The sequence below is a fragment of the Zonotrichia leucophrys genome, chromosome 2 (assembly GCF_028769735.1).
Source record: "Zonotrichia leucophrys gambelii isolate GWCS_2022_RI chromosome 2, RI_Zleu_2.0, whole genome shotgun sequence".
NCBI classification, from domain to species: Eukaryota; Metazoa; Chordata; class Aves; order Passeriformes; family Passerellidae; genus Zonotrichia; species Zonotrichia leucophrys.
The window spans coordinates 94,100,748-94,244,926 of NC_088171.1; the positions used below are offsets into that span (position 1 = coordinate 94,100,748).

Sequence of the window (144,179 nt, forward strand, 5' to 3'; positions counted from 1 at the left end):
TTACAAGGCAGGAGGAGAGCACTCCCGCCCTCTCTCACAGCCCATTGACCCCTTCTTCCCACTTATGCCTCATGGTGTCTCTCCTGTGGACTATACATGTAGATATTTGTGTTGTGTCAGTTCTACCTGGAGGAGCCTTCAGGGAGTTAAGCACCAAATGGTGAACCCAACTCTCTTAAATTCTGTAACGCAAGTAAACAAACAAACCAAAACACACTTTAGCCTTAGTAACACCAAATGGAGTTGACAGCACACACTCACATGGATCCTTCTTCTCTGGAGAAAACATTGGCTTGGACAATACTAACAGCATCATTCTGCGAGCATTTTTGGCAGTGTTGTTACTGCAGTTATGTTGCAATCTATTACTTTCATTACCCCAACTTCCATCAAAATAATTAGGGTCCTGGACTTCTTAGATGATAGAGGGATTTGGCATGAAATGTTCTTATATCTTAGGGAAAAATACATGGAGTATTTACAGAGCAACATTCTTCACAGCAGTAAAAGTATGAGTGGTGGTATATCTTGCATTGCAAGAACATTACCATACCAGTGATGTGAAATGCAGATCTATTGCATTTGATTTTATAAAGCCCCTAGGAGCAAACAGGATGTTTGCACCATTGATATTAATGGGACCCTTTGCAATAAAACCAGTTATTGGGAATCTTTTGAACAGCAGAAGGAATCTAAGAGTTGCTGGCGTATGTGATAACTGCTTTATTGAGTGAGTACGTCTCTGCTTTTGTCACAGAAGCAAATGAAAATGTAAATAGAAGGGGAAAAAAAACCAACAGATAAGGTATTGCTCTGCAAGAACATTCAAAACAAAGAAGTATCTTCCAAATAGCCTGTTCCCTTCAGGAAGCTAGATAAGTGTTTCAGAATAAAAGTGCTGCTTATTCCTGAATGAGGCACCCACATAGGGAGCTGCTTTAGTTTGGTTATTCTGCAAACAATCCCGATAGCAAAAGCTCTGCCAGCCGGCTTCCTTGGAGAGGAGGGGGGAGGAGGTCTTCACTACATTAGGAGCCTTTTGTTGGTCTGATATGGCTATATTCCCCATCACACTGGTGTTCAGCAGGGTTTCCAGGATAAAACAGAAATCCAAATAGAAATCCAAATACCCCTCTCTGTCTACTTGAAAGTTTGTTCTGATTTGAACAGAATTTGTGTACTTACCAGACAATTGAATAGTGTAGTTTAACACTCAGCCTTTTCTGTGCCCGTTTTAAAACACAGAGGGGGGAAAGCAAGGGGGATTATACTGTAGGAAGCAGAGAAGCAAAAGTGCACTGCATATGACTAAAATATCTTCAAATCCTTGCTACAGAAGTTTCTCAAAACCTTGCCATCTCTAAGTAAGGTCTTTGTTGACATGAGTGCCTTGCTTGTTACTGAATGCTCTGGGTTTATTAGCTTTGGAGTTTAACGAGGGAAAAAAGGCAAATGCATCACAAAATCTGCAGTGGACCAACTTCCCTAACTCACTTCTGTCTTTCAAACCCTATGGAAGCAACAAATGAGATGCCGCCTGCAACTTGTTGTTATAAATCAGGAAAATTTTATGCTGATAATTTTATGCTAATGATCCTGAGTGTTTGTTTCAGCCTCTTTGTCTCACTAGAACAAATTCTGTTGGTTGATTCGTGGATCCAAATGTGAAAAAAGGAATCATGAATTTTGTGTGATTTATGGGGAAATTAGAAAAGTAGCCAATTTGGCATAAAATTGTGCAGGGAAGAAAAATGGTCTATCAGCAATGAAAGAAAAAGGGGAAAGTTTTTGGAAGAGTTCCTGTTCTCAAAATAATTTTCCCCAAAATTCTGCATACTTATTATGACTTATACTGTTGCAAACTACTGCAGCTTCAGATGTAATCATTGTACTTTTACTAATTTTTAATTTATGCCGATTCAGAAATACAGGCTGACACACACAGTTTCAGGAGTAGCAGACACACAGCAACATCTTAGCTACCCACCCCAATCTAGTATTTCCTGATTTTACTTTAGGATGTGGGCAGTAGTATGCTAAAACTAGGGTAATGACACACATTTCTGATTTGAATGAGATTCAGAAGGTAGGAAAAAGGTTTGGGAGCTTCTGAATGCTGAGTTTTTGTCTGGCTCACTGAAAGGTTAGAAAGCTCTGGCAAACTTTTACTCTAGCCTGTGAATGGATCTGTGTGGATGGACTTTGGTGTAAGTTGCAGCATCTCTGCAGTGAGGCAATAAACTCTGGGATTTAGACTCTAAAGCATCTCTATTTCTCATCTGCAAGTTCCTGTGTGCTTTCAGCCAAGTAAATATGTGATGCTGGTTAACTTTTACTGTTCCTTCTGCTGCTCGTCTTTGCAGATCCACATCCGAGTGCTTATGGCATATTATGTTACAGCCAACCAACTAACTTCCTCTCAAACATGTTACTTCTACTCTGTTGCTTGTGATATTGATGGCTGTTTTGACCTTTGCAGTTCTCTAATTACTGAAGCCTTAAAATAGTACACATCAGGTAAAATATTCTCTTTTTGAAGTTCCTTTTTTCTCGCATGCCTGAGCTGAAAGACCATATAAACTAAGATTATTCAACCACTTTAGACCACTGCACAGAATGTCAAGGGAAATTTTGTTAGCGAGGACAAGTGACTGTTTTGTTCCACTTTTACTTTGGAGGTACTCTTCACAAAGCAGAAGATAGTACAATGATGTATTTGCCACGCTGTTCCATAAATCAATTAAATTCTTCTCCTTGCTAAACTCCAGAAGTGAACATTTGTGAAGCTATTTTTTTTTTCTGTAGTCCTTTATTTAAAATTTGTGGAACACTCCCAGATAAGACATTGTTTAGAGCTGGCAACCAATTTCCCCAGTTTTAGCAGGCGTCGCATTCGCTGCAACATCACAGGTCATTTTTAGCTATTGTACGTCTTTGTCTGGTCCAGTCAGAAAAGCGCACAAGCACTCCAGTACTATCAGTTATGCTTGGAGGAACATAAGAAGGGCGAGGGGGAGGGGAGAGAAAGAGACACAAACTCAGAAATACCCCGTTTTTCTGCTTTGGGAGAGCACAGCCCGTTAACAGCCAGGTCCAGCCTGCCAGAAAATCAGTGTACTGCAGTATCCCTATCGGTAGTCAGAATGGAAAAACCCGAGCCACAGAAATATGCCCTCCCAATGATCTCTGTCTCAAAGCAAAAAATAAAAACCTTAAAAGTTGCATCATTATTGAATTTGTCTTCCTTGAAATTAATTCTACTTTATGGCCTAGTTCTTTTATATTTCTGAACCTATTATGTGCCACATCTGTGGAAGTCTGATCAACTATTCTGAAACCAGCTGCTGCTGAGATTCTTTCAGTTAAGCTGAAATTAAGAACAGGTTTGTGGGCTCCCTACCTGCTGTGAAGCCGTGATGTAGTTTATAAAATTACATATGGGTGAGAAAATCTGACTGCCAGGGCTGGAAAAGTTGGTACATTTAGCATGAACCTAAAATAGCCATGTACACTGAAGCTGTACTTATTTGCAATATTAACTTTTTCTGCTCTCTTCCTCAGTGTCATTGTAAAAGCAATATTGGATAATTTGGTTTTAAAAAAAATGTGGGTTTGAGAGGATCAAAGCACAAAAAAATCAAAATCAGGCTATATCCTAGCAACTGTGTTGGCAGTAGGGGCAAATATGAAAGACATTAGAGTTAAAAATGTTGATTCTTCAAGAAAGGTCTCCAGATTATTTCTGCCATAAGGAAAAGCCCCTTACATGCTGTACACAAGATGATGGAAACAAACACCAGCCATCCTTTATCATTGATGCAATTACATTGATAGCAAGGGGACAACTTGTATGAGTAGAAAGTAAAGAGGTTATGACCACATCCTGACACCTGATACAATTTGTCAATAGATATGACCAAGTTGCTTATTGCTGTTACACATTAATAGACATGTCAGATCATGAAATATGTGCACCTCTCCGAATGGAAAAATATTTTCAAATCCTTTCACTAGATTTATGTCTGACTAAATTAACAGGGTGCAAGAGCTTGACCTCAATCCATGCAAACCCCAGGGTACACTGGTGTGCAGAACTTTGGTGGGTGGGGGTGTGTTTTCATAGTACCAACTCTGGAAGCAGCCTCACACCACACAGCTACTGAGGTATGATTAGAGAGGAAAGAAAGATTGTTGTGGTGCACATCAGAAGTCAATGTATTTAATCCAAATGTATAAGCTTGTTATTAATTGAAACCATTTTGATTCAGAGTGGAATTTGTGCCACCCACAGAAACTCTGGAAGCACACCAGTGTTAGAATGGTCCATTTTCACTGGAACCAGAAATGTGAGATACTTTTTTAAAAGTGGGAATGCTTCTGTGTGGTGATCTGCAGACATAGATGGGTATTAGAGCTGCCTGTGCCTTCCAGTTTGTAACTTCTGCACGTATGTTTTGTATCTCCAGATACACCAAGAAAATTCAGGTTTAGAATGTAAAGATGATTTGTCATCAGTTTGTGTACTAATTTTTTGTGACCAAGCGCAGTTTGAGAGTAAAATCTCTGTCTTACATTTAAACAGAATTTCAGACAGATTTGTAATAACTGAAAATATTAATTGGCACCAAACCTGAGTAAAACTGAGCAAGCACACAGAAAAAGAGACTCACTTCCCTAGATTACATTTCACAGACTGTATTTGTGTATGTGACATGTACACACACACATATGCACACACATATATATGAAATGTAATCCAAACTTGGCTTGTTTGCCTGTCTTGAAGTATTTATCTATGCTTTCAGCCTTGCTTTTACAGAGATGGCCTTTTTCTTCACTACTCCACCACAGTGTTTCTCGGGAACCTTTTCGTATCTAAACTTCCACCAATCACTCCTAAGGCTAAGTTATGCAGACAAGTAATCGCACAGAATTTCATCAAACTGCCATTTTCCCTAACTTGAGAAAGCCTGGTCCCAAACGCTGAACAAATAATTTATTAGACCATAGCAAAAGTAAATAAATGCTTTCCTGCTCCAAATATTTCATTAGCCAGAATTATTATACATGCAAGTCTATAAATAGTAAAACACGTATTGAGCCATTAATATCGCTGACATTCTCATACAAAATACCGTAATTTAAAGAATTTGAAACTGGAGGACATCTCCTGGAAGATTTCTGGCGAAGATAAAATGAGCAAATTGTCTGCAAACAAATTAGTCACCCATGGAAATGGTACACTACTAACGAATTAAACATTAAGAACATCATCTCTACCTGAAATTTCTAATGACATTGATGATATTATGCAAATATATCCTGCATATCTTTTGAGTCTATAAATTCTTACACCGTTTCACTTTTGCTTTTAAAACCCAGAAGTGCTGGGCTCAGCAGAAGAAATGTGAGAAAATCTCCTATTTAAAATTACATGGACAGAGGAACTCTGCTGGTGACTTTCCGTGAAATTAATATACCGCTTGATTGTTTTTAAGGTCTCTGCATCTTCTGAATTTTTAATTGCCTTTCCATTAAAGTGGAATACCCCTCGTGTACTAAGCTTGAGATGGGTTCTCCAGTCCTTTCACTCCTGTAGCCTCCTATTTTCTTACGGGAACAAGGAGTGTAAGACTGGGCCCTATGAAAGCAAAGATGGAAAATATTAAGCATTTTAAGCATTACTCTGTCAAGTAATAGAGCAAGCACTGTGTTCTGTACTCTCATGTTTTACTGTCTAAGGAAAAGAATCTGTACAGACTCCGAGAGAAAAGGAGTAGGTCATAAAAATCACATTTTTAGGTAGAGGAGTTGAGAAGTCTCATGCACCTTTCATTGCTCTGACTTGTCAATTTTCGCCATATGGAAATTGTTAGCTTAATACTGTAGTTCTAAATACTGCCCAGGAATGCTGATTTATAATGGATTTCTTACTCTTTGTGTAAAGAAATGCTAAAGTACTATATAAACTGTGATTAGAGGATCTACACACTTGTGTTATAGGCGTGTGCTTGGGGTGGATTCTTCAGGCTAACAGAAGTGACATCTGCCCTGTTCCACTCACAGGTAAATCTGGCACCAGTGAACTCGGAATTCCCACAAAACGCTGCACTTCTGGAGTAACTGGGAACCCAATTTGGCCAGCAATTGAAAAAGTGTGCAGGAAAGATGCTGATGCATAAGGGACAAAATCCAGACATTCCAGATGCGTTATTTGCTATTGAGGCACTTAAAGACACCCCATTAATGTAATGAAGCTGCTTTTGAAGAAAAGGCAACATGCATTTTTTAAAGTGCGTCCTCTCTATATTTTGACCAGCTGCTATGCACGTCTAGGTTTTTTTTTCCTGTAAATTACAATTAAATTTGATTGTCCCAAATACATCCCACTCAGGCATTCATGCTGAAAGCAGCAACAATTGTCAATGACCTTTAACACGCCTGCTATACAAATTAGTGCAGATCATTAATCACACATAGCTTACATTTTATGATTCGTGTATCCTTCATTACCAACTTTCCTCTCTCGCTCGCTGCCCCCTACCCCCACCGCTTCCGAGGGGTCTTGTAATAAGCACTGGAAAGGGCAGGATTTAAAGCCTCCCCCCGCCCCAATTTTGTTTTCCTCTCGTTGCCGGAGCAGTTCGAGTCCCAAGCGCAAGACGGAGGGAGGGAGGGAGGGCGCGGGGCCGGTGCGCCCAGGAAGGGCCGGGCCGGGGCCGGGGGCGGCTCCGGCGGGGAGCGCAGAGCCGTGGTGCCCGGGGACCACGGGGTTCTCCCGGCCCGGGGCGTCAGGATAACACCGTCCCTCCGTCAGAAGCGCTCCGTGTCAACTGTACGTCATCGCACATTATGAGACAAAGAAAGAAAGAAAAAAAAAAAAAGAAGAAGAAAAAAAAAAGGCTCCATCCTCCACACCCTTGATGTCTAGTACCGAGCGTTAAATTAGGCTTCCCAGCCATAGACTAAACATTCCCCTCGCCTGTGGCACACACAGATTTGGCATGATTAAACAGGGCTTCGCAAACAGGCAGGAAAACAAGAATTGAACTTTTCAGCCATACGAAAGGGGGGGACCAGGGGGGCTTTTTGGTTATTTTTTTTTTTTTTTCTTTCTAAAGCCATATGGCAGATTGATTTGTTCGGAGGGCTTTCAACTTCCCCAGCGTGGCTGTTGAACAGTATTCCTCTTTGATCTTGATTGAGGACTTTAATGTTGTTGTTTCTGCGCATTTCAATAGATCCATAAATATTTTACCAGTGGAATTCGCCCCCAAAAAAAAAAAAGAAGGAATAAAAAAAAATAAAGTTTCTCATAGAAATGCATCTGGGGCAACTCCAGCCCGCACCTTTCGCAGCGGAGGAGGTACGTGGGAACCGGGCCGGCGGTGGGCAGAAGCGCCACTCCGCGCCCGCACAACGCGGCGCCCGCCTTCCTCCTCCCGCTCTCCCGCAGCGCCCGGGGGCGCCGGCACCCGCGCCCCAACTTTGCCCCGCGCAGACAATGGTGCCCGCCGTGTGCGTGCGGGCTCGGCACCGGCCACACCAGCGCGGCCGCCGGGGGACGCGCGGCGGCGGCGGCGGCGGCGGGGCGGGCGGGGCGCGGGCGCGGCGGGGGCGGTGCGCGGGCGCGGGGCGCGGCGGGGGCCGGCGGGGCCGCCCCCGCCCGCACCAGTGGAGCCGCTCGGCGGATCATGTGCAGCGCGGCGCCGCTCGCATGCGGCGCGTGGTTTCACCTTCAGAGCGGCTCGGCGCGCCCTTCCCCGAACGCTGCCGCCGCCGGCCGCGCAGGAGGTGAGGGGCGGCGGGGCGGGGAATGGCCCGGGGGGCGGGGGGTCCTCGGGCTGTGCCCCTGGGGGGAAAAAGCCCTCAACTTCGCGCCTCGTCCCGGGTGCGGGGACTGTCCCCCCGGTCATCGGAGCAGCTCCAAAATGGTAACTTTGCGCTGTTCCGCGAGGAGGTCGGGTTTGCTGCAGTGGTGGTGCCGGGGGGTGGGGGAGCCCTGCGGGCTCCGGCAGCCTTTTGGCTTTGTACGCTCCGTCAGGGGCGGTGAGGGGAGGCGGATTGCGATATTAATCCATTAAGAGACAAAGAACAAATTGCCGCACTTTAAAGTAAAAAGCTTCGGCTGAAGAAGGTGGGTGATGGGTCGTCGAGCCCCGAGTAGCCACTTCAGTTATTAACAGTGGGTTGTTCCCCGCTCTTTCTCCCCCCAGCCTCGCTGATATTGATCCAGCGTGTGCGTGAAATGCCCGATGTGGGGCTGTGCCCGTGTGTGTCCCCCCCTTGTTTGCGAGTCGCTCTCGGTTCCGTGGCGAGTCGGTCGCTGCGTGATCCCCGTTAGAGAAGTACACAGTTTATCAAAGGAAGTTGGGGGTGGGCGGGCGGAGAAAACAATTATTCACATATAGACAGCGAGGAGGACTCGGAGGACAATGTCTCCGTAGCGATTATTTCCAGAAGAGGAAAAATAGCCCGTTTGATGCGGGTGGGGTGGGGGAGGGAGGCAGGGAGTTTAATGTACATGTTAAAAAAAAAAAAGGGGGGGGGGTCAAGAGGAGGGAAGGAAGGGGAGAGAGATAGGGAGGGAGAGAAAAGAAGAATAGAAATAATGCAGTTCCAGACATTTTGTGCTCTAAAAGCTTTCCTCCTCCTCGTCCCTCCCTCCCTCCCCCATTACTATCTTCGGTGATCATTAGCATAGCGCCGAGTCGCGATCCTAATGCGAATTAAGCACTTGGGCAAGTTGAGGAAAGTTTGGATGGGTAAACTTTGCTATGAGGGAAGAAGGTGGGGTGCTAAAACTGGCAGTACGTGTGGGGAGGCGTGTGGAGCATGACAGCCGGCCGTTGTTTTTCCCCTCAAACCAGCTAACCTCTGCAATTAGCTGCTGGAGACAAACCCTGTGTTTTAAGCCGAAAAGTGTCGGTTTGGAGTCAGCACCATTTATTAGGAGCGTTAATAAGCTCCCATCAGCAGACAGGGATCTTCTGGGGAATGCGCATTGTGTGTGCCCACAGCTTATCCATTACCCCTATAGATACGGAGGCGCTCGGGCACTGGACGTGCAAATATCATTTTGCTCGGACTATTTTCGAAACATTAATTCTGTTCTTTATTTAATCCAGATGCAGGGTTCCCCTCCCCCCCCCCCCCCCCCCCCCCCCCCCCCCCGCATTTGCTGCCTTATTGTTGGGTGTACATTTTCTGAAAAGGCGACTGGTGTAACCTGTGGAATTTGAAATGCAAATAAAAGCCTGTGGGAGTTGAGGCAGAACAAATCAGCATTTATAAAGTGAAAAAGATTTAATGTCTTTGAAACCACTGCGAGATTTTTTTTTTAATAAGAACTGAATCGTGACGTCAAGTCGTTTGGGCAAGATTTAAATTTTTTTTTTAATGTCTGAAACGCGGGTATGCGAAGTGCTTACAGGAAAAACAGATTACAAGATTAACATCTGTTAACATGATCGTTTATCTCCAGCCAAAAATAGGTCAGTCCTTTCTTAAGGAAACACGATTGCTGGGCGCATGATTAAATAATGAAATTAGGCTGATGAGTTCATAAATTAGACGCTGTGTCGACGTGCGTTAGGATCCGACCTGTGACAAAAATATGTAATTCGCGGTCCGCCGGAGAGCGGTGCGGGGTCAAAGTCCCTTTTTGGGGAGAGGCGCAACTCTCTCGCCGCCTCCTCCTCTTCCTCCTCCCCTCGCTCCCCATCGCCGGGCGCTCCCCGCTCGCACCCTGCGTCTCCCCGGGCTGAGGAGCCGAACTCTCCCGGCGAGCAGAGAAGTTTCCTCGGCGGGGAGGGACGCGGGGGTGCCGCGGTAAGGGGGGGTTGGGGAACGGGGCCGGACGGACGCCGAGCCGAGCCCCCGCCCGCCGGCGGCCCCGCCTCGCCGGGGCGGCCCTATCGCTCGGGCCCGCCCCCCGCCACCGCCCGGCCCGGCCCGGCCCGGCCCAGCCCCGCTCGGCCCCGGGGTGTCGGGGCGCGGCGAGGTGGGACGGGGAGCCGCCGTGCCGCCGCCTTCCCGCTGCCCTGCCCTGCCCTGCCCTGCCCTCCCCTCCCCTCAGCGCATCCCGGGCCCGGCCTCGTTCCTGCCGTCCCCCCGCCGTTCCCCCCGCAGCGCTGGGATCCGGCTGCTTTTTGGAAGTGGGTGCAAAAGTGCCCTTATGAAAAAAGCTCGTCGGGCCCGGCGGGGCCATCGATATTTGGATTTTTTTTGTGGGGTTCATTTTAATATTTGTATTATTCTGAGGCGGATTCACCGGTTTCTGGAGAGTGTCTCCCCAAAAGTGGTGGCTGGGCGGGCGCCGTGCTCAGGGCCGGCTCCTGGGCGGCCGGGGCGAGGTCCCAGAAGCCCGGCCGGCAAAGGGCCGCTGCGCTTTGGCCCCATGCCACGGACTTTATTTCATGCTTGCTGCACTAAATGAGTTAACAGCCAAAGGGTTTTTCATTAACTCGACTTGGCAACCGTGTATTTCGTCGGCTTCTCCCCCCACCAACATCCCCCCTCCCCCCAAAAAAAAGAAAAGAAAGCGTAATTTTAAGCAAAACCTGTGTGGCATAACATGGGTTGATTTTGATTTGGGAGGGGGAGTCTTTTTCAAAATCTTCTGTCAGTTTTCCCTTGTACCCTCATCCCTGGGCATGGTGTGTTTGTGGGATGATAGCTGAGAGTTTTATTTTGTGAGATGTGCTGTATGTCTTGATTTTTGACCATTTCTTTCCAGTGGTGTTTTAAGGCCCTGTGTGTGCCGGACCAAGCAGGAGGATGCTGACCCTGTGGCAGCTGCCCCCACTGTGAGCCCTGCAAGGAATGTGTGGATGGCGCTGGGGGGAGTGTGTAGGTGTGCATGCTGGGGTGTACAGGTGTGTAGGTGTGCATCCTGGGGTGTACAGGTGTGTAGATGTGCTTGCTGGTGTGTGCATGCTGGGGTATACAGGTGTGTAGTGTGCAGGCTGGGGTGTACAGGTGTGTAGGTGTACATACTGGGTTGTGTAGGTGTACATACTGGGGTGTACAGGTGTGTAGGTGTGCATGCTGGGGTGTACAGGTGTGTAGGTGTGCATCCTGGGGTGTACAGGTGTGCAGGTGTACAGGTGTGCATGCTGGGGTGTGCAGGTGTACAGGTGTGCATGCTGGGGTGTACAGGTATGTAGTGTACATGCTGGGGTGTACAGGTGTGTAGTGTATATGCTGGGGTGTACAGGTGTGCATGCTGGGATGTGCAGGTGTGTAGGTGTGCATGCTGGGTTGTGTAGGCGTGCATGCTGGGGTGTACAGGTGTGTAGTGTACATGCTGGGCTGTACAGGTGTACAGGTGTGTCAGTATGCATGCTGGGGTGTACAGGTGTGTAGTGTACATGCTGGGCTGTACAGGTGTGTCAGTGTGCATGCTGGGCTGTACAGGTGTGTAGTGTATATGCTGGGGTGTACAGGTGTGTCAGTGTGCATGCTGGGTTGTACAGGTGTGTAGTGTACATGCTGGGCTGTACAGGTGTGTCAGTGTGCATGCTGGGGTGTACAGGTGTGTAGTGTATATGCTGGGGTGTACAGGTGTACAGGTATGCATGCTGGGGTGTGCAGGTGTACAGGTGTGCATGCTGGGGTGTACAGGTATGTAGTGTACATGCTGGGGTGTACAGGTGTGTAGTGTATATGCTGGGGTGTACAGGTGTGCATGCTGGGATGTGCAGGTGTGTAGGTGTGCATGCTGGGTTGTGTAGGCGTGCATGCTGGGGTGTACAGGTGTGTAGTGTACATGCTGGGCTGTACAGGTGTACAGGTGTGTCAGTATGCATGCTGGGGTGTACAGGTGTGTAGTGTACATGCTGGGCTGTACAGGTGTGTCAGTGTGCATGCTGGGCTGTACAGGTGTGTCAGTGTGCATGCTGGGGTGTACAGGTGTGTCAGTGTGCATGCTGGGTTGTACAGGTGTGTAGTGTACATGCTGGGCTGTACAGGTGTGTCAGTGTGCATGCTGGGGTGTACAGGTGTGTAGTGTATATGCTGGGGTGTACAGGTGTACAGGTGTGTCAGTGTGCATGCTGGGTTGTACAGGTGTGTAGTGTACATGCTGGGCTGTACCAGGTGTACAGGTGTATAGTGTGCATGCTGGGGAGCTGGGTGCTGCGTGGCAGGCAGGTGCGTGCAGGGCAGGAAGGTGTTGCAGCAGGTGGATAGGAGTGTGTGCACACAGGGGCAGGGCAGGGATGGGGTATGTTGCGTTGCTGCATGGGATCCAGATGTGTGTGCCTGTAGGTGCTGCTGGGGATGTGTGTGCACGGCAGAATGAGGCTGGCGTGGCTGCGGGGTGGGGGAATGCTTCACTGACACAGGTGTGTGTGTGTCCCCGTGTTTGTGGCAGTGTCCTGTGGGCAGGTGTGGGAAGTAGTGCAGGCTGGGCTTCTCCAGTGAGGTCCCCATGTGTTTCCCCCTGGGTGGCTGCTGCCAGTGGGTTGAAAATAACGGCGTTGTGAGAGGTGTTGGCTGTTTCAGGGGGGAGCAGTGCCTGGGAGGGGCGTTGCTAATGAGAGCAAAAGTTTCATCTCGGTGGGGGAGTATGTTGGAAGTTTTGCTCCAGTAGTTTTTCCGTGGCAGCTGGCCGGAGGAGTTGTCTGTCAGTGAATGTTGCTGCTTCTCTGCCAAAGTGTCTTTCACTTCTGTCGCAGCAAATGCACCATCATCAGCTTGGTCATCTGCTACTCTGTGCGCCCCAGCCTTGTCCCACCAGGGTGAGCGCAGTGGTTTTTGGAGCTTTCCTCTGTTGAAACTGGAAGCTGAAGTTGCATAGGAGTACCTGTGGTGTAATTAGCATCGAGGTGCAGATATTCCAGGAGACGTCTTCAGTTTCACAAGAGCAGCTGCCATAGCCATCTTGAGTGAACTCTGTATAATAAAGTCATTTCTGTGGGGCTTTGTGTTACTGGCACAAGCACACCTTTACTAGCTCCTGGTGTAAAGTGGTTTTTAGCTATCTCTAGAAATTCTTGCCTGGGGTTTGTTTTCAAGCCTTTAGTTCCTATGAAGCTGAGTGGTGTTGAAGTGACATCTAGTTAGTGATAAGTACTGTGCAGTCTGTGTGAACAATAGGGCATTATAGACCCTCTAAACTGTTAGATTAATATGCAAAGATAACGCTTACAGAAAAGAGAGAAAAAATAAAGCATCAGTGAAAATAACATTGTCCGAAGGAATGACCTAAAATATGTTTGAAGAGAGGAGTGGTCTTTGTTAGCACAGCACCTGTCTAAGCTTAGCACGACCTTCTAAACTCCTGTACCAGACAAACTATGTATTAGTCCCTCCATGAATGGGAGCTACTATTTCTCTGTGCCTCACAGAAGAGAGTGTACATCACTAGGGTGAAATCTACCTACTGTTACTTGCAAGTGTCCTCAATAACTCTATCTGCCTAGAATGGAGCAACATTTTGTAGATTGAAGTTTTCCTTTGGCAGTGACTAATGTATTTACTTTAAAAAATAGGTTCATTGTATGATTTTATAATTGGTCATAGTATCATGCTGTCACCAAGATTTAATAATAGCAATTATCAGTACAGAAACGTTCATGGAAGGGGTTGGAAATGATTGGGCCATTGTTCTGGATCTCTGCCTGTTGAATTGATCGTCATTTTAGCAAAGGAGGATGTTTATGTCCTAACATCTTACAGATCACCTTCAGAAGCTGGGCTCTTGGCTTCAGTTGACTGAAAAATGCATAACTTTTAAAATGCACCCTGCTGTGGGTGCTTACACCAGAGGGGGCAGCCTGGAAGAGTATCCTCATAGAAATGGTGTACTCACCAACTTTTGAGATCTTTGGGCAGTCTGTTTATTTGGATTATTTTGCTAGGGTCTTTGTGAGCAGGTGACTTCAGCAGTTACCTTTAGTTACCTCTAACTATTGCCTTATATATATATATATATATATATATATAGTTATAATTACCAATAAATATTATCTGTCTATAGTTGTCTATATTTGTAGTTATCTATAGTTACCTATCTGTAGTTCTCTGTGATTGAGATCTGATGAGTTTTGTTCTGAGGTCCCATCTAATGAAAGGTATCTATTATTTAGTAAGATCCAAAACCTGCCAGCTTTGTAAGGTCTAACTTCTGTGAAGACTTCAATTTGTGCCAAAAACTTCCAGGACTTCTTTGGGATTACATGCAGTATGCAGAATGATCCAGTGCAAAAGCTGTATATGTGTGCTTAAACTGGAAATCTGGGTTTGGCTATAAGGTTTCATAAAGTCATCAGAATAGAAAGCTGAAATGCAAAGTGATTGCATTTTGCAGGAAGCAACTTGTCCAAGCTTGCAAATTTCACAAGAAAAGTGCCTGTTAGAGTTTTTGAGACACAAGTATGAATTTGTAGATACATACCTTTTGAGACTGAATGGGCATTGGATTTCTGCACGGAAAGGAGAAATGGACATACTGCTGTTTTTCACAACCATGTGATGTTCTTTAGTTGGATAAGAGCATGTCCAACCATCCTAAAAATTGACTTGTTGCTTGTCAATTCACTGCTGACCCATAATAAGCACCCTTTCCACTCCCATTGACTACTGGGATTTGCATGAGGGTGATTCTGGGTTGAATTACAGTTTCTATATGCATATCTGAAATCCTTAATTATATTGGCAGTTAATCAACTAAAACTTGTTATGGTCATTTTTTTTTTTTTTCCTCTAGCCATAAGCTTAATCCAGATACCTAATCAAAGCTTGGCCAAAAAAAAAAAAAACCAAAAAAACCAAAAAACCCAGGAAAAAAAAAAGTCACATTTATTTGATTAGATATCTGCAATATAAATATTTGAAACTTGGTGCAATGTTGCTTTTTCAAAGCAGACATCTTACGTGCTGCAAATATTTATACACTTCAGTGCTAGGATAAAGCTGTTCTGACTCAGACACTGAAGGCAAAATTCTGTTTTTTGGTTACCCACTGTAACTGCACAGAAACTGTAGAGTACTTGGGAGTTAGAATGACTTAACAGATAGCAATATTTCCTGGTCGTCACTTCTGTCACTAATGTTAAAATTAAGTGGAACTTCCTCGTCTTTTCCAGCAGGAATGATTCTAGTAAATGTTATGTTAGTGAGCCCGCGTTAAAACTTGCGAGTGGATTATGGTCCAGGTAGTTAACGCTGCCACTTAGGCTTTCATTAGGATGATGACTTCATTACAAATGTTTACTTTCATTACCTAACTGTTAGTCAGCAAATGCTTAGTCTCTTGATCTGCTGAACCTGCTTTGCCATTTGAAGCTAACGAGCTCTCTTTTTTTTGGTGTGATGATTACTCAACGCTGGTTGTTCATTTTTTGATGTTGTTTACATCTTGGTTATCTGCAGAGGCCCATCACTGTTGTTGCACACTTGGTGTTAGCAGTTTCTCCTTGCGTTCCTGAAACTGCAGCAGCGCTTGTGCAGAGGAACGTGGGGCATTGAGCGTGTGTTCCGAGATTAAATTCGTGTGCAGATGGACAGAACTTGCATCTCTCAAGTTGCTACCAAATTGTTTATTTGTTCTAGCAGGTCTCATAGCAGTGGCACATACCTGCTCTAAGATAAGTTGTTTATTTACCACCCCCAAGTTGTGAGCTGACCCTGCACATGGGTGTCCATGGCAGGGATGCTGGGATAGGGGCTGCTGAGGACTCGTCTCTAAACTGTTTCAAGTAATGTAAGAACTGAGGCTCTTTTCTGTGGATTCAAGACTGCTTACCTTCTGAGGACTATTTAAAATTCATTTTTGCTAATCTTTCATTTAAGTGATTGCTTGTGGAAAAGAATTAAATTTTTATCAGCAGGATATTGTGTTGCTTAACACTTGTTCAACAAAATCCACATTTCATTATGGGCTGTTGCAGAAGCTGTAGGCCTGGCATTACTGTTGTACTGTTGTGGTAAACCCAAGGTAACTATAGTAGGGTGGCTCTGAATTTAGAGCCCTGGATGTGGGGATGAATTTAGCACACAGCACTTAGCACCTAATTAAAGCTTATAGTATTACATCCATAATCAGGGTACTCTTAGAATCTCTACGAAATTACTTTTTCCTTTGTCTGCTCTTCTCCCTTTTCTTTCTTGCCACCTCACTGTGTGGTGTTGGGAGCTTGCTTCTCCATGTTGGGCTGTCGTATTTATGTCCCAAAGGAAATGCTTTCCAGCAATGTACTTCAAATTGCAAAGTAGAAGAATTTTGTGGCTCCCTAAATCTATAAGGCCGGTTTCTAAAATGATCTAGCTTTTAATCTTCTTTTCAAAGTAAAATAAAAACTACAAAGCTATGTAATTACAATTTGTAGCTATTTTTAGACTCCTGGCATGTTTCATTTATAGTATAATGATAAAAACAAATAGCACAGCGCCTAGACAGACAATTTTCAAACCAACAGTATCCACTTCAGCTACCCTGTGTGTATTTCATACGTGTTTCCTTTGGTTCTTTTTTTTTTTTTTGGTCTTTTTTTTTTTTTTTTGTTCTTTTTTGGTTGGGAGTGTACTGAAACTGTATGTCTCAGTCCATGCTGGGGGGTGCAGGGAAAACGAGAGCTCTGTCGGGCAGGTCGTGTTGTGAGTGCTTGCTGAAAAGCGGATCATGTGTCAGTGAGTTTCAATGTACTGCACACACACACGCACACACAGACACACACGCACGCTTTGCTTTTCCGGCAGGTATAATAAAGGAAGAACGGTGAGTTGCCTCGTCACTATTTTTACACTGCATAGAAATGCTTGTGTTGGCTTATTATGGGGATAAAGCTGACTGAATAGTAATTTTTCCTTGTCTTTTTTAAGAAGATGGTGAGCAGGGAAGTGGTGTTAGTTTTCACTAAAGAAAGAGGGAGAGAAGCTGGTAGAAATTGAGGTGTTCTAGGCACAATTGTAGCCTAATTTTAAAATGGTCACGTTTCCTTATTTAAAAATAGATTTGGGAATGAAATTAGCCATGTTCTTTGTTTTTAAAAGGGTAACGTGTGTGCACTCACCATATGGTAGCATTTAACCCATATTGTATTAGCTGACAACAAGTCACATTTATTCTCTGATTTATTTCAGTGTTTCAGAATGTTCTTTTTCTGAAATCTAGTACAATAAAAGATGCATTTAGGGTTGTGCAATGTAATTGTCTGTAGCTGTTTTGCCTCATTGCTGAAATGATACCAGGTTCATGAGTAAGCAATATTTTCCCCTTCTGAAATAATTTCCTTAAGAAATAGTCATTCTCTGAATGTTGAAATGGTTTGCGGGAAGAGTTTTGAACAATAGCCAGTGACACGGTGTGTTGTAAAGGATTGCGGGGCGAGGTGGTACAGTCTCTGCTGGCTGAAACTAGAGCTCCTCTTTTGATGGTTGGGTATGTGCTTGCAAAGTCTCTCTCTCCCCCCCTTTGTCCACCAGTCTTCACACAGGGGCTGCTTAGTTGTGTGTTTTAATGGATGCATTCTGGCTTCCTTTGTGGCAGACTGTGAGGCACCTGCATTGGTGAGCTGGGAGCAGTATTGGCAACCACAAGTATGATAAAACTATGAATCAGGCAGCTTAAGGACTGACTTAAACTATGCAGTTAGGGAAATAAGATATGTTATTTTCCCTTTGGATTTGGATTTCCCTGGGAGTTGTATTTTTAGGCTTTCTTTCCCCTGTGCCATCCTGTCTGTGCACATCTTGGGAGTTTCAGGAGCTGAGGCTCTCCTGCAAAGTCCTGAAGTGTGCAGTAAATAGGGGTTAGCCCCATACGGTGCGTTGCGTGAGAACTTTCAGAAGTCGGTGGCACTCCTCACTGAGGTACCAGTTGCTCACCATCTGTCTCTTAAAGTAATTTCTTTTAACCTTGGGACTCAAAAATATTTCAACAAGGTTATTCATGTGTTTGTATGAAGAGTCTGTAAGTGTACCGAAAAACTGCTAAGCTTCTACTTTCAGCGTGGTGTTTGAATACTAATGTATACCGATTATGAATGGCTGACACTGTAATTTATAGAAGTTGAAAGGAGCATTAAACACCACCCTTCCAACACTAAATACAGCTTTTCCTCCTGTTTGTAGCTGCTTATGTGAAACCAAGGGTCTGTCTTCCAGATTGTTGTGCTAGCACGTTGTACATCCTCGGATAAAATACCAAGTTTGTGTATTTTCACATCAGTCCCTTTGCAACATCCTGTGTATAACTGTACCTTTAGCTGATTAACACAATGCTTTCTTGGTACTGTTTTTGATGGCTCTGTGAATCCCTATTTTAAGACCTTTTTTAAAGGAGTGTTTTCATCACTAAAGAGAAAAGCTGTATGAAATCTATAAATACTTACTTAATTAGATTTGCTCTGTTTGTCTCTTTTTTTTTTCTTTCCCTCCAGATAAATTTTACCTCAGTAATGAATGCTGTGATCTTCAATGCATAATTTATATTGACATTAATAATGATAGTTGGGGAATATTTTAATGCCAGTTTGAGAAAACATGACAATTTATGTTGGTAACCTTGGTCCCATTAAATAAGAACAGATTTTAGTAGAGAGCTGTGACTATCAGTGGTGTGATGAAATAACCCACTTCTTTTCGTTGTGGCAAGCATATTGGAGAGTTCATCTTATCACGAGCAGTACATACCAGGTGTCAAGTGACATGCCAGACACACAGCTTTGCTTCTGAATGACTCTTTCCAATTAGAAAGTAATGGCTTTAACGGGATCAACCAAGTAATCGGAGTCTGTCAGTTCTCCCGTGCCAGGAGGTGTATATTTGCAAATGTTATTTATTTATTTATCTGCTTTTTAATGAGTTGCAAAATTATTGGTAACCTTGAGTAAATTTGGGGTGTGGTGGAAATACTATGTGGAAATTGTGGGATTAATGGTTTAGCAGTTGGGATTAAAAATAGTCTTAGCAAATTACCCTGTTGATACTGAAGCCAGAATCTGTTAATGGGGTTACAAGCAGATTGGTTTATCGGTCATTTATTTTCTAGGTTGATTAGGGATTATAGGTTGCCATCACAAAAGTAAGCAGTGCAAAAGGCAAGGATTGATAATATTTTGCTTCAAAGTTTCATGCACTTGGAAAGAGGGTGTCTGGAGCTCAAAAGTGGTTTCTAGCTTGTGGGCAGCCTTTCCCCTCAGATTTTTATATCCTGAAGTAGATGTCTAAGGAGCCTGGGTGTTGTATGGTTTTGATTGTTAAAAGTTTGCAAAATGGTACAAAACAGTAATCTGCAGGCCACTAAGAAAATTTTAAATGCCTGCTGCTCAATTGCCTACTGTTGTGTTCCCTGTTTCAGTGCAGAACCCAGGGCTTTTCTTACAACAATGTTTATGATGTGCAGTCTGTGCAATAGACTGATGGCTTTTGTGTGTCCTGTTCTATCTAACCTGCAGACAAACTGTGTGTACCTCTGCATAACAGAAACCTTTAACTGCCACCTGTTTATTGCAGATCACACATACACCTCTCAGCTAGGGATAAAGTTGCAAACCAGGGCATCCCCTCTGAGGGATAAAAAGATGGCACTCATAATGGAACCATTTAGACATTACTCTTATCTTCTTCTGTCTGGTTCAGGAGATGCTGTGACTTCAGTGCTCTTTGCTACCTTGTCCTGATGTACAGCTTGAGATAACATAGTGACATTTATTTGGCTTTTCAATACTTGCTAAGTCAAATGCAATGAAATAGCAGGTAAACATTTCTGCAAATTTTAGCTAGATGTGGAGCACTGCACAAGATTGGTGGAGAGACCCGTAATTGTTTTTGTGTCCTTGGCTCTGACAGAAGATAAGGGAGAGAACAAGAAGTTCAAGAAGAGAAATGCTGACTTGGTTAGAGGAGTGGAAGATACAAGCTTAAAAAGAATCCTCTGGGGACTGGCTGATCTGGCAGGCCGGCAAAAGGGAAGGAAATGGGGACCTTGAGATGTAAGAGATCAAGTAATTCCTTACCCTTCTAAAAACTAGATTTTCTTCTGTCCTTGCATAAGGCTTGTCCAAGCTTCCTGCAGATTTTAAGACTGATATCCAAGGATCAAGACTTGTATCACCAGACTGGAGAGAAAGACAGATAGTTACCTGCTTAACGTGGCTCTCCTGTGACTTTTGTGCTCCTGGAAGATGGCAGAGAGAGCATAATAGACTTGATGAAGGATCAGCAGCCCAGAGCAGTGACAAAGTCAAGAAATTTGTCTGAAGTTTGGCTTAAGAATTTTCTCCTGCAGTTCAGTTTGCACATTGGCGCAGGTTACTCTGGAGTGCGTAGGGAGCCTAAAGCTGTCCTGCTGGCTCAGTGGGATTGGGAATGCTGCCCTCTGAGTTGGTCCTTCCTCTGAACAGGAAAAAACCTCATCACTTGGTACAGTCTGTCATCTGTGATCCCCGTGGAAGAAGAACACTCTCTTAAACTAAACTCTCTTCAACATGTAAGAAAAAGGACAAGATGATGAGAGTTGAGAGTCTGTCAGCTAAGAAGATGCTAGACATGAGACAGATTTTTGTTTTCTTATACACACAGTTTTTCTGCTTTATCCATTGTATTTTACACTTTAAAGAAGACAACAGTCTTTGAAGGGCGAAAGCCTCAGTTTCTCATTCTAATATGCAAAATGAAGTTTTGAATTTGAATCATAATTTAAAAAGAAAATATATATGTAGGTATAGCAGTATGTGAATGTAGGAGAATAATTTTGCAGATGAATAATAAAAATGCTTACCACACAGTCCTCCCTGTTTTCCTCCCATGCTGTTAGGGTCTAATGGATTTTGCATATCATAACTCAGTTCTTGTGGAATCTTACAGCAGCTCTGTGAAGTTTATTGAAGACCAGGTAACCAGAATTACTCCTTGTGTAATTCCACCCACAAGTGAGGTAATTACACCTTGTGTTGGGCATCAGCGGAGCTATGCCAGTGTGAGCTGGTTCACTTGTAAAGATCTCTCAGCCGTTTCACGTCTGGCATCAGTGCCGGTCTCTTTGCACAGAAGTGATGAAGAGCTGGTGCAAGCAGCAGGCACAGCAAAAGCTGGAGGAGAAGAAAATAGGGTGTGTTGAGCTGAACACAGCCTTAAAGGTAAAAAGACTGTAACAAGATCATACAGAAAAAAGGAGGAGGAAATGGGTGTTTGGAGGAGCTGTGGGTGTCCAGGAAGACTGTTGAAGGTGGAGAACTACTTTCCCCTGTACCTAGGAATGCTGAGTTTCTGTAGGTGGGTGCCTGTCTTTCATCAGAAATCACCACGGCAGGAATCTGTAGTTATCTGCATTAAGGTAGTTAAAGAATGATTGCCCTTTGGTGATGCTTTTCTTCATGAGTGCTGAGGTTGCGGTGGTGGCCAGAGCTCCCCTGGTCATCATGTCCCTGTAGAGTGTTGCTGGATGTTGCTGTCTGGGATGTGTTAATGGGGTCTGACTGAGATTTGCTTTATTTCCTGTGGCACTGGTCTGCTGGGTGGTCTCTGCCATCCTGCAGGAGCACCAGAATGAGATGGGGTGTGTGCAGAGCTATGTAGGAGCAGGATATGGGAGATGCCTGGTGTTCTGTCTGGTGCCTGGCTTGTGCAGTCCTGTTTCATCACAAGGAGCCCTGGGAGAAATTAGAGTGGTGATGGTTATAGAGAGATGTTAAACAGAAGAAGAGGAGGTTGGCTGAGCACATGTGTTTGCATGTGTGTGAGGTAACTGAGTTTTTCTTCAGTGTGGTTTCTTGAAGGCACTTAAGGCTTGGTTCCACTGCACAAATCACTGATTATTGTAGGCTCCTTTCCTGTCTCTTGTCCCCCAGGTGTACTTTGCTCTGCAGTCCCTTTTTCCTGGCTGTTGGGCACGTCTGAACTTGAGCTGGTGTCAGCACTCAAAACTTGAAGGTGGCAGAGACTTGGGATGAGTGGGTGGATGTGGCATGCTGAGCATGAGAGTTTTTGGAGGAGGAATATGAAGTGGAGCAGGTTTGTGTTCAGAATGAAAATAGGAGTGATCCAGGTGTTGCAAGGGGCCCGTGAGAAGGATTGAGCTATGCTGAGAAACCAGGCTGTTGGCACAGAAGGGTTGGGAGGGTGTCTGGCACAATGCAAACAGCCACCTAAGACTGATTGATTTTTAGCACTGGTAGCAAACTTCCTGAAAAAAGAAATTGCTATTAATGAATAGAATTTGTTCGGAATAGCTGGGTTTGTAAAAGATGCATGTCAGCAAAAATAGCCATGGAAGAAAAAAGCACTTGGGAAGTCTGTTGTTCATCCTCTGTCTTTTCTGTGAATACTCTCATGAATCTGTCCTGAAAGCACATTTTCTAGACGTGACTTTTACTGCTACAGCCTTAACTCTGATGACTTTTGCAAAGAATGTGCTGGGTATAATGTTTCTACTCTCTTAAAAAGAAGTAGTAGCTTTATGTTTTTAACATTATAAAGGAGATAAAATGAGGACTTGCAGCAGTTCCCTTTTGCTTCTGTAGCTCTGATCAGTTCCTTATGGTAACAATCATCCTCTACATCAAACCACAACATGATGGTCAGGTAAAGGTGCGTGGGAACACAGCAGGCATCTGTTTTTATCTGACACAGAGTCAGCGGTTTAGGCTTACAGAAGATTATGATTTATCAAGAGAGTATAATTATAAGCTGTTGTCATATGGTGGCACCCAGTAGCAATGATGATCTATTGCTGCTGTTCTGGGATGTGTACAAACACACAGTAAGAATAAGTTCCAGAACTTGATTGTATCTCCTCTGTGTACATGTGGTTGTATGGATCCATTAAGGGGTCATTAAAGTTCTCCAAAGCATATCTGCTGTCAAATTAAATGCTAATAAATGTCTGTTAATTATCACAGTCCTCTTCACAATAATAAGTTATTAGAATTGAATTTACTGTGCATTTTACTACAGTGGGGGAAAGCCAACTTTGGTGCTTGATCCTCATCTGGCATTTGAATGTGTATGCATAATGCAAGGCAAAAATTTGGCTACAGTCTTCCTGGTGCTGAAGGCTGCCTGTGTGGTGATGGGTTAGAAATGTCCTCTGCTCTCCTCCAGACTCACCTGGTTTCTGTGCAGAAAAAAAAACTCAGCTGGTTTCCTGTCCCAGGCTTGCAGGAAAGCTGCACCTTGGGGCTGTAGTTCTGTATGACACCATAGGTGCCTAGAAATGTGGTCAATGCCAGGGTCCCTGGGTCATTCCAGAACGTAACCTGTCAGCTACCTGAAAAATATTAAGATGGTTCATTAGCCCTCTCTCTTTGTGTCCATTACAAAAGGACAGTAGGGAAAAGTCACATAAGAGATCAGTGACCAAGGAGGAAAAGGTTTAGCATGCCATATAGCATGGGTATACTCATGTGAGTACAGCTCTCTTCCCTGAGAAAAAGAGTATTGAGTATGGAATTATCTTTCATTGCAAAGATACTTTCCTTTTGCAAGCAGCAACAGCAACTTTCTGGTTTTGGTAATTGAGCCTGTTAGTAAGAGCTGTGTGGCATAGTAAATATCCACAGATAAGAAGCTTACTTTGGTGTATTTCCCGAGCACAGCAACTGGAAGTGAAGTGCTGCCATATCCTCTGCACATGTAAATGGCATTGTAATTTCTTCTAGACAGTGGTCAGAAAATAGTGCATAATCCATCACTTTAGGACATTCCATCAACTTGACCCCAGAGGCTAAACCTTGTTCAGTTACTGTGCATTTTGGTGGTGTTTGTCCAGCTACTTTGGTCACATTAGTTTAAATTTGCATCAGCATATGTTTAGACTAGAGCCTGGTATTAGGTGTGCTGAATATGTGTTGTGGCAAAGAAAGACCAGGATGACAGGGAACTGGGCTGGCAGAAGGAGATGTGCTTATGGCATCTGTTTTGTGCCTTTTGAATGCTTTATTTCAGCCCCGTATTCCCTGAGTCATGTTAATCCTGGTATCGGTAGGTGCTGCCTACGCCCAGTTTATTTCTACCTTGAGGTCATGGCATAGGGTCATTATCTCACTTTCTGACTGTAAGCCATACTGCCTTGTAGGTTGATGATGAATTCATGGCTTTTAGGGAGTCATGTCTGCTCCTGTGCATGTGCACACACACACCCCCCACTGCAAAATAGCAACTTCAAAGCCCTCACTGGGTAATCTTCACTGACATCAGTGAGCACTTCTTACTCATCTGAGGAGCCTCGCTGACTTGAGAGGCGCTTTCTTGTGAGTAGGAGTTTGCCAGTGTTAGCAATGGTGGCCCAGCCTGGCCCTAGAGGGTGATGGTATGATTCAGTTACCCTAAGTTTGGCATTGCCCAAACTAGGCTTGGGCATATACACACACGTGTACAAAGAAAAACACCCAAAAAGGGGAAGTAAAGGGTGTTGGTGTTACCTGGCCAGGATTTGGGAAAAAAAAAGGAGTTGTTGGTTTCATGTGTGCTGTTGATGGTGTTTAAATCAAGCAAACAGAATTACCTGCGGCCCTGTAGGTACGAGTGCCTCCTTGGCTGCACATAGTGATGTGGAACATTTTGTGTCTATGGCAGTGCAACGTGATGTGCTTCTGTCCTCCTGCCTCCGTTGTGACACTGTGGGCTGGATTCTCCTCAAGTCTTTGCCATCTCCACCCACTGATGTGGAGAGTTCAGAGGTGTAGGCCGGGCTGATTTGGTTCTCTGTTTATATAGGACACAGACCTGCATGCTCTGAATGTATTTGTTTAAACAACAGGTCAGCTGTTAACAGAAAATGGTACATGCCTTGCTGGTTAATGGGAAAATAAAGGCAATATTGTCATCATGATGGCTGTAGAAATTGAGATTGTTTCCTGTAGTTTCTCAAGTATGACAGAAGACACCTAGCTAAGTATTGTTAAAAAAGATGCTTGCTCAAATAATAGTAAGTGTATGATGAACTTAATGGCAAAGATAACAGTAGAGTTCAATAGAGTGACTTCAGAATCCTGTTGTCATTCAGTATTTCTGCTTCTTTTGTCTTGGTAAAGAGCAGGTTTTTTTTTTTCCTTCTCCTACTTCCAGTTTTGCAGAAGGAGGTTTATCTCTGGTTTGCTAGTTTGGAGTTTATATATTAGCAAGCATCACGTTATTAACCCTTGCAAGTCAGTGTTGATTGTTTGTAGTATAAGCATAGTATATGCCTGTACATGTGGAAACAAAAGTCAGAGATTTATTTTAAAACTTTATAGGTGGATATGTGGTGTTGGCAAGAAGCAGAGTGTACCCTAAGGCATCCTTACCAGTGCCAGTTGGGATTTAAGCTTTTATACTAGTAAATTTTATTGTCAAGGTTAAAAGCCAAATTCATTCAATTAAATTAATCTCTGGTTCTTTTCCAGTGTGGCAGAGTTTAACCAGGGACGAGTGTAGCTGTTTGGTTAAACATTAAAAGATGCTGATGATTTGATACTTTTTTAAGCTAATATTAGAGTGAGCTCAGAATGAGAAGAGATTTTGAACTTTTTGCATGGGGCTGCTATGCTGCCATTAATAAAATGGATCTTTATTTATTTACTTACTTAATCAACATGCTTGCCATGAGTACAAAGCTTGTAATTTAACACTCCTCCTTGGTCTGGCAAGCTGATCCCTGTAGGCGGAGGCTGGTGGCCACTTGGAAGTCTATTGAACTGACTGCAAAGATTTGATCGTGTGGGTCAGTCTGTACAATGTCGGGTTTAGTTTCAGAGACAATGATTCATTATTGCCTAATTTTGGAGCTCAAATAATTGCTTTGCTATCAGTGCTTCTTTTTGAAGTGTTCCTAATTAGGATGTAAAAGCAGGTAGTTTATGTTAAATGGCAGGAGAAACAGTTTGTCTGCTGCATGAAACCACTCTGTTTATGTATCAGTAATGCCTGTAATCCATCCACAAGTTAATGCATTCAGTGTCCTCCTGGAAGTGTCAGAGATCCACAGTGCCCCTGAGCACTAGATTTAGCATTTGATGCTCAGAGGTAGTTTTTAGATCTATAAAGTGTCTTCATCCTTTACAGCTCCCCACTGGCTGTGTTTTTCAAGGCATTGAAGGAGCTTGGTACTCTTCCCAAGTCAGCTGTGATTTATGCTCAGTCAGAGAGGACTGAGGCAGCCCATTGAAGTTACCCTAAGGGAAGCTGTCATCATCAGGATGATTAAAAAGCCTCGTTGGGCATATGATGCAATATCAGTGTGCAGGATAGCCCTGCTGCAGGTCGAGGGCTCTGGCCCCAGCTGATGCTCCTGCCCAGGTACCTGAAGGATGGCAGAGCCACAGGTGCAAACTCAGAAACAGAAGGAGAAGCCAGGAACGGTTGTTCCTGTGGATTTTTCTCTAAGCAGTGAGAAGAATATGAAAGAAGGTTTAGGAAGGCTAAAATACCAACTTGCATAAATGGAAAACAGCTTAATAAATGCAGTGCTGACATGGCATAGGTGAGATCTTGTTGCCCGGTTGCTCCACATGCCCTGTTGTGACAGCTGGGGCGGTTGAGCAGGGGAGCACGTATCCGCTCCCCTCTGCAAGTTTTCATGTTGCAGCTCCTATATGGATGTCTTCTGGCCAAAAACTTCTCTCAGCCATCACTTTAGGAAGCATGTTTTGACACTGCCTGCTTGCATATGTGCTTAGAGGGAGTCACTGCAGGTGTCAGTGCAAAGACAACTCTCGTGTGTGGTTGAAAGGTTGCAAGGCAAAGAAGTCAGCGAGAATTACTTAATCTTCTTTGAAAAAAACCAAACTCTAACTCTTCCTCATTAAAATTGCATGAATTTAACAAAAATGTATATCAACATTTGATACATTTGGGAGGAGTTCATTAGTTTTGATATGAAACATTGGATTTAGAACAATCCAGATCAAGGACGTGGCATTGCAAATGTAAAAGGTTTTGGGTAAAAACGTTTTTTTGGTTTTTAATGTTTTTAATTTATTTTTAAAATTATTTTAAGCACATCAGTGTATGAACCTGGGGACAGAGATTACCCTTCATTGTTACTGCTTGTGGAGAGGTGGCCTTAATAAGAAATACTGGCCTGAGTGGGTTCCTCAGCCTTACCCTTTCCTTCAGAGGAAAGGTTTGTTATGGAGTGCCTGATTCAATATTGAGAGGTGTGGTTCTTTGGGTTTCTTTTTGGATTTCATCCATGTGCCTTTTTTTTTTTTTGTTTGGATTTTTTTTGGTGGTTTTGACACTGACATAGGTAAAAACCAGGTCTGCTGAGAAACCTAGATTAACACACTAGATGTCCTGTGTAACTTTGCCAGGGTGAGGAGGAAGGGATTTGGTTGGGATGTAGCAATTGGCAAGTGTGCTGAAGTGTGGTAAGACCAAGGGGATGCAGTCACCAGGGTGCAGTCAGATTTGATTGTCCTGTGCTTAGTTACTCTTCCTGTAGTTACTGACAGGTAACATCCTGCAGTGTAGCAGGCATCTGCATGTTTGAGCTAGGTCATACAATACCTGATCTTACAGGTCTAATAATCTGGAGTGGTTGCACAGCATAACAAACAGAGTTTGCATCCTACTTCAGATTAATGAGATCTGTCTCTTAAAGCAGGGGGCTTAAGATGCAATTACTCTGTATTTATACAACAATCACTTGTTGTGGTGTAAGTGAGGTAGCTTATATAAACTTTTCTTTAGCATTGTTTTTGTTACTGTGAATGAAAAGTTGGTTTATTTTTCTTTTAAATAAATTTGAAAGTAAGATCAAGCTATTTTTTCCCCCTGCACATAGGGTGTAACCACTACAGCGGTGCAAATTGCAGTAAAGGTGTTGTTGCTTTATGTAGATTTAACAACGTGGAAGTTCTGCCTTGTGCTGTGTGGGTCTCTTCTTCTTTCAAGGCCAATGCACCGGACTTCTTGAGCAGCTGAATGCTGTAAGAAGGAGCTCCTGTCTCTTGTGTCATGGTGTTTAGTTTTGTGATAGTGGCTGTGCAGTGGAGGGCAGAGCCCTGGTGGAGGGGTAGGGGTGGAAGAGGTGGAGACAGGAGGGCAGGGATATAGCCTGGAGGTGTTGGCTTACCTCCATGGCATCGTTGAGACATTTTGGTTTGAGTAGAGGAGTGCTTTGAAGTCTTCTGGTGGAAAGTCTGCCTCCTCGCCCCTGTCTTCTCTTTCAGGTGGGTAGGTTTTCTATCTACATTTTACCAGAAGTGTAGGTTTAGCTGTCTGTGTTTTACAAGAGCAAAATGTTTCCTGTGGCAAACAGAAATTGCATGCAGAAACCCAGGTTTGATTTCTCAATTCTGAGTCTCTCTGTTCTTACAAGAGAATGGTTTTACTGCATTTTTTTGTTTGACTTGTTAAGTTTTAAAGGAAAATATTCAAATTGTGCTTTTCAAGACGATTTAAAATGTTTAAGTCATTGTCTTGGCTGGCAGAGGAGACCCTGGGGAGCTGGGAGGTAGAAAGGCAGAGAAAATAAAAGTACCTGTTCAATTAGAAGTGCCAGTGCAGATTAAGGAAGGTGTAACATTTTTGTGCCAAAACTCAAACAGCAGTTTCAGTTCACCTGATGACTGACACAGTCATTGCCCCTGTTGCAGCATCCGAGTAACTGTGAGGAAATACCTCAGTATCTCCTGGTTGCTGGGGGTGTCCTGGTGACCTCATGCACTGATGTGTGCTTTCTCCCACTGGTGCCTGAACACGCGTTGCTGCCAAGGCTTTCTGCCATCCACAGTGGACAGAAGCGAGCACTAGGCTTTGTCTCTGTGCCTATTGATTGAAACAGTTGTTGCCTCCTCGTGGTGCATGGAAACACATTCCTGAATGCTGAACACTGGCATCTTGCTCTTCACTTAGGAGTGAAGGCAGCCCTGTTGACCTTGGGCTTGAGAAAGTCCTAGTGGGTTTTATAGGGGTTTCCTTTTTCTGATTCCGTTTGTTTTTCAGTAATTAAAACTTGCCGCTATTTGAATTCTGAGAGTGAAATTCTGATTGCTAAATAAAACTTTAGTTATTTGTATAAATAATGAGGGGCTCAGTTAACAGCTTTGTGTTTCTTACTGTTCTGGTTCTGCCTACTAGGAAACTTTAAGGAAATATATGAAGCTGTCAAGGCTGCAAAAGCAAGAGAGTCTCGTTCTTGAAGAGAAGAGACTTGGATAGCTCATAAAATCGCAGCCTTTGGGTGCTGCGGAGAAGTAAATTGAAGTCATTATGACATTATGGCAGAGAGCGTCTGATCTGCCAAACTGTCAGCGTTTGATGGACGTGGTATCTACTGACACGATGTTGCACGAGTGCCAGCCAGTTTCTCTTTCTGTCAGCGCAGTGTTGATACTGCCAAGTGCCTGTTACTGCCTCGAACTGCTGCACGTGTAGGAAAAGCTGCTGATCAATACTGTAAAGGGGCACTTCATGTTTGGTGATTATCAGATGCCTATTGATCCAGCTTTCGGTTATGGGTGTGTAATGTTAGGAAATCAGTGATTGAGACGGTTGAAGTATTGGTAACAGATAATTTCTCTAAATTACAACATAAACATTTGCAACACCTAATAACTTGCCAGATAAATATGATTTCCTGACAGCTTTCCAGCCTCAGTTTCATTTGGGAGCTGAGTCACTAACACCCTAAAGTTTAGGAGGAGAAAAACCAATGAAAGTATCAGGAAGTGACTTTTTTTTTAGTATGTTTGGTGTGCTTTTGTTTGTTTGTTTGTTTAACATAGCACAAAGTGAGCATCCCAAAGAAATGATCTCACCAACCCTGCTATGACTAAGTGCCTCCGAAATGAGTCTGGAAGCAGGTTCTGAAAGTGGAGATGCAGCAGAAACAAAGGTGAAAGAGCTAATGCTGATGTTATGCAAATAGCAGAAATGATTCAATAATGGTTACAAGCATTCATACAAGGGAAGGAAAACCCACCCAGATTCCCACTTAACAGTATTGATTCCACACTTGAAAAATGAACTGCAGTTTATTGCATTTGAGTTGCAGAGAATGCTCTCTGTGGATCCAGGGAGAGGTACGACAGGAGGGGTTTTTGCTGTGTGCTTAGACAACAAAGTAATACTGGAGGGATTAAAGGACTTCTCAGGTGAAGTCATCCTCTATTTAGTGCTTATGGAGAAAGCACTGGCTTCTTGTAGTCTTGGCTGAATATATTTTGGAGGATTAAGGATATTTCTGCCATTTTATAAGTGACTGTTGAAAATAAGATCAAGGCTCCAGTCTTTTATTAGCATTCTCTCATAGCAAGGGCGTGTGCTTTGTATTTTACTGTGTCACAATTTCTGGGGGTTTGTTTTTGTTTTTTTGGTTTTTCTTTCCTTGTTTTTGTGCGTGTGCTAGTTTGTCATCTCTAGCACAATGTACAAATTAGTTATTCAGGTAAAAACTGTAAAATCTGGATGACCTAATTATAGATTTCCTTAATTTGCACTCCTGTGTCCTGTTATTAAGTATTCCCTAACTCAGAAAAGCTCAGTACTTGGAAATCCCATTGCAGTCAACGGGAAATGCTATAATAAGCACTTTGAAAAGCGAGCTTTCCTTGTTAAGCACTTAAACATGATGGTTTGTAGAGATACCTGGGACTTGAAATTCTTTACCTAAATTAGTAACCTAGTTAGTATCTCCAGAGCCGATGAAGTGTTTGAAAAATGTTTGCACATCATTTGAAAAATTTCAGGTTTAATTTTAAATAATTCTGAATCTTGTAGGTATTTTTGCTTGGAGCAGATGAGTAGAATTAGATTATGTATTTTAAGTACTGTTTTTTTAAAGAAATTTTTAAGTTTCACAGTGAAATCTCTTGATTTTGTTTTTTGTTAAATGTATTGTGTCATGATTCTACTCACATTCAAAAAGTGTGAGGGGTTTTGAAAATTATAGTAGCCTCCCTGCACTTAAGCAGATATGTGTGAAGTTACTCAGTTGTATAAGTGTTTGCAGAACTAGGGGTTCTGTGAAGTTTCAGTTAATGGCTTAAATTTATTTTTCTTCCGTTCTTAATAACTTTATTTTTAAGATGTCTGAAATGCCTGTATTTACAGCACAGCTCACTCTCTGCATTTGGTTTCAGAAAGGAAAATCATTTTAGGTCAGCTTCTGTTCATGTAGAAGGAAAAAAATGGATGTGGAAATAGAACGGATTTTGGCTTTGTGCGTGTTTCATCAGTGATACAATGGATTCATTCATAAACCTTTAGTAAGATGTATTTTGATATTTTTCCTTTCATTGTAAAACACAGGTACAAGTTTTCCTGAAGAATTAACAACACAAAAGCCTTCATTTAGGGTTATAATTACAAAATGATGACTTTACCATTCGGAGCAGTTTAATGGTTTTATGTGGAATGAGAAGACGGATGAGGCTTTCTCAAATGCAGGCCTTTTTAGGACACTGTTAATAATGTGCAACAGATAATTCTGTTCTAGTAATATACAACAAAGCATAGAAATGATAAGAGTACATATTTTAAGAAAGTATTCCTGAATGAGCAGTTCTAAATACATCCTGAAATAGTTCCATACAGTATGGACATGCTGCGAAGCTCAGGACATCCTACATTTCCTCAGACAATATAAAATACTTCTTGTTATTAAATTTTAAGCAGGATTCACTGTGTCCTTTTATGTAGTTGTTCTGGGTGATACCTGGAAGTTTAATGGTTTCAGACATCTCTTAGTTTGCTCTGCAGACAAATTGGGGCATTTTCAAAGTAGCAGTTAAAGCCTGCTCAACTCCCATGCACTAAAGGGTAGACCAAAAAGCACTTCCCTTAAAAACACTATAACCTCCCTCCCTCTGTTTTTCCCCACTTCCTTCTCTATGCTAGAGACTTTTTTTTTCCTTTCTAGCTATGCATTCTTGAGTACTTATCACTAGGTTATCTGATTAACTCTTGCATAAAAAAGCCAGTGAAGAGACTTAAAAAAAGCATAGCTGAAGTTTTCAAAGGAACCCCCATAACACCATTTCTAACTCTTCAGCTACTTTGAAAATTTCAGTTTATGCCTCTTTCATTGTGTGCCTGTATTGTGCATCTGTTAATATGTAAGTGTAGAAAATGTACTCTATGGTAAAACTGGCTGAATATCTGTTTCAAATCATATGTAGTCATTGAGGAGAGATTGCTTTAGGCTCAGGTTATTTCACCAGTATTCTACACTGAACTTCTATTCAAACCCAGTATTGCCTGGTCACAGTCTGTGGAGTTGGAGCGAGGCTTGAGTGGAAAGAAACTTCTCCAAGTGGTTGGGTGCCAAAATGAGCTGACCTCTCAAAGACATCTGACCTGTGGAACTCACTATACCAAGATATTATCAGAGTAAAACATTACAGCTCAGTCTAACTAATGGAGAGGTTATGACATATGACTTTTGCCATAAGAGGGCTACTCAAAGCATGAGGTCAAGAAGACATTTTCAAAGAAGGATGCTCTTGCCTGCTTCTAAATCACTTTGCACCCTCTGAAGCTGGAGTACTGGTCTCATCTCTTACTGCTTTTCTTAAGATGAAGGATGGCACTGGTTTTAGAAAAAATATTTTTTTCATCTGAATCACTGCTATAGTGGCTTAGATTTTAAGGAAATGTCCTCATGATTATGCAGGCTCTGTTATGTTGATACCAAATATGAACAGTGTTTGTCAGAAAGGGGAATCTATTACCATAAAAATGATTAAAAAGCAAACCAACTGACATTGCAGCAGTTAAGCTCAAAGTCAGCCATGGTAAAGCCACAAGAGTGCTTGCAGTGTCTCTGAAATGACACTAAATTGTATGACAAGGAATGGTGACATAGCAGCACTTGCACTTGATCATCCTCAGAAGTTTTGTACAAGAGGTTCCAATTCATGTTAGAAACCAGCACAGTAGTTTTAGGAAAGCTACACACTACTGTGGTCTATAATTTACATATCATGTGCTTCGCTGAAGATCAGTTTTATTAAATCAGCCACTGCTTCCAGATCTGCTTCAGCAAGACCAAATCTGAGGCTTTTAAAGTTTTTTTTTTCATTTTCTCATTGATGAAACAAGCAGAAGCAGACAGGCTTGCTGGATGTTGCTTCTCCATTCATGGAAAAGATGAATTCAGAACTATTAAGCCAGTTTCCTGTTTAAATTGCTGAATTTTTTTGTTGCCCAGAACTGGAATTCAAATGAAGCAAGAACCAGCTATTTCTTTCTGACCTTGACACGTTTCCTTTTCTTGGCAGCTGGAAAAATGTTGGAGCAAACTTCATGGCAAGACATGAAGAGAATAATTAAAACCGTACATGTAGATTTTCAGCTGTTGGTTGTGTTTCTTTAGAGAATTGATTCAAATAATTACAGATAAAAGTAACTGTAACACTAGTAGAAAACCTACCTATGGATGCTGGAATTGAAGGGTGAAAAACTAATTTTTTTCACATTTTATGATTGATTATTGATGATTGTGGCAACTCTGGAAAGGTTTTATTGTGCTGAATGAATGAGACCAATTTTTGACTTCAGCTTTTGTTCTGTAAAGTACTTTAAATGAGGAGTACCTTTGGTGCTCAGCAGCTGCATTTCTTCCTGTAGTGCTTTCATCAGTGCAGAACAAGAACAATAATGTGGAGATAACTTAATTATAAAATGCATAGATGTTGTTTCACTTACTTGCTCAATAGGCCAGAGACTTGGGAATATGAACCAGTGAAGCAATAAGCATTCTTCTAATAAGGATGCATTTACAAATGAAATAGCTTTTAAATTTAATATTTCTATGCTGTGCTAAAGATATGTTGTGTTTTTATGCCTTGGAGTTTAGTATGTTCCTGTCAGGGGGTTATCAGAGTAGTTTAAATATTTTGGGTTGCAGATCCCTTGTAAGGAAATGCAACATGATTCAGGAGGTGTTGGTTCAGTTGCGCTTTTGGTTTATTTGATGTAAATGGAAACATAGTTCTCCTCAGTTTTGTCAAGAAGACCACTCTAATAATATCAGTACAAAATGTGGCTCTTTTCCCCAAGCCCCACGCTGTGCAGTCAAACCTAAGCTGGGCTAGGAATTGCTCTTTTTTGCAGTACGAGCGCGAGCTCCATATTGGCATAGCTCACCCCCGTAATTAGCTGCTGCCGCACAGGCGTGGTGGCCCGGGGTACAGACTCTTGCAAGCACATCTCTGGATCTGCATGTGTTGTTTTCATTTACCATGTTAGTGTAGATGACAAACATTATTAATATAGGGTAATTAAAGAGTGCATCTATAGCTTTTTGACATCTCTGCAGTTTGTTCTATTTCAGGCTGTAGGAAGCATTATGAACTCTGAAAAAGCTGTAAAGGGAGATTAATAGAAGTTACTCAAAAGAATTTGAGATTTAAATGTGAAAGCCTGTAAAATTACTTGTCTTTCTCTTATTTAGATATTAACATATATTTAATGATTCCTGAACTACTTTGATCAAGATTCTAGGTTAGGAAAAATACTTTAAAATAAATGTTGGAATGAAGGTGTTAATAGGTGAGTCCAACTCTTTTAAAGTAGTTACTCAGTTAAGTTAGACCTTGCTGCACTGGTACACATCTGGTCATTACTTTCTTTTGGCTGGATTTCCCTAACAGTTTACCTTTATTAATAGCTACCAACTGACTCTTAGAAAATAATTAAAATTTTATTTGATGGTATTTGTAATATGATGGCGGTATTGTTGCTGGAAAGTGAAATCTAATGCTTGTCAGCTGCAAAATTTCTACAGATGAGCTTTACTGTTTCAAACAGAGAAACTGCTGGTTTTGCAGTGAGAGCTGTGAAGTTTGGTGTGTGTGCAAATACACTGATAATGTCATCTCTTCATAGTAGCATGCCCTTTACTCAAAAAATCTGTGTACTGAAGGCCCTTTAAATCTTACTGACATCTTTTTTATATGTCATTGTTTGAGATTTAAAAAATCCCTGTCATTAGTTACCAAAGTTTATTAACTTGATTTTTGTTCCTTCCCTTTTGCTGCAAGATAATTGCTGTGGGTTGGTCCCTCAAGTTCGTTTGATGGAGGCACAAGGAGGATGTCTCTGAAGCCTCCTGTAGGCAGCCATGGCAGTGTCTGGTTTGCAGTAAGGGAGGTGTCTGTGTTCCTGCTGGCCTGTGCGGATGGAAGTAGTGACACACAAACAGAGCAGGTAGCAGAATGGGAGATGTGTGTGTTTTCAGAGCTTTGTTGGTTTTTTTTTTGTTTTGTTCCAGGGAATCAGCACTATTTGGCTTCCCAGTTTGAAACTTGTGTTGTCAGCTCTTTTGGACACTGTTGACCTAATGCATATGTTCATAAAAAGGCAGGGAAGGGAGTTCTCTTTGCCTTGCCAAGGAGTATTCCTGCTGCTGTGCCTGAGATGGTGGCTGTGCTCGGGGTGGCTGCAGTGCCAGCTGTTTTGCAGCTTGCCATGAAAGATTAGCCTTGCCCTGAAATTGTGTGGCCACATAAAAGTGACTCCCCACCCTTTGACTGGAGGTGGCTGGGCTGTAATATCTCGATGTGGGGAGGCCTTCGCCCTTTTCTCATACAGCAGCAGATGGCTTTGGATTTGTTCCTAGTAGTCATGGGAATATAAGAGGGTCTGAACTGGATTAGGCCGAAGATTCATGTGCTCCTTCCCCTGTCTTTCCTCTGATAGTGCTTGGAGCATCAGAAGCCTCTTGGGTACTCTCTGGGGTACTCTCCCAGTTTGACCAGTTTGCAGTTCAGTGACTAAGCTGAGGTCATATCTGAGTATTTTTGGTTTCTTAGCCTGGATGGGCTTTTCTTTCTGGAGTTTGTCCATTTGCAAATATTAAGCCTTATGTGAATTGATTAGATAGTGGTGAGGTGTGCTAGGCAAACTGGGAACTTAAATTTTGGGTATCTTGGTTTCCACCTGATGTGCACCTTGTAGGCTCAGGCAGGGTTTAAAAAGAATTCCAGTGCAAAAGGAAGTAATTCTAAATGTATAGGGAAGGTAAATGTCAGCCTTGGACTTCAAAACAAAAACTGAAGGGCTGGTGTCTCTCTTCATGGATGGTCTAAGTGTGCAGTGAGTGCTCAAGTCATTGCAGTACATCAGGAGAGATCCTTGTCTGACTCAGGCTAGAATGTGACCCTCAGTTTGCAGTCAAGGCCTTGAGTTGTTGTAAACCTCTTGTATGCTGGCAGTCTTTCTGCAAGCCCCTAGATGAGAGAAACTTCTTGATTAGATGAGCTGTATCCAGCTGCCATAATGGAGTTCCCAAAGAGCAGCTGCCTTGAGCAAGATGTACCATGTTGACCAGACGGGGCCTGTTGATGCCCAAACACCACTTCAGAGGCTGGACCAGCTTCTCTTGATCCAGTCAGCTTGGTAACAGCATGAGACCACCCTTTGCACCTTTGGTTTGTGATCTGAAGCAGATGAAGGAACGTTCTTTTCACAAGTTCCAAGTTGATAATATGCTAGAGAATAAGTGATGAAACAGAAGCTATTCTGGACTTCATTTTCCAGCATTATTGCTGTATCTCAGAGGGTTGGTCTGTTGACTTCTCCTTTATGGGATACCTAACAATTTGGGCTGAAACAGCCTGTTACTGGTTTTGGTGTTAGCAGATGCTGTAACTGCCTTTAGCTGTACCCAAGACAGACAGAGTTTTTCAAATGGCAAGCCCAGTGACACGCAGTGGGGTTTGTCACCTCCTTCAGAGCTCTCTTGTCTTAAAATGGTGTTGTCACCATCTATTCTACTTATATTCAGGGTTATGCTAAAATCATTCTGGCAGAAGATCTTTCATTGCCTAATTTTTTACCTTTAAATCCCATAGAGTAAGTGAAGAGTGTGCATGATCTATGCATTTGACCATCCATCCACTGAATGCGGATGGGATTGTTCTGGCCCCTTGTATTAGATGTTTGGAAGTAAGCTGTTGTAACCTTCTGAGGAGTATTTTATGATTGAAGCAGCAGAGCAAAAGAATACCACATCTGTTTGCTTCAGTTACAGCTTTCCCACTTACAGTCCTGTTAGTGGAGAAGGTAGCCCAAAGCCCCCTTTTCTGCAGTCCAGTGGTTCCAAAAGAGAAGATGTAAGCCTGTGAGAACAGAAATTTCCTTGACTTTGTGGTTATTGGAAGAAGCTTGAGATATTACTGAGTGTACTCTAAAAGCTCAAAAGACAAATAAGAGAATCCACAGCCAAGTTTTGGTCAAAAACCTCTTTTAAGCTGATGGATGTACCTTGGTATTTGAGTGCTTGACCCATGAGGTTTAGCACTCCGAGTTGATGGTACTATAATACCCATTTTTATTGTGCTTTCTCTGCAAGTTTTATCCATATCTGGTTTTGGATATTGTATTTAATTAACTCTTTGATTTTAAATGTTAGTTGAATGAATCATGCTTGAATTAATCAAGTTCAGGAGATACTTGAAAGCCTGTGAAAAAACAAGTGTGACAGAAGGAAGGTCAATACTTTTAATTGTAAACCTGTATTTTTAGAGTTGAGATCTTGAAAGGAGTTGTCCTGTTTGAATACAAACCTGATGCAAGGGTTTAAGGAAAAAGTTTCCTTATTTTTACAAAATAATTGCTTATAGATCAGGTGGTGTACTTTTGACCCCATACACAGCAGTAATAATGCATGTGTTTTTCTTTCAAGATTGTGGTTTTTTACTGTTGGTCAAATTGAGGCTGTTTGTTTCTTCCATATATGGCAAGTTTTTACTTGTGAGAAAATCATCTCTTCAGATTATAAACAGTAGCTTTGGTAAATGTACGCTTTACTAAAGGAAATGAACACAGGTGTGCTTATCTAAAACTGTTAAAAAAATAAAAACCCAAATCCTCCAAAGTATTAGCAAATATTGTAGCTGACTCTTGTAAACCTGCCAAAATTAGATTACACCTGCCTAAAAATGTGCTTTTAGTCAGGCATTTTCTACAACTTATGCTTGCTATTTCTGCTGAAATACAAACCTCCCTGGCATAGATTGCTTCTTTTTATTTGTATGCTCTTTGTTTAGTGCTTTAAGTAGAGGAGCCATGGAGTACTAAAGGTTAAATATAGTTATAAATGGTTTGTTTTGGTAGTAAGATGTGTCAGGTAAGTGTATTGTAGCAGTTATTTATATATAGAGCAAATATAATACTGTGCTGTTACATCATGATTATTTAACACTGCTTATGGTGTAAAAATATATTAAATAGGGAGTAAATGAGTAATAAATGGGGGAGATGCAGAGAAGTGAAAGCTGTGGTAAAGATGGATAACCTAAAATAGGAGAACGGTCTTTATGTATGTGGCCAAGACAAATGGCATTTGTGAGTTAGGAATAGCATCACAAAACATCCCATAATGAACCAGCCACGCTGTAATCCATGCTTATTTGTTGTGTAACAGGTTTAAGGATTTAGCAGTGTGGCTCAAATTCTGCTCTTGGAGTTAAAGAGTCACAGTGATGTTGTGCTTCTCTAGTGGAAAATCTACTTGCTTCAGCATTGCCCTGAGGGATGAAGGAGTATATTTCTATTTGAAGAATGGGAAAATGTGTGATATAAAGCAGCATGCTCATGCTGGAGGAAAGGGAGTTTGAAAAGCTTTAAAATCATCCTTACAGTCCCAGGTGTGGAAAGAGACTAACTCCTGTAAGAAGAATACGTCACTGCAGTGAGCATCACCTCTAAGGATCCTACCCTTTAATTTGATGTTCTGCATAGCCTACTTTTTCTCCAGTTGCTTATGAAGAAATGTAGAGAAGTGCAGCACTTGAATTCTATTTGTCATTATGCTTCTTGTTTGTTACTAAATGTAAATACATAACATTGGCTGGAAGTGTAGGTTTCAAATAGGCAGACAGGCTAGGGGTTAGTGACATGTTATTTATGCCTTCTTAGTTCTTTACTAGCTTACCTTTACCATTTATTTGATCGTCCTTTTGGTTAACTTAAGAGATGAACTCTGGGTGGGCAGAAGGGGTTAGTTTACTTTTGGAGCTCATGGGAAAGAAGCTATTTCTCAACTTCTCTCTGTACCTCTGATGAAAAGAGGGACTTTGACTCTTTGAAAAGGTGAATCTTGACTTTATAATGATAATTTTCTCTTAGAAATTATTTGAAGTTGGAACATTTGGCACTGTTTAAAAGTACATAAAAGAGCATATACAAAAGATCTCAAGTTCCTGCCTTGAGGAATATACATACCAATTAGAACATAGCAATAGGTAGTACACGTATTATGCATTAGGGGAAAAAAATCTATACAAAATGGAGTGATGGATTTAATTTTAGAAAATAATTTTGAGTCATTTGTGGAAAATATTATAGAAGAATGAATGAAAATATAATGAAAACCCAGTTCTAAATGCAGTGTCAGAACACAATAAGTGGGAAACCAATATAAAAGCTGTGTTAGGGAGGGTGAGTCACTGCCCACACAAAAGGGAGTAGGGTGGAACTGTGTAGGTCCTTGAAGAAGAAGAATGGCACTTGAACCTCACATGCAAGGCGTTCGGGTGTTGTCATCCTTTGATTTTTGGGACAGCAGCAGTTACTGAACAGACAGAGGGGGACAAGTTACAGGCTTGGAGGCTGGAGATGGTTCTTTTGTAACTGAGGGTATAAAAGCCTGAAGAGTGGGCATCTTCTGGGCAAGAGGACAGAAGGGGCAAGCAGGAGGCATGTGAGTGTGTGCTGGAATGTCCTGGCAAACAAGAAGCCAGTGAGCAGGGACTGAGGCTGGGCTGATGAGGGAGAGCCCAAATGGAAGAATTAGTCATGAAAGGGCCCAAACAGGTTTGGGAGACACAAGGAAGTGAAAGTGCTTCTGGAAGAAGCAGAAGTGTTGGGGACAACTGAGAAAGGGCTGGAGGGCAGGCAGACAGGGAAGAGTGGGGAGAAGACCTGGCCTTTAAAGTACATCTGTAGGATGGCAGTGGTCAGAAGGGAGTGTGAGCCTGGCAGCTGGCCTCAGGTGGTCCAGGAGGAATCTGACAGGCAGCTGCCTGTGTGGATAGCTGGGGTGGGAGGCATGGTGGTGACAGCGGTGGGGGGGAGCCAGGTCAGAGGGTGGCAGTGCCACAGAAGTGGTGTGGGATAGGCAGGGACGTGGGCTCTGTGGAAGGTGCAGTGACATGTGTGGCAGTAGTGAAGTGTTGAGGTCTCTGTTGTGAAGAGTGGTGAGAGGAGAGGGTGCTGGTCTGTGCATGTGGTACATACACTCATTTTTTGAAAGCAGTGATAAAGTCTAACTAATATTTTATCATGCAAATAGGTTGGTGTTCTTGGTGTATGTAATTCATGTTTTTCTTACCAGTCGAGAGATTTGTCTCGCTAGTTATAGTTGTGTATGGAAAAATAAATAAACCAGCAACAGCCTGTGACATCACACCTTTCTTTCTTCCTTGCAAGCTTGCTTGCTTGCTGTCCTGTGAGTGATAATTTCAGAGGTTTTGGTTTGCTTTGAAGTAGTTGCTCAGCATTTGAATGTTGAGGCTGTTACCAGAGTATCTGAGTAGGGGTGGAGTACTTTTTTTAATGCTCTTAACTCTACCTTCCTGTACTAAAGGCGAGCAGTGAGCTCAGGAATGGTTTTGGAGATGTCCCCCCAGGCCTTCTTTTTCACAGACAATCTAACACAGAATAATTTTCTGCATTTGGGTAAATTTCTGTCTATCTTTGGAGTTCTAGGAAAGTGCCTTGTACGCTGCAGGTGAAGGACTGGCCCAAAGGTTCCAAGCCTTTGATTAAACTGCAAGGAGAGGAGAAGTACATGTATGGAGTAGTTCTGAACAGAGTTATCGGGGTTCATCTTGTGATTTCACAGTGTCCTGACCTGCCAGATTCTGAAGCATGCTTTTCATTGTGCCGTTATGAGATCAAAGTTGACAGAGCTGGTAAAATAAGCTTTGATTGAAATTGTATTTATAAGGAGTGGATGGGATGTTTGTCTCTTTTAGGTGATACACTGCAGCGATGTTCCACAGAGATAGTTCAGTACTTCATACCAAAATAAGCCAGACCAACAGACAGCTGAAAGATTTGATTTCAGGTTTAGTTTCTTTTCTCCTGACTGGAAGGTTTGAAATCCAGAAAAAGTTATCTTGTGCTTTGTATTCATTTGGCATACCAGAACTATTCTTTCCTTCCCTTCATGTTTAAAGAAGTGAGTGAATGAAAAGAGGAGAAAAGTAGTTACTTCACTGTGCAAATCAACTCATGTTTTATGGTTATGCCACTTTTATTGTACTGGCTATGCGTGTTTGCTTTTCTGTGCTGGCAGGGACAGGCTAGTACAAGAGTCAGTGTATTTCAAAGTTGGATTTATCACATATGTAATGGAAGTGGCTTTTAATGATGACAACTGCAGAAAACTCTGAAATGAACTGTTGGAGTAATGAAGCAACAGCTGACATCTCATCTTTAAAACTGCTAGTGAACTTAGGAAATTTTGATCCTTCTTTTAAACTGCTAGCAGTCATTCATCTTACTGCGAAGTGTAAGATAAACTCATCATCCCAAATTACACCTGTGGATGGACTGATCTTCAGGGGCACTGTGTACTTCAGTGTAAAGAATGTGAAATGAAGGCATTTCTAAGGCGCTGGCTAACCACAAACTGTCCTCTGCCAGTTTGGGACTGGTGGTGTCGTGGAGCCAAAGCTGTGTGTGATTTAAGCAGCATGGTAGGTCCTGAGTCTCAGCCGGTGTAGAGCAGCCTTCAGCTTGGGCGGTGAGGGATCTCTGAAGTGTAGTGTCTTCTTCTGCATGCTTGACATTCAGAAGTGCAGAGAATGGAAAAACTGTGATTGAAAGTCTTAATGAATTACCTGCTTAAGTTCTTAAGAAGTTTAAAAAAGCTTCCTAAAATAGAGCTTGTCCATGCTGTTTGTGCTTTACAAGAGCTTACAGTGGAATACTTTATATATACACACACATACACATACATATCTCTACACACAGAGAGAAAAAAAAAAAAAAGTAGCCCAACATCTGCAAATGAGGTTTTGCCAGCTGTATGTTTTGTGAATTTTGTGTTGCTTCTCAGTGCTATCTCAGAAGGTAATGTTTAACAGAATACTTTTATGGTTTATTGCATATGATTATTCCTCTTTGTATTTCAGGGCACAGTTCCTCTCCCTTTCCCCTCCGCCCTTTCTGTCCCACTCCTTCTTCCCTCCCCCCAATTTTTTTTTTTTTTTTTTTTAAATTGCACTCTTTTTTTTTTTGTTTCACTGCCTTATAATTCCTTTATAATTCTGTGGAGGGGGAAGAAATGAGCAAACAAATTGGTGGTGTTACTTCAGACATAATTTTTGTTACAGTAAGGCATTAGTAGTTAATCAGAGCACAGTGCTGCAATTCTCAGTCTGTTAAGAGGTTAACGCTTGGCAACGCTTCTATTTATAAGGTAATGATTTTACTGTTGCAGTTTGAGCAGTAAGATATATTAGGTATAAGTGAAATTAATTTATTGCCTTGAATTTCTTAATTCTTCACACAGCTTATCTTGCAGCAATGGCCCATAGATATAATATTTACCTTCCATTGACCTGGTGAACACATGTCTGTAGCTAGTAAACTTGTTTGGTATTAAACATACAGCTTTTCATGTTTGAGGTCTGCTATGGACAAGTTACAGTGCTGTGTGTGTCTACTAAAGCACTGAAGTTTGGTCCTTACTGGTGCAGCTGTTACTTGTGACAGAGTGGAATTTGGGTGGACATTTAGGGCAAAGTTGCTTCGTGTAACTTTTGCTTGGGTAGGAAATCAACAATTCAAAACGTTTACCTTCAATTATGCTCATGTTTTTCTTGCATTCAGGTCTTGATGTATACAGCGCAAAGACATTCCAGTTTTAGTTAGTGGTGCAGCTTCTGAATTGATACAAATTGATTTCATGGCACTGTGTGCACTTCTGGCAGCTGAGGATGTGGTTTGTGTGTAGCTTGCATTGATGGGGCAAAGGAAAGAGGCAGCAAGAAGTGGTGGGTGGGTATGTGTGTGTGTGTGCCATGTACTGCACTCCTGTGTCTTCTGCCAGCTGATGATCCAGTCCCTCTTCTTCTATGCAGATAATGTAAAAATTGCAAAATACCTAAGTATGTCCTTGTCATGACAGTGCAAATAAAAAAGGGTACTTCTAAATTTTTTTGCTGTTGTAAGATAGAAGCTGAGCTTGGAACAGAGGATATTAACAGGAAATTTACCCCACCCATACAGTTTGAAATCAGCCCCCCCACTAAAAATTAAAATGGCCATGTTACAAGTCTGTGTAAATTGGTCTGCAGTGGAAACCCTAACAAGATCATTAAATATAAAAGCACTATTGGATGCTGGGAAAATACTGAGCTGCCCATATATATATGCATCTCCATAGACATGCATGAATAGACAGCATCAATGCCATCGATTTGAATAAGGAGGTAACACACAGGATTGAGGTGACTTTGCTTGTAACTGACTTACTTTTTTATTTGAAACTATCAGAACTGTAAATGTTTCTTCAACTCTTAAATCTTAGATTTTGGAAATAATAAGCTGCTAAAGTAATTTCCTTGGTGGGTGTGGCCAAATAGGAAAACATTACTGTTGCACTGAAGTAAAATGGAGGGGTTATTTGTTGTTGTCATTGGAATTTTTTAGGGTTTTTTTGTTTTTGTAACCTAAGTTGATGCTTATTTTCAGAATTAATGGTACTGTTACAGCATGTCAAAATAAGAGCTTTTGACTTGCCAATATATATCAGTAATGACCCTAGGAAAAGAAAAATCACATCTGCACTGGTGCAGTTCTTGGCTTTTCTAGGGCTGATCAATAATCACATTGTGCATTCATTCCCGCTAGCCCCCCACCCTGCAGGGTCAACTTTAACTACTAAGTCTTTACATTTCAGAAAAAGGACATAGGCTGCCTTTGCTTTACTAGTATCAGTCTCAGTGTTTCCTTTGGGTCTAATTTACTGTTACCCATCTAAAAAATCAGCAACTTTTTGGTTTTTAAAATCTATTTATCTGTAGTTTTTCAGGAGAGCTTTTCTGCCTTCTGGTGCTGTGCTGAGAGGTCTGGGTAGAAACTGGGCTCGGGATGCTAAGGTTTGCTGTGGTTGTGCTATTTAAATGGATCCTCTCTTGATTGTATTGTAGCATCTGACAATGACAATGGGAGAACAACAGTTTCAGGGCCTCGTGTCTGGATGGTAACGCAGCTGCTGCAATGAAGTCTTGTTATGGTTGACCAGTCACATTTGGACAGTTATTTCTAATTAGAAGTTCTTATTTACGTTGCATTAGAAAATAGTTTGAAGCAAGCTGGTAGATGTTTGGGTGAAGTTAGTTAATTTTCTCCTCTTTGCCTTGAAAGATTAATGTTGCTTTTTGTTTTGTCCTGCAGCCAGAATAAGTAGCCTTGAAAAAAATCTTGCTGTTAAAATAAGCTTTTTTTTTTCTTTTTTTTTTCTTCCTTTTTTTAAAAAATATAATGTAATGGTCTCCAGCAACTGCTGGAAAATAAAGGATTATTGTGGGTAGTTCTGTCAGTGTTAGACATCACCAATAGTTTTAAGTCTTGTGATGGCATTTTGTGATTTCTGCATTGTTGGGGTTTTTTTTCCATGAAAGTACTAGTGTTAGTGGTTCCCTTTTATTCATTTCTTCATATTAGGGGGAAATGTAGTTTGTTCATAATGGATTATTGATTGGTCTGCGAACAGCAGAAGCCCCAAGGCCTTGTCATCAATGGTACTTACTCTCCCAATAGTGAATGCATCGCTTCATGCAGCCATTCGCAACCTCAGTCTGCAGAATATAAGCCCGTAATTGTTACTCTTGTGCAGCACAGTTTTTAGGGAGAGGAACTCTTCATTGTCATTATGGGATTTTCCCCCTCAATTTGTTCAAAGAATGGTCCCTTTGTTTTGGTAGCAAGATAAAGCTTGTCCTGGATGTTAATGATACATTTCAATTCATCGCTTAGAATACTACAGTGTAACTAGGAAAGTACATTTCTTTGTCTCTCAGAAGACAAACACGCACAGTACACTAAAACACAAAGTATGTACTGAGTGGGTGACAGCTCTGTGTTTCTCAACATACCCTGTAGCAGTGTGAAAACAAACTCCCCCCTGCCCCCACCCAGCCTTGCTCCTGAGCTGATTCCTGAGGACCCACATAAAATCTGGGTTACAGAGGTTTTGTTGACTTCATTTTGAGAGCAGTCATCTCGTTGCAAATTCGTACCTCCAGCTTTTTCAGCAGTAGTGTTTCTACCTTTATTTTATGGATCCCTTCCTCTGTGAAGGGTGTGGCACCAGTTGGGAAAGGCCTGACTCTGCTTTCCTGGCTGCTGCTCGGAAGCCTGCTGCAAAATGTCATTAGCTCATGGAGGGAGAAAGACACAAAAACACATGATGTATTTGGAGAAGCTCAAAATAATATCTCAGGCTTCAGACAGCAAACTTTGCAAATGGGAAGAGCTTCACCAGCTGCAGGGGAAGGCTGGTTGAAAATAATTAAACAAAAAACATTTTTCAAAATGCTGTCCAAGGATTTTAAAAGCCTGAGTGGAAATAGATTAATAGAAATTTCTTGTTTGTTTTTCCAGAAGCTTTTTATTTTTCTTTTTTAGTCCTGTGTCAATTTTGGCAGGCTTCAACAGACTTCAGGAGATCTGTTGTCCAGATTGCTACTTCTGATAACTGAATGCATTTGGAAAATTTGCCAGTCTTCTGCAACTGGCTTGGGATTTTTGGATAGGTTTTTACTGGGTTAGTTTGGGTTACTCTCAAAAAATCCATTTAGAACTATGCTGCCTTTACCTTTGTAGGCTGTGCAGTGCCAGAATTTCCTGCAAATTCAGGTATAGGCTTACTGTTTAAAGATAAGCATGTTCTTCTGTGCTCTGATGTAGTCATGGTCCATAGTCTGGTGATATGGTTATAAGAGGCATTTGGGTAGGACTGGTGTGTAGATAAGGATGGCAGGATCGAGCCGTGAGTCAGGGCGATGGACTGATGAGCCCATGGGATGTGGCTGTTCAGAAGAAGCCGTGTCCCCTCACAAAGTGAGGAGGAGGGGCGTGCAGGTAGAGCAAGGCTGGTGTGTGTGGAGGACAGGGTCTGTAGCCCAGGGAGAAGACATGGAGAGGGAAAAGGTCTCTGTGGTTCGGTGAGCTCCAGGGCTGGTGGGGCAGCTGTAGCGTTGTGCCTTTTGTCCCCTCTCTTCCTGCACTTTGCTCTCGTCTGGCGTCTTTGCCCTGAATGGCAGAGCCCGTTTGGCTCTGAGCGACCTGAGCCTTCTCAAATGAGCAGAGAGCCTCTCTCCACTCCAGGTCGCTGTTCTTCAAAAACACAGCTTCCTCAAATTCACTTACATATTCACATGCTGTGTCCTGTCATTTCATCATCTAGAAGGAATTTCAGTAAGATATTTTTCCACATGATCATGCCTCCCATAGGTTTTCCTTTTTTTTTTTGTTTAAAGTCCTTGTTGCTCTTGGCAGAGGAACATGGTGGTGTGATTGCAGTGTATGTTCAAACCTCTTGGAGATTAGAAGAGCGATTATTTCTCTGGTGCATTTATCTCTCAGATGGGACTTGAAATACACCCAGACTGAAAGCAGTTTGTTTTAAAAGATACACTCTGCTATTTCAGTAGGTCTGTGTGGCTTCCCAAATTGTATTTTCTTCTTTAATATTTACTGAAGAGTTTTGCCTTCTTACCACTATATATCATGCAATATGATTTTAAAAATCATATTTAATTGAGGAGAAATTTAAAAGAAATACATACTTTGCTTGTTCTGTGTTGGAACAGGAATAATTTTCTATGTTTTTCTCTGTCTGCACTGCACAGCATATTTGTATGTAAGAAATGAATTTGTAATTACTTTTCTGGTGTAGTATCTTTTGAATTCTTTTTGTTTTAATTTATTCCCCCCCCCCCAGTTTTCCTGTGTTGTTTATTTTCGATTTCTCTTTTTATTAATTGTTTTCCAAGAGGCACAGAAGGTCCTTAGGAGGCTGTGTCTTTCCTTTGAGGACCTGTGGGCTGTCCTCAATACCTGATCCTCTTCCAGAGTATGGAGGTGGGATGAAGAAAAGAGTAATATGTATTTCAGAGTGTTCCTGTGTTGTACAAAGTGCTCTTTACCTGTATTTCTGCTCATTGCTAGGCTGAATGAGGGTCTTGCAGAAGTTGTGAGGGTGATGCAGCCGTGCACCAGGGTGCCTGCTGAGCTGCCAGCAGGGACAGGCTACCACGGCCTCACTGGGAAAGCCATGGATGGTGGTGGAAAAGATGCTGGGGCTCTGTGCTGAGAGCAAGTCACTTTGGTCAAATGTGCTTTCTCTGAGGGGAAACAACTCTGTCCAAGTTAGTTTTAAAAACCAAAGGGGTTTTGATGCCTAAATGTTTGAAATAGAGTAGATTCTGACAAGTACTTGCTTTAAATGTGTGGGAAAGCTTGTTTTCCCTTCGGGGGCACCAGGGGAATATGACAAAGTTTGTTTTTATTTGTTCCCATGTGTGTCAAGGCAAAGAGTCTGGTGAGGCAATGGTGCAAGAAGAAACCTTATAACTAAAATATTTGGCTGTGCAAAGACATTTATTTCTCAGCACACCACCCCTCATAGTTTTCAGTCTTTGTTGATTTTTCTTTTCCATCTTGCTTTATATACCAAACTTGTGTGTAAACAGTGATGATAAGTGTATTTAAAGGGGCTGAAAATGCCTCATGGATACTGGCTAGCTGCTTCTTACATGAACTGAGCTGCTGATTCCTAGTTCAACAAAATAAACTGAATCTAATTCCTCTGTCCCTTAGAGTATCACAGCTCCCCCAAGTAGCTGGATGGCATTTGGTGTAGACTGCAGTGCCACAAAATATTTTTAAAGACTGTGTATTAATTTATGGTTTACATTCACTTGTGTTTCTTATGGCTGCCTCTCTGCTGGTGGGGGTTTCTGTGCTGTGACAGTCTGGGAGGAATCTGCAGGCTGGGTGTGACTGTGCTGTGGATTCTGTGTGATGAGCCAGTGCTGTGGAACTCCAGGGTGAGCTTGGACCAAAGCAGCGGAGGGCTGCTGCTCATTACCTGAAACACTTTCAGTAACCTGAGGGTAGCTGGAGGTGGCTGCATTCCATGTGTGCTGATAGAGAATTATTTCAGAGCGCTTTAAAATTTGGAATTATTTCAAAATACAACCTTTTTTAGCATCACATCAGCTGAAAGAAGCAAAGATAACGATGGCAAAATTTTACTTCTCATGAAAGAGTAACTGGTGGTGTTTGATTTACCAGTTGTCTTCTATCCATTGTGCCATCTTAATTGTTTAAAGTAAAATATTTTACTTTAATCTTTAAAGTAAAAATTATTAAGACAGAATGTTACTTTCTATTGTTGGAATTTTTTACAGATGATCTTTCCCTTATTTTGTATGTTCAGTCGTCTAAATTGAAGCTTTTTTCCAAAGTTGTAGTTCTATTTACCGCTTTCCAATGAACCAGCTTTGCTGTTCTGCAGAGAGACCCCTCTGGAAGAATTACTTCTAAGTAGCCACTCAAATTATATGAAGAGGGAGAAGTGAGTTGTTTATATATTTTACCAAAACCCAAGACTGACCTCCATGTGCTGTGTAAAGCAAGCTCAGATTGGGTGAACACCCTTCATGCCCCTAGAATTTTGTCTGTGGAATATCAGACTTGAAATGTTGTGAGTCTTACATGTGCATGAATTGGAATAATTCAAGTCTAGGGATACTTTATTTCAACTTCGAAGTCACAGATTGCAGTGCATTGGACAAGATTAACTAATAAAGATGAAAAAAATTCTCAGAATATTTTTGTGAAGACAGTAACACTTCCATTAAGTATTTTAGACTAATAAAATTATTCAGTAGTTTTTAAGTCTGACATTTTTCCCCCTCAGGCCTAATTTAATACAGGACTTACGGGGATCTCCTGTGAGTGGCTAATACCCTTCTTCTAAGTAATGCTTTCTTCATAGCCTCATTTTCATAACTAAGTTTCATTAATGAAAATGCTATAAATAATTAAAGTGAAATATGTCAAGACTAAGCCCAGGGAATCTGTGGCCAAGTAAACAAAGGGGCTCTGAAGCTTTGGATCTACATGTGCTTGGACTGCTGTGTACAGCATTCTTGTCTAAGCTTGGCTCTTAAAGCTCTTTTGAACTTTCAGACAGGAAACACTGCAGAAAGTTGAGTTAAAATGGGCCCTACATTTTAAAATAAAAAAAAAAAAAGTTGTTAGTCTAAAAATCAGCCTGCCAATAGAAGCAATGTCCTCACTGGTGTAAGCTGTAGAAAATTAATAATGTAGAAAACAATGTATAAAATACATGGAAAAAATGTGTTCCCAAAGCTTTATTTTTTTTTTCTGAAATGGTGTGGAACATTTCACAAGAAGCTGTTTACTTGCATTTAGCATAGTATACTTAAACCTGGTGTTTCTTTTTATGTTTTAATGACTTTTAGGTTAAATCTTTGGTTATAAGACAGTATAGGTTGTCACTTGGCAGTTTTAGGTTGTGGGTCAGATAAATAAGATGTTACTGGAAGTTGTGTCTTCCACTGATGGGCAATATAAACTTGTATTTTCTGTGTGGTGTGTTTGTTCCTTCTGGTGCAGCCACAATTTCAGTGGCTGACATCCTTTATTCACCCAGGAAGTTTCTTCTGAGGCTGTCTCTGTTTGATTTTAAATGACTACTTTCAAAGATTCGTTTAGATTCTGTAGTTTGTAAGCTTCCTGCTCATATGGACGACTGCTGAATTTGAGATACCTGTTTTTTTTTAATAATAAAAAAATGCTTCATTCAAGAAATGAAATTGCTTTTGTAACTCATCCCTTAAATGTTATTGCCAGCTCTCTGAGGAAAAGGTAGTTGGGGTTTGATGCTGTTTGAGAACTCCCTAACATGTTAAATGGATACTAGATACGCAGAAAATCCAGCCCAGAAATGAGTGTCTTGTAGCAAATAAGAGGGCTAGATCAAATTAAATGTGATAAATTCTTCTGTAGCCTGTAACTGAGATGAGCATTGCGACAGTCTTGCTTTTTGTTTAGCTCCTGCTGGTGGTGTGGTTAGACTGCTTATTTACGTATTGGAGAGACTCAGAGGTGAATGCAGTGAGAAATCTTAAAATTTGCAGCTGTAGATCTGTAGCTCTTTGTTGAGTCATAGATGTCAAGTGATGGATGTGGGAATATATGGTCTCATTAGGGCTCTGCATATTTTTAGCTACATTTTAAGAAGCTGATGTTTTCTTAATGTGGCAATAGATCAGTTCTCTTCATTAGAGAATGCTGTGTTCTTTGATCTTAGTCATGTGGTGTTTGTAGTCCTTAATGAGGGCAGGAGAGGGGGAAGATTTTGTTTTACAGTGTAGTAATTGGAAAAGAAAGAGCCTATGTGGATTTTGATCATTGTTTTTTGCTGTATACAAGATGCTGGTGTGTTTCATCTTGCACTAAGATACTGACCCTTGCATTTATTCATGGAGAGATACAAAAATATTTAAACTTTTATTAATCTGCTCTGTTAATCAGCGTTTTTTTCTTTTATTAATCTGCTCTGTTAATCAGCATTTTTTCTTGTTTTGTTTGTTTGTTTATAGTTAAAATTCTGTTTCATTGAGGTGGGTGGTGGTGTCATTTCCTGTGTGTCATGTTGACATAAATCACTCACATTTGAGGTAATTTGATAGCTACATTATCACTTTGCTTTGTTAGTTTGAGACTGAAATTTATACTTGGAGGGTCTTTTTAGTTCCCTGTCCGGCAGGAAATAACTTTTAGTTTTCATGAGTGCTTTATCAGGCTCTGCTTTCTTGTTTGCTCTGTAATCAAAGTACTGAGCGTCCTCAGCCTTTGCGCCTTTCTGTGCCTGCCACTTCAAGCACAGCCGAGCTGTCTGAGACACAAAGTAATGCAGTTGCCAGCAGGAATATGATACTTACTAAAGTCACTAGGAAAGCCTTTTATCTTTGGCAAGTAAGTATTTTACATGAAATTACACATGATGGTAAAGCCACAGATTTAAAGTGTAATAACCCCCACAAGAAATGTTTTCCTCATTTAAGGTGTATTTTTAGCCACTTCTGCCTGGTTTTAAAACAAAAAATATTTTTAAAGTTTGCACTTCGTTCAAGACACTGATGTCAGCATATGGAAATGAGTATTTGCTCTTTTATGGATTTTACTTATTTAGTAATTTTGCTTGTCATTGAAGTCTAGAGTATCAGCAAAAAGAGAAACTAGTGCCTTTTGGTGCAATAGATTGTCATATGGTGCGCTTCTGAGTGCCGAGTGAGTGGTGGAAGCAGTTGAATTCAAAACATGAACAGGTTTGAATATATTTAAGAATCTGTACATTTGTGTGATTTTGTTCTTGTTTCAGGTGATCTATGCCTTGTGCTTACAAAGCACACAGAAATAAATTGGTGCTGTGGACTCTGTGGAGCGGCTGAAGGAAGCGTTACCCCGAGGATGAAGCAATAGAACCCCTCTCTGCAGAACCGTATGATTGAGAACGCGGTCCAGCCCTGCTCTGCTGCCAGACATGCTTTTGTCCTCCTGCCCCGCTTCCCCCCTGCTGCAGTGATACAGATGGATCGTGGCAGAGAGGCAGAAATGGAGTTACGGAGATCCTCCAGCCCTGGCAAGCTAAGCAAGAATGACGTGGATGCTGACAAGACCATGTGCCACAGCTGCTGCATCTGCGGTAAAAGTTTCCCTTTTCAGAGCTCCCTGTCGCAGCACATGAGGAAGCACACAGGTGAGAAGCCCTACAAATGCCCTTACTGTGATCACAGAGCTTCCCAAAAGGGCAACCTGAAGATTCACATCCGCAGTCACAGGACAGGCACTTTAAGTCAGGGGCACGAGGCAGAGATGGGAGAGGCACAGCTGGGGGAGATGGGTGTTTCTGAGGGCCTTGGCGGGTGCACCAGCCCCACTAAAAGTACATCTGCCTGCAACAAGATCTTGAACGGTACCGCTCAGGTCGATAGCAGCAAGATCTTGTTGAGAAGCAGCAAGAAGGAGGTCACAGAGATGGCACCAGCTGAGGAGGATGACAAGCTGACCTCTTACCAGTGCACCTTCTGCAAAAACAAATTCGAAAGGAAGAAAGACCTGGAGCAGCACCTGCACCAGGTCCATAAACCGTTCAAGTGCAGGTTGTGCAGCTACATGACCCTGAGGGAGGAGACGCTGTTAAACCACATAGAAAAGGACCATATAACAGCTCAGGTCCCCAATGGGGAGACCTACACCGAGAACTGCAAGAGCGAGCTGAATGTGGGCGAGTTCCCGTGCGAAGTCTGTGGTCAGACCTTTAGTCAAACCTGGTTCCTGAAAGCTCACATGAAAAAGCATAGGGGGTCATTTGATCACGGGTGCCATATTTGTGGCAGGAGATTCAAGGAGCCCTGGTTTCTCAAAAACCACATGAAGTCGCATGGTCCCAGGTCTGGGAGCAAAAACAAACCAAAAAATGATTTGGAGCTGATTGCCACTATCAATGATGTGGTACAAGAGGAGACAATTGTGACCGGCTTGTCTCTGTATGAAGTTTGCACCAAGTGTGGAAATCTGTTTACAAATATGGAAAGCCTGAAAGTGCATAATGCTGTTCACTACCGTGTGCAGCCGGGCAGCACCGGGGATAAAGCTGAGGGCTTGACTGATGGGAGCCTGAGCTCCTCAGTAACCAAGCAGTTTTTCTTGCAGTGTCTCAACCTACGGCCATCTGTAGGGCTGGATAGAGTTACGAGAGGACAGCCTGGGAAAAGAGTAGCTGAGCTGGATCCGGTCAGTAGCTACCAAGCTTGGCAGCTGGCCACCAAAGGAAAAGTAGTAGAGCCCTCAGAGTATGTGAAGTATGTGGGATGGGATGAGGCCCTGGCGGATGCAGATGTGACTTATGACAAGGATAAGAGGGAGTATATCCTTGTCAACCAGGAGAAGCGCAAGCGAGACCAGGACTCGCCCAGCAACCCCAAGAAGAAGAGCTGCACCGGTGGGCGCCTGGAGAAAGCCGGCAGTGTCCCAGCAGGAGAAAGCTGCCCGCCTGCCCCCGGGGATCTGGACTATCGCCCTGCCTCGCGGCAGAGCCGCCGGGGCGCCCAGAACAAGTCCACGGAGTGCTTCGAGTGCGGGAAGATCTTCCGCACCTACCACCAAATGGTGCTGCACTCGCGGGTGCACCGCAAGGAGCGCAGGAGCTGCAGCGAGGGCGGGACGGCCGCCCAGCCTGACCGCTATGGCTCCAGCAGCGAGGAAGGGGACTCGGGCTCCGTCAGCGGGCCCAGCACCCCCGGCTCTGCATCCGCCCCGGAGGACTCGGCCACCTCTGGCTTGGGAGAGGAGGGCGCTGAGGAGAGCTCGGAGGAGGGAGCAGCCAATCCCTTGCTAGGTAAGATCGCTCCCAGCTTTGCCCCAGTAATTGTTGCGGGTCCCTGTGTCTCCTGGTCTGGGACACAGCCATGACCGCAGGGAGAAATAGGTGAAAGCACGTGAGAGGTCTTAGAGGCCCTGTGTCCGCTGCATGTCTCAGTGCGGCAGCTCCTTTCTGGTGCAGGTAATAAAAGCGAGATGATGTTTTTGTAATGTGCTGGTGAGCTTGTTTTTTGATGAAAGGCACCTGAGAAGTATTTCAGTTGCCTACAGCAACACTGTAGGATATTCAGGATAGCCCCCTGGATGTCCTGGGGGCTGCTTTTCCACAATTCATGGGTGTCCTGTTCTGCCTGCAGTGTACAGGTGTAGCCTGCGTAGCGTAGCCCCAAAGCACATAAACTTGTTAAAACACCAGCGTGAGAGGAGTCTCTCTCCTCTTCTCCGCTTCACTTCCCAAATTGTGTTTATAACTCCAAAGGCTATAATTAATCTCTCTGGATTAAAGCGGTCCTTTGAGCCCAATGCTACTAAATGGAACAAATTATTCTCCAAATAGCTGCAAAGTAAATATTTAAAAGAACACCATTAAGCACTTTCGTATCTTTTTTTTTTAATCCTTTATTTTTGTTGTTCACCATGCTTTGTTTATAATACCCTTTTAGAAATGTGAGATTAACCATTCTTTCCTTACTAGCCCTTCTGCTGGTTTTTGTTTGTTTTCTGTTTGGTGAACAAAACCAGTTTTCCTCTCATTTTCATTCCTTTTGTTGTGAAGAACATAGTTATCTGTAGAGTTAAACTCATTTTCAAGACCGTCGTGGATGAAGTAATCTGCAGTATTGTGGAAGAAGAGAGTGGGTTTATTCAATTACCTTGCTCTTTCAGGATATTATATAATGTTGCCTTTTCTCCTGGCTTCAGACCCCACAGCAACAAAGAGACATTTACCAGAATTGTGAATTGTTACACGCTTTTCGTAATTTTTTGAAGCAATGGTGAATATATTCAAATTAATCCAAGAACACCAATTTTTGTTTTTGTTTTTTCACCTTTTCATAAAAAAACCTCTCCAGAAAGTCTAGTGACAAGCTAGATTCCTACAGATTCTTAAATATTTGCGGTATGATTACTTGCAAGTTTAAAAGACTCAGAATTTGGCTTTCCTATATGCTGTTGGATTCTTGAACTCTTACATTTCTTTTTGGGTACATGCCTACTTTGTGTGCAAGTCCATCAGCTGCCACCTGAGATACTTTGGTTCAGCTGGCACAAGGTGTGGTGATAAAACTGCAGCTTTGTCTAGAGTTAAATGGGGCTACCATGTTGCACCAGTGAAATGTACAGTGCTGCAATCAGAACTGCTGGGATGGAAAACCATTTCTCTGGACATGGGCTGAAAATACTGCCAACATTTCTTTGTATGATGTTCAAAGAGGAAAACTGTTCTTATATGTTCTCCATATTTTATTTCTAACAAGAGGAGTTTTCTCATATCTTTGCCTGTTTTGCTTCTTGCCTCAGCTCAGGCTTTGAGCCCTTGCTGCTGGACTGAAAGGGGAGAGTTAGTCACACAGCACTTTGCTCTCATAGGAATTAAAGTTACTGGCTTAACTGATGCCAGCAACTGGAAACTCACTTCCTTGGGTATCAAATTGATCCTTGTTTGCTTTAACTGAAAAGAAGCAGCAAACTGATGAGTCTGAATAAAGGCACATTTTGGAAAAGGGATATATTTGCAGTAATGGGCTGGGAGGGTGGCTGCTGCAATTTATATTTGCTAACATCACAGCTGAAGAGCTAATCAAGTATTTAATTGGCTAATGAGAAATGTTTCAGTGCAAGAGAAATGCTGCCTATTACTAGAGGTTGTTTAACTCAAATCACTGTCTTAATGAAGGGAACATTTTTTAACAAATTATAGGTTTTTTTAATTTGAAAGAAAGTTTAAGGTTTTTTTGCTTATTTGTTTTGTTATGTATAAAAGGAGTTTTCATAGGCAAATGTTCAGGACTAAAGTTTCCCAATTTTATCTTTTTGGTATGGTCATTTATTAGCGCTGCCCTGGTATTGTGTTCCAAGGAACTGGAGTCCTTCTGTCCAGCAAGCTGTAAGATTAATTTTATTCTTTTGCAGATTCTGCTGTAACTCAAGATGATTTTTTCTCCCTCCCCTATGAACAATAACTTAAGGTGTATGGAATATAGGCCAGATTCTGCCCTCATGTATATGCCTGCAAAAATGAGGTGTTCTGGTATGGTCTTGAAGCACGTTTTGTCCTAGAATGCTGTAGTTTGCTATCCTTTGCTGCAGCTTTTTTTAGTTACTCTTCCAGGTGAAGATTTTCTATAAAGAATAGAGCTCCAGCCCCATGGACAGGCCTGACAAGCAGGGCTCTCAGTTCCTGCTCCTGAAATGATTTCTACAGCATTATTTTTACTCGGGCTGTAATCAGGAAAATCTTGTGCTACTCAGAAGATTATACAATATCTGTTGTTTTTTTTTTTTTTAACTTTCCTATCTTTACTCTGTTTCCCCCTTTCATGCATTACTATGTTATCCTGTGTCAGAAAAGGGCCTTGGGATTGCCAAGTATAGAATGCTGTGGCCTTGACTCAGCTGAAAGTATTTCTTTGTGCATTTAGTTCTTAATAATCTGAGGAGCGCTGTTGACGCACGGGGCCATGCAGCAGGGAAGCTGGCGGGGCACCTCTGTGGTCACTTAGGGCTGAGGGTGGCAGGAGCAGGGATTACTGACAGGGCTCACTGGGAGAAGAGCAAGAATCGGGCTTGAGAGGCTCCAGGGCGGCGCTCCTTTTAACAGGAATTTGCCCCTATTGCCTTTGTTGAGTAACATCACGATTTCTCAGGCACCGGGGTGTAGAGTTGCAAACCCAGTTTATCAGCTGCTGGGCTGACTACAGAGTGTGCTTCATCTGGTTGGTGGGAGGGTAAAAATGAGTTTTGTAGAGTTACACATAGTGTACTGTGTGATACCTGTCATGCAGAGATCACACGCAGAGCACTTCTGCTTCCTTGAGACTTCGGATATTTTTGAGGTATTCCTGCCCCAGATGATTCTTCATTTTTATTTATCATTCAAGCCACTTCCAAAACTGTACCTGAATGTTCACTGAGTTACGTCCAAAGCTGTGTGAACCATCTGTAGATTGTTGCTCACGTCTTCCCCAAACTGAGATTTTTGTCTGGGTCTTTTTAATGATTTTCATTTTTCCCTGAAAAGAGCCCCAGAGATATGACTTAGAGAGTAGTGAGGGATTATATATGTGTTGTAAAAGTGAAAGGAAAACACTGTTTTTATAATCTTTCATTTTTTCACCTAAAAGGTAGTTTTAGATATATGAAAGAAATTTTGTGGTTAGTATTTTTAAGGCATGAGCCCCTTCATTGCCATGATGGTTTTAGCAGTGAAGGTGCTTGGGTTTGTTACATTAGGCTATATGTCAGTCCTGAAAAGAAGAAGGAAGAATAATTTTTGAGGCTGTGACTGCTGTTGACAGGTGGAAAGATGAGGAAAAGAAGTGAAAAGAATTTAAATACCTCTTGGTTCTTGGCAAGCATGGAGTAAAAGCACAGACCTGAGATAGCCCAGCCCGTGAGCAAGTGCCATACAGGTGGTACTTCTTCTTGCATGTAAGTGTCAGTCTGGGCTGGAAGTAAATGTTAAAATTTATATAGGAGGGGAAAACAAAGAAAATAGAAGAAAAGAGAAGGACTGTTACATAGGAATTAAGGAGAGGAATGATGCTTCTAGCGTGGCCGTGTCAAGGAAGGACATCAGGGAAAGGAGAGGATGTATCACCTTGGAATGCTGCTTCCAGTAAAAACCATCCTGCGTATTCTATTTCCTTTATCTCCTGCCTCTGCTCTCCCTTCTCTTTGTCTTTTTTTCCCTTCTGTTGGACTGCTCCGATTTTTTGAAGTGTTTTAAGGAGAGAGTGATTCACCTGTATTGCGCACATGGCTGCGAGTGAGGGCTGTTGTGCTGGGCCCCGTACCAATACTGCTTTCAGCCTGAGGAGCTCGTGACCTGACTGAGGTGGGCACAGGACTCTGCAGAATGTGAAAAACTCAAAACAGTGAATACAAAACAGCGGTGTGTGGCTGTGCCTGGTTCACATCAGGCATCACTGGTGGCGTGGTGGGACCTGCTTAGAACATGAGCACCGTGGAGGAGTGGGATGAGATGGGAGTAAGGTGCAGGTGGAGAGAAAGGAGAATGGGGGAAGGTGGAGAGAAGCAGGACCTTGGTGAAGGGAGCTGAGCCGGTGATGAGGTTTCAGGAGAACTAAGGGCTCAAGAGAGGTGTGCAGTAGCATTGGAGTTCAGACCCTCCAAGGCAGTGCCAGCATTGATGCTTGCACTGAAGCTCTAAAGGCTCATGATGTGCTGTGCTCAGGTGGGTCACTCCAAGAGGATTTCCATGTGAAAACCAGAATGTCTGGACCTCTTTCTTTGTGTTTGTTACATTTCAAAAACTCGTAGAAGAGCATGGCCAGAGACTGATTTAGTATCTTTTTTTTAGTAAACTGAAGAGACGACTGCTTATGAATTGCTTACAGGTTATACAGTCTTGGGGTTGTAACACATACCATTTATCCCAGTCCTGTTACATGAAAATCCTATATATAAACTGGAATGCTTGAATAGAAACATAACATTAGCAAGTTCTGAGGAAGAAGTATAGGAGAGATTTATGAAGCATAAATTTGGACTTTTCTTTTGCTCATATATGAATTATAACAAGTCCAGGAGCTGAAACTTTATTGAAAAATGTATCTTTTCAGAAATCTTTTGATGTAAAATAATTCAAAAGTAGAAGTTGTTTAGAGTTGCTTTAATATTTTAGTAAAGCGGCAAGGCTGTAATTTTTGGGAGGAAAGCAACAATAAGAATAAAACAGCTAAGCAAATGAAATTGGAAAACTAAAAATGTATAGTAATTTCAGAGAACAGAGCTAGTTCTAGTAAATATTTTCTGTTGCTAGCACGAGTGTATGGAACAGCTGCCAGTATCCAGTACCAGGACTTCATTGTTCTTACATGAAAAAGTGTTACTTTGTGTGCAAGGGGAGGTCTCTCCACTGTGTAAAACTCAAACATTTTTATTACATATCTTGATTAATTGCACTTCAGATGCTTCTCATGCCAGACTCTCAGTGTAAATCCCACAGTATCGTGCTGCTAAGGGCAGTGCTCTTGGGGCTTTTTACACCAAATGAGATCTTGTCCTATATGTACAGTCTTAAATATGTTTAAGTTATTTAACATATTTAGTTTGCTGAAGGAGTATATAACAAACTGGAGAATGTTTCAGTGCTGGACAATTGGTAGCTATTGGTAGCTATTGCCCCAGGCTTCCAAGAAATAAGGCAGTTTCAAGGAGGAACAGTGTCTCAGAACTGTGAAGATAACAGTCTTATGCTGTGATTCACCAGTTAATTTGGGTATTGCTGAGGGGTGCCTGTTGGAATATAAAACCCTTTCAGCTTTGCAACTCAAACTAGTTGTTGGGATTCTTAATTCCAGTGAGATCAATGAAACTCTGGGACTTGGAATTACAAGCAAATTGATGCTTCAGATCATAGAGGAAGTTGGGCAGAAGCAAAAACCTGTGCTAGCAGTAAGAGATCCATTAGATGTTGGTTGGGGCTTAGCAGAGTTCAGCTGTTCCTTAAAGCAAATTTGGACTAGATCAATTACCTAGTTTGTTACCTAGTTTGAACACATCTAATAATGCCATTTAGAAATTTCTCTTTCCTATCTGCCTTGCTGTAATGCAAGTCCAGTGTAATGGACTGTTGTGATAGTCCAGTCATGGTGCTTGTTAGCAAAGTCATGTGCAGTGTGGTACTTTCTCATGATCTGAGGTTTCTCTGCAAAACACTGCAGGTTGAACCATCATTTTTGACCAGTACAGGTCATATCTCTTGTGTATATCTCCATAGCAGCACTTGTTACTTTTTCCTCTCCTTTGGACTCTTGTACTCTCCTCCAGACTGCAGATGGTATCTCCTATGTGAGTATACACATTCCTGTGGTGTTGCCCTCAGCAGTATTTTTTGATTCTATTTGTCTTTAACTGTGGGTTGATCTTAATGGGAATACCTACCAAGGAAAGAGAACAAAATAGAAATTACGCTGATTGTCCCAAGAAAACAGATAGCAAGGAAAATTCTGGCAGCTAGGATCAATGCAGTGTGTACTGAGAGGAGAGGAGAGAAAAGCCATGGGACATCTAGAAAGTGGTTAATACCTCCCTTGCCAGGTGCACCTCACACACATGAAGTTGCTTGCTCATTCTGTATTTTAGGATGCTGGTGGGAGCTATGCTTCAACAAATCCATGCAGGAAGTGTTTGGTTGGAATAGGGCAGCAGTGTTTGGCATAAAGCAGTCTGTACCCTTTAATGCTGTCCATTAACCTGACACCATACTGACTAAGGAGCATGCAAGGATTGCCCTGTAGGAATCTTAGGTAAATTCCACTGTGGTCCTGGTTACCACACTTTGCTCTGCATTACCAAGGCCCCTTTTACCCAATTGAACAGCAATTCAAGTTCCTCTTGAAATGGGGCATGGTGATGAGCAGCAGATAACACAGAGTCAGCTCAAGTCAGAACTAAGGATTGTTGGCTGAGCTTGGGATACTTCAGTAGATTAATGGCTTGTCGTGACAGAGATTGCCTTTATTGCTGCTCAGAGACAATTTCTTATGCAGCGTCTTGAAGTTATTAGACCAGCTGTAGCACTACTTTTATTCCTTGTAAACATTTCTGTGAGGGTGTTAAGTGTTGAAGAACTTCGTGCATGTCAAAGATACTTCTGCTGTATTTAGCTTTAATTGTTAGTGTTCCTTTTTTGCAGGTTACCATATGCAATTACAAGTGACACAGTGAGATAGAAGTATTATTTAGGCAGCTTATTGTAGCTGTGCTTCTGTGATATAAGCAAAAACACAGCTCAGCTTGGAAGAAAAATTGTACAAGTTGCTAAGAGAGAGATAGGTTTACCCAACCTTTATTTTGTCTTTTAGGAAGCAAGGAAATGTGGTTTCTTAAAGGTAAGTCATAGTAGGTTAAGCTTTGCCCTGAAGCTTATAGAAAATGCCCAGGATTATTTCTTCATACTACTACTTCCACAGTTTTTGGAAACATTGTCCCAAGAGCTGCTTCAATGATTGCTTATGTCTTTGTTTATTCCTTCCTGAGCTGTCAGTCACCATTCCACACTTACCATACACTAGCATTTAAAAAAATATTTCCAAGGGTGTGGAAAGGTATTGGCCATCTTGGTTTCAGTCTGTGCATTCAAAAATATCCCTTTATATTTAAGTCAGTTGCACAGGGATTCCAGTGTTGGTATTGGGCTTTTATCTCTTCCTCAGTAAATACGATAAATGTCTGCATATAGGGATGTTCACTTGGAAATCCTGCTGCATAGAACCTCAGTTTTAACAAATCCCTCACTTCTTGACACCTGCTCTGACCTTGCTGCCTTGTAAACGTCAGTTTAGCATCTCTGGTAATTCTTTGTACTGGCTGTTTCTATTACATCAAACCGTAGCGTGTGAAATACTGCTTTGTGGCATTTACAGTCAAAAGATCACATTGTGTTCACATTATATTTTCAAGCAGAGGCAGTTTCTGATCAGTGAGTGAGGACTGCCTCCCCCCAGCTAGTAAAACAAGATTCAGATTATGAAAATTGTGATGGTAGTGTTTTAATCTGATTCCCAAATACTTTGGTAGCTCCGTGACTGTGCTTGGTGGGATTCTGCTGATCTGTAAATGACTGCTAACGAGGGGCTTGTATAAATGTCTTTAATGTTAAATCTTTTTGCAGTTCTTAACATTATGGTTCACAGTCTGCCCTCGATCCAGAGTCAGATTTTCTTTTTTAGTGCATTAAGTTTGGCAGTAAGTACTCTCAGTGGATGGGATGGGCTGAATTCTGCAGGAGCTGAAATGTTGGGGAGTCCCAGGGCTGCACAGGATATAAAAGTAATGTGTGGTTGGGCCTAGCCTTGGTAGATAATTTGTTTTCTGCAGGTGTGTTTTACAAATACAAGTTTTACTAGGTCTCACTTGACTTCACTTTATTACTTTTTAACCCAGTAGTCGCGTTGAGGCACTGGATTACTTTACTGTGAAAAGGCCTGACTGTGGTACCTGTTATAGCAGTAAAAGTCAAGAGCAACTTTGCTGCAGTTAACTTTGTTGCTCCCTTTGTGATGGGAGCACTGATAGCTTTTCTTATTCTCAGTTTTCTTTTCATTGCCTACAAGATTTATCATCAGCAAGCCTGTAGCTTTTAGGGATGTGAAAAGCATATAGTGAATTTTATTGAAACTGTGGAGGAAAACATTGAGTTTAGTGTTATAATTTTCAGTGCCTTCAGCCTTGAAGGAGACTTTTGGATCCTTGTACTTGGTGTGTGATTGCTACCGTCCCATATTTTCTAAGTAACAGGTAGGCATTATTTTCAGTGCCATAAATGGATTTGTAAATGTGTAGGGAACTTAGTTTCATGGTGAATTTGTTTTTCTTGTTTGTAGACAGCATGGGTTTGGACTGGAAAATTGCAGAATACTTTGGCCCTGATACAGCAATAGTTATAACTGCTGGCTTGATTTTAAGCACAGAGCAGTAAGGTTGGAATCATTGTAAACTGCTTTGTTGAACCACTTGGCACCTAATGGCCTGAGATTAGAGAAGAATAGGGAAATCTTTCTTTTCTCTAATCAATGCCAGTGTAAATTGCATATCCTGAAATGTACCGTAGCATGCAAACTTCACAGGGGATAAGTCTAGGGGAGGAGCAAGTCTCAGAATTGTCTTTTGTGGATACTCTGTTGATGGCTTGGTTAGGCTCTAGCAGTGCTGAGGGCAAAAATCCAACCCTTCATCCTTTTAAAGTGCAGAATCTCTATTGAGAAAGTGTCCATGTGAAAGGCAAAAGTACTCGCTCAAGTGATGATTATTGTGACTTTGATAGGGGTGCTTACTTAACATGGAATTAGAGCACTGAGATACTCATCCTTGTACAGGACCCAGGGGGAAAGATTTGCCCTTCTGCTTTCAGAAATTTGTTTTCCAGGTTAGTAATCTCAAACCTCAGTTATTACTTCATTATCTCTGTTACTTCAAATAACTAAAAAGGAAATAGCCATTAAAATTATTGTTTCTGTCATATCACAGGTATACAGCTAAAAAGTTTAGTTTTATTTGGGAACAAGAAGTTAGGATTTACTCCAAGTCAGATCTCTTCTCTTTTTTTTTTTTTTAATACAGGATGCAAAATCACAGATTTTATTTATTTATTTAAAGACTAAATTTAGGGTTAGCTTGCAATGTAAGGCACTCCCAAACCTTGTGTTTCTTTGAGATAACAAATTCATCAGGCAGTTGAAGGCATCAGCTACACCTAACAGCACTTCAGAGGTGTGTGTTATCTTAGGATAGCATATGTCTTGTGATGTCTTACTGCTTAAATAGCATTTGAGGCAAGCTGTTGTCAGCAAAACCTAAATATTTGTGGGGGGGAGAAAAAAGCATAACCACAAAGGAAATATATGGGTTCTTTGGGAAGTGTGAACCTCAGGGCTAAAGGGCTTTTTTTCTTTTTTCTTTTTTTTTTTCTCTTCCCTCTATCCTGTGAAACATTTTCTGGGTGTTTTGACAGTGGAGATCTTTCACCAGTGTCATAATGGTGAAGGACTGAATGCAGTGACTCTGGATGATAATGGGGTATAGAAGACTTCATCTCTTCCTGTGCCTGCTCTACCCCAAGGTAGTGGAGCAGATGCAGTGTTTCCTTGTTGCCTTTTGCATGTTTTGGTAGGTGTGTGGCACTTCTGAACCAAGGGTCTGATCAGTTTTCTCTGATTTAGCCTTTATTCAGTACGTAGTAAACCCTTTTTTTTTTTGCTAGATAATGAAGCAAACAGATCTGTCTCTGATTCCCTTAAAAGAGAATTCAGGAAGTACAGCTTACACTGCACATGGAACATATTAATCCTAAACCCCTTATAATACTTTGCAGAAGTTTCTTGTCCTTGCACATATCTGTATCCACATGCACAGCAATTTCCCATGTCTTCCAATGTCTTAACCTTAAGTACTGTTGAAGCCTGGAGAAGCCTTAAAAAGTACCCAAACACAGAATGACAAGTAAAGTTGTAACAGGAAAAAATTAATCTTTACTTGGATTGTTCTGGGACAACAAAATGGGTGCACATAAGTGACGATCACTTACTTGCTAATGTAATGCTAAATATATTTGACAAGGAAGCCTCAATGCTGTTATTTTTGTGGAAGTAGGGAGTGTTGTACTTTTTTTAGTTTAGTGCACACAGACATGACACATTAGTTACAATTCAAACATAATAATATAATTTTGCAAGTTATTAGGATTTTTTATCTTAGGTGTTATCAATATGCAAATGTCTAATAGTAAGACTTATATTGGAAATGAAATGCTATTAATTCATAATGAAGTTTTTATGTGCCAAGAAGTATTTTCTGCTATACTGACATTTCTTGGTCAATTATATTAGAGCAAGATTGTGTTTAAAATAAAAATGTATCTTAGCATATATTCAGTAAGTTGAAATACTGACTTCACTCAACCAAGGCATCATGGAAAGTTCTCTTCATAAAGTATTTACTCAAATTCCAGTTCTGCAACTTTCTTTGAGGCCTATAAAAGCTAAAAGGAAAGAAACCTGATGCCTAGGGAAGAAAGAAAGGTTGGAAAGGGCCAAAACAATCATGTAATTAAGAAGTCCATCAAGCAGAAAAAGGTTTGAGAAAGACAAAAAATTCTGAAGGTGTATAGGTTTACGTAACAAGTATAGATAAATAGATCTACATGGTAAAGGTATGATGTGTTACTATTAGAGCTGCATCCAGATGATGTAAACAGCTTCTTCTGGAAGCTCACTGATAGTTCCAAGCAGGTCTCTGTTGCTGACAGCTCTCCAGAGATCCCTGTTGTAGTGGGGAGTGAGAGCCGTGCTAGAGCACAAGCCAGAAATGTGGTTTTCTGCAGTAACTGCCCTGTCTGTGAATTTGCTTTCTGACCTGCACATGTTTGATCTGATGCATGATATTCAGGTTATCTCACGTCATATACACTGTAGGATTACCAATCCATATTTCTTCTGTTGAGGGTCCCAGCTGGGAGCCAAAGTGCCATTTTATGATGTGTCCCGGTGTTGCTGTGGGCAAACCAGGCACTCAGGTTGGTGCTGCCAAGAGCTGGGTGATGGATGGGACCTGGTTGGGGATATTTTCCTTTGTATTTTCCTCTGATGTGGTTGTGACCTGAAGGAGGTGATAGAGGAGTTTGTATTGAAGGGTCTGGATTTCAGGCTCTTGTCAGCTGCAAACCATAGGCGGTTCATGTAGGAGTGGGGAGCCTGAGGAGCAGCCATGGAAAAGAACTGAATCAATGGCACAAGGAAGTAAGCTGGAGGTAAAAGCATGCTGTGTTTGCATAATTGGTGTCACAGTGCTGGCTTACTAATGGGAGGAGGTCCATAAGGATAGCCAAGGCCTGGAGCAGCATGTGCCAGGGAGGTTGGCACGCTGTGGGAACTCATCCTGTGTGGGCACAGCTGACATTTGGTAACAGAGTATTGTTTAAAGGAAGGAAATGAGTGACCATGGAGAAAAAGTGGAGCACCAAAGAAGGAGGTGGTGCTGTAACTCAGTGTCATCCTGCTCATGTTAGGAGTGAGTTGGGGAAGGAGGACACACAGTGCTACAACCCCGCAAAATCAGTCCCAGCACCTGAAGGTGTGCACAGCAGCAGAGCAGGTGAAAGAAAAGCAGATAAAAATTTCTTTCAGGTCATGAGAACAGTGGAAATGGAAAAGGGAAGGAGAAGTGATAGGGAAACATACTGATGAGGGATTCAATTTTGATATGCTGCATCTTAGTGTTTCACCTGGCAAATCATAAGGATAATGGTGTTCCCTTGCACTTATTCATCTGAGTGCTTGAGTGGCACGAGATAATTGTTATATTTGGAGAAAAACTTAGAAAGAAAACATTTTTACCTCTATATCTATTTCACTTTCCTGCTGTGTGGGGAAAAGGATTAAAAGTATTTTTATCAAAAATGTTATTGAATGAAAGATTCAAAATGATGAAGTGCTGGACTATGAAAACATGATTACTTAAAACTGGTGTGACCAGACCTCTTAGCTTAAATGTAGCATGTCATTTCAAAGGCACTAAAGCCAGATGGATAACTTGCCCCAGATGTTTAGATTCAGTGGAGCAATCACACGTGGTGTTTTGAACAAAGTTGCCTATATCCTCATAATGGTATTTTGTGAATAATACTGTAATTTCAGACACCTTTCTTTGTCTCTATTCTTTACATTAATAAATTGGCACCCATGGCAAGTGTAGTGTTTGTCAAACGAGCTTCAAAATCTTAATGTGTTGTTTTCTTGTTTCAGTGACTTGAAATACTTGCTTTGTTTCTTTAATGAAATTAACATCTTGTTGAGAGCTAAGGTTGCATGTTGGATTCATAATCAGTTTTGTTTATGCAGAATATTTTATTTTCTGTCTTTCTTTCAATTTGGGGGGCATTTATATATTAACAGAATTTCCATTAACTCCTGCTGTTTATTCTTTACCCTTAAGCTACAGCCCTTTGTTGTAGCATCACAGTGTTGACCCTGGAACCAATTAGTGTGCATAACATTCAGAGGATGATGAGGCTTACTCTGCAGCTATTGTTTTCCAGTCGTCCTGGTGTACCTAAGTCTTGTAGTGCAGTAGGATAACTCTGTTTAAGAACTTTGTTGTACTACCTGGCCAAAACCAATAGTCAGAGCAATAAAAAATAGCCTCCTTTGCCAATCTCTTGTTTTACAGTCCCAAGAGCACAGCTGGGAAAGCTGCAGTGTTCTTCCTGCATTTGGAGAGTGGGGTTGTTCTCCATTAGTTTTGATGTCTGTCGCTTCCCTGGAAGTGAGTGCATGTGTAAATGTGATACAGATGTTGTATGAAAGCTTAATTGTGCCTCTCTTTACTTTAGGCTTTGGCGCTTCTCTGTTTTGACGCCCACCCTCCCACCCCAAAAGGCTTTTCCTGAGAAGAGAAGGGAAACTGTTTTCCCATTCCTCTCTTACTCAAGAGTTAATTATATTCTGCACTGTGACTACACCTCAGCAAAAGCTGAATGGAGAAACAAGACTCCTGACAAAAAGGCGGAAGTTTTTAGGCGAGCTTAGATTTTCCGTTCTTCCTTAGGATTTAGAAGTCCTTACTGATTTCAGCCAAAGGAGGAAATCCCACCCTGAGGTTACGTTTCATCCACGGGCTTTGTTTCTGAGAGAGCTTAAATCTTCACGTTTGGTTTCAGGTTGTTGACAGCCAACTTGGTTAAGTTGTCACAGGTGCAACTGTAAGCAGGCAGCAGGAACTGAAGAAACACGGGTAATCCCGCTTAGGAAATCCCCTAGTAGCTTGGTGCTCCCTTGAAGCAGAACACCAGAAATACAGTTAGTGGCAGTTAGGGAAAAAAAAGGAAGAAAATAAATCCTTGCTCATGAATCAAAATTAAAGCAATGTGCACTTCTCTAATTTCTGGGGTTACCACATTATCACTGCTCTTCTGACAGCATTCTTCTCTCTGGACTCCTGAAAACAAAGAAGAAATTGCTTGATCATTTTCTTTAACTCATACTGTACTCTGGTTCTGGGGTGCCAGATATGCAGTCAGACTGGATGAACCCGTTTAATTTTATTCTGCTGTACTTTTTTGTGCTGTATTTATTTCTGTGAGTGCCTTTTTGCCCGTTGAGTTTTCATGCTTTCACAATCACCCGTGTAATCTCTTCCCTCTTTATTTGCACCCCCCAATACAGCAAAATGAAACAAGCCATTTTTTCAAGATGTCTGAAACCCAACTTCTTTATATTATCAGATAAGTAATAACAATAATAGTCTCATAATTTTGATTAATAACTGTAGCATAGGTTTTTTTATTATTTTTATTATTATTATTTTTAGTTACCTGAATCACGAGCTAATGAGATTGTCAAAATCCGGTTCTAAACTAACATGGCTTGTGACCTATGTTTGTGGAAGAAAATTAATTGAGCAGATCCGAGACAATTTTGGTGTTTGTTGTTTTTAGGGTTTTTTTTCCCAGAAGAGGAGCTTCCTGTCTCTTTCGAGAAAAATGGTCAGCTTTTCTAGGGAGGAAGAAGTATATGAAATGCATTATTTCATATGTAATTTAAACAAAAAAACCACAGCGACCTCATCTTGTTTATCAACTTCTGCTGGTCAAAAATACTTGGTTTTAAATTTTATTTTTTCTTGTATCTTTTTAGGACATGGCTTCCATTTTCACAGAATTATATATATGTGGTTTTTTCTATTAGAAAGAAGCAGAGTCACAATGTTGCAGAATCATTTTCAAGTGGAAAGCTTGGCAAAGTCCCCAAGGGAAAAGTAAAAGAGAACTTTAAACAGGGATCAAAACAGAGAATTAAGGAGTAGATAATGGTATATATGAGAACTGTGAAAGTGTTAATGACCAAAATCTTCCAGAAGGATTTCCCACTGTGTATTAGCATTTTCAAGCATACAGCTGTGTCTAATTACCTAAAACTGATGCTCAGTGCAATTAATGCTGCATCTGAGGAGCCAGGTAACAGGGCAGCCGACCATCTATGGGAACAAATAACCCAGTATCTGTCCAATATGGGCATATAAAAGCACGAGGAGCATATTCAGATGTTCACAGACCTTTGCAGGCCCAGCTCGTGAGCCAGTGCCATTCCCTGCCCTCAGACTGGACAAAGATGCATGGAAGGCAAGTGAAAAAGAGCAGAGAGAAAGCCAGTCAGGAGCATAGTATCTAAAGTTCAGGGAAAACATTTCTAGATTCTGTTTCAAGCCATAAATAAAAATAATCCAGCAAATAGTTACTGCAAAAATAGAAGCAATCTGACTTTTTAAAATTTCTGAACAGCTGATATCATGACCCTGTATTCTTTGTTATTTATGGAAATCTGTTACTTGCCAGACTGTGAAAATGGCTGCCTGCTTGTATATATATTATTTTTAATTGCTTATAAGCCAGCAGCCACATTTTCACTAAAAGCTTAATAAAATATGAAAGATGGTAAAGACAGCATCTCTTTATTAATACCTAGATATGAAACTATTTCAATACTTTAAACATTCAAATAATTTGTGTGAAACAAAAAGGCTGGAAAAGCTTTCCCAAATAAATGACTGTCATCAAAGCTTCTTTCCATATAAGGCTCATATTTCATCTCCAGGCCTAGCTAAAAAGAACAGAAATACATGATCATCATATAATTAATAAATTACTCCCTTCTGATGGTGTAGTAATTTTACTAGGCTTTCTTTAAAGTGCAGTTAGTTATTTTCCTACATTATGAAGTTTGTTTGAGCTTAATATCTTCTAGTTTGCTCAGCTGTTGTAAGGCAAAACTAATCTTAATAACTGATTTGCTGAATGCTGCTGTTTGTATTTGCCTGTCCATGTCAAGTACTGCATGGGCATCTTAACTAGCTGAGAAATTATGGGGAAGCAGCAGAGTTAAGTGAGTGATGAATTACTTGTTTGCTATCAAAGCTGTTTCCCTCTGTCTTGTTTTCACCTCACCCTGCCTCCATACAACCGCTCAACCAATTCAGCTGTAAATTTCTCAGTGGAAACTATGCAGTCTCCTCAAGTGCCCTGTTTCCAAACCAGTGTTTCAAACCAAATTCCAGACTTGCCTGGAAGTCTGTATTCATAAGCCTTGGGAGTGGAATAGCTGAGAGTCTGACCCATCAAAAGCAACCACTGACTGTATATGTGAAAGGTCTCTACAGCCTGACCACTACACACACACACAAGCTGTTGAACAAGAGCTTGGTGTGAGAAAAATATTTTAAAGTGAAGATGGGAGTGGGATTGGGTTTTGCCGTTTACAGGAAGCATGGGAGAGGAGGCTCTCCTGGTGTGTTCAGGCAAGGATGTTAATTAGTTTCTGGTTGAAATATGGCTCCACTGAGTTGGTGGAAAGGATGAGTGGCAGGTTGTAAAAAGTCCAGTACAAAACCAGTATCACTGATCTTTGAGTCCGCAAGTCCGAAGTACGCAGCCTCCAAGAGTCAGTCAAAATAAACAAAATTTATCTCTGGGTAAGAAAAGGTGGAGGTTTGCCTTCTTCAGGCTGGTTTCCTAACAGGCTGAGTTGGGGAGAGGATGGCTTTTGGCAAGGAAAGCTTGAGTTTGTCAAAAATACTGCAGCATCTTTTTGCTTCTGTCAGACAGAAGCCTAAGAACTGTGCTGTCTACAGAATATGTACTACTACTTTGCCAAAGCCCAAACAGGTTTTTTGACAATCCTTATGCTTCCAGTATACCCTGACCTGCCTTATATGCAAAGAGAGTGCCTTAAGGCTGGTGTCTAGACAGAGCCTTGCATTTCAGCAAAGGGAATTAAAAGTAGGCTCTGATATTCGTCCATTTGCAGAGAAAATTGTACTTTGGCTACCTGCCTCTTAATTTATTGGAAAAAATGTTAATTTTTTGTTGATTCCTAGGATGTGCAAAGCTAGGGAAGGCATTTCAGGTGTTACTTGTCAGGATGTAACTATATCATGGCTGTTTCAAATGCCACTGCTGAACTGCTGTTGTAAAGATGAAAAAGTGGGGCTGCTGACAATCCTATTCCATATCTCAGGTGTCATTGTTGTAAAGGATTATTCTGTCCTTACAAACCATGCAAAGGCAGCTCAGTGAGCTTGACCTTAAAGCTAAAATGAAATTATGATCTGTTCTGCACCCTGCAGGATGGACTGGGAGAGTCAGGATGGTGATTCTTCAGTTCAGTCATAGTGAATTGCAAGTAAACAAACAAGGCACTAGTGACTAGGACTCTTTGTAGCTAGTAGATGCTTATTTGGTATATTAACCTTGCTCAAAATTTCCAAGGTGTGCTGCCACTTGCTACCATTGGAATTCATATAGTCATGGTGTAAGTTACTTGGGTAATGTCTGTGTCAGGGTGTAGGTCATGTTGCAACTCTTAGTTCCTCAAACACCCAGTGTATTCAGAAATATAACTATTATTGGTTTATTATTTACTCATTTTAAAAGTAACATCAAAACTTAGTTCTATTAACAAAGGTTTTTTACTCTTTGATTTTAGTTCAGAGTCACTTTGTCAGGATGAGACATAGGGGATGCTCAATGCAAAATATCTAAGGGGGTGTGAGGCAAATGCACTTTTCAGTCTCTCAACTTTTTAAGAGATTTAAGACTGAAACCTCAAGTTCAGATTTGCCTTATGGATTTTATTCTTGGCAGTAAATTTTACAAAATAGGTATATAGGTGTACATATGAAATGCTGTTTTGCTGATTCACAGAGTAGTGTTTTAGGTCTCAGAAAAATTCAGCTTTTGCTTTCAGGTCATTTGCATTCCCTTATAACTGCTTGCATCATTGAAAATAGTTCTCTGTAAGTGCCCCTCTATCCTTCATCTGCAGTGCTCTACTGTTGGTGAACAGCAGGTTTAGAGTTTTGACTAATAGGCTGGGACTCAGATGGATGACCTCTATCAATTATTCATGATAGATCTGAGTAGCCAGTGTATAACACTGACAACATTCATACCTTTCTACTGTAATATGAACTGTAAACGATACAGTGATTGATAGACTACAGATGACCCTTGGTCATTTTTATTAATTCCTGTTGCTCAGTTCTGTAACCTGTTTTTCATTGCTTTAGCTATGGAGCTACTGTGTTTTTAAAAACTCCAGCTGGCCAGAGCTAGGAGAGGCTCTGAATTAACTGGTTTTTATATTTATGTTCTTCGGACTAGTTCTCTTTCTTTTGAGGTTACTAGTTGTAGCATCGAGGATTTCAGTGGGATCACAGCAGGCTTCTTGTACATATTTAGAATAGTATTAGATGAATGAAATAAAAAATGGTTGGGGGGTTTTGTGCTGTGCCTGATGGTGAGTAGAAGTGAGTAGAGTTGTGGGAAGGGGAGTTGTCAGCAAGAGCAGAGAAAGAAGTGTCACTTGCTCTTTGCTCCTGGGCTGCCTCTGTTTGCCTTGTAGGTTAAAGCAAAAAGAAGGTCAAAACAATAGACGGGTTGAGGTGTTTTGCTCCTTAACTGCTGCATAAGGGAGTTCCATTGTATAATCCTACATTACACATACTGTGCTGTGATGAGCCTCGGATGCAAATTTAGCATTGAGAATAAGCTGAAGTTTCAAGAGCATTTAAATCAGTTTACTCAGAGTCTTACTGGAGAAGTGTTTTCTGAACTCCAGAATGAGAAAAAGCTCCTGAATTTGTAATTTCTTTTGCTTATGGAGTACATTGCATATGAGCACAGTAATTTGTGTTTTTGCAGATTTGTTTGAGAAGAGCTGTAGGTAAAGATCTGTAAAAACAGTTCTGCATTTAAATATGCTGCTTACCAGGAGTTCAGAGAAAGGGCCTGATTAGAAGGTAAGAACACAGTTGAGTGAGATTTGGGACAAATCAACACTCTCTCCTGTGCTGGAAAACAGAAGGGGATGGAGAGGACTCCTGGTTTGTGACAGCATCCAGAAGTAACCCAGAACTGGAAGATAATCAAGAAATACCTGTTTCACGGGAGGCTTAGATGCACTCTGCGTTTCAGGTTCTGCCAGCAGAGCTGTCTGTGTTAGATGTGTTAGGCTTAGAGCAGTGTTTCCCCCTGAGCCCAGTGGGTCTGCTGAAAGGGGACCCCAGATGCAGGTGCAGCAATGCCAGCCAAGTGACACACTTCCAGCTGTCTTCTGTGTAGAGAAAGGGCTATAACAACACAAATAGCAGTCTTGCCACAGTGTCTCCATCCATGCTGACAGTCCTGTGGATGTCTGGTTTTGGCTGCTGGCATGGATGTAACCTTGGTACTCTTGGTGTGAGGCTCCATGCATTGACAGCCCCTAAGATCTGTGAGCCAGGGCTGCTTAGTGAGGGATGACAGGAGTGGTGGCGACTTGCTCTGTAGTGGCAGCTACACCACGATTTCCTTGCAGGTGAGGGTGCTCTTGTACTTGGGGTTTGAGCAAGGGGAGGAACAAGAAGTGCTTGGAAACCCTGCCACTTGTGCTCACAAGTTTGCTTCAGTCACAAGCATTAAACCAGAAACTCTCTTCCCTTCAGCTTCATTCCAGGGAAGGAGCTGTGGCAGGCTGTTGCTTTATGCATTGCAGGCACTCAGGAGACTGCACCTGGTGTGTCAGGTTACCAAGCAGACCTGCTGGCACACCTGAATCCTGATCTGTGTGTCTGGCCTCCCCCAGCAGCCCTAGAGTGTCAGGCACCTTCCCCCAGGGAGCACCAATCCCTGTGCTCCTCTCCCTTGTATTTGCTGTGGGTCTTCAGTGTAGCTGAAGGCAGGACTGTTCTCCACTCACCAGTCCACCTTAACAGAGCTTTACTAGCCAACATATTTTGTTGATCAGTGTGATTCCAACTCCGCAGCAATATGTAGACTAACCAGATGGAGGCTTGTACCTCTTGTGATTGTAAAATTAACCAGAATCATTGATAGTTACGAGAGTGATGACGGAGACCCAGGCGCTGTCAGAACAATGTGCTTTGAGGCATGCTTAAATCTGTTAGGACAATATTTCATGTTGCTGCGTGCTCAGCGCACAATTCTACAGCACAGCGAGGCGCGTACGCCTCGCTCAGCTCCGAGGGTGGATAAAGGATGAAAATTATTCACTACTGAATTTGACTCAGCAAAGGAGGTGAAGGTTCCTCTCCATTCAGAGGCATAGCCAAGAAATTTTAGTTAAAGGTCTGTGTGACTGGATTTTTGGGTTTTGTTTATTTTTTAAATAGTCCTAACTAGGATTTTCTGTCTGAATAAAACAGTTTTTTAATTGGAACCTCATGTGAGAACTTCCAGGGGATCAGTGAGAAATTTGTAAGAAACAGCTGGAAATAACAGTGGAGAAGGCAGTGCCATCTCTATTCTCTTCCTGCCACACAGCCACAGGCGTACTGTAGTTCCCTGTTCATTTACATCAGTGACTAAAGGACCTATTTAAATGAATGAAGTTAATGAATTAATAAATGCAGAACGGGGGAGAAACCTGCATTACAAAAGGTACTTTGTTCTTAGATGCTGAGAGTAAGAGTTGGGTTTGATATTTCACAACATAGCTCTAACTGCTGTTTGCTGTATTTCCTAATACACCCCTGGTAACATGAGATTGCACCATAGATTCTCCTATTAAATGGTTATTCAGATGTGTTGTGCTACCAGCAGCTTTTTGCTTGCATATGAATTATGAGGTGTTTGAATTAGCAAAACGTGGATTAGCAGAGTTTTTTGCTTCGCTAGTGGTACTGCAGACACTTTAGCCATTTGGTCGTCAGATACAGTCGTTCTGTGTTTGAGCTTCTCAAAATAATGCCTGCTAGTGCCTCTGTAATTAAACATCTGTCAGGCTTTTAGAAATGCCCTATGGGTTTTCTTTTTTGGGGGGAGGGGGAGACAAACCCCTGCTTTTAGGGGGAAGAATGCTGTGTGAAACAGCAAAATATATTTTGTTTCAGCACAAGGCCAAATTTGGGAGATTAGCAGCTTTCTTCTCCATTTTGGCTGATGTAAATAAGCAGTAAATTTATTGAGACATCCGGCATGAAACTGGTGTGAGAACAGAACTTTGGGCCTCGTGTGGCAGCTTGAGCAGATGGGTGCTTCTTACTATTTCTTAAAAACTGAAATGACAGGGAGATTAGGGTTTAAAAATCACAGCTTCTGTTGCATGCATTAATTAAAGGGTTTTCGTATAATAATTCTATCTTATTGTTCTAGAGCATACGCTCAGCTACTTTCAATTTTTAAAAGTACTCGTCCTTTCTCTGGGAGCCACGGCTGTTTGTTCAGTTAAATTCCTTCTGATTAAAGCTCCCTGAATAGTCATTGCCTTCATATACCAAGACCAGCTCTGTTTTCTCTATGCTACGCTGATAATGGGGTCACTGGGAGATTTCTGAATTGCAAGTTCTAACTGAAGTTTTACAGCGCTTCAGGGATGCTTCACTGCTCAGCACAGTCTGATGAGCCTCAGAGTACCATTGGAGCACTTGGGGCACTGGCTCATACATTTCTATTCCTGACTTGTTTGGCTCACAGGGGAAGCACTGAAGAAATTTTGGTGATTTCCTGTCAGGTCCAAAATATCATCACACTTTTCAATATGGAAAGATGTTTGAACCCAGTGACTGCAATGATCCAACAGTGTTAGCATTTTTTTTTTTTTTTTAGATATGACTGCAGTAGCCTCTCCTTTACTACTTCTTCCGTGCAGAATACAAACCTGCAGATTTTTCAAATCTGAAAATGGGCTGTATGAAGAGTAATGATGTCTCAGCAATGTAGGTGGTTCTCCTCTGGAGTCCCAAACTGATGAGTCGTGACAAGGTTGCTTAAAGAAAAAGGCCCTTAAAGTAACTGCCATGCAAGTTTTATTTTAAAATGTCAGCCCTATGAGTACTGTGGATCTGTTACTGGTTTTGCTTCTTCCAGCAAAGCTTGACATTCCCTGGAAGAGCAGATGTTCGTGGAATGAACTCCTTCTGGGGAATTAACTAATTAAGAAGGTCGAGCTTCTGCGTTCTTCCAAACCATGTATCCCGAGGCTGCAGTGTAGTGTCAGGGCTCTTTCTTGGCAGTGCTTGATGGAACATGTAGGTTGAGAATGGGTGAAGACCTGTAACCGTCTGCCAGGCTGCTAATCTGGTGTTGGAGTTCAGCAAAGGGAAAGGAAAAGAGCTGCCAGTCCAACAGCTTTCCTGTTTTCCCTTTAAACTGATCATCAAATGTGGCGGAGGTGGCATCCATTTCCAGCAGTTTGCTGGAGAGCCTGTCCTGCTACCAGTTCAGTGAGTGAGTAGGCAGACTTGATTTATGCTATCTCTGGCCAGTATCGCTCATAGACACAGGCTTTGCATCTGGGATATGCAGATACTGTCATCAGCTCTGAGATTAACTTAGTGGTGAGTAGTAAAAGGATGATTTTTCTCTTTCTTGCTTTCTGTCTGGGTGTTTTTTTTTTGTTGTTTCTTTTGTTTTGTTTTTGTTTGGTAGTCTTAATTTTTTTTTGGCCAAGTTGGCAAATGGCACTCGCAGCAGTTGTGAGCAGAACCTCGAAGGAGCAGAGTTTGTTGTTCTTTGCCTCATTAAGTGCTGCAGCTGCCTGTAACAAGCTATTAAGCTGTTAGAGCAAGCTGATCTATCTTTAGACTGTACTGACCCATTATCACCCCGAGTCTTCGTGTCTTAGAGGACAGGCCACATCAAGTGAGGGATTTTTTAGATCCTCTTAGATGCAGGAAGGAGCTTGGTTAGAAGAGGTAGGATGGCACCCACCTGCAGCAAGACAGCCATGGTAAAAAAGGGGCTGTTGTTTGTCTCTTTCCTGTTGTGGGGAAATGGAAAACCTCCTCAGAGGGAGTTTCAAACAAAAGGTGAGACTTGTTCAGTGGTGACTCTCCATTTTGAGGCTGCAGCCATCTCTTCAGCAGAGTGTCTGGAACGGAGAAGACTAAATTGGCAAGGATTTGAGTTTAATAAGACTGGCAGAGGGATAGAGAAACCCCTCACTACCCCCTCCTTGTGCCTTTCAACTTGGATTATAGAACCCATCAGCCCAGAATTTGGAGGCAACTTTAACTGAGCTCATTCATTAAATTTCTCATACTTTATTTTAAAGTGAAGGTTAGAAAAAATTTATGAAAGCTACTTAAAATGAGTCTGAAATCTAAATATGCTTATTTTGAAAGTATTGTTTGTAACAGTGTGATACTATAATACTAAAACCACTGCTTTCCACAGAAAATAATTCATTTCTTGAGATTCAGTAATGTTAGACAAAGTATTGCTTTGTTTTTCTGAGGTTTTTTTCAGCCTAGTAACAAGATGACTCAGATAGTAACCTGGATAATTAGGTTACATAGAAACAATCTCTATTAAAAATATAGGTTTATGTTCTTAACATTACAACTTAAATTTACTATCAGTAGCAGTAGACCAATTTTTAACTATAATAGGATATGCATAAAAAATGCAGCTCCATTTTAAAGGCACTTCTCATTATAAATGCAGGAGTATGACACTGCTATAACATTTTTTAGGTAAACCAAATTAAGAGATTTTTAGAAGAGCTGCTGTAGCACTTACGCTTTTGATTTGTTTGAAAATGAGGATTGTACTTTACCACAATATTGAAAGTACTCCACAGTCTTAAAAGTTTTATGTTTTGTCTCTTGAGACGATTTCCAGGGTAAAACTGTACGTCACTTTGAAGTCCAGCTACTAAGCAGCAAGAAAACATTTAGCACAGTGCAAGTGCCAGTAATGCTCAGCTGTATGAAATTCACAGTAGTTTAATTGAAGTCTGAATTTTATGTTTAGGTTAAGGGAGCATGAATTTCTTGGGTAAGAGTTTCTGCCTAAAGGAAGTTTTTCAACTTTGCCTGAGTGCAAACACAGTGCACTGAGAGTATAATGAATACTGAGAAGAACTAAAAAGTGGGGTTCAGAGATGGTGGGACAAGGAAAAAGGCAAGGAGAATGTAAAGGGCTGTTTGTTTATTTTAAATATACTTTTTTTCATAATGACTATGGCTTTTCTTGCCTTCCATAGTTACTCTGAGCTTCACTGCAACTAGTTAACTAGATTCAAAAGAAGAAATGACCAAAAGAAGGAGTAGGAGTTTACAAACTATGATGTAAATGCTCAGTTGTAGTAAATGATGAGGACTAGATGTGGTGGAGTTACGATCAGCAAGGCTGTTTTCAGTGCATTACATCTTCAGAACTGGAAGTGTACCAGTTTATTAAGTTCTCTGTCCTGGCCAGGGCAGGTGATGAAGGAACCACAACTGAAATTAACACAGAGGCTTCTGTGTGCAGAGCTGAGTCAAGTAGAGGACAAATCTCTGTTGGAGCAGAGAGACGCTCTCACTTCTGAGCAGCAGTGCTCCTCCTCCAGAGGATAGAGAGCTGTAATCTCAGAGGGATTGAACAACTTTCTCATGGTTTTTTATGGGACTAAAGTATGTAGTAAACCCAAAAACTGTGGCTTGGAATGTCTTTCGTTGTCTTTAACTACAAAACCATCCACTCTGTAAGTTTTTTTTTGTTGAGAAGCAGAGAATGGAGCAAGACAAAAGGACAGAGAAAGAGTATAAAAGACTAGCAAGAAGGATGTGTTCAGAATATTCTGGAAGGGTGTGGGGAAAAGAGGTCCAGAAGACATCTTTGTGGTTGTGATAAAGGTAAAAGGCATTATGCCTAAGCAATGAGCTTTTCCAGAGGCTAAAAAATACAGAAAGACAGCCATGAAGACTCCGACAGGAAGGGCAAAGGAGAAAAACCCTTGAGGTAAAGTCCTTTAGTGGAGGAGATGGAACAGTTGACTCAGCTTCATAGTTGGCAGAAAGTGCTTGCTGCTGACCTCTGTATGCTGCTGAAAAGGGTGGCTTTCACACCTGTGACCCTAAATACAGACCTGGCTTTTCTGGAAACCATGCCAAGGATTCCCTTCTCATGGGAAGCCTTCTTGCACAGCCCAAAGAAGATGAAAGGAGGTACCTCATAGTGCAAAATTTCTTAATTATAGACAAAAGAAAACTTAAAAGGCTCTTCAAGAAGAAAAAACAAAAGACAAGGGGAAGGAGGAATTGTCAGCAATGAGCTTGGGAAAGCCAGTATTTCATCAACAAATACACAAAATTATGTCAGAACCTTGGAAAGTCCCTGGTAACTCAGTGCTCATTTATGATCTTATATTTTTCAGAGAACTTTCATTCTGAAATAATGAAGGAATTATGTGAATTAACCTTAAATCTTTAAACCAAGTAATTTTTTTGAGAATTGACTTCAGAAGTCAATTGCTTTTTATAAAATTTTGCAAAACATCCTTAAACTGCATGTTCTGACTTGGCTGCTGTTGTTTTCCATTCCCAGATAGTGAAGTAGAAAAGTGAGGCATCAGGTGTGGCATCAGGGAAGAGTCAGTGGTTTGCTCTAATTGTTTCATAAGCTGGAGGTGAAAACAAATGCCAGAGAAGCCAAGTGCACTTGGGTGCCCAGTGGCAGAGAGTGTGCACATTCTGCAGAGCATGGTGAAGTGTGCTTGTCTTCTGGAACCTATGCCTCGCGAATAGGAGCATACAAAGTATGTTTTAAAGTCATAAAATATGAGTACCCAAACTCTTGCATTGCTTCAAAAAACCTAGGCCTTTATTTCAGGACTCCTTCCTCTAAAGAAGTGAATTTTTTTTTCCCCCTGAGAATAGAGTTAGCTCCATTTATCCTTCTCCTGGTCTTTGTCTAAAGTTGAATTCAGAGCACAATATTGTACTTCTTTGTCTTCCATGCTACGTTTGGCAAAATCTGAAGTTTTTGTTCACGTGCACTCTCTGAGCATTTTGAATTTAATAATGTGTTGTTGCAACATCTTCATTTGCCCTCCTGTAACCACAAACCAACAGTCTGGAGTAGTTTAAAACTGACCTGTTTGCAAATGTCATCTGCCATCTCCACAGATACCTGTTTTCTTGTGCAAGTTACTTCTTATTAGTTTACTTCCCTGTTAGCTCTAAGTGGAGCTTCTCCCACTAGCAGAGCACTTTTTTAATTGGCAAGAATGTTCTCTCAATTAGCACTTGGCAGGCAGAGGTTTTTGCATTTGTGAGGTCTTTGTATTCTCTTCACCCAAGTTTCTGTATTTTCCCCAGTGGCTTTGCTAGGAAAGTTCAAGCCATGCTTTCCTGTGGAAAGGAACATGTGGGCTGATCACCATGCATCAAGGAGGACACTCTGGGAAGAAGGATAGAGGTTGGCATTACCTCATCCTGCTGCTGACCACCCAAACTTTGGCCTGTTTTGACAGGGATTTTTTTTTACATAGTAGGGGCAGCGAACAAAAGAGCAGCTCTGCTAGAGGTTTTGTGTCCCTTAAAATGGATGCCTTTCCGCCATCTGCAAACATGGTGCTTCCTTGTAAAGTCATCTATATTAACCTGCTAGGAACTATTTAAATAAAGAGAATTTTGGTTTTTAAAAAAATTATATAATACAGTTCATTATACAGAAAACTTTCTGTAATTACTCCCCAAGTAATTACAGCTATATTTTCTTGATAGTGGCAGACTTTGACTTAGGGTGAGTTGGGTGTCATCATCAGCCACGTCAGCACACCTGGGTCCTGCAGGGAGAGTTTGCCACTCGATGGAGCGTCACTTTGCCCCACATCCCTGGCAGGAGCCCAAAGGACTTGTGTCCCCAATACACGGAGGTGGAATGACATGTATGAATTTGGTTATGGACGGCAGGGAATTTTAGGTGGGGATTTTTTTCATTTTATTTTTTTCCCTGTTCTTGTTTGTTCGCTTTATATTTGTGTGGTGGTTGTTGGGCCGTGGGTGGGGTTTGGAGCGGGACGCTCGGGCCGCATCCGGAGCAGGTCCCGGCTGGAGAGCCCGGAGGCGGCGGCGCTGCTGCCTTTGGGAAGCGGCGCCGGCAGCATCCGCTGGGCGGCGGCGCCACCTGGCGGCCAATGCCGGCACCAGCACCTCCCCTCGCTTCCTCCTCCTCTTCCTCCTCCTCCTCCTTCTCTTGCCCGGCCTGCTCTCCTGCTCAGCACCCCGCAGCTGCCCGGTGCCTGCTTGCTGCCGAACCAGGGACTGACATCGGCGTGCAGGAAAAGTGACCGCGCCGTCAGCGACAGTGAAAATACCAGAGCTTTGCAGGGCGATGTCCTGTACAAATGGATGTCTCTGGGCTCTTTGGGCAGCTGTGGTGGGGGCGTTGGTGGCAGGAGAAGGCAGGACGTGCTGCACATGGCAGTGAGTCCCTGGGTCGGGGTTTCAGCCGAGCACAGTTACCTGTACACAGGTGAAGGTGCCAGTGTGAGCTCCGCAGTGCCCAGAGCGCGTGGCTGAGCTCCAGGGATGGATCCTGTGTCTGCACCCATGTTTGAACATCCCTCACAACGCCCTGAAGTCCCTCCAGAGGCTGTGTTCCTTTGGATTGAGGAACTAAAGCTGAAATTGGCTCGATGCGATCGATGTCTGTACACGAGGACTAGTTATCACCTGGATCTCGTGTGTAGTCAGGTGTGCGGGTGGATTAAATTGCTGATTAAATGCCTCTTAGTGAATAGATTTTAAATTACTCTGACTTTGAGAAGGATTTTCAAAACATTTTTATTTTTGTGACATTGGCTTAATCTGCATCTTTTTCAGGGCAGTTGTGGTACTAAGTATTTCTTTATGTGGTGGTCCTGGGAAGACACACACACACACACACACACACTCAGAGTTAGTAAATATCTAGGCAAAATCTGGTTTTTGGTATGATTTTCTACTACTTAAGAATCTGAATTAACCAGATTAATTTCTTAAACCCGTTCTTCTGTAGACGAGTTTTATATCTGTCTAGAAGCAGTCTTAAGGGGTCAGCTGTGGTTGGGATGGGTGGTGTCCTGCCATTTGTAGCAGAAGGCTGTGGGTAAACGATAAGGAAGTCATATCAGAGATCCGAGGGACTCTTTCTTTATTAGTAACTTCATCTTTGTGGTTTTTTTCTTTGTTTGTTTGTTTTGTTTTTGTTTTGGTTTTTTTCCCCGTGGAGTGTTATGTGCATAAAAACAGTTCCTGCAATTGATACACGTCTGGGGCAGTGGGGTGAGGGTGGTTTGGTTACCTTAGTTCCCCTCATCCCTCCCCAGTGCATTCACTCCCCAGCAGAGTTGTTCTCACCTATTGTGTGCTGCTGGGAAAGCAGATGGCCTTCCTGAGCTTCCAAAAAATCAGGTCCCTGTAACACTGGGGAATAATTAACACTTAAACTCCTCAAGAGGAGAGGTGTCAGTACTGCTTCCTACAAAAATACACCAAGCCACAGCCCTTGCCCAGGAGCTGGTGCAGCTTATTCCTTGTTCCCAGTGAGATGCTCTTCCATCCTGCCAGGTCTGCATGTCTGAGCAGACAAGCTTTGCACTGAAATGTCAGACATCTTTCTGTTCAAGGACACCTCATAAATAACTGATCATCGACATTTTAAAATCTTCCTCAGTTAATTCCATGGCAGGCCCAGGGATCTTTACTGGGGCTTGCTCTCAATATGGAGGTGAGAGATGCCAGCGAGGTTAAGGGAGGCTCTCACCCAGAGTGGTGCTGCAGAATGCTGCAGGTACGTGTTCTTTTTTATCAAAACAAGTTTTTAAGTTGCCCTTAAATGCACTTACCTGCTCACTTGTAAGGAATGCAATAAAATGAGTGCTGGGGGAAGAAAATTAATCTGAAGTACTGTCCTGCCCTTCTGGATGTGTGTATTTGGCTGTTCAGTTTTCTGTTTTTAATCCTTTTGAAAAGGAGAAATTCCAATTTAAGCCAGCCTGTGGCAGTGTTTTTCAGCATTTCTTTTGCTTCTGCTGCTTTTAACGCTTAAGCCTTGGTGCTAATTGGAAAGTGGAGAAGCTTCCTATGTGCTAGATGCAGTAGTTAGTTTCAGATTTAATAATGTTTTAGCATTTTCACACAGCTGTTATTAAAATGAGGCGGTGATATAAATAATCATGGCTCACAGGTGCAGAATTACTGTTTCATTGTCTCTGAAGCTTAAGTGATGTGTTTCTATTGCCACTTTTCAAATGGATTTGCTTTGTCTTCCCCATCACCCTTTAGCATAACAAAGTTTCTATTATTTGAAAGACTGATTAAAACAAGTTTATAGCTGGTTCTTCTTTTTTTCCAGACATCTTTGAGACCCTTATCTACTGACCTTTTTGAGTTAGATGATGCACCCTGGGATGATTCTCATCTGACTTCTTTCCCAAACAGAGGACTTCCTCTGTCTCTTCCACCAGAGTTTAATGCATGTTGGTATTTATTTGGTTTGCCTTTTAAATGACATCCTGAAAGTTAATTTTTTCCCTTTACTCATTTTTTCAGAATAGTAAGACTTTAAAAGGAAGAATGTAAGTGAACCCAGATCTCTGGTGTTCTTGTGAGCTCTCAAATTTACCCCTCAGTATAAAAGGAATGGAGTCAGGAAAAATGCTAAAGCTCCAAATCCCTTGTAGAGCGCATTTTGCCTGCGGACAGCTGCCCTTTCTGCTGCTGTGTGGTGGTGCTGGGTTCCAGCCTGCTTTGTCTGTCAGCCCTTCAAGGGGATTATGGAAGTTGCCATGTCTTCAGTGATCTGCATAAGGCTGTCTGGAGTTGTTTCAGGCCAGGTCTGAAAGACCATTCACTTTTCTGGAAGTGCCTTCCATTGGCCTTGCTACCCCAAGGGAGAGCAGTGGAAGGAAGGGGAAGGGGAAGGTGCTTTTGTAGCAATTAACCAACCTGCAAATACCCCTGTCCTGTGTAGTCAAAAGGGGCAAACACTGCCAATGCCAAGGCAGAGGTGGGTCTGGCACCTCCAGCCTCTTCTCTTGAGGCCTTTGGCTCTGGGCTGCAGCTTGTGTGACATGGACAGTGCCTTTGGTGGACACACATGGACACCATGTGCCTTTGGTGCAATTCTGCTGCAGTGGGCACTGAGTCAGTGCCCTTGGCTGAGAAGCCAAAGGCTGCCCTTGTGCCTACAGTCACATCCTCCTCGGGAACCTTGGTTCACTTTGGTTCATCCAGAGCAGAGCTTTCCAAATCAACTCTTGATATTTCAGTAGCATAGGTCCTTCTTCTACCTTGAGGAAACTCTGCAGGGCTTGGTCCCTCATCTCTCCTGCCATGTGCTTGCAGCACCACATAATGGTGCTAATTACAATCCAGCAATGTCACACCTCACCAAGGGCATCCAGTTTTCATCCATTTTCAGTGGTGGTCAAAGAATCATAGTTCTGTCCAGCCTATGTCTTGGGTTTGATAGTATGTATTTCTTACCCTATTCCAACCCTATTTCATTCCATTCTCTTTTCAAAGTCCTCTTTCCTCTGAAAGCCAGAAAAACAGTAAGCCCAAGAAAGCGTATTTTTTGTCCAAGCACTGTATAACTACCAAATCTTTAAATCTGTGTAATACTTACAGTCTAAGTTCCCCTTTCTGTCATGTGTTCCTGTATTTTTTGTGCACAGTAGAGATTCCTGACTGCCTTAAGTCTGTTAGCAGAGTCACCAGCTATGGTAGCGTGGCCTTCAGCAGGAGAAACAAGGTAAATTAGGTCATGCAGAGCTCCTGATTTCTGTGACTGCTGCCTCTGTTACCACGCTGGGCTTGCCGGCTGTGGCTGAGGCATTTCTGCAGAATGCTGGCTGACAGCACAGCTGTACCCTCTGTTTTTAGATTGAGTAGCTGTAGTAAAGGGCTTTATGATGTATGGCAGTACGCTAGCCTTGCTTAACAAATGATGGGAGAAATGAAATATTGGATGAGGAATGTTAAGCTGTATGGGACGGCTGCCAGTCCACAGTCCTGGCCTGGAAAGCTTTCCTCCTTAATGCACTTGAAGGAAGATGAACAGGTGGTGGTCAAGAAGATGCTGTGGAGCAGACATTGTGGCAAATCTGACTGTTGGAATGAAAGGAAAAATCTCCAGGAAGATTTACAACTGTTTGGATCTATGTTTGGAGGGATTGTACAGGCAAGCTGCCACTTGCTTAAAAAAATCTGAGTCATGATTTTCCATCTCCTCTGCAAGTATTTTTGATGCATCAAAGCCAATTGCGCTTCTCTTCCTATGCCTTAAATTAAAAGAACCAATACCCACAAAACCCACAACAGCCCTTGCCCAATCCCAACTCTCAAATTTAATTACGTATCCTGCTGTGTTAATGGTCTTAAACCTTTTCTTTTTCCCCCTCTACCTGAACCAAACTTCACAGGCAGGGCCACACACAGAGAAATGTGCAGCAGCTACAGAGCATACTGAAGGTATTCTGCCTGGGTTTTGGATCTGTATTCTACTGTATTGCTGTTAACTCTGAAATTGCAACAAAGCTGTGTTAGGAGTCAAATTGGTATCATCTGGCCTAATCACTTCTTAATTTTGCAGAGCATTCCAGGGGTTTTATACCCCATAATTTTCTTTAACTATATTATGAGCAGCAATGTTTAAGGCAATGCCAAATTGTACAGTTCTGTTTCAGCAAGCAGTGCCTTCAAATGTGTTTGTATTGGTTTTGTATATGTATTCCTCTGGCCCTTTATTTTACCCACAGTTTTTAGGTAAGTACTTACCATTCCTTCACCTTTTTCCAGGATTCAGACTGTGGCTGAAACAGCTCTCTGTGAGATAGGAAGACATCAGGATGCTCTTGAAGCGCAGAGGGCAAAGAGGGGCTGTGGGCCATGAGTGGGAAAGTCCAGTCTCAAGTCCCAGAAGGAGCTCTGCTGGGGATGAGAGCAGGATGTGGCATCAGGATGGGGATCAGATGCATTAGGTGCAGCCTTGCTTTTTAGAACTGGTCAGACCGGTGGCACCTGCCCTCAGCTCTAGATAAAAGACAAACTTCATTCTCAAATAGTGAAAGCCCCAGTGAAAATCTTCACTACCCTTGGGTTGATACAATATGGATGGAGGGTGAGAAAGGTGCTTAGAAAGGCTGAGATAACAGGAGCTACAGCTTCACCTGCAGATAAGTATGTGTTATTTTGTGAGGCTTCTTGCCTGCTGCTGGGCAGAGAATATGCTCACAGGCCTCTGTGAGAAATACATGGGTGAAAGGACTGGTAAGTCACAACTAGCTCTGCCACTGCACGGAATTTCTGTGTGCCATGTATAGAATGACTTATCAAAAATGTCACTGAGGAGGTACAGAGAAATGTGATGAACACTGAAAATGTGTCTGTGGCACACTGCCAGCAGCAGCCATTTTGCCCACATTTGCACTTTCACTTCATTAAGTGCCCTGCTGTGGATGCTTTCCTTCCATAATCCCCATGTTTGTGTTGCATCTGGAAGGGCTGATACCTGGGAGAGAGATCCCAAAGCATCTGCCCTGGAAGAGGATTTGTGTTTGCGCCTGATGTGCACTGGTGCAAAGCTGAGGGTGATGAAAAGGTACTGTGCAAGAGGATATTGGAATAATTTGCACATAGAGCTGCTGGTTCAGCCACTTGATGTTTGGGAGCCTTGTAGCATCAGTCCCCCAGATAACAACTAAGCCAAATAGTCTTAAAGAAAACATTGTAGCTGGAGAGGAAAAGTTCACTGTGAACTTTCAAGCTTGTTTTTCCAGTACCTAACAATGTGTACTTCAGTCTGAGAGATTTTGGACCTGATACCTTTTCCAGCCTAGTTTCTTAGTTACTTTGTTGGTGCTTAGTCTCTTGATTATGCTTGGAATTCCAATAACCTTGCTGGCATTTGCATCTGTAGCTGTGTGGATGCTTTCAGACCTCCCTTTTCTTTTGAGGAAAAAAAAGGCGATCTTGAAGTGTGACATAACTCTGAAGCATTTCTGCTGTGTGGAGGAATTTGTAATTTTACTGAGCTAGGGAATACCTTGTAGAGAGGGGTCTTTTGTGTGCTGTACTGTTACTGTTCTCAGAGTCAGATTTCGCTCATCTTAAAAGGTTAAGTTTCAAATGTAATCAACTAAAATTTTTGTGCTTTTTTTCCACTCACTTTGGTGACATTTCAGATTCTTTCTGAAATGCAAAACCAATGCAGTATTTCTGATGTTAATAACACTAATTATCTAAAATAATTCAGAAATCTCAACATGCGCAGTCCAGAACTGAACAAACTTTATTAAGTCTGATGGTCACCTATTCACGTTTTTTGCTGTCTGGATTGTAAGCGCTCTGTGGGTTTTGTTTTCATAAGCAGCAGGTGTCCTGCTGGACAATGCTGGAGAGATTAGTTAAATGGAGACTGGGAAACACTGGAAGTGGTGGGCTCGGCTGGCCTGGCCTGCTTTTGTCCCCTGCATTGTCCCCCAGTTCTGCAGGGGAAAGGAGATGAAGAATGCAATGGAGCCCTTCAGCTGTTTGCACTCTCTGGGTTTGGAAGGATGATGCATTTGACAGCGAGGGTAGAAAGTAACTTGCAGCTAGAGTGAGAATTTGCAGAGGGTAAAGTTAGTGAAATGAAGGAAAAAAGGATTTTGAAATAAATCAGTACATTGTTGTTGTATAAAGGGAATCCTGAAAAAAAAGAGAAAAATTAACTGAAAAATAGCATGGTCATAAAAAAAATTGAATTAGAGACACTGTTAGTCATATAATCATTGTGACAACAGCAGTAGTACTGTTTGGGAAGTAAATGGTGTAAAAAATGTGAAATTTTGTTACTCTAGGGTGCCTGCTGTGCTTTAGGAATATTATTCTTCAGTTTGGAACTCCCACTAACATCATGCTGCTGGTCACTTCCTTCTCTCCCTCCCTCGTATTGCAAACGCAAAAGCAAAAATCACAGATTGAGATGAGCAATTTACTGGGAACAGAAATGAGATAAAAAACCAAACAGAAACAATATTAATGATAGGAGGTATAAGACAAAGAAACTATTTACACTAAAAAGAAAAAAAAGAAACCAGCAACAAACAAATACATCACTTGTCTGGTCTCCAGTTTTCTCCCTTCTCCTAAGCAGTGGGAGAGTGTCCCTTTCCCCTCCACCCAGCAGTGACCTGAGGTGGTATCAAATAACATTAAGGTCCTGGCCATGCCCCTTCCAGTTTTTACAAAAAATTAACCCTGTCCCGGCCAAAACCAGGACAGTGCCTAATAAAAGTTAAATTTTTTTTTTATCAGATAATTGTTTGTCCACTCTGGGCCCAGTTCCATCCCGGTCTTCTCCCCCCCCCCCAAGAAAACCAGAATAAAGCAGCAGCTCATATCTCTCTACTTGTGGCATTCTGGGTTTTCATAGTCATCATCCTTCCCCAGTAAATCCTTGATAGAAAGTAAGGAGTTCCCATCAGGATGCTTTGCTTGAAATTACTGGCTTTGAATTTAAAAAATCAGTGGGAAATCATTAAAATTTTGATATAGAAAAGGAGAATGGGGAGGCAGTGCAAAGTGTGCCAAAGGGCTGCTACTTCTGGTTGGTAAACCTTTGGCCTGGGTTTATTTGCTAAGGATGTATAGGGTTGCTAGAAATGTATAGCTGATTTCGTGGAACTGTAAAAGTAACTCCCCAACAACTAGCCACAACAAAAATAAGAGAAAAAATACTCTAAAGTAATAAGAAAAAGCAGTGTAATATAAACCAGAAGCATTGATGAAGGCAGGACTTCTCAGGGCACCTGGGACTTGCTTTCCATGTGCTCCTGGGCTGTGGTGTGGGACAGCATTACTCTCTTTCCCCCCTGTGTAGCTGAAGGCAAACCTCTGTGGAACAGGGTGTGCTGTCTGACTGACAAACCATCTGTGTCAGCCAGCATCAAGAGCTGTGCTGGGCTTCTGCCCTGTTAAAAACCTCAAACCTCAGCCAAAACCACTCACCGTCAATTCTAAAATTCATTGGAGAGAAAGCAGGGATATTAGCTGATTGTGGTGCTGAGTGCCCCAGTCTAGTCCTTGATCTCTCTCTGAATTGTTGGGGAGTTCATGTAGGAGCCCCTCAAAACATCTAACAGCGTGTAAAGCAAGAGGAGCTTTGCAGATGAGAAGCTGCCTCTCCTATCAAAACAGCATAACTTTATTGTCCCAGTGTGTCGTTGTGGCACGTGGCCTTGTGCTGTAAGAATGCCTAAGAGGGTTTGTAGGAGTTGGCTCTCACCTCATGCCCACGTTGCCACCATGTGGGATCCTCTGAGTGGCAAAACTGGATCAGAAAGCAGGGAAAGTGGTGGGCAGTGTGTGGGGTATAAAAACTTGACCCACAGGCAGCTAGAACAGGGGACGTGGCTCAGCTAAAACAAATTCCCCTCTGAAAAACGGACACTGGGTCTCTTTGAACAGCTGAGCTAGGCTCAGAGGATAAACCTGCTGCTAAGGAATGTCATGGGCTCACTGTTGAATGCTCCAGGAGGCCCTTCTTGGAGGACTAAGTGTGTCTGGAATTAATATGAAAGGAAGGCATATAGTTTTTTGGCATATCTCTGTGAAGCAGTGTGTGTGGATGCTGGCTAATGCAAAGTTTTGCTTTGCTGTACTGAGAGAGCAAAGGGGAGGAGTAACTCATGCTTTCTGCCTCCCTATGAAAAAGATGGATTTTTATGTGTTGATAGTCCATGTTTTTGTCCATGCAGGTTTTACAGTCCAAGTGGTGTTTCGACTCTTCCCTTGACGTTTATTCCTCAAGCTGCAAATATGTAATCTTGTTTTTATTTCTGTATTTCTGTTAATCATGAGTTTTTCTGCGTGCAAGTGTATCTGATTGTTGCTGATAGACTCCAGTGCTCAGGATGAGATAATTCTTCTGGAGCTTGAGCTCCTGGGGAGGCTGCAGACATTGGCTTGTCACCCTTCTGTCTTCCCTCAGCCTTGTGGGGAAACTCTTGGTCTTTGTTTTCTGGGGGAGGGGTTACTTTTCTGTGGCAGTTCTCTGAACTCCTTCTAACTTACCTGTGTTTGCAGATCTGCGCAGATATTCTAGGGGCATGGACTGTTTTTGTTGAACCTTCCTTTCACAGAAAAAAAATCACCTGAATTTTCTGTGGCAAAACTGCTTTTTGCCTTTTTTCCCCTGCTGGGTCCCACTGTATTGTGCTGACTGTGGACTTTTGCATAGTGCCCATTATTATTGTCTGTATATATTTATATAGATTTTTTATATATGTTTTTCATACATTTTCTATATTCAAAACCCAGTATGACCTGCATGGCCATTGTATCCTCTTCAGAGAGATAGTTTTATTTTTGTTTTTACAATGTGTGCTTTTATGTCTGAAAGCTAAGCTGAAGAACTTAATCTAGTACCCTCATATTTAACTTGCTGTCTATTGTAACATCAGTTATTTTCAACATTGCTTCTTCCCAGATTTTGCCTTCCCACTGCATGGATTTTTTTGGATCATTTCCCTTCACTTGTCTTAGCCTGCTTTTCTTCCCCAGAATGAATCTCATTTGATTATTTTCAGACTGCATTTCTATTCTCTCTGAGTCCCTGTGCATTATTTCCTTGTCCCCATTATTTTTGCAGCTCCTCCAAATGTGATATTTCCTGGAGATTTAAGTTAGCATGCTGTCTAGAATCTCTTCTGGAACATTAAAGAAAATACCAAGTGAAATAGGACCTAATACAGGTCTTTGCAATATTGCACCTTCTTCCCATGTTATCCCTTTGCTTTTATCATGATTTATTTGCAGTCAGTTTTCAAATCAAGCCACAGTATTCATCTCAAAGTACAAATCACTATCAAATGTTTACTGAAAATCAAACACACCACATCTGCTCCTTTTCCTCAGACTCCTAGTGCTGTAACACTAGCCAGAAAAGGGGCCAATTTCTAGCCAGTTCTGCTCTTCTGAATAGAAATCACGATTTCATTGTCCTCAGCCTTGTAGCCTGGTTTACTTTATAGGAAGCCTCATGAATTAAAACAGCTGTGCAGCCCATTCTGAAGTTCTGTTTTGTGGAGAAACAGTGCTGGGAAGAAAACAAGTGGAGTTTATGCATGTGAGGGGGAGAAGAGAGAAGAGGGATATATGTGTGTGGGGAGAAGGGGAGTTGCTTTTATCTCTGTGTGTGAGTAACTGGGTGAGGCCATTAGGTCTATGTCTGAGGAACTGCTCAAATCCCTGAATATTCTTATGTTTCTAGACCATGGTTTTCATATAGTTCAGTGTTTTGCACTCTCCTGCTTTGCTTTCCCTGTGGCCTGTGATGCTGTTGGTCCTTGATGCTGGTGGTGGCATCAGCAGCCACCTCCTAGCAAGGCACCTTGGAAAATTCCTCTGCTTTAGCTGTTGCCCAGATATCTGTGATACAGAAAGACTGGAACACTTCTCCTGTAGTAAAAGGACCTTTCTCACTCTAAAGTACAACAGATAAAAACAGCTGTTTGGGGTAAGAAACAAAGGAATTGTGACAAAATATAAGGAGATGATGGAGATTGTAGGATGAAAGTGAGAGCATGCTTAGCCAAGAACTCTTTCAATGGGGAGTGTGAGTTATAGTCCCTGGAGACCAAGCAGAAGGCATCTCGTTCATGGCTTTTTGCTTTGACCTGGCCATAATAAAATTTCAAAAGTTTCTGGTGACAGTAATGCCTGCACTGAACAATATTTTATACCAATGATTTAAAAGGATTATTAGTACCCCTTCTCAGCTGGGGCAAGTAGCTGGGAGCAGGCAGATATAAATTTAATCCATTTTTCTAAAAAGACTTTACCTGTATTTTTGAGTATGCTTACCATCTTTCCATGCTCTTGCCTGCATCCCCTCTTCCACCTGGCTTTTGTTACCTGCTCACTGCCCAGCCTGGACCACCTGCCATGATGGGAAGGATGGCATGAGGCAGCCTGGGTGTTGAGATCTGTAGTGTTGGATCCCTGGTGGAGGGTGTGATGGGACTAGGGAAGAGCATAGGCTGTGTTTGTACTTGAGAAGGAAGCCTGAGTTGGCCTGCAGGTGAAAATTTTTCTGTCCAAATCTTGGGAAGTAGGGTATGGACGTGGGGTTTTTGTTTGTTTGGGGTTTTGTTTGTTCGTTCATTTGTTGTTGTTGGTTTGTTTGTCTTTTTTTTCTTTTTTTAAGTACAGCTTGAAAAAAAAGCAGTTAGCACAAATACTGCTATTGAGCCTCCTGATCTAAGCTGTAAAATTGTTCCTGGTATGTTCATTACTGTTCTTGTGAGACATCAGAGGAATTGAGTCTAGCAAGACACTGTGAAGAGGTGTTACAAGCTTATGGTTGTGTTTTGTAATAGCCTTACAAATTTTCATCTAATGCACTGACAGCATTGGGGCAGCTGCAGACCTATACACCTCAGAAATGTCTTCATCGTTTTTCTGCTCTGTGTTACATTTTCCACCTGAAAAAAATCCTTTTTTCATAGATGGATGCACTAGGAAATAGGGCAAAAAGGCCTGCATCCACCTCAAAATTTGCAGTCCCAGGCTTTATGGGAGCACATGGGACTGTGGGCTGTCTCTCTGCTTTCTCCTCCTCCTCCCCTCCCCAGGTGCAGACCTAAACTGAGCAGTCCAGGCCTAAAGACCAAGCCCAGATCTGAGATGTGCCACCTCCCACGGTCTGACTTGTCCTCCTTGCTGAAAGAGCTTGGTACATAGAGTTTGACCAAGCAAGAAAGTATGCAGCAATGTCTGTGGTACCCGGAGCAACCTGGGAGTTGCAGATATCATTCTGCTGATGCCCCCCTTCATCACAGCTGCAGAGGTGGACCAAGAGCCTCCCAGCTGTGTAGTTCCTGCAATGGGGCTTGCAGTGGTCTCCCACCTCCCTCCTCTGCCCAGTACACCCAGCAGGTCGGTTCTCTCTCCACTGAGTACTGCTGCAACCAAAGGATTTGTTTTTGCTTTGCTTTACTATTTACTACAATGATCAAAGCAGCCACTCCTTGTGATCATAAAGAGAAGCCTTAAAATCTTATTTAAGAGCACAAGTATTTTGAGCTTTGACAGATATACTTGGAAAACAACACAGATGTGCAGTGTCAGATTTCACTGCTGCATACAGTGTATTAGTTTCAAACTATAAATTTGGCTAGTGGTGCTGGGCATGTGCTTTCCCAAAACCTTGTTGCCTGCAACACGGGAAAAACAAATTTCTGGGTTGGGGGGATTTTTTCCCCCTGCCTATACTCCCTTGGAGAGTTTGAAAGGAAAATGATCTTAGCAGAGTGAGCATTCAGCCCTGCGAGGCTGCAAACCTGTGGGTTATTTTTAACCTAATTACCTCGAAATAAACAAAAGCTTAAGAATGTTTTTGCTTGAAGTGAAGGTGAGGATAAGTAGACTTCATGTGCAGAGCAGCTCCAGCCAACAGCGTGGCTCTTCCATTGCGGAATATTGCCCGTGGCAGTGCCCTGCTCTAACGAACAGCGCTCGCTTCTCTGAAGGGCTGGCTTTCCTGAGCTGATGTGAGAGGATCTGCAGCTCTAGAGCAGTTCACTCCTTTCCCCTTCTCACCCCTCCTATGGATGTGTGATCACTTTGGACTGGTGACGTTTTAGATGGAGCACGGTCTCCTTATACTTGCCTGGCAGTGGCTCATTAACTGCATGTTAATTGAAACTGAAAGTTTGTCAGATGATTCAATTCAGTTACATGCTAAATGGATTCAGTGCAGTAAGCATTACTGCTGTGCTGAAAATCTCTGTGGAATTGATCTGTGAACTGATTTAAAGGGATTCATTGGCTTCATCAGTGGTTCTGAGAGGTCAGCATTGGGAGAGCAGGCAGCTGTAGCCACACTCCCAGCAAAACAACTCCTACTCTTTCACTCTAAACAGTTTTAATTACTGGCCAATGTGTTCCCTTTCCAGGACATATGTTAGGTGGATAAATTTACTCTGGAGAAGTGAAAAAGAAAATGAGGAAAATTAAAAGTGTGTTTTGAATTCTGTAATCTAAATGGCTGAAATGTTGGGTTCTTATCTTCCTATGGATTGAGCCGTCACAAAGTTTTCCTAAAGTTTGACTCAAACATAAATGTATGTTTTAGAGAAAAAAAAATTAAAGAAACCAGAAGAAAAATATCTGCTTTAAACTAAAAGACAGAAATTTCAAAATTTACGTCCTCTATAACTCATCTTTTATACTTGGCCACTGCAAAAGTCTCCCTTAAGTGGGCAATTTATTCTGTATGCTATACCTGCTTATATGGTTGGTTTCCGTGTGGAGCCAATTTTTATTGCTGAGTTATAAACCCTTTGAAAATAGGGGCTTGTACTGGAAGCACTGACAGACCTTTAACTAGGTCAGTTTTATCTGGCTCCATTATCTTTGCTTTTGTTAAAGCATTAAATGGTTGCAGATTTGTTTATTTTTCTCGCAGTCCCAGAATTTTAACATGGTTTTGTTATTGAATTGTTTTTTTCTTCAAAATGTCATGAACACCCAGTACTAGAGAGCTTATCCAGACTACACAGTAATCTTTAAAAGTAAATGAAACTGTTGTGTCTTATTTCAAGATTTTTTTCTCATATGGTACTTTTGGTCTGTAGCACATCATTACCATAGTAATGCCAAAGTTTGTCCTCTTCTAATCTTGAATTCTTCTTTGTCTTTTGGGCTCCTTTCTGCGTAAAATGACAATGATGTTTTTTTGTTTCTCCCATTCAGATGGAAAGCCATACCACTGCAACTTCCCCTTAGAGGAAACCCCAATGATAACATCTCAGTTGGATGAACTCCCAAAGCTGGGAGGCCACAACACCAGAGAGAATGAAGCCAGGGAATCTAAACCAGAGATTCCTGCTCTGGTCTCAGCACTGGAGAGTGTCATCAAGGAACCCTTTTCAAAATACCATGGTTCTACAGACATAAAGATGCCAGTATTTCATCACAGCCAAGGGCTTCCTTGCTCCAGTCACATTGCTGGCTTTGCTTCTGGCATGGGCCAGACATCTTTAGACATGGTCATGGACTTGAAAACGTCACTTGAAGTGCAGGCTAGTCGTGCTAGAGAAAATTTGCTAGACTTGCACAGGGAGCATCCTCTGATAGAAAAAGGTGCTGAAGCTCTAGAGGTAGCTCCACTTGATTTGAGTGAAAAATCAACAAGGGATAGTTCATGCAATAAATATCTGAATACATCCTTGCAGGCTGCTTTAATTGTCTACCCGTGTCCTTTCTGCAGTCACAAGACCTACTACCCTGAAGTCCTGTGGATGCACAAAAGAATTTTGCACAAAATCAGCTGTAACTCGATGGTACCCCCGTGGGTTCAACAAAACGGATTCAAGAGTATTAAAACCAACCTGGTCTTTCTGGCGAGGAGTGGGCGCACTGGCCCCCCTCCTGTTCTCGGTGGGAAGGAATGCCAGCCTTTGCCCATTGCCAGATTTACACGTACTCAAGTGCCAAGTGCGTTGCCAGGTTCCAAAGCCAGCTCCCTTTCTGTCGGGATGGCTGCAAAGTCTGGGAGTACGCATCCATCAAAGGACAGTCACGCGCTCGGCCACTGCGGTTCACGTGTCTCAGGCCTGGATGGGTACAGACAGCCCAAGTTAAACCATTCCCAGGAGCAGTACAGCATAGCAGCACAACAAAAAAGCAAATACGAAGCAAATTCCAAACTCCCACAAATGGGAAGCTACGGCAGAAGCATAACACCTACTCAAACAGTCATATCCAGGCCTGGAACGCAGCCCACCAACAGTAAGCAGGTGGAGAAGTATGTGGTTCCCCAAGGAAGTACTGGTTTTGCCTCTCCAGGTAAGCACTGTGCATCCGACTCCATGAAGGCCAAATACAGCCCCCCGCTGCAGTACCACGCCCTGTGTAAGAGTGAGCAGTACCCTAAACATGAAGAGCCGTCTGTGCCTCAGAGGGAGCCTCACGTCAAGGCTGGGAATGAGATGAGGACATTGGCAAACTGCACAGCAGTTGCACGAGCCAGTCCAGTGCTGCAGCCTCAGCCTGGTGCCGTGGGAGTTCCTCCGGCTTTACACTCCAGCAAACAGGATCTGGGATCAGATGGGCATGAGAAACATTTGGACATTTTAAATATCTTTAAAACATACATTCCAAAGGACCTTGCTTCACTGTACCAAACCTGTGGTGCCAACAGCCCTGTCCTAGATCACACAGGTAAGATTTTAACAAGCCCTTGCATTGCTGGGGACGTAGCTTGTTTGTTCCTTCTTTGTTCAGAACCATGACGTGCTGTTTCCCAGTTTTTTCCCCTCTCTGCCTTTAACAGTTAGGATTACAAGTTCACTGTTTTTATCATTGCTGGATAGGCTTGAATAGGTTTGTTTACTGCTCTCTTAACATTGCAGCATCCCCCCTTGTGCTCTGTGTGACATTTCTGTCGCAGGTTAAATGTATCTGGTTCCACCTGGAGTACTGCTGTTCCTTTGTCCTCTTGCTTCAAGCAGGCTAGAGTTACACAGATGTGCTGTCACAGGAAGATCCCCCTGATATGCTGGTGCTGGCACACATCATCATCTTTTTGCTTCAGGCAAAATAAACATCCTCTGGGGCTTATCTGTGATGTTATTTTGGAGATTTTGTTCAATTTTGTCTGCAAACAAGTCTTCCAACAACACAGAGGGATAATCGCTTGTCAGTGTCCTTTGTCTTTCTTGACAAAAGTCTTGAGATCTTCTTTGTCCATATCAAAGGCTACTAAGTATTTTTGCAAATTAGTCTTTTGATTTTTTTTAATAATTATAATTAAAAAGAAGTAGAGCTGAACATGTGCATGCTAATTTACATAAGCAGAAAAATCAGTTGTGCAAATTGCCAGTTTAAAAGTTTAGGGACTAAAAAAGTTCAACGGCCGTATAAATAAAAATACATCTACATATTTGCATTTGAAACCATACTCTTCTGATGATCTGCCAGAATTAGTTTGTCTCAGTGGAAACTGAAAATCACACTGATTGTTTACACATGAGATGTGTGTGTGTCTGTAGGGGAGTAGAATTGGAGTCATAGTCTCACCTCTTACCACTTGTAAACTGTGCTACTTTTTATACCCTTCTCCTCTTTGTAGAAGTCATGCAAATGAACTTGTCATGAAAATACCACACATTCTGGGGCAATGTTCTGGTGTTCTCCCTTGACATAATACACTCTGTTTTGTCAAAAGCATGTGTGAAATGGATCTTTTGCAAGTGGTACAAAATCCAGGACCCTTGGAAGGTGGTAGTATTAAGGACAGCTGTGGTTTGGTGCCCAGATGATGTGTGCAAGTTGAGGCAAGGAAGGAGCCCAGACTGTTAAGTCAGGTTTTGGTGGAAGGGCCTTTTGGAGGAGACAGGAGGGCAGAATCTCCCTGACAGAGGCCATGAGTGATGAGTGGCACCTTTCAGCCACCCCCACTGTCAGTTCTGCTCAGTCACTCCAAAGGTGGTGCTGTGAGGAACCTGCTATTTATTGAGCAGATCATTTCACAGGAACTCAGGGCCTGCGTGATGATTGCAGCCAACATCAGGCTCCTGAGTTTTGTTAAGGAAGCAGAGGAAGACATGCTTAGTGTGTGAAACTACAGTTTCAGTGTTCCTTAGCGGTTTTTTGGTCCAGTCGGCTTTGCTTTCGCCATCCCAGTGGATTGTTGTCTAAAGTTCCTCCCTGCCATGTCCTGCTCCAAGTACCAGTTAATTGTACCACCCCCAACTCGGGGTACCTTCGCGTGGGTGCTCTCCATGATGTTATTTAATAGTACATTGTGTCAGCCTGCTCAGAGAAATCTTACTGATCCAGTGAGCTCCCAGCCACGTTAGGAGGGATAAGAGAAAACCAGTAAAAGCTAGGAAATGGAAGATGACTAAGTGAAGGCAAGGACCAGAAAATTCATGATGACTTTCGGAACAAAGTAAAATAGGGGCAGGGTTTTTAAAGAGGTCTCTGTTTACCTGCCTTTTAAAAGAGGGATTTTATTGCCAAAATGTTTTTGCTGGGCATTGATTTCTAGAAACGCTGTAACTGGAAGTTATTTAGTGCCCATCTCTGCTTTGAAACCTCTTCTTTCATTCCAAGTGTTTTACAGCAATCAAGTTTTCAGAATTTGAAACCCACCTTTCTTTTTTAATGTAGCTTGTCTTGGTTTTATATACAACTTCCAGGTTGCTGATGTTTCTCCAAACCAATTGGCATGACGGCTGTTTTTCATAGCACTCAAATAAAAAGCTGCTTCAGGCAAAGGAATGAGATCCTACCAACTGCAAACAGAGGAGGGTAATTGAACTTCATCTGAAATAACATATGGCTCTAGATAGGCTGAGTCCTCTGAGTCAGTATGCATCATCCCATTTAGCTTTAATACTGTAATGTGAATATGGCAATTATGACATAAAGGACATCCAAAAATCTGGATTATGTATACTATTTGTCATGTTCTTTTCCCCTCGGTTGAATATTCCCAATGGACTTTCCTTGGGGTTTTTGGTATGTGATGTCATCTTGGATCACGCTAGATTATTTTAGTGTGTGGTAGTGCGGTATTCAACTTCCTTTTGAGTGGCTGCATTTGTTCTTTGATGTTTGTGTTTGTTCCAGTGTGTCCTTGGAAGAGAGTTGTTGTGTGTACTGCTGTGATACAGCTGCAAACATGAAGCTTGCTGTGCTAGGCTAGGTTTGTTTCACTCTTCCCAGTCTTACGAAGTGCCTGTGGAGAGAATCTTACTGTTACATTTAATAGAGGTTATTTATTTCATTTGTGCCATTTATATATTAGGAAAGGGTGGGTTATGGCAGCAGATGCACTTTCTTTGGGGCTCCTTTGAGACCAGCTTTGAGCATGGGTTTCACAGGAGCTCCCATTCACACAGTGGTGTTCCTTTACCTGAATTATCGAACACCTGCAGTCATCCACCCCCTTTTGTTCACCTAGAGGATAACCTGAGTGATGACTCGCCCCCATGGCTCAAACCTCTGCACTATCTAAAGCCTTCTGGTGCTACCTGGGAAATGCAACAATGGCAAATACACCTGAAAGCAATCCATTTTTTTCCACCTGCTTATTGAATCCCTCCCATAAAGTGAGTGCTAGGGAGGGGCTAGGTGGAAGTCTTAACCCACTCGTCCTTGGTGTTTGTACATTGGTTTACAAACAGCATGCTCCGCCTTCCCTCATGGGTGAGAGAGGTGCTTCCATGAAGGCTGGTGGATCAGATTGGTGATGGCTGCTGAGATAAGTGTATTCCCCTTCAACAGAAGGAAATGTGGGTTTCAGAGGGATTAAATGTCTTTCCAGAGGTGTCAGAACCATGACCTGAGGAACCCAGCTCTCCTGGGCCTCACAAAGCTGCTCTGCCAGTCCCTGTCTGTCCACAGTCAGCCTGGCACTCCTGCAAAGGCCACGGCTGGTTCCTCCACACACTTCCCTCAGCTTTGCTTTCCAGCTTTCAGCTACAGTTCTGGGCAGTGAGGGGAGAAATGCTCGTAACAGCTCAGAAATCCGCCTTTAATCCTGCCTTCCTTACAAGGCAGACCCATCCTGTTGCAGTTCAGTAAGGTTCTCCTTCATGTTTAGTACACTTAAGATTTTTTAAAATTTTTTTTGATAGGTTGTTTTTTCCCTAGGGTTTTGTTTGTTTGTTTGTTTGTTTGTTTGGGGTTTTTTTTGTGTGTGTGTACCAGATCTGGATTTTTCCCTAAATCATGATCTTGTATTTGACAGTCAGAAACCTAATTTTGTGAGTATTCAGGTGTATTATGCAGACTGTGCTGCCATCTGCAGGAGGTGCTGTTATAAAAGAAGAAAACAATCTGTGAGTGGGATGTTTGTTTGGAGGTTTTTTTGCAGCAAGAGATTTCTTTGCAGTATATGGTCTGGTGAAAACCATCCCAGGATACTTGGTGTCATACCGGCAGAGTAAATGGCAGCTGTCTTCTTCTCCGTTCAATTTCAGGTGCAGCATCCATTTTTTGGATTAATCTTGTGGCATCCTGCAGTTGATTTTTCAGTTGTGTGGAGGTTTTTTGTTGCCACTTTTTTGGTCTCAATTTTATTCTTTTTAAATTCTGTGACTGGGAGGGGGGCGGGGGAACATGAAAGAAAAGCTGAAACTTTGCTTCTGTTGACATCCCTTTCGAATTTCTTTAAAAGCCAGAGTATTCCAGTGGCAAATGGAAACATCAACTCTTTTCTTCCAAAGAGGGTGTTTTACCAAAATAGAAAAGATGATGTTCAAACATTTTTTAAAATAATAAAAAAGCCCAATAAAAGTCAAATGTGTCTTTTTTGATCAGCAGCAAAAAGACAAAGACCAGCCCTTTAAGTCAGATGCTGTAAACTGACCTTTGGAGAAAAAGGAGAGGTTTGAGCAGTTTTCCACAAATGCTAATGGCCTAGAAAACATGTTTACCCAGGGCTGGGGGAAGGCTGCTGTGCTGCTACCAGCTCAAAATGTCCGGAATGACACTTTCATTCACAGATGTCTTTCGTCTGTGCCTCAGAGGTCCGGGGTCAGAGCAGCACCGGCAGGCAGGTAGGCAGGGGCGAAAGGTTTGATCAGTCTGCGATGGCTGCGCTCGCTCTGCATTTGTCTCTGAGGTATTGCCGCCTGGGGGGGACAGTCGGGCTCTGGTCCTACTCACTTCCTATTATCCATGTGACTTGTCTCCGCCACGCTGGAGTCACTTTGATTTGCCTGATGTACTGCTTGACAAAGCTGGGTGATGGCTGAGAAGTGGATCCAGCTGCTCTGAAAAGCGCACACCTGACATGCCAGTCCTGGTGCGGGCACATCACGGGGAGCATTTTTTAATTCAATGTAATTTATGCATTCTTGCAGTCCTGTGTGTGCCTGGCCTGTCAGCCAGTGCCTAGATGAAGGCTGACAGTTGTCATCCAGGGCCTGAAGGTAGCCTCACATAATGACACATTAGACATACTAATGATGTTTTCTTCTGGCATAATGTTTTCTTCTCAACTTTCCTCTCTCCTCTCCACTCCCCCCCCCCCCCTTCCCTCCCTCTCTCCTGACTACAGGGATGCTCAGGACACAAACACGCCAAGGAGACTGTGTCTGCAGAGAATGTGGAAAATGCTTTACCCAGCCCAGCCACCTCAGGACTCATCAGAGGTCCCACACAGGTATCTTTTCACACTCGCTATTGCTTTTTCCATTTCTCACTTGCCTGCTTTCAGATTCAGCTAACAAAATGCCAAGAATTACATTTCACGTACCATGTTAGCCTAAGTAATTCCAGTACCTAAATCTAATAGACATGTTTTTTATTTTTATGACTATTGCTCTTGTTCTCCAAATATTGCTTACCTGATCCCTGCCCAAACTCCATAAAATTGCAATGCATTTAAGATAAGTCTGTTTGCAAATGTTTTATTTTAATTAGAGAGTAGGGTACTCAGAAATGAATATGCTAATGAATTCTGTTGCCACCAGCACAAATTGAAATCAAAGTACCCCTTTCAGCACAACATAAGGCTTTGTTTTGCCTCATCGTTGCTGTTGACAGGAACATTTTTGTGGGAAATGAGATTTACCCTCAGACTGGTCAGCCCTAAAATGGGAAATCCCTACCAGCCTTTTTTAACCTGCCACGGTCTGTGGTTGAGGCTGGAGGACGCTGAAGCCACCAGTGTCCTGAGCCCTCCTGAGCATTGCATGAGACAGTGAAAGTAGCAGGTTCCTCCTCAAAAGTGTGAATGATGCATACATAAGCCAGTCTGATGCAAAATGACAGAAGCCAAATGGTAAGTAATGCAAGAAGAGGGTCCCTTTACACATACACTGATAATTAATGTTGTCAGTGATTGCTTTCTTCAGCGCTGAAGTCTGAATTAAAAAGGGCAGTGGCCCTAGGCTGCCATTAGCACACTCTCTTACAGTAAGTGTTACGGTAAATTGGTATTTTCCGGCCACAGGCTAGGAGCTGGTGTCTTTTTTTGAACGTGGTTAATCTGTAATGGTCTCAAATAATGTACACACACTAACGAAGCTTGAATGTTCATCTGTTAACAAGCCCCCTTGTTCCCACAGTGGTGTTTGAGTCTAATGGACTCCGAGGTACTGAAGTTCACACCACCTCTGCAGATGCCCCAAAACAAGTATGTTTTACAATTAATTGGGTGTTTGGTTTTTAATGTGGTAGCTGGGAAAATATTGCACAGTGATACTCATCCCTAAAGCACTGACTGTTTTATAAGGTGTATAAATAATAATGGTATTGCTTAATTTTTAGCTCTTAAATTTTTAAAGCATTTTATCAGAATCTGATATATAGAGAGTCAGTTAATTTTAAAGCAGGTAGTTAGTGTTTAAATAAACATGTTACTGGCTTACTTGGGGACTGGGTGGGATGGGTAACTCTGTAATGTGCATTGACGTGTAATAGTGAGATAGCACATAAAGAATTCCTGGAAATTTGCTTGTACAATTAACACGTTTTCTGCTGCAACAAGACAACTAATGTTTAGTCTCTATTTTTCTGAAGAGTTTTTGCACCCTGATACCCAGTATATGACTTGAAAAGCTCTCACCCACCAGTTTCCATGGACTCCGTTAGTGTGCTTTCCTGTTTCTAGTAGTATACAGTTTCCTGTTTAACAAACACTTCTCAGAGCTCTGAATTATACCTGACAAAGCTGTTATATAGAAAACCATTAAACTGAAAAATCATTAAACTGAAACACAACTTTTTTTTGTGTATCTTACATTGTTGGAGAATAGTGTCATAAACTGGACCTTCCCATTCAGTTTCCAGCTTGGCAGGTTTGTTTCAGAGCACACTTTCTCATGGGCACTGCCCTTTCATTGTGAATACTTCCAGCATCACTCACTTTTCCTTTCATCCTCATTCTTAGTTTAATTTTCACTATAGTAGCCCCTGTCCTCTTGTCTGTTACTGAACTGTTGCAGGTGTTTTTAGCCATGCTTAGAAAATGCATCTTCATGCTACTCCCAACATGATGAAGTTCAGGAATTGGTTTCTCCTTGCTCAGTAAGCATTCTCACTGGGCACCACTGCACTGCCAAGTTCATGTGCTGCACCCTTCATGAAGACTCTTGGCACCTTCTCTGTGCCCTTGCATCTTTCTGGCCCAGAGGCTGCATGGAGAACCCAGCCTCTGTCATAGGAGTGTCTGAATGGACACCAAACCATAGGAGTGGCCTGCATTCTCATAAAGTTTCCAAGATGGCATAGCACTTGAGTTGTTGTTGTGGGCAGTGTTTGCTATGCTTTTGTGGGACAGTAGCTGCAAAGTTATGTTGCAGTGTCCGCCTTATGATGCTTATTGGATAAAACTGTGCAGGGACACATCTCTGAGTAACAGGGACACAGACACAGTCAATGTAACAGAGTGAAACACTGCAGCTCTGCCACCTCACTCAGCTAGTCTTTGGTTCTCATCAGTTTAGTAACATAGATTTAGTAAACCTAAGCATCTTGTAAGATGCTCTTCCGTCCATGCTCATGGTTTTCTCTCCTCATGTGTAGTTGAGATCACATTCTGAAGGCATCTGGGCTTACTTCTAGAAGACAATATAAGGCCAAAGTTGGAAATACATTTCCAAAAAAATCTGGAATGGCCATATATATCCAAAAAGAAATGTGTCAGCTCAGACCACATCTGGGCTCTCTTTGTAATTTGGGTTATATTGCCACACAATTAATTGACTCGTAATCCTGTCTTTGTAAACTATTGTCATGCCAGAATTTATTGACTAACTTCTTCCATGGCAAAGGTAGCTTGCTCTCTCTATCTGCCAGTCTGCCTTCAAAGCATTTGATGAAATTACAGCGTCTCTCAGTACCACAGAGCACCGAATTAGCTTCTTCAATGGCTTCATCTCGTGCCAGTCGGCATTTCTTCCACAGAAGATGCGGTGTGATCACTCCTGCAGGAGATCGTTCCCTTTCTTTTGTGGTGTTTGCTCCTCGGTACCGACCTTTGTCTCAGTTTGTCAGCGTCTGTGTCGGGGGATTGTTCAGTTGTCTGCTGTTTCGCTGGCTCTCGTGGCAGGCAGGCATTGTGCTGCCCCAGCAGCCTCCACCTGCACAGTCCCTGGGCGTTACGGAGGGAATGCTCTCATTTCCACAGGCAGCTGTGGGGGCCCTTAGAAGCACAGAAATGAGCTCTCAGTGAGAACGGCGCCTGCAGCATTCCCTTAACATTACCATTTCCCACTTTAGACGTTGTCACTCCATGTCTTCATTTCATTTCTTAATTGGGGACAGATCTATTCATGAGAGTTTAGGGTGTAAAGTCAGTTCAAGTTACAGGAGTGCCGTGCACATGCTCCGAGCAAGAAACAATAGTTACCTATATGGTAGTTTGAGAAGGGAAGAGGGTGTTTTTTTTTTGATGTCAAGTGGAAATGATTCACTTTACATAATGTTTCCACCTCACAGGTAAAATAGCTTCCCCTGAGTAGTCTGCTAAAAAGTAAAAATATTAACATTAGTATTTCACGGTTCCGCCATTCCCTTCTCTAGTCAGCCAGATCATCTCTAAAGGTTTGCTTCAGGAAACAATGTTAGGTAGGGCTTTTAAAATCCCCCAGCATGGTAGCTTACAGCACTGCCACGTTGAATAGCAGTTTTATCACAGAATAATTCTAATTCTGCGTGTTAAAAATAGCTTCTACTGCCAGGCTTTTTCAAAAATGAACCAGCTAAATCTATATTTAGGTGTCTAAATAAGAACCCTATTTTAGGGTAGGGAACCACCAACAGGAGGTGCAGGTGTTCAGCCTCTGTGAGAAGGAGGTTACCTATAGGAGTGTGTAAAAAAAGATCAAACAACATACAAGTTTTGCTACTATTAGCACTGTGCTGTGTTTCATGCTTTGTTACCAGCACCAATGAAATATAAATGAAATGTAGGAAATAAGATGTTCATTCATAACATTATTTATTGTGGTTTCTTATTTCTACCTGAATGCTTTAAACAAAAAACCCAACCAAATGACATTTTTACATAAAATTAATTTCCCATGAACTTTGGAATATTTCCTACTCTTCTTTTTCTAAGGGACAAAAAATGCTCATTACATACCCCAAGTCAATACAATCTGTGCTAAGTCACAGATTCTCTTGAAAAGCTGCCATATGAAACATATTGAATATTCTGAATATTTTTACAAATGCTTAATATCCCAGCATATACATAATTAAACTTGCTTATCCACAATGAATATGTATCTTAATTTGGAATACTCTTAAGCAACATCCAGAGACATGATTTAGCAGGCATGGATTCAGGGAGTACACTCCAGTTGCACGTACATGGCAAGACAAAAGCTGGCTCCCCTTCAGAAGGGGCCCTGCAACCACGTGTGTGTGTGTGTGTTTGTCTCAGAGCAAGGCTCTCCTAAAGCGTGGGGTCATTTCAGAGGCACTGCCTGATGCTGCAGCCAGAAGCCCAATTCCCAGAGGTACAGGAGTCAGTCTGAGCCTGCTTTTTCACAGTGGTGACAGCAGTGGTGGCAGTTTCTAACGTGTACACCGTGAGTTTTGACTCCTTCTGCGTTTTTAAAGCCATATAAAAACCTGGCCTGCTTTAGCAATGCAGTTTATGCTCCATCAGTGTCAATCAATACTCTCTAAAAATTTTAAGGGACAAGAAATCGGGTTTTCAAAAGGCCTGATTTCCTGGTTAGCAATGAGGGAGAGCTCCCTCTAATTGAGTGTATATGTGCGTGAACCATATTTGCAGCACTAGAGACAGAGACACCAAGTTCTCCCTCTTCTGTGTGAGTGAAACAAGGAAAATCCCCAAAACTCCAACCTTTGTCCTCTCCAGAAAAACAGTTTTTATTTACAGAAAATCAGTTAGAAGCTGCAGCCCAGGGAAAAAAAAATACCTGTTCATATCCTGAATTCTCTGGGTGAAGCTTTCCCCATGCCAGAAAACAGATCAGCCTTTTTTGTGAAACAGCTCTGGACACCCCAGTTTTTGGGCCTCGTTCACTGAAAAGACAGGTATGCAGTAGGTCCTGTACCTACTGTGTGACCCTTCATTAAGGGGTCCATAAACCTTTATTTTCTCCACTATAAGTATTTAAAAATATTTCTTGCAGCGTTCAGTACTTGAAATCATGTAAATAGGAATAGCCTGAGCTTGGGGGATAGAAAGATTGGATAGAGCCATCAAGAAAACACTGTATACATGTCTATATGTGTGTTGTAAAGGAGCTTGGGGGTAAAGCTGGGGACATCTGTTACCTGTAATGTTTTTACAGTCCAGCAACACTATGGCTCTGCTTGTCCTAAAGCAACTTTACAGAGAAAGGGAGGAGGCAAAAAAACATAACCCAGATTAAAAAGTTATTTAAACTCTTGGTTTCTGAGTTTGGCTGATTTGAGTTTTCTTGCACTCACAATTCTAGTTCTGTCTGTTAGAAGTCCTATTTATGACATTTGTTCATATGAAATGTCTTGCCCCAGTTCCTTGCAGAGTTTCTTCCAAAGATCATGATTAATAGTTCAGTCCTCATTATTGCAAATGTTATTTTTAAATAGTTATTCTGAGAACAAGAATTTCATTAATCAAAATAATAGATAATGAACAAATAAATGGCAACCTAATTTGTCTCGTTCATACATATGGAGATTATAATGCAAACAATCAAGGAACCATGGAGGCTGCTGTACTGGCATCTGAGTAATATGCATGTGCTGTACGTCTGTTACTTTATGAGCTTTAGAGACAGGATTTGGAGCTCTGGTTCTTGTCCCAACAATTGTCCTTTGCTAGCAAACTGCAGTGGTATCTGTGCTCCTTGCAGTTTACTCCAATGTCATGCAGTGATCTGTCTCCAGCATATTAACATGCACACAAACTGGGTTTTTCCTGTTGACTAGGGAAAAGCACTGGAAGTTGCTATGAGAGCAGCTTTTGGCATGGAAGCTGTAGGTTTCCTGTAAAGATCTGCTGCTTTTCACTGAAAGTGAAGAAAACCTTGTTTTTAAAACGGAAAAAAAAATATTTCAGGAAGAAGTCAATCCAACTCTGTATCAGCTGGTTCAAAATGTGACCATACCTTGTGGGGTGGTGTGAGTACAGGCAGGTGAGCCCCTGGGTGATTTTGGCACACGTGAAGCTCAGGTTCTGTTCACCAGTGAAACTGGGAGCACAGCTGTGCCTGAGAGGGACCCAGCCACACAGCATCTCCAGCCCCTCTGCACTGTCCTTGCAGGTGTGGGGCGGATGGATTGTCCTTCCCCTGGATCCCTTGTGCTGTGTCGTCCATGACATGCAGGGCACGCCTTCACCACCTCGCAGGCCATCCATCCCAGAAGAGGGCCCCTAATTACACCCCTTTTTTCAGTTTCTGCTCAGGGAGAGTGGGGCAAGAGGCCTGCCATCCCTCCCTTCCCCTTCCCTCCCTCCTCCCCAGCCCTGTGAAGCTCTGCCGTGCTCCCCCGTGTACGTGGAGCCGGTTCGATGCGAGGTGTTCCAGTGATGAATGCCTCCTCCTGGAATTGTGGCTGTGTCTCTCAGGCATGATGCAGCCGCGCAAAAATGTAAAGCATCTTTCTTAGTTTACTGCGGGAAATTCAGCATCCAACTAAGGAAGTTTTATCACATCTCTCATTCAGTTACTGTTTCCTACATTTCAAATATACTGCGGTCTGTACAGCAGCTTTTTTTTTCTTTAATTTTGTTGCAAATCTTTCCGACTTAAAACCAAACTTTGACTGGTAAATGTCATGAATCTCGGGCCAGGTTTAATTAGGAATTTTCTAAATCTATTAACAAAAGAGATGCACTTAATACATTATGTCAACCAGAGCTGGGCTTTCTTTAGCTATTTCGAGGGCTGCCATAGGCACAGCTTGAAACTTGCTTGGATTTTACATGGGTGCTGTATTTTATGTTGCATTAATTTAAAATGGTCTGTTTCACTTCATCAAGACTTTAGCTTAAGGATAATGCATTTATGTAAGATTAATCTTGCCATGTTGTTTTAGGATCAGGATTGTAAACTGCATTGTTCCGACAGTGATGTTCTAAATGTCATTTTAAAGCTTTTCTTGGGAGCTGCAGGCTCCCACTTATTCATGATGTTATCTTTAATTTCACTTGATTTTAGAATATCTCTGCTATTTTTTTTTCAAAGTGGTAATTATTCATGAAAATTGTTTAAGGAAATAAAAGGAAGATGACAAGGGGGGAAAAAAGCCGCCTTACCATTTGACAGACGTGCACAAGAATTCAGTTTTTCTTCATTTAGCTGCCTCTGTGACCTCAAACTTCAGCCTTTTTAAAACACTGATCTAGTTGTGAATCCCTTTTGGCTAGCTCATAATTTCCACTTTTTGGAGGCCACTTTTTTCCCTTCTTGTTCTCAGCCTTCTCTGAGCTGCTCTGCCAGGTCCTGTTACTTCTTCTTCTAGCCCATCTTTATGTGGGACTTTATATGGGCCTGACACGCTTTGCTCTTGGTGGAGATGCATTAAAAAAACAAAACCCCTAAAGTGTTCTCACGTGGTGGGTCGAGATGAATGTACATGATGCTAATAAAGGGTAACGAATGCCGGCAGAACTTGCCGGAGGGTCGCGCCTGGGAGCAGGGCTGAGAATGAGCTTTTCCCCGTGTTGTCCTTCTTGCAGGGCAGAGACCACGGCAGCGCGGAGCTCAGCCACATGCTGCATCTCCGGAAGGGAACCTAGATCCCGGGCGGAGGAGCCCCGGCAGCCGCCGCGCTCCAGAGCATCCCCTGCCAGCCAGGGCCGCACCCGGAGCGGCTGCGCCGGGCTGGGAGCAGGCTCTGCCAGCAGCGGGGTGCCCCCGCGCTGTTCATCATCCTAAAACAAATGAAGATGCTACACAAGATATATATAAATTGACATACTAATCAGTCCCATGGTTCCTTATTTCCTTGATAATAAACAGTGGAGTTGGCAAGCACCGTGGCGGCACAAGGCATCTGTATTAATCAAGAGAAGTTTGAGACACTGGAAAAATTAAACTTTATGTGATTTGGACAGCATGAAGAAGTTAAGCACTGTAACAAAAACCTCCCTGATGCTCACAATGACTATTTGATACATTTGAAAAACAGCAGTGGATTCGAGGGCTGGAGAAGTATTAATTAATGAAACTGCCACTGCCTGTCATGCTGAAAAGCAAATTAAAAAAAAACCACAAAAACAGTGAGAGGAAGAATGGGGGGTGCAGGGAAAAGGTGGCATTCGGTGCTGAGAAAGCAATGCTTGATGAAGGATTAAAGGGACTAAAGAGAAGGACCGTCATTCTGCAATGGTTTGTTTCATTACAGTTTGGGGACCGCTAGCATTTCTAGTGCTCTCGCTCTTGACTGCGCACCATTAATAGTATGTGAATATGGAAATTGAAACACTTCCCGAGAAAAGCTTCTATTCTGCTTTGGAAAAGAAAAGCTAGTTGAACACTAAGAAAAAAAACAGGCTTCTGTGTTTTACTCTCAGGACCTTTTTTTTGTAACAGGGCTACTTTCTTCAACCTGGTCACAAAGGAAGTCTTCACTTAATGAAAAAATAAAAAGGAGAAAATAAAACATTCAGCTGTCTAACACCGCTGATCTGTCTGTTTGGAAGAGAAAAGGTGTCACTGAATGGATTCAGGCAGCCCTGGGGCCATAAGGTGCTCTCTGCTCCTGCCTTTGGTTAGCAGACCAGCTGCTGTTCCTCCTTGGGCCCACTGATGTTCTGGAAAGAGGAGGAACTTCTTTTGTGGTGGCAGGTTAATGTTCATATAAATGTGTCATGTCTTGTACTTGGTGATCACTGGTGGTGTTAGGAAAAAAAAAAAAGAAAAAAAAAGCTTTATATACCTCTTCTACAGTAACTCTTTAACTGCAAGTTTTCAAGGTGGGGTTGTGGCACATAACAGGTTGTTAAACCATGCAGTGTAAGCAATTAAAAATGTATTCCACAGATATAAATATTTTCTTTTCTTATTGCTGTGACACTATGTGTGATGGTAATATTTCTGAAAGTTTCAGATTTTGCACATATAATTTTATGCATTATCAAAAGTTACTGCTGCCTTGAAAGAAAATGTTCTGTGAAAATTTTTGCAAAAGCTTTACTAGTTTGTTTGTTTTTTTTAAATTGTAACATTTTGTAAAGGCAGGAAATGGAGTTAAAACAACTAGCATGCTAAATATATTTTTCAAAAAAGCAATAATTTTACATGTACAGAAATGATGCTAACCTTTAATACAGGTGAGACCACAGTTTACTTAATACAGTAATGGGATAGTGCTGTTTTTGTAGAAATGGGCTTCTGACAAAAATTTGTTAAAAAAAAAGGCAGAAAAAAACCTTAAAACGTGATCTTTCTGTTCTAACAGTTCTGTTCTAACAGGTGGGTGGGAGGGTGCTTTTTAAAGAAAATCTAGTCAGCAATTTGGGCTGGATACTACTTGTTACTTGTTTTGAATTACTTGACAGGTTTTGTTACTTTGCAACACTTGCAACAATGCAAATTAACTTTCTTACTTATTTTTTTCAAACTAGATTTTCCTTATGCTATTACACGAGATGTGAACCAGAGTTCTCTGTAAGTCTCGGTGTAGTTAGGAATGTCTGTGCAAGTACTTAAAAGTGATTGTAATTAACTGTTCTGTGAAGTTATTTTGAGGGAGTTCGCATAGACACATTCCATTGTACACCAAAAAAAAAAAGAAAAAAGAAAAAGTTAAATATTTTGCTGTGTTGCTTAATGATTATCATTTTGGGTTTGCACTAGCTTTCTCTTTGGTTTTGATTTTTTTTAATTACTTTTTTTTCTTTTGTTTTCTTGCTTTTCTGAGTCATATTTTCCATGAGAGAAAGTAATGGTGACAGTTCAGGAATGCAAAAAAGCTAGTTGCTTAACCTGTTTGTTTGTGGTTTAGTTATTAAAAACTCTTCTATACCCAAAATGGCACAAAAGTGTAGTGTACATTTGTAAATTCTCTCTTTTTTTAAATTGGTTTTTTTTTTTGGCAAGCTGAACCAGAAAATCTGAGTTAATATTTAGAGCCAAAATCTTCTTTCTGAAATTTTCTTCCCGAATTCTTGCCAGAGAAGCTAGTGCTGTCACTGCCATTGCCAGGGTACTAATCAGCAAAGTTTACAATCATAATTTAGCTTCATGAAGAACAACAGTAGGGGAAATCAGTTTAAATAATTATATGCTGTGTATGGCACAGAAGTGAGATTTTCACTTAATTAAACAAGAAATAAGAGTGGGTGGGGGAAAACCAACCTTAAGGACCATCTGTTTTTGAAAGTGAATCCCACGATTTCTGGATTTTTTTTCTTTATCATTGTATTGTATTGATTTGTTATTTTAGTTAGACCATAGTATTTAAAATGAGTTGTGTTCTTATTTATTTAGTCAAATGGGCTTTGATCAGCTCTTTTAAGCAACGTGATAAGTTTTTTTGGCATGACACACTCCTGTAAAGCCCTTTTATGACTGTTACAGGGACTTTCTACTACCTCTACCAATCTACTGTTTCTTCTTCTTAACAGGTTTTTATGGTGTTGCAAGTCTAATGTAACTTAGACAATAAAGGGTTTGATTATCTACACTGCAGATTCCCAGTGTATCTGCCATCTCTCTCTCTCTTTCTCTCTCTCCCTTTCTCTCTGGTTTGTGTGTGGTTTATTTTAGCTAAAGTGTAGGAGACTCTTTTATTGTGGCTGAAGCGAAAGACCAGCAGAGTATTTTTGTATCCTGAATGTTGTACACTGACCAAAAGTCCAGCTTGGAGAAGCTTTATCCACAGGGCTAATCAGCTACATTGCCACCATGCTGCATTCTTGAAATTCCTTCTGTCAGAAACGCTGTATAAATGGGTGCATTCTACAAAAAGTTAAGCCAGTTGGAAAGCCAAGACAGTTTTTGTTTTTTAAAACCTCTTAAAAGCCCTTAGTGATAAACCTTAGCATAAATTGCTGCCTCTGTCCTACCAAAGACTGAGCTTTGATGAAAACAGCTGAGTGTTACCCTTTAGAAAACAGCACATACTAGTCGGTGCAAAAAGTGGTTTGCTATTGACTGTAGGATACAGATTTCTCACTGGGGGATTTCCAGGCACTGATATCCTGCAGGTTTTATGGTAATCCCTGTAAATGTGTTGCTTTGGGAAACTTTGTGGTGTTGTTCACCCTGCTGGAGGCATCAGAGCGTGCGTGATGTTTGGAGCCAGCAAAATAACAAAGTCCTGTTACTCTAGTGGGAGTGCATCCCTCCTGTTCACTCCTTCTCTCACCTATAGAGCTCCTGACCAGGCCTGTGCTTGGTTTTGTTCTTCCTTGCCGTATTCCCATGCTGGGCTACCTCAAGTGTATCTCAGCAGCTCCATCAGGAGTGCTGGAATTCATTGACGTAGGTGGGGATTTGTCCTTGAAAAATCAATGTGTCACAAGGCCTGGAACAAAGCAAGAGGTAACTTCTTTGTTAGATTCTTAATACTTAAAATATGTTGGATTACTGGGGGAAAGATTGCATTTTATGACAAGACAGATTTCCCAGCCTCCCTGCCAGCCACTATTTTTAAGCCAGCAGTTCTGTGCAAAGCACCAAATTGCAGAGTCTTCTCCACGTGTGCTCTGTCCTTTCTCTTCTGCTGTGTTTGAGAACCCCACACTTCAGGGCAGTCCCGTGTTCAGAGACAGAGCACAGGTGGATTCACTCGGAGCTCACAGGTAAGGAACACCAGCCCCTCCCAGTGCTTAGAGGGTAACACAAATGAAATGGAGTGTGTTGATACATAGAAAAACTTCTAATTTAGTTTTTTATTACAAATTATGAAATGATCGTTTCTGGATAGCAGCAAGTGGTGTAAAGCAGTTGAAGATAATTGAAAGCATAGACATGGTCCCCTGTTAGCTGTTTTCTATGGGACTCTGGGAATGTTCTCACTTTCAAGAGGGACTGTACCCATGTGAGGACATCATTAACTATCTCCAAGTATGGAGTAGCTGTTGCTTGTTTGGTTTTTTTTTCTTTCCCTCATAGGTTTATTAATATTGCATTTGGGAGGAAGAAAACCATAACCACCCTAAAACAATAGAAAATAATGCCCTTTTGTTTGAGGGTGCTAGTCACAGAGAAAATAGTGCATGGAAAAAATAAATCCATATATGTTGGGTGTAAGCAAGTATTTTCAAACTGACCACCAGCTGCTGGTCAGAGTAAGGGATGCTTTTGCTAGTGAGAGAGGAAGGGGTATGTTGTGAGTGGGAAGCAAGCACAGACCAGGGGTTTGTTTGGTTCCCAGCTCTGTAGGTTGGAATACTGCAGTGGATGTTGCTCACAGGGCCATAAGAAAGAGGAAGAAAGCCCATGAAAGATCAGGAAGGGGCTAAGTTTTGACCACCTGAAATTGAAGTAGGTGGAAAGCAGTCTCTGAGGAAGGCTGAAGCTGAGAACAGGACCAAGGAGAAACCAGAAGTGGAGCGAGAAGTTCAGAGGGGAATCACCATTGAGTGAAAATATTGCCAAAAAGGGAAAAAATCAACAGTTTGAGAGATGAAAAGAATTTGGAGATGGGGCAGAAACTCTGAAACCTAACCAGAAGAGTTGTGTGCCTATTGCAGAGGGCTTCTGTTGAAATGAAAGGAGGAGTGTGCAGACAGCTTCTGGGAAGATGGATTGGAAACTTAACGAAAATAAGCACATAATTTAATCTCAGTGAATCATCTTATTCTGCAAAAATGTTCTTAGGCTGAATGATGTTCTGACAGAAAATAAGGGAATGCCTTTTTTGATCTCTGTTTCCTTGACTGATGAGTGAATCAGAGGTGAATAATTATGAGTAGTTGAGGGTGGACTGAAGGGTCCCTCCAGTACCTAAGGCATTTTGAGAAGCATATTACGCTTCCAGAGGAACAAGTAGACTGATTAGCCCCAAGCAGGAATGGGGGGAAAAAAGGCAGGCAAGAAGGCTCAGTGTTCTAAGCAGATGCTGAACTGGAGCAATCCTTTGAGGATGCTAGAGGGTACATTCAGATAGCATTCTGTAATGCAGAATGTTTTAAGATGCCTTGTAGTATGTTGGATGAAAGAGCTGGAGATGCTTAAAGCTGTTAAGAAAAAATGTCCAACACTAAAATGGCTTCAGACACTTGGCTCTTTTCTTTGAGAAATCCTTTGTATCTCAAATTCAAGTTGTTCAGGTGAGATTGGTACAGATGGCTTGATTTGTTTGTTCCTGTGTCATCAGGTGAGTTACTTGTGAGGAATTTAGAAAATGTGAGTTGCCCATGTTCCCTTTCTGTAAGTGAAAAGCTGTGCATGTCATCTCTCATCATCATCAACCCAAAATACCACAGGAACATCAGAAGGCTTTTCTAAGCAGAGAAAAATGATTTATTTATCTTCTAAATATTCATTGTTATGATATGACATAAAATAAAAGGGACACTGACCCTCCGGTTCATCTTGCTCCCAGAATTCAGCTTATTTTTCTGGGACAGGGCAGTGTTGTGCTTTGCTTGGGACAATTCACAAGCCAGTGGTGGTTTCTGAGGGCTACAAGTTGTTACAGAGTGCTGGAGCAGTGCTCCAATAAACATGGTTCTTCTGTGAGGGACTTCCCTTAGGTAAGGTAGGTCACAAACCAAATAATTTCTCGCTTTTACCATGAGTTTTCACAAGAGCCATGCTGCTGCTGCAGGGACACTGGGTCTGTTCTTCCCCACGGGAGCCAGCAGCGGGAGGTCACTGCAGTCCCCTCAGCCACAGAAGACCGTGGATGTGAAGTGATAACCAGGTCACTGGCTACTGCTTTCCCAAATTTTCCTTCCTTGTGTTCCTCTCCTGCTTCAGATAACATACATAGATGTGGGTGGTTGCTTGCACCACACAGGAGCTGACATCTCCAAAGCTGCAAAGCTGGGAAGAGTTTTCTGTTTACAAGAAGTCCACATCAGGAGCTTGCCTAGTCCTCTCCCCTCTGCTGGGGTTTCCTACCTGCTTGTCCTGACAAATGGCAAATCAGTTGTGTGGCCATGCTCCTGATAATGTGCAAAAGCCTGCTATGGATATAGGAGCGATTGGCTTTTCCAAATATGGTTTGGTTTTTTTTTTTAATATTGGTAAGAGTAGAGAGTGTCCTTGTTAGGGAGTGTTGGACTGCTTTGTTAGAGGGACAGGAGGAAGCTTAGTGCGGGTGTGACATGAAGCACATTTTTTATCTCTGGAACTGTAGGTCTAGTGGTACATTCTAGGGGCTCTTTACAAAGATATTTGGAAATTTGCTAACAAGAGTTATGGAATTATGTGGATATTTGCTTAGGTCCTCAGTCTCTGGTTGCCTGCCATCCCTGTGCCCTGAGAGGACAAGGCTGCCTGCAGGCACTGGTCCTGGGCTGGCCCTGGGGTGCTGAAGGGGACCTGTGCTTGCTGTCACTTGTGCCAGCAGTGACACACGTGCATGGCTCTTCCTGGGCTCCCTCCCCTGCCCTGCCTGCTTCCCAGCTCACAGCCACAATAGGGAAGCTCTGCTGTCTGCTCTGCTCTCTGCTCTGCTCTCTGCTCTCCTCTCTGCTCTCTCACATCTCAGCGGGAACTGCAGGAACTTCCTGAGCTAGGCTGAGTGCAAGTGCTGCAGTTAAATTCAGGCAGACCAAAGCAAAATTCCAGGAGGAAGAACAGGTGGTGAGCAAGTGTCAAAATGACATGGGCCTTTTTCTTGCTGCTGGCAAGGCTGCTGATTTATGTCACAGCACCATTTCCAACACTACCCCTAAAGTACTAGTGCTTTCAGGGTTAGAAACATACAGAATTCCCTACAAAGTTACAGAAGTTACTTTCATTTTGTCTTCTCTGACAGCATATGATGTGAGAAATCCCATGGCTTTTAAGGTGAGGCAAGTAGAAGGGGAATAGTCCAAGTGGCAGCAGTGTTACTCTCCTAAACTGCTACTTTTTCAGACCATGACATTTAAAGTATTTGGTAACTAGAGTTAATTCTGCTTTGCATTGATTCTGTTGAATAAACAGTGACTTTAAAATGAGGCACAGCTGGAGGCACCATTAAACCCACCTGAATTTTGCTTCTCAAGCTGTGTTTTCTGAGTATTCTGCAGAAAATGAGTCTTTGAGAGTTTTTAGAAAAAAATAAACAAGCTCCTAAATTTAGAGAAATCATCTTGACTGTAGCCAGAATGCTTCAGGAAGCTGAACTTGCAAGAAACGGGCTGAGATGGCACAGAGAGAAGCACCAGAGCTGCAGACCTAGCTAGATGGTGTTATTCCTGAGGCTGGTTTGGTAAATACGATTCCAGGGAGTCCAGGTGCCTTGTAGGGCCTCCTCTGATAATTGTTCATGCCACTTTTGGCAGAATAATTTGTAAGATTACATTTTCCTTCATTTTATAAAGTGCCTGTGAGGTAGGTGTCCATCTCTGCTGGGCGCTGCATGGTAAGAGACATTTCCTGATGCTGAAGCTGCCATGGGCAGCCACGCAGAAGTGATGCTGCACCAGCCCCGGGGGCAAATTCCCCCTGTGACCACGGCACTCACCTGCTTGAATGCCTTTAAGCTGCCTGTGGGGCAAACCAGTTGCAGCTTGGAGAAGGGAGGTGCAGGGCACAGCCCTGGCACTCCCAGATTCACCGACCTGCCTGAAACTCTGCTCTCTCTGCGGCCAAGAGATGGCACAAATCGTGGTGGATGCTGCATGTGTAGCTCAGTGTAGCTGCAGACTGAGCCCAGGGCAAGTTAGGGGACAGCAGGGACTGTGGGAAGGGTGTGGTGACAATCCCTCTTTGCTGGGAGAGTCCTGCTCGCTGCCCTACAGCCCTCTGTAAAGGAAGATGTGTCCTTGTTTAGGCTTCCAAAGAATGCTCTAATGAGAGGACATTGAGTGTGGAAACACAAGAACTTGACAGTCCTAACCAGCCCAGGTAGTGATGAGGAAAGGTTGAAACTTACTGTTTCTTGGAGCCTTTAATTGTTTTTAAATTTTTTTGTCTCTATCTGGGGTCCTGTATCACTTTTGTACCACTGGAAGGCGATCTGTTTCTCAGAGGAGACTGAAAACCACTGGAGTTCTCTGTATCCATCACCTACGTGGAAAAGGGCACCTTCCACCTGTGTGTATGTGAAGGAACTGCACTAACATCAATGGGATTTTTGCATAGATGCATGGCTGACTGTAAGGCAGATTTGACCTCCACTCAGAGATGTATGGGAACGTGATACTTGCCTGTTCACTGTTACTTTACACAGGGAAGGGATTAGAATGGGGTTTGTAGGATGATGGCAAAATGGTTCTGCTCCACTTGTATTTGGGGAAGCTGTGACACTAGTCCTAAAGCAAAGCTCTAGTTAAATCAAGAGATTAGTGTGAATGATGTCATGCATTAGTGCATAATATTTTAACTGAAGTTTCTTCTTTTGGCAAGAAACCCACTTCAAAAAAAACCAAAAAAACAACACAATAAAACCCAACAAAAAACTTGCAATAAAGTAGTCTCAGAAGATGGAGGTAAACAGATGTAGTTGTCCCAGTGAATCAAGTGCGAATAAACGATGAAAATGATACTTAATGTACTTTAAAAGATTTGGCTTTAGTATGGAAATGATACCAGCTGAAGTGAAAGCCATACTATCTACGTGGGAAAGTGGCATTGAAATATTCTTTCTTTCTGCCGCCTTTTGTCAATAAGAGAGGCTTGAATTATGCATTAGCAAGCTATAGAGTTATGGAAGATAATACAGCAAGGTTATGAACCCAGAACAAAAGAAGGGGAATCTAGGTTCAACTCAGTAATATATCACTTGGAACATATATAAATGATTATAATGCTTTGCACATTATAAAGAGAGTAGTCACATATTTAAATGAGAGCAGAGCCATTGCTTCAAGATTTTCTTCAAATATTAATTTGGGCATTGTAATTAGTTCTTCTTGGGAAGCCTTGCAATGTTCGGTATGTTTAGAGTTTTGTGGAATATTCTAGAAAATTACTCTAGCAGCTGTACTTTAGATGTAGGATTTTTCATAAATATCAATTTGTATTCACATAAACGAAATTCTGAATCTCTGGCTGTGAACAGTCATCTTTTGAAATGGGAGCGATCTTCGGACAAAGATGGTCAAAGCAATAGTAATTCTGAATATTTGGAGGAGAAACCATAAGCGAAGAATTATTCACAGCATTTTTTTTCATTATTAATATTTTTATAATGTGCTTCTCTCCCTAAATTGACAAAAAGAGAAGGAAGTAAAATCCATCGGCCGCTCTATTTGCTGTCTGCTGATAGTTCTGAAATGGCTTGTTCCCTTAAAGCCTTTTTCCTGAGTGACATCCCAGGGCTGTCACCTGCCGGGTGCTGGTGCTTCTGCCCACCTTGGTGACCACCCCAGCCCACCAGGCTGTGTCCACAGCAGGGGGAAAAGCGAGCAGCCCTTACCTAAGCCTGCCCTTAGCAGGTTTATTTAAATTGCTCTGTACCTGTACAGGAGGGGTTCTGTCCCCAGGTCAGTTTTGTCTGCAGCTGGAGCCCTGTCTAGTTCTCAAAGATGGAGCAGCACAGGGCAGGGATTGTATCACAGGACAGAGCTCTTGCTGGAACACCGAGTTTCCCGGTGACCAGTGGGATCATTCAGCTGGCCCTAGGGGCACGGGATGACCCTGGGAGTTACTGCAGTGTTGGCTCTGAGGTTCTTGGCCATCCCACCCACTTTTACTCGGGCAAGTGTTGGATCCGGGTGCACTCAGGTCCTTCTTTGTGTGCAGATTTGCTGCACAGCGGATGCAGAGCCCAGAGGCTGCACAAGCCTGTCGACATACGGTCTCCCCCTTTTTTGCTCAGCTCTGAGGCAGCCTGGCTCCTTGGTCCTCTGTGCTGGGCTGTGGGCACCACCAGTCCTTGCTGTGCTGCTGCCCACACATGGCCACCTCCTGCTCCCAGATCGTGTACTCCCTCCTTCTGCAGTGTCAGGGAAAAGATTCCATGTTTTTGTTGCTCTTACAAACAATGAAGCTCGGAAGATTTAATTTTTTTTTTTTTCTAATAGGATTTTGAGCAGTGATCAAGTAGAGAAAAATAAACTACAACAGTTCGGGATTTTTTTAGTTTCTGGAAGCAAATTATGGACTTTAAAAACAAGGTCTTCTGGTGGCTGAAGCTGTTTACTAAATCAATGAGGCATTTGAGGTGCACTTGCAGTTCCTTGAGCTATATCATTAAACAAGTGTAAGTTAACCAACCTTCAGACCACTTTTATTTACTTTTAATCACAGCTGAGGAGCTACTTAAGAAAACTCTTGGGAAAAGCAAACCATTTCTTGAAGAGAGGAATAGGGAGTCCAAGGTAAGCATTTACCAGACACCAAGAATCTTTAGATCCATTTAGTGGATCTCATTATTTGGTGAATAAACCACCTGGCATTGCTTAGAAAAGCAGTAGTATAATTTCTTTCCAAGACAGACCTAATTGTATAGCAGTGTGTGGCCATTATTTTCTTCCACTCCTGATCTGAGACTGGGAGTGCATGCCATGTAGTTTCATTCTCTTTTTCTTTCAAAAAGTTTCCTTAAAAAAGGAGTAACTGTGGAGAAGGAGTGTTGTGTTGGGCTACCCCTGCTAACTGCCTTGCTAAAGAAAGGTGCCACCCAACCCCTTACAAGAGAAGTAAAATAACACACTGTTGCCCCAGCATTATTGTGCTCTGCAGTGAATGGTTATGACAAGGGAAACAGAAGAGACTTTGGGTTTGTCTTTGTGTGGTTACTTGTTGGGCTCAGAGATGAGGGCTCCATTGTCTTGAATCAACCACCAGAAGCCTCTCATTTTCTTCCTCCTCATTACACAGTTCCACTCTCCCGTGCACATAATTACAGAGTTTGTGGCTTCTGGTTCTGAGAGGAGGGGTAATTCCTGATGTTTGGTTGTTCTCACTACTTGTAAATTTTGAACACTGAATCTGACAAGTGTTCAGTGGGAACGGGTTGGGATGTTGCAGGGATTTATGTACAACTCTCCTTAATTTCATTTAGCCACCCCTTATTTTGCTTTAGTCAAGGGACTGCTACATATTGCACGAGGCTTGGAGGATTTTTAAATTTGGGTTTCACTCCTGAGAATGTGGTGCACTGCCTATGATTAAGACTGACAGTCCTGGATGCACAGATCACTTCGAGTGAGTGATTTCCACTTGGAAGAAAACAAGGTCTCTGGGAAGACGTAAATGCAAAGGAATTACCTGTGTTGTTTAGCCAATCCCAGTGAAAAGCATGGCAAGGCTGAGCTCTCAGGTACTGATGTCCTCCTGCAGATGTGACAGCCACACCTTCATCCAGCTGTTTGCCTCTGCTTGTGCTTATCTCCTTGTCACTGGGGTCTGCTCCCACCACTGGCTTTTTAGTGAGTTTCTGGTTTCAGACAGGCTCTGGGAGAATTGGGAAAGTGGGATCTGTGGAGGGTTGATGGAATTCTCCTGACTTTAGTTAGCTGCTGTGGTACTCAATGACTGGAACTCAGAATCGATGTGGAGTAGAAGAAATATACAGAAAACATAACAGCCTGTGGAACCTCAGGGTGCACTGTCTTTGGTGTCAATGTCCATCCAGTGCTAATTTTAGTGCTACACAGCCCAAATAATTTTATGTTTTTTGTAAGTTTTTTAGAATTTTCCAACTCTTGGAAATTTAACGGAAGTAATGTTTGATTCATAAAACATAACATAGCTTAAAAGAAAAAAAGGCAATGAGGATACAGGCAGTTTCTGGGTAGAAAGCAATTCACAACTTGGGTGGTTTCAGGTCAGTTTTAGGTCTCGTGCAGGCTGAGAAAAAAAGCTGCTGCTGCTTTCCATAAAAATAAGAGTCTGTCCTTGCTCTTCATTTCCAGTACTTATTATTTTTACCACATTCATATATTTATATTTTGCTTTTGGAAGACACAGGGACAGAATGATACTCCTTTGCCCCTGATCTCACTGTGATTATCTAACATAAATCTCCCTTTATAATCTTATCACTGGGCAATTTGGTTATTCTAAATGTGAGCCTTCTTACCCACTAATCAGTTCATCTTCAGGTTTTTAAAAGCCCTATTTCATAATTCTGCACATTCCAATTGCTTCTGAGTGTCCAGCCCAGCTCTGCTGTCACTTATCCCCTTCTTCTTCCTTTCTGACAAGGCAGGCTCTTTCTCCCGCTCACAGTCTTTGCATTGCTTCCAAGTTGATGCACATAGTCATTTGTAATCAAGGCTGTAAATTGTATTTAAAGCTGTACTGCACTATCCATGGATATTTGAATCATAAATGAGAGTATTGTCCTGCCTGTACTCTCACGTATTCTTTCAGCCGTAATAGATCCTTTCATTTGTGCTCAATTAGCTTTTCCACTCCCGCTTTCAGACCCTGAAAGTTTCCACTCTTTTCTTCAGGTCTTGAATGCTGATGGTGTGGCCATGTTTGCCTCTACCCCATAATTTGTTTAGCACTTTTGTACCACAGATTTCCCTGAATATGGTTTGTTTGTTTTGACAAGTCCAAACACCATGACTATATTGTGCCATAAAACAAAAATGTTCCCTTTAATTATTACTGGGGCGCTGCGGCTGTGGGATCGGCCTCTTGGGTGTTTCGGCTTTTGTCTCCAGGTTGAACGTTAACAGAATTTTTCTAGAAGATTGATATAAAGGGGTTTTTTTTAATTTTTGTTTTGTTTGCTTGTTTATTGGGGTTTGGAGGGTTATTTTGGTTTTTTTACTCTGATAGAGCAGTGAGCCAAATCACAGCAATCATGTGTCAGGAAGAGTCACTTTTAGAACAGCAGCCCGCAGTGTGCAAGCGCACAGAGCGCCCTTCCTTGTGCTGCAGTGCCCTGGTGCTGGGGCAGCCAATCCAGCCCCCTCCAGGGCCGGCTCTGCCCTCCTGGCTCCGGGCACAAAAGCCTTGGGGAGCTGCCAGCTGCTCCTGCTTGGGTGCCACAGTTCCCCTGGGACTTCAGCCTGGTGCAAAATGTGGCTCCTCATATTTTTAATGACTTGTCCCGCTGCTGGCATTGCTTTTTGTGTTTGCTGACATCTCCAAAGGTGGAATTAGAGAGAACGAGGGTTTTCTTTTCCCTGTGCATTTTTGAACTCACTTTTTATTTACTTTTTTTGTGTTTTTCTTTTCTGAGGAAAAAAAAGAAACAAAACTCAGAGAAAATCAGCTGTAGCTTCACTTCCTTTCTTTGTACTACAAAATGTGCACATACTTCTGCAGTGTGAGTGTGATCAGACAAGGTTTTATTTCTCTTCTTGTGCTCTTCTTGTTTTATAAATATGGGCTGATTTAACTTTTTTAAAATTGATGTTAGTTTCTGTTTTGAAAGTATTTTTAGGGGAATTTTCTTTCACTTTGAACACAGCTGGCATGTTTAAATAAATGTTTCTCTTCTGTACTGAGCCCTGGGATAATGTTGCAGGCAGAGTGATTGATGTCTGTTTGAAACTAGCATCTCAGAAATTATTTTGTGATCCTCTTCCAAGAGGAAGATGATCATGACCTTTCTTTCCAGGACTGTCCATGGATGGAGACAGAATCTAGCTGGATCCTGTTTTGGGTGAATGTTGTCTTTTGTGTTTTTGAAAGTTTTAGTAGGCTTTCTCTTGCTATAGATAGCCATCCCTATTTTACTCTAAATATTTTCCAATCCTGTGATATACTAGAATTAAAAAGTAAAACTGAAAATAATATATATCTCTGATGGACTAAAATGAAGAATGTTTCATGTTGTGTGTAAATGCACACAAAGAAGGAGAGAGACAAAGACAGTGCAAGTGTTAGGGTATTCATCTGTGATGTGAAATTGAAAGAAAACCATGAAAATACAGCAGCTAACAAGACCTTTGGTGACCTGTATTTTGTGGGGATGAACTGGGAAAAGAACTCTGTCCCTAAATCTCACCCTAAATCTGTCCCTAAATCGCAGTCGCAGTAAGAGGTGACAAATATAAGCAATAAAGTGTTATGCTTGGTGCTCTACATCAGGGACACCTGAGCTTGTTGGACAGAACTTTCTAGAGCAGCCAACTCTAATATTAACCCATTCATGAACATCAAACCTGGCTAGACTGTCTTCATATTTTGTGATATCCAAAGTATAAGCTTCCTTCCTTCCTTCCTTCCTTCCTTCCTTCCTTCCTTCCTTCCTTCCTTCCTTCCTTCCTTCCTTCCTTCCTTCCTTCCTTTCCTTCCTTCCTTCCTTCCTTCCTTCCTTCCTTCTTCCTTCCTTCCTTCCTTCTCCTTCCTTCCTTCCTTCCTTCCTTCCTTCCTTCCTTCCTTCCTTCCTTCCTTCCTTCCTTCCTTCCTTCCTCTTCCTTCCTTCCTTCCTTCCTTCCTTCCTTCCTTCCTTCCTTCCTTCCTTCCTTCCTTCCTTCCTTCCTTCCTTCCTTCCGCCACTTCCTTCCTTGCCACTTCCTTCCTTCCGCCACTTCCTCCTTCCTTCCGCCACTTCCTTCCGCCTTCCTTCCGCCACTTCCTTCCGCCACTTCCTTCCGCCACTTCCTTCCGCCACTTCCTTCCGCCACTCCTTCCTCCTTCCTTCCGCCACTTCCTTCCTTCCTTCCGCCACTTCTTCCTTCCTTCTTCCGCCACTTCCTTCCTTCCTTCCCTCCTTCCTCCTTCCTTCCTTCCTTCCCCTTCCTTCCTTCCTTCCTTTCCGCCACTTCCTTCCGCCACTTCCTCCTTCCTTCCCACTTCCTTCCTTCCTTCCTCCTCCACTTCCTTCCTTCCTTCCTTCCTTCCTTCCTTCCTTCCTTCCTTCCTTCCTTCCTTCCTTCCTTCCTTCCTTCCTTCCTTCCTTCCTTCCTTCCTTCCTTCCTTCCTTCCTTCCTTCCTTCCTTCCTTCCTTCCTTCCTCTTCCTTCCTTCCTTCCGCCACTTCCTTCCGCCACTTCCTTCCGCCACTTCCTTCCTTCCCCTCCTTCCTTCCCTTCTTCCTTCCTCCTCCTTCTTCCGCCACTTCCTTCCGCACTTCTTCTTCCTTCTTCCTTCCTTCCATTCTTCCTTCCCCTTCCTTCCCCCTTCCTTCCTTCCTTCCTTCCTTCCCTTCCTTCCTTCCTTCCTTCCTTCCTTCCTTCCTCCTCCTTCCTTCCTTCCTTCCCTTCCTCCTTCCGCCATTCCTTCCTTCCCTTCCTCCTTTCCTTCCGCCACTTCCTTCCTTCCTTCCGCACTTCCTTCCTCCCTCCTTCTTCCTTCCTTCCCCCTTCCTTCCTTCCTTCCTTCCTTCCTTCCTTCCTCTCTTCCTTCCTTCCTTCCTCCTTCCTTCCTTCCTTCCTTCCTTTCCCTTCCTTCCTTCCTTCCTTCCTTCCTTCCTTCCTTCCTTCCTTCCTTCCTTCCTTCCTTCCTTCCTTTCCTTCCCTTCTTCCTTCCCTTCCTTCCGCCACTTCCTTCCTTCCCTTCCTTCCTCCTTCCCTTCCTTCCTTCCCCTTCCTTCCACCTTCCTTCCCCTTCCTTCCCCCACTTCCTTCTTCCGCCCTTCCTTCTCCTTCCTTCCTCCGCCACTTCCCCTTCCCGCCTTCCTTCCTTCCTTCCGCCACTTTTCCTTCCTTCCTTCCCTTCCTTCCCCACTTCCTTCCTTCCTTCCGCCACTTCCTTCCCTTCCTTCCGCCACCTTCCTTCCTTCCCCTCTTCTTCCTCCTTCCTTCCTTCCCTTCCTTCCTCCTTCCTTCCTTCCTCCTTCCCCTTCCTTCCTTCTCCTTCCTTCCTTCTTCCTTCCTTCCTTCCTTCCTTCCTTCCTTCCTTCCTTCCTCTTCCTTCCTTCCTCCTTCCTTCTCCTCCCTTCCTTCCTCCCCTTCCTTCCTTCCTTCCCTTCCGCCACTTCTTCCGCCACTCCTTCCGCCACTCTTCCGCCACTTCTTCCTTCCGCACTCCTTCCTTCGCCACTCCTTCCCCCACTTCTTCCCCCTCCTTCCGCCACTTCCTTCCGCACTCTCTTCCGCACTTCCTCTTCGCACTTTTCCTTCCCTCCTTCCTTCCTTCCGCCTTCTTCCCCCTTCCTTCCTCCTTCCTTCCCGCCACTTCTTCCGCACTTCCCTTCCTCCCTTCCTTCCTTCTCTTCCTCCCCCCTTCCTTCCTCTTCCTTCCTCTCCCTTCCTTCCTTCCTTCCCCCCTTCCTTCCTTCCTTCTTCCTTCCTTCCCTTCCTCCGCACTTCCTTCCATTCCTTCTCCTTCTTCTTCGCTCCTTCCTTCCCCTTCCTTCTGCCACTTCCTTCCTTCCCTTCCTTCCCCACTCCTTCCTTCCCCCTTCCTTCCTTCGCCTTTCCCCACTCTTCGCCACTCTCTCCGCCACTTCTCCTTCCCTTTCCTTCCCTTCCTTCCTTCCTTCCCCTTCCTTCCGCCACTTCTCCTTCCCATCTTCCCCGCCTTCCTTCCCCTTCCTTCCTTCTTCCTTCCTCCTTCCTTCCTCCTTCTCCTTCCTTCCTTCCTTCCTTCCTTCCTTCCTTCCTTCCTTCCTTCCTTCCTTCCTTCCTTCCTTCCTTCCTTTCCTTCCTTCCTTCCTTCCTTCCTTCCTTCCTTCTTCCTTCCTTCCTTCCTTCCTTCTCCTTCCTTCCTTCTTCCGCCACTTCCTTCCCCTTTCCTTCCGCCACTTCCTTCTTCCTTCCGCCACTTCCTTCCGCCACTTCCTTCCGCCACTTCCTTCCTTCCGCCACTTCCTTCCTTCCGCCACTTCCTTCCTTCCGCCACTTCCTTCCTTCCTTCCGCCACTTCCTTCCTTCCTTCCTTCCTTCCTTCCGCCACTTCCTTCCTTCCTTCCCCCCCTTCCTTCCTTCCGCCCCTTCCTTCCTTCCGCCACTTCCTTCCTTCCTTCCGCCACTTCCTTCCGCCACTTCCTTCCTTCCGCCACTTCCTTCCTTCCGCCACTTCTGCCACTTCCGCCACTTCCGCCACTTCCTTCCGCCACTTCCTTCCGCCACTTCCTTCCTTCCTTCCGCCCCTTCCTTCCGCCACTTCCTTCCTTCCTTCCCTTTCCCCCAAACCTCTTTTATTTGACAGTTTTCAGTTGTTTTGATCTTTGTGCATAATGAAAAAGCCCTATATAACTAACAAAAGCATGGAACAGCTCTTTCAAAACCTTTATTTGTGTCTATATAAAATTGCAGTCGCCATTCTTTTCTGGGGACACTTTTCTCAATCTATACAAAACCCAAATTTCAAGTCTTATCCTTTTCCTCTGAAAGAAGGGTCAATGTCAGCCTCTGCTGATACAGATTTTTCCACATAAACTGACCTTGTGCAGCATTTCTAGTTCGTGAATTAAAATCAGTGGAGAGAGCCAGCCCTGTATGAGTCTCAGTGGCCTCGTTTGATTATATGCACTTTAAGGATAGACTGTTAAGGAGGAACATTGCTTGGGTGATTCAGACAGACAAAACAGAATGGAACTGCAGGGCTAGTACCCTGATCTGGATATTTCCATGGTTGAAAGTCCTGTGCTATCCTCCCTCTTTGTACATCTGTACCCTCACATATTATAATCATCTCCAGAGCTGCTGCCATACTGCAGCCTTAACATCTAATATTTCTACCAATATTTTTTTATTTTAGTTTTATTTTGCATTTGGACGTTGTCTGAATTTCAGACTCTTGGCAACAGGGAATTATTCCCTTTTCCCAGTCCAGGAAATTGCCTTTCGTTACCATGACAGATGTGTACCAGTGTTACACAAGATGACATCCTGCCACATTCTGGCAAGGTAGCTCATTTGAAACAGGGATTTGGATTTCTGCATGGTTCTTTTTTTTTAATATATATATCCCAAGTTCTCCACAATTTAAGGATGGGCTGGGAGGGAGGTAGATAGTGGTCAGGGGAAGAGAAGTTTGGAAGGAAAATGCAATGCAAATCAACAACCATCATAATCAGCAGCATGCCAGAGGTGCATTAGAAGGACTTGGATGAAAGGAAGTTTGAGTCTGGCTGGTGATATGGAAGAGAGAACCTCTGTTTTGAGGCGTGGTCAAATAGGGGAGGAAAAATAAAATCATCCATTTCTGGCTGCTCCTGTACTGTTTGGAAGCATGTTCATGCCTGTTCCCTTTGGTATATGTCCTTTGGGCACTTACCAAACTAGGAGTTCCTGGAAGCAAAGAAGGATTTGTCAGGATATAAAAATGTCCCTGCTTTGTATTTGCAAAGAAATGTGCCAGAACACTGTAAATGCTGTCTGTCCATGCCCCTGTGCACAGAGCCTTGGTGGCATGTACTGCACCGCACTTCTTCCTGACCAGAGACCTCCAGGAGGTCTTGAACCAGAGATGAGACATTAAAAACAGATTTTCTTCTCCAAGGAGAAGTGAGACTTGCTATTATTTTATCATAGTGTTTTGGTATTTAATATACAAGGACTCGATAAAGTACTACTATATAACCTTCTAACAATACCCATTTTGTCCCATAAAATTATTATATCCAGTCTTAAAATGTTAAATATGTCACTATTAGGGTAGAGTATCATAAAATTCAGTTTATAATATTAAAACTCAAAACTGACACAGTGTTATCAATTATATTCCTTGGTAATATTCAACTTTTTTCATTCTTCTTTAATTTTGCATTTTAGTATAACAAATTGAGATTAAAGCCGTAGCCTCCAGTTCAAGGTCTCTTGGCGGTGAATGGCAGTAAAGTTACAAGTAAAATGATAAGAAAACAAATCACAGTGAAATCTAATATTTAATAACATTTCAGACAGATTACAGAGATTTAAGGCCCTGTGCTGCAATCAGCATTGGATCAGAGCAGATATGCTAGTAATTGCAGAGGGAAATGCTCTCATCTTTTTGAAATAAATGCAGATCATCAGTAGAAGACTGTGAATATACTGAACAGCCAGTATCAAACTGAAATTTTTTTCTGGTATAATTTGAAAAAAGATTTCTAGTGTAGTCCCAGAAGACAGAAATCTGTGTTACATTGTTTGGTTTTAGCTGAGGAAATGGTATATTCCCCAGTCCCTTAAATTTCTGATGACCTCTCCAGTTGGTGCAGGTACAGCACATCTTTCATCTGGACTTGTTCATTTCATGAGCAAATGTAAGGAAAACTTCCCTAAAAATGGAAAACAGGCCACAAAAGAGGCTTTAAATGTTCTGATGCTTTCCTATATCTTTTCTACTTTTTAAAAAGTGTATCTTTGTCCTATATTCTACTTTTAGAATACCAGAATGTAACAAAATTTTTATCCAGCTCATAAGGGACTAAATCACCTTTTTAAAATTTGTTCAACTGACAATGAGCCAACGGCCAAGTTACACAATAATGTGGAAAAAAAAAAAGAAAGTTACACATGAGTTAGCGGGGCTTTCTTTGCACGTAATGTACATATCAATTACTTAGTGATGCATTATATAGTATAATCTAATTCAGCATGTCAAACTTTTCAACCCAATTTATAAATTCAGCTGCATCAGCCTCTGCATCATTTACACTGGGTAATTTTTAGCTTCCCTTGAAATCAGGTCCTATGGCAAAAAAAAGGGCTCGATTTATTGTGCGTGTTATACTCTGGGACCTAGTTTGCTCAGTGAGCAAAATGAATGCAGTGAGTTTCACACAGTAGATGTAGATATTGTGTATTGTGTTTTGTATGCTGAGCCTTTTTCTTTCTTTTCTCTCTCTCTCTTTCTTCCCCTTTTTTTTCCCCCCTCCAATAGAGCTATCCAGTCTTGAATATGTCAGTGTGCCTTGAATGTGCAGTCACATTCTGAGGTATGTCTTTGAACTCTTCAATGGTGCTTTGCATTTCTTTGAGACCTTTTATGAGAAGGAAATAGAGAAATGTGGACTAAAATGTTGTGCGGTTGTCTCATTATTTCTCTTCCATTAAAAAAAAAAAGAAAAAAAAAAGGAGAAGGAGTTAGTTTTTGTTAGACAGGGACACCACCGTTATATTGGATATTCAGCATCTCCTGTGCGTGGCTCCACACTCAGGCTTGCAGACAGCATGGGGTACGGCGTACCAATTTAGGAGGCCAAGACAATAGTTCTGTATCTGCTCTGAACAAAGAAATTATCATGCCCAGCTTGCAATTACTTTGACGAGAAGAAATTGATTTTCAATATATATCTTATCCCTGGCCGTTAAAAAAAAAAATTAAAAAAGCAAAGAAGCCCTAAAGCACCACCCTCTCCCCCCCCCAAAAAAAATCCAAAAAACCCAAGCCCTAGAGAAAGTTGAAGGCTAATGATTAGTAATCAGAAGATAATAAAGTGCGACCAGAAAAATTAGAAGCTCCCCTGCAGCTCTAATTAAGCCAGTAGGAAACTAGAAACATTAAAAACCTGTGGAAGGATGGCAGAATGGTGCCTATAAATACATGGTCCTCTTTAGGTCAAGATTCTGTCACCCTTCCTCAAAGTAACTTTTTGGTACCAAAATGGTCATGAGGAGCAGGCAGAGGATTGTGGGGTCACAGGACAGCATCTGGCAAGTTTCAGCTGGAAAAGCTTGTGCCACACACTCAAAACACAGTGTGTAGGGTACATCCATCCTGCAGGGATGTTAAGTGTGAGTGTCACCAGCCAGAGAGATATAAATTAAATACATTTAAGGAGAAATTTCACAAAGAATTATTCTGGCATATAAAAAGAGAAGCCAATAAAAGTTTTGTTCAGAGGAGTGCTCCTAGAGATTGTATTAATATATTTTATGAGGTTTCTTTTAATTAAATTTACAACTTAACAGGTTTAATTTCTACTTGTGTCAGGCATGAAAAGGAAAGAGGACAGTTTGAGACAGTTTTTCTAGAACTGAGGCAATTTTTTTTCTCATAGTTACAAATATATCCCTTGCTCAGTGACTGTGTTTATCTTTTAAGTGGTGGGGAGTATGGGTTTACTATCTCAATTAATTCTCCGCTCTAACACCCATGAAGTGTAATGCATTAAATAAGTTTAATTTTTAGAATCTATTTTGCACATGCCCTTTTGACAGAGACATTCCACCAGCAGATAGCTTTTAATACTGTACTTGGGGCACAGCGCCTGACAGAGATTACTGTGTAACCTGAAGTAAAAGTATTAGCGTAAAATACAAGGCTGTGTACATGGGATTTCATCCAGAGCACTCAGCCAAAAGAAATACTGAACCGCTGCTAAATCATCCTAATGAGTTAAGTATTGTGTGTGGTTTTGTTATTTTAAGCAAATGCACTCGTATTTGTTTCTGGAACTATAATGGATCAGTCAAGCAAATGTTTCCGTGAAAGAAAAAAAAAAATATATGTTCATAAAACTTACACTGCTTTACTTCTTGGTGGCAGAGTATTTAAAATAATTGTTCAATGAAAGACTAAACACTTTCTTGGAAAACTCATTTAACTCAAGAATTAGCCATACGAGGTGTCTACTCCACTGTGTAAAATAATAAACTTTGTTCTTTCTTTTTCTGTTTTACCTTTAATACATAGCCACCTTTATAAAATCCATATGTTACACATAACAAGGCATTTTCATTTAAAAAAACCCCAACACAAACCAACAACTCAAACCTACAAAGAACTAGACTTGCAGGCCTAAGGAAAACATTTGACTCGTTTCCAGTTTAAACTGGGGGGGAGAGAGGGGAGAGAGGGGCAAGGTCAGGAGGAAATGGTGTGGGCTGCTAAAGCAGGGACTGGCAAGGGGAGCAAGCAGAACTGCCTCAGCCTTTGTGCCCTCCTCCAGTTCTCTGTCAGTGTAGGGATTAAGTAACCACCACCATTCACACACCAGCAATTTCCCTCCCAGGTGTAGAACATCTTCCAGATGGATCAGCTGGGAGTTTTGGGAACAGCTGGTCTCTCTTCTCCCATCCCCGCCTCCTGGTTATCCCTTGTGACGCATATAATAATGGCAAAACAAAAGGAGTAATTCCTAGATATTATCACTGGTAGCTGTTGAATAGAAGCTGAGAATAGAAGCTGTTGAATAGATGTTCTCCTTTGCATGCATTGCACTTGCTCTTGTGGGTAGTGGAAAAAGGAGGGATAAATGTAGGACAGTGTTTATGGGGGGTAATTCTGGTGCAGAGCACACCTTGAAAACGATTCTGGCTGGCTGGGGAATTCCATCCCAAGGGCCATTTGGCAGCCTGGGGCAGGAGGCTGCACAGCACTGGCTACTTTGTTGTAATTTTGAGGTCCCCCAAATCTTAGCCCATTGTGAGGGTCCATTACTGCTGTAATTTAATGTAGTCACAAGTGTGGCCCACTCACACAGGGGATTCTCTGGGGTCCCTCAAGCTGGGACTGTGCCACAGCCTGATTTTCAAATGCCACCCACTATCTTGGCAGTCTGTTTGTCTTTCTGGAAAAGCCTTCAGATGGTCATTTTTGGCAATGCACAAGACTCCCAGGAACAGAGAGAGGGAACCTTCCTATTCCAGGCTGCAGCTTTTTCTTTACTTTTCACCAGGCAGTCTCAGTCCCAGCCCACTGTGGTTTGCTCACACACAGTACATAAATACATTGTTCTGGCTGGATTTGCTGGCTTTGCACCTCTCCTCTCCAAAAAAATCCTCAACCTGACCACTTTAGGAGACATTTCATTGAGCAGCATCTACCTCTAAAACATTTCAAAGGATTTTTCCCTATGGTACAGAAAGACAAAACCCATAGAGAAGTGTTATTTTGTAAATCTTTATAAGTCTTTAGTATTTAAAAATAAAAAAATACACCATTCTGTTCATGAAATTTGTTAAAAATAATCCTTCTCACCTTTTTGCAATAAAATGTGTTTCAGCTTATTGGTGCCTTTTTCCAGTTGTAGTCAAAAAAAGACTTATTTTAGCAGAGATGTCACAAATTCAAAAGAGCAGAGGCCTATAAAACACAGAGTTGTGGTTTCAGTTTTATCATTACAGGCTAAGGCACAGTGTGTCCATTACCAACAGCTGGAAAATGAGACAATGACTAAAAGTGGCATCATTGTGTTTTCTGGATGCTTTACTGGCAAAGTTCAGTGAGGTGAAGACACTTGTGATGGAGACAGCTCAACAGGGATTTTTCACTTTGTGTCACATGCTAGTTAAAAAAAAAAATCCGCTAAGAGATGTCAGAGGTGAACTGAACAGCCTGAGTTTAGCACAAAAATCAATGCACACAAATTGTTTAGGTCCCAGTTTTGCTCTACAGTGTGTGTGTGTATGCCTACAAATTATAAATATGGCTGTCTAGGAAATGATGCCTTTGCTGTTTGTCACCTACTTCATCTCTGCCACGTGTTCCAGTGAGGTTAGTAGATGTTTGCATGGCTACTGCAACCTCCTCTTTGCAGGAGGGGACAGCAGAGTCCGGCTGAGCTCAGGGTGTTGCAGGGTCGTTTAGGAGATGGTGATTTCCTCCCCCCCTCCATTTCCATTTGTTCACCTTGTGTTCTGCTGAGCAGCTTCACTCTCAGTCATCTGCTGAGTAAGGATATTTCTACACAACACCTTTTTCAGGCAGAAGCACCCACACTGCCCATCCACATGCTTGGCTGAGAAAAAGCCCTGTAGCCACTGCGACCCTCAGCCCACCACCCCTTCTCTTATAAGAGCAAACAAGCCAGGCCTTGGCAGCTCAGATGGAGGGCAGAAAATGCTTATGTAAGCCAGGGAAATGTCAGAGAGGCTGTATCTCAAGTCTGCTGCAGTTTCCACACTCAGATGACTTCTTTAGTGTTATTGTTTTAAGTGAAACCTAACCTTGATGTTGGCAGGGACCTATTACATTATTTGACTGTTGGGTGCTAAATGCACTTGCAGTGCAGTACTTGGTTATGAAATGTTAACAGCATCTGTGGTATTGCCACGATAGCCACAGATCCCAGCTACTAACAAGGCCTTACTGTGCCAGTGATTTTATAAATCTGGAGCAAAAGACAGGCCTTGTCTCTGAGACCATGAAGTTTTGAGAGAAACATGTCCGAGCACTGAACTTAAGCACAGAGGAACTCAGTAACTTGCATGAAGTCTTAACAGCCAGTCAGTGGGAGAGCCAGAGGGAAAAAAACACATTCCCTGAGCTCTGGTTGTGCTGTGCTCTCCTGATCTTTTTGCTTTTAAATAAATCTGGTGTTGAAAGTGCTGGTTATGGCTATTGTTCCAAGAGAAGTTGATAAGGTCAGTGCACAAGCCCCTAAGACAGAGGAGAGTTCTGTCTGGGGGTGCTGCAGTGCACAGGCACTGAGAACATGGGCAGTGGTGGAGAATTTGGAAGAATGGTGGAGTAATGAAATGAGTTAACCTGCAGAGTGGGAAAATTATCAGACCTTCCTGTCTGAGCAAGTGTCAGGATGTGGGGGAGCACGGAAGCAGAGGAGGGAGAAGCAGAGGGGAGAACATATGGATGTGTCTTCTCTTGCAGTCACAGTCTCCCGAGCAGGGGAAGGTCACAGTGCTCTTAAACACAGCAAATGTGATGCATCTGTAAGGCAGACAGTTGGAATAATCCACTAAAAATTGTCTGCATGTATGAAGATTTAAGCATTTGTATATACAAACACAAAACTTTCACTTGTGGTAGAGGGTTGACCAAAATTGTATTTAATTCATTTCCTTATTTAGTTGAGAATATGTGATTCACATTCAAGGTCCAACAGAATGGAACCCATCTAATTTAACTAAACCTTTTGGTACATCAAAAGTGCATGAGTAACTGATGGGACATGGCAGGGATCTGCTGACAACTCTTCTCAGTGCTGACCTCAACAGCAGCTCCTCCCATTCAGTAGCAGGGACAGATCAATGCTTGAATTTATCATCTTCAGTTTAAACAATAGCAGTATTTCAAATACTTTCCTGAATACTGTACTTTCATATAACCAGGTTTTGAGGAAAACAAAGAATAGAGGATTTATTTGAGGAAAGATGGTATTTATCTTAATGAAATGATTTCTAAATTAAGCTCATATTTTAAAACGATTTGTAACCATGCAACACGGAATTCAGTCATCTTTCACTAAAGGTAGGCACAAAGCATTCCCTGACTTCTACGTAAACATTTTCATTGCATGTCATTTTAGCAAAATATTTGTGTTCCATCTTAACTAAAGGTGTGCTAGAGTCCTGTTGTTGTTCAACAGCCTAAAAGTTGGTGTAAAAGCTTTGAGGAATCAAAATTAACTGCTTAAATAGTAGAAGAAAGCAAATTCTCTTACAAATTGCTGGAGCTGGTCACTTTTTTTATCACCGTGGAACACAGGTTTCCAGTTTTCTTTCTTCATATTAGCAGAAGAATCTCTGGTTTAGAGTGCTACTGTAACCATTTTAACATTGAATAGATATGCATGCCACAGGCAGGCTGAAGTTATTGGGCTTAGAGATATCTGTAGACTTGCCTTCTTACTTGTGTAATAAGTTCGATCCGTGTGCCATCTGTTCTTTTCAACAAACCATGTGAGGAAGTTTGCTTTCAAAGTGATTTTACTGCTTTGATCCCATTCCTCCATCTCTTTTACTGCTTCTTACTTTCCATTCTCTATTACTTTTCATTGTTTCCCATTATTAATCCTTCCTTACCCTTGATATGTCCCCCAGGGCTCTTATTCTGTGGGTGGTGAGCACTGTCCCATGCATGAAGCTCCTTTTGTCATCAGGGGCTGACTGACGAGTTTTTTTCTGAAATCCCATGAAAGCTCAGAAAACCATCCCTCACATGTGTCCCTGTAGAACTGCCTTGACACCTACCAAATGAACTTTTTAAATGTGCTGTTTATTCTAGGTATTGATGTGCACTGGGGCAGTAACACACATCTAGGTAAGAGTGGCAGAGAATTTTCCTGTGCATTTCACCTCTCTCTGTGTGGATCAGGTGTATTAGGTGTATCAGATGGCATGTTCACCTGGCAGTATCCTGCCTCTTACAACTTCTGGCTGTTGGAGAATCAGTAGCATTTCAGGCTTCCAAAAAAAAGAATGGAAGACATGGCTGGACCCCTGATATTATTTTCAGTGTGTCTTGGGGTTGATCATTCTCCACTGCACATTCCCACAGGAAATGTCCTCAGCTTTGCTCATAAGTTCAAGTAATTGTAGGCTCTGTGTCATTCTCTTTTCTGATCCTGCAGAACGGAAAATGGCACACTGCCTTTCATCTGGTTCTGCCTGGAAATATGAAAGGTAAAGTAAGATAGGCACGCATGATTCCACCCTGAAGGGTTTGGTAACCTTGAGTTAGAAAGCCTGATCAGTGAAGATACCCATGCCAGAACCTGATGTTGCAGGAAAATGACATTTTCTAGGTAAGTATTTTAGCCTTCTGTCTGTCACAGATAGACCTTTTGATGTCTCTTATAATTGAAAAGGTATTGCTTCTCTGTGGTAAAAAAGAGACAAAGGGCCAGGTTTTCTTCTTGGGCTGTGTCTAGATCTGTGCTCTCGGTTTCAGCCTGTGTGCCTTGAAATACTTTCCTGAATTGAAAAAGTCAAGTTTGCTATAATCACCTGAGATGCAGCTCACAGGTTCAGTCTTTCCCCAATGCTGCCAATTTAAAGGTGAGCTTGTGTCCTTCTGCTCCCCTGGGGAATGGGCTGCTTCCAAGCCAGTACAGCAAATCACCCAGATGTGGGGTCCCTCTGCCTCTTATCACTGAGTTTAATTTAAACCAGGAGACACATTTAAATACCTGATCTCACTCCTGCAGAGATACAGCCTTTGAATGAAGCAATGCACAGATGTGACTTCAAAAGTCAAGTTTCATACTCAGACGCCAGGCCATTCTGACATTCTCAACTTGCAGGCAAACCAAAGAGTAGCTACAGAACTGGACAGTCATTTGGATGCTGACATGTGATAGATATGCAAAGTTGATATCCTCTTTGCTGACCATAGATCCGTTTGCCAAAACTCCATCCATGCAGGGAGCATCTTTTCAGATGGAATCTCCCATTGATATTGGTTGCAGGGCATGAAGCAGTTCCTCTCACATTTGAGTGTATAAAACACCAAGACATGCAGAAATACAGATGGATCTGGCAGAAGCAGCTGGGGTTGCTCTTTCAACAAAGAAGTTTGAGACTGTAAGTGTCACCTCTCAGTTGGATTGTAAATGGAAACAAACTGGGGGCCACAGATGTCCACCAGCCAGTATGCAAGGTCATATATTAATTTGGTGTGAGGAGGTATTAGTAATAATTATAAATAATATTTATTTTGTTAAATTTGTGGTGAAAGTATCTCCAGGTTTACCTAGAGGGGACATATAGCCACACGAAGTCCTAATGCATATATTAAAAATACTCCTGGCAAGTATTGTCTTTGCTGTGCTCTCACTGGAGCTCACTGACATCTGAATTAACTTTCCAAGGAGGAAGACCACAGGCTAAATGAACTTCTGGCAGGAATTTCATTTCACTCAAAGTCTGGAATGTCCAGGTGAAGCTCTGTGGTGATACCCCACTGCACAGGGTACCACTTTTGTTATCATCATTAGGATTCACATCCAGGCAAAGAGAGTCATAACCAACCTAGATAAAACATAGATGGTCTCTCACTGTGTGTGACTTAGAGAACTTCATTTCAGGTGAGGTCCTCTCAAATGCACAGATGACTGTTCCAGCTGTGTGCTGTGAACGTTATACCCTTTGAAAAGGTCTTCTTTGAAACACATCAGAATGTAGAAGAGCACCCCAAGTACTCAAATATCTGGGAAACTGGCTTTAGTATTGTTTGACAAATCCTCTCTGCTGAGCTAAATCAGCCAATTAGTCATGCTAATGCTTGTTAATGGCATTTCTGTTAGAAGAGCAGTGTAATTTGGCTCTATTTCTAAATTCTAGCAACACGAAGCCCCAACATGTATTGATCCTATATTGCAAATGAACGATGTTTCTACGCTACTGAAACTCAAAAATGTGTGATTGGTTACACCTTGCTACTACCTGCCAAGGCAGCAACTCGGTAGTGCTCTCACACCTTCCAGTAAAATATCATGATACGGATCCCAGCAGAGACCATTAAATCAAACTTGGTACAGGCACGGCTACTTCTCTGAGAAAAACAGAGCAGGCCTAAAGAAGCACCAACATTTGGCTTGTGGGATCTGAACCTATTAATTGCACTGGAGTCTACCTCCTCTTTGTGCTCAATTATGAGCCCATTTTGAAAGGACAGTTTGTCTTTAATGGGTTAATGGACGCCACATTAACAGAGGAGTTACAACACGATAAACAAATATAGTTTAATGCACCCTACTTTGAATGCAGAGTTCATATGTATTCCAGACAAAAGGCCAAACAAATTTACAACACTTCATGCATTTCTATAGCTGAGCATTTTTTACTGAAGGATATGTAAATCCTGCACTAATCAGAGGTTCTGGGATTCCAAATGCCACTAAAGGTTATGACCTGAAGCCCTGCTAATAGATGACTGAGGGCGTAGACTAAGTAGTTCTGAATGACAGCAACCACAGGGTGTTTTGCATGAAAAGTAACCTCTAATAAATGACCTCTGCTTTTTTCCTTTCAAAGCTATGACAGTAATGAATATGAAAGGGGGAGCTTTGTACACACCGGGTGTTATTTACACCTAAACACTGCAAGAGTCTGGATGTATGTGAGAGTTTCAGTTCTGCTGAAAAAAGGAGGAATGGGTGTTTTTGATGCCTTAACAAACACTGCTGCACTTCTGCTGGCTTCATTAATAATCCCTTTCTTAAACAGTGGTACAAAACAACAAGGTCATGCTATTAAAGGGAATATTTCCTCCTTCATTGTGTGTATGCGTGTGTATATAAATATCTGTATGTATGCATGTATGTAGATATGCTTACTGGATGGATTACAGGCTTTATGTGAAATCTCCTGGATTGCTAGAAGCATTGATAGAAGCATTCAAATTTCTGCTGTTTTGTGACCTTTAGTTAGGCAAAACACTGTGTCTTTGGTGGTATGAACAAAGCAAGGATGGTTTTAATGGCAGAGTCTGTTCTTATGGATGATATTTACACTTGGACTTCTAGCAGTAAAACAGTTCTAAGATTTTTTTCTTAGGTGCAAGCAGAACCAGAAAATTATTTTTTCCCTTTGAATGATGTTGATCAATTGCTGAAACCGTTGTCATCTTGATGGAGATCCTGGAGGGGGAACAGAGCAATTATGACTGGACTGTGCTGCTACCAGCGCAGGATTGTTCCCAGATGCACACATTGCTTTCCTTAGCCATTCTCCATGTAAACCACTTGCAATGCATTGCTTTGGGGGCTTGCTTCCTCTCCCTTCCTCTTTTCAGTGTGTAAGGGCAGACCAGGACAGGGCAAGGCAGGCAGGAGCAGGCCAGTTCCTCTGTGCAGCTGGGAACTGAGCCATGCAGGTCTCCTTACTGCAGCACCAACAGAGGGATTGTGTGGGGATAAAGGAACCCACAAAAACCCCAAAACTGGGCTCACATCAGGGGCCTCTGAGCTGACATGCTGAGGCACAGGCTTTGTGTTTGAGACACAGGGTGCAGATGTGCCTGCCTGGGACCCAGCACCCTACAGCCAGCTCAGATGGTGCAGAGGGCACTGATTAGCCCTCCACTTCCCTCTGCCAGCTTCCAGGCTGGGAGCTGGTGTGCTTAAATCCCATTGCAGTCTTTCTTGACAGTCCTGCAGGAGTCATATTGAGGGCCTGGCATCTTCTGGGTGCTCAGGTGCCAGTCTTGCTGCTGAACAGCTCAGTCCTGCACGGTGCCACCACTACACGCTGCTGTGCACACACTGCCTCCAGACACGTCACACACGGCAGTAGGGTGGCTGTGACATTCCACTTGCCCCTGAACCCTGTTAGCTTCCCTGTATAAAGTCTGTTTATTTAGGATTCAAGCATGTCAGCAAGCAGCATGTGGCCTACAAAGAGCATCTTGATAGCCAAATGCACTTCATACCCCAGGAAGCTTTTGTCTGATGCACAAGCTTTTTGCTTTTCTTAATATTATCCAAATATTTTTCATTAGTTAATTTTTAATACAGGTGTTTTATGTGCAGAACATAGTTATGTTTGTTCAGGTATGACTGCCATTTTGTTAGGTGGCAATTTTTCCCGAGTAAGAAGACCAAAGCAGGGCTTTAAAATGTACTCCTCATAAAAAATTAAAGAGCTATTCTTTATTTACATATTTACACAACACTCAATCCATCGTGTAAAGCTTTCTCTGCCTTAAACCCAAATCTCCGGGGTGTACTCTGTGCCTGGGGAAATTGGATGGCTCAGAAAAATGATAAAGAGGTATCTGTCCATCCACCTATCTATCATTTTTTACACCATACTCATTACCATGGTCTCTGAGCTCCTATTACACGTATGGAACCTTTCCCATTTCGGTGCAGAGCTGGTCAGCAGAGACAGAAAAGCCATCATTTTTTTCTGAAGAGTGCGAGCCTGGGGAAGGACTGGCTGCTCACTCTGCAGTGGCCGTTTGGAAGCAGCCAGTTTGTACAGAAGACAAATCCCTTTTATTAGCTGCCTGGGAAGTCCAGTTTGGCTTCTGGAAGATGCAGTTCAAATGGACTGTGTGCAGAGAATTAGCCTTAGGTATCAACATTGCTGCTCCCGCGTTCACTTCATGTCACCTTGAGAGAGAGGCTTCCTCTTCCCTGCCTTGCTGACAGCTGCTTACCAGGAGGGGGACTTCAACTCTGAAAAGGCATCAAAAGACCTGGCAACTTTAACTTAGATAGACTGTCTGAGAGACTCTTCAAATTAACAGAAATAGCAGTATTTCTCATTCTCTTGCATGTAACTGTTTGGCCACTTTCAGGCCATGTCATGACACATTTGTCTCATTGTTACCCTGGGGTCCACCTGTTTCTTTGCAGAATTCACTTATTGTCTTTTGACTTGTGCTTCAATTTCAGGCTCTGGAGGATGGCAGCTTTTTATTAGGTTGTATTCAGGGCCAGCCATAGTGGGGGCCTGATCCTTGACAAAGACCTGTGGGCATTCAGCAGACAAATATTAGTTAACAACGATCATTACAAAGAATAGTTCGCTTCAAGGCTGACTCTATTACAGCTGCTATTGCCATTGATTGTACTAGCACCATTAGACATCCTGTTGCCCATTTGTTTAATTTGTTTTCCCTCCTGTGCTAGGAGGAGAAGCTTCAAATCCATCTTAGTTTGCCCACCAACTCTGTCAGATATACAGCAGCAACCAGGAGCGCCCTGCTCTCCCAGGAGGGCTGTTCCTGGGATATAGCAGTGTGGCCAGGTTGTAACACAGGGGTGTGGGTTCCAGGATCTGAATGGTGGATGGATGCTCCAAACAAATGCATTCTTCTCTTTCCTCCCTTCCTGTGCCATGAAGCAGCAGAACAGCAGGGAGAGTGGTAGTTTTGTTCCTATTTTATTGGTGAAGGGCAAAGTTGTCTGTCCTAAATCACCAGCCCAAGAAGACACACAGAGCATAAATGTTTGACTTGTCCCTTTTCTACTGCAACCATCCACTCATTCAAGCATCCCTCTCATCCTAGCCTGGCTCAGGCATGCTTTAGTCTGCTCCTGGCTTTATTTTAGAAATAGAAGCAGACTTCATCAGTCAGTCATCAGGAGTGGCAGATGGCCTTCAGTTCATTAAATGAGTCCAAGACTAAAAGAGAAGACTGTGGTTTTGAAATAAATGCAGAGGGAAAATTATAAACTGTAAAGGAAGAACTGGAACACCCCTCAGGCCAGACTCAAAACGGGGCTTTGCAGATCACCGTTATCTAAAATTGAATGGGTTTGATTCAGGCTTTCCTGTTCTTCTCTTACAGAAATCTGGCACAACTATAGGCCCCCTGAGGAGAGCCAGGACAAAACTCAAAAAGGTGTGATTAGTATAACTTGAAATGCTTCCTGGAAACGTTTCAAGTTTGACAGATTTGTGGTGGAAGTCTGCCTGTTTTTCCTGGTCAGTTGTCGGGACCCTGGGCTTCTGGCCATGAGTTTTGGATTCCTGCATACCTGGAATCCTTTGCAGCCTTGAAGAACCTTATTTTGGGACTGATGATTGACTGGTACTCCAAAAAGTGTCCATGGGACGTAGTACAGTACTTAAAACATTTCATTTTCCCTCCCTTTCTTATTGCTGTCTTATAGAGGCAACAAAAATTAATTTTCTAATAATGTGCAATAGAAATGCATTTTCTTTTAAAGATTGCAGACCAGATTTTCATCTCTCCCCAACCAGCGTAACTCAATTGATAACTTTGATATATGCCAGCCTAAGGAAGAAATTGGGCAATTTAAATTTTAACTTCCTCTCTTAGGAACAATACTTTCATTCCTGAAATCTGCAGATGAAGAATGAAACTCTAAAAAACCTGCTCTGTCTCACCATGGCTTGACTGCAGGACTCTGACAGCGGCAGTCTTGCACTGCGGTAAAGAGGCGATTAAAAGTTTTACTATCCATTTTATCATCTCGGTTTTTACAATAAAGAGAGCTGTCATTGTTTTAGGATTATTTTACTTATGTCTATTCATTTTGTTTCATTGTCTTTACAAGTCTCACTCCCATTTCATGCTGCTTTTGGTTCTGCCCTTTTCAACTCCTCATGGACAAGTGGGGAAGGAAGAGCAGCCTTCTGGCCAAAAAATTGGGTAAGGAGAGAGTGTGGAAACAGCTTCCATGACAGCCTCTTACTTCATTTGGGAAGAATGAGAACAGCACATTTTTTTTTTCATCCCCTCTCTATTTCTACAGTGTCTTTGCATCTTACAGGTACACTAGGGCATTGTTGCTTACATGATCAAGTTGTGCAGCAATATCCCTCACAGACTGTTTTTAATGATCTTGGGAATCAAGGCAAAGGTATGGTCAGCATGCTGAGACCTGGCTGGAGAAAGCAGAAGGGAAGTATTTTTAGTCTGGTATTTGGAGGAAAGTAAGGGAAAAAAGGCTGGCAATGGAGACAATGGCACAAGTGGAGACAGGAGATGGAAAGGCAGAAAGCAGGGGTACAAGCAGATAACAACATTTTTAAAGTCACTTTCATACAATAGTGGAATTGCTAAGGTTGGAAAAGACCTCTAAGATCAGTGTGATAAATTTCTAACCCAGCATCACCATGTTCACTGCTAAACTATGTCCCCAAGTGACATATCCATATACTTTTGGGGTGTTTTAAGCAGCTTTGGTTGTTTTGAACATCTCAGTAAACAAGTATTTGTACCATTAGATGCTTAAATTATTTCAAACTTCAGTGTATTGTAGCTTTAAACTTTATGCCTAAAAATTATCATGCTTGAACTTGGAGGCTTTTCCTTGTACAGACAAGAAAATTTTCTGAAATACTCAGTTTGTGGAGAGAGGGAGGATGGTATGTTTTCCAGGCGACATGCAAGTTCAGAAGTCTTTCAATTTAAAAACACAGCAAAATACTGAAAATTTGTTCTGGGAATATTCATTCCAATTTATTAAAGAATTAGGGTCCAGCTGTGCTTACTTTCCACAACAGTTTGCTTCTGGGACGTTTTTCATTTGCTTTTCAAGCAGTTTCTGTATCAGAAACATTGTTTTAAATGTCACAGTTGTCAAATCAATGAACTAAAACAGTATCACATGGCTTAATTTGAACAAGTAATGCACTTGGAATTTCAGATTTGGAACAACAGGCTTCCTGATCTGTTCACTGTCCCTCAGCAGATGAAAACAGAGAAACTGGAGTAAGGTTAGGCTATGCCCTATCCCGCAGGGCTGCACAGAAGAAGGAGGAGGGGAGGACATTTGTGTATGTGTTTAACCTGGAAGTACCCATCTACAATGGAAGTTCAAAACATAGATAAAACCCCTGTTTTGTCTGTAACTGTCTGGCAGTCTGTCTATCTATCTATCTATCTATCTATCTATCTATCTATCTATCTATCTATCTATCTATCTATCTTTATTTTTGTCACTGAAGCTTTTATCTGAAGTTCATCTAAGTTTCCATGGATTTTGATTAAAGTTTAATGAGGTTCCTATTACTGCCCACAGAAAAAACCAAACAAACAAAACAATAGGAAAAACTCTCACTGGCACCAAGAGGAGTAATTATTTTCTTTAGGCTGACAATTTGATACCACTACAGAAAGAGATTTTACCCACAGTATATTTATAAGGACACTACGAGGTAGCTCAAAAGGGAGGCACACAGCTGAGGTACCCATAACTATATCTACACATCTGATATCTAGGTAACCTGAGCTAGAGCCATGGCTATGGGTTGTAGAGCAGTCCTTCTTTCTCTAATTTTCCTCCCACCCAATCCAGTGGCTTGTTGTTCTCTGCCTTTTCTTCTTCCCCTGTTTTGTTCACTGCTCTCCTACCCCCCAACACTTAGTGTTAGTAGAGCCCTAAAGAGCACTGGAGAAACTTTCGGTTTGCACCAAAACTTATCAAGTCCCTCCCTAAGCTGCCTTATTCCCCTTGCTGAGCATGGGATAAACCCACCAAGGACAGCTCAAACCATAAGGAAGTATGAGATGGTGAGATTGATGGGATATTTTCAGAATGGAATTTTGCTTCAGGATTTTTATTCTAAATGGATTAAATAGGAAAAAGGTATAAATACCTGGAAAAACAAACTATGGGATAGGATATATTTTTTGGTCAAAGAACAACCTTTACCCATCCCTCTTGTTTAACCTTAACTACATAAGGGCAAAAGAATTGTCTGGTTTCATAAGAAATACCTACTTTGTAGCCTGTCAGGTTAGGGGTTTTTTCTGTGGTAAGTATCAACCAAAAATAATGGACAGTGTAAGTGTGTCTACAGAGAAGAATATTTTTAAAAGAAGGATTTGAATTAGGATGATAAGGAAGAGATTACAGAACTGGTTTTTAAATTGCAAAGATTTGGATTTATTCTACTTATCTGCAGGTATCATAATCTTAACTGTTCGTGCTTTCAAGCTTTTGCTTGTAGACATTACAATTAGAAATTTATGTTCAAAAAGTAACGTGTCTGCCAGACATCCTGGTAGATATTTGCAATTGGAAGCTTAAAAAAGGTAGTGACACAATATGAGTATTGCTTAATTATGAAATGTTGGTGGAAGAGGTTCTTTCACTGAGGAAATGTTGGGAACACATATTTTATTAGCAGTAATAAGCATGCTCATTGCAGTCACAAAGTTTCTCTGCCTCACACTAGTCACAGCCCAAATTCATCCACTGAAGAATCAAGTTTGTATCCCATGATGTGAAATAAAGCCATCCATCATATCAAACTGCATATTATCATTTTACCAAATTTTCCAACCCTTGTCACCTACTTGCCCTACTGTAGTTAGTTATTTATCATCATTAATCCCTTAGCAGGAACAGGGAACATTCAGGCTGGTGTAACACTACTATAGAAAGTCTCCTGCCAGCAAAAATGGTGTGGTGTGCCAGGACTTTGTTCTGCTGATACAGCTCCATTGCACAGGGGTTGGGAGCTGCTTGAGAGTTCACTGCGATCGCAGGAAAAACAACCAAACCACTAAAAAGGGGTTTTGATACAGGATATGGTGATAGGGCATTCTTCTTAATTCGAGGTAAAACTCTTAAAGTCTGGCCATCAGTGGATAGAAAACACCATTATTTGAGTTGTATTTAGATTCTGACGTTAATCCGTAAAGACAAAATCATACCAAAGTGACAATCTGGCCAAAATTGGTTTTTTCCATTTCTCTCTATGTCTGCAGCTTGAACATGCCTTTAATTTACATAAACATTTCTGCAAAATCTTCTATTTTAAGCAAGTTGTGCAATTTAGGTTTGAAAGATGGCTAATGTTCAGTTAACTTTTTTTTTTTATATATATGACTTTGGAGAACAGATCATCTTACCAAACTGGGAACTGTTATGAATGTGTGTTTGTGCATTGTGCATTCTTAGCCTGTCTCAAGGTAAAAGTCTAGAAAGGATTTTATATTTCCTAAATACATGCCTAGTGATTAGATCACAATAAAGCTGAAAGGATCATAATATGCCTATTATAAATTATTATGTTTCAAAGGAATTATTTTTGTTACTGGGTAAATATGCACCAGTGCCTTAGGGAATAACAGAAATTAAACCATGAAATGTATATAACCTTGAAGGTCTGAGAAAAATCCAAAACACCAACAAAGAAGGCTGAAAATTTGGTCTGACACCATCTTTATGTAGCCCTGTGCTTCCTTTACATGACAAAGTTTCTGAAATGCGTGTGATTTAGTTTGGTACAATATAAGGGCAGCCTTTAATGTGAGATTACGATAACATGTGTTAAAGGACAAAATGTCAACCAGATTGGATTTTCTGCTTTGAACACACTTGAGGTTATGGCTTTAAGTTAGTGCTTAGCTGTCAATCTGACAAAGGACTATTTTTTTCTGTTGGCATATTTAATTACATAAAACCAAATGCTCAGATGAGGAAGAAGAACTGGTAAAACTTTTT

At 42.2% G+C, this 144,179-nt stretch overlaps 1 protein-coding gene across 2 annotated transcripts; it reads left to right on the plus strand.

The window, feature by feature from the left end:
- Positions 1 to 7,663: 7,663 nt before the first annotated feature.
- Positions 7,664 to 110,415, plus strand: ZNF516 (zinc finger protein 516). Of its 2 annotated transcripts, XM_064705734.1 has the most exons (6): positions 7,664 to 7,794; positions 51,317 to 53,335; positions 93,550 to 95,019; positions 99,872 to 99,976; positions 100,884 to 100,951; positions 107,465 to 107,664. In XM_064705734.1, exons 2-6 carry the CDS (start codon positions 51,439 to 51,441, stop codon positions 107,522 to 107,524), a joined length of 3,600 nt encoding a protein of 1,199 aa, XP_064561804.1. In that variant the 5' UTR covers positions 7,664 to 7,794; positions 51,317 to 51,438; the 3' UTR covers positions 107,525 to 107,664. The 2 variants fall into 2 exon arrangements, with proteins under 2 accessions (XP_064561804.1, XP_064561803.1); XM_064705733.1 differs by lacking the exon at positions 100,884 to 100,951 and having other exon boundaries at positions 107,465 to 110,415.
- Positions 110,416 to 144,179: the final 33,764 nt, after the last annotated feature.

Coding starts and splice junctions, on each gene's coding strand:
- ZNF516 (XM_064705733.1), top strand. CDS start 51,439: ATGATTGAGAACGCGGTCCAGCCCTGCTCTGCTGCCAGACATGCTTTT. Junction 53,336..93,549: donor AGCAGCCAATCCCTTGCTAG/GTAAGATCGCTC, acceptor TCTCCCATTCAG/ATGGAAAGCCATACCACTGC. Junction 95,020..99,871: donor CCCTGTCCTAGATCACACAG/GTAAGATTTTAA, acceptor TCCTGACTACAG/GGATGCTCAGGACACAAACA.